The sequence below is a fragment of the Phalangium opilio genome, unplaced genomic scaffold, assembly GCF_054372755.1.
Source record: "Phalangium opilio isolate 3A_F unplaced genomic scaffold, DU_Popi_V2 ptg000002l_1, whole genome shotgun sequence".
NCBI lineage: Eukaryota > Metazoa > Arthropoda > Arachnida > Opiliones > Phalangiidae > Phalangium > Phalangium opilio.
In genome coordinates, this window is record NW_028324144.1 from 9484021 (window position 1) to 9628199 (window position 144179).

The 144179-nt window shown below is 37.7% G+C and overlaps 9 protein-coding genes and 3 long non-coding RNA genes across 19 annotated transcripts in view; 6 read left to right on the forward strand and 6 right to left on the reverse strand.

Moving 5' to 3' along the window:
• LOC149718711 (uncharacterized) overlaps window positions 1–1047 on the forward strand; it is a 2054-nt gene extending 1007 nt beyond the window's left edge. For both annotated transcript variants that reach the window (XM_089858148.1, XM_089858542.1), the window contains one exon: window positions 369–1047. In XM_089858148.1, the coding sequence (XP_089714274.1) occupies window positions 369–609 (241 nt within the window). In that variant the 3' untranslated portion in view covers window positions 610–1047. The remainder of the gene's footprint in view (window positions 1–368) is intronic.
• Window positions 1048–22138: 21091 nt separating this feature from the next.
• On the reverse strand, window positions 22139–25377 carry LOC149718712 (uncharacterized). Of its 2 annotated transcripts, XR_016374384.1 has the most exons (3): window positions 25045–25377; window positions 24874–24958; window positions 22139–23091 (listed from the first exon to the last, which is right to left on the reverse strand). It is a non-coding gene; the product is annotated as an uncharacterized LOC149718712 (long non-coding RNA). The 2 variants fall into 2 exon arrangements; XR_016374420.1 differs by lacking the exons at window positions 24874–24958; window positions 25045–25377 and adding an exon at window positions 24224–24859.
• A 2681-nt stretch (window positions 25378–28058) lies between these two features.
• On the reverse strand, window positions 28059–29500 carry LOC149718713 (uncharacterized). Its single transcript, XM_089861560.1, has 2 exons — window positions 28919–29500; window positions 28059–28799 (listed from the first exon to the last, which is right to left on the reverse strand). Exons 1-2 carry the CDS (start codon window positions 29498–29500, stop codon window positions 28059–28061), a joined length of 1323 nt encoding a protein of 440 aa, XP_089717686.1.
• A 775-nt stretch (window positions 29501–30275) lies between these two features.
• On the reverse strand, window positions 30276–33410 carry LOC149718714 (uncharacterized). The gene has a single exon (XM_089861561.1). The coding sequence runs from the start codon at window positions 33408–33410 to the stop codon at window positions 30276–30278; it is 3135 nt and encodes a 1044-aa protein (XP_089717687.1).
• An 868-nt stretch (window positions 33411–34278) lies between these two features.
• On the forward strand, window positions 34279–34746 carry LOC149718715 (uncharacterized). The gene has a single exon (XM_089861562.1). It carries the CDS (start codon window positions 34279–34281, stop codon window positions 34744–34746), a length of 468 nt encoding a protein of 155 aa, XP_089717688.1.
• A 122-nt stretch (window positions 34747–34868) lies between these two features.
• LOC149718716 (acyl-CoA synthetase short-chain family member 3, mitochondrial-like) lies at window positions 34869–80614 on the forward strand. 6 transcript variants are annotated; one of them, XM_089851326.1, is made up of 23 exons: window positions 34869–35476; window positions 35547–35563; window positions 35632–35809; window positions 35868–35928; window positions 36466–36528; window positions 37010–39548; window positions 58291–58465; window positions 62602–62746; window positions 64765–64953; window positions 65023–65166; window positions 65223–65360; window positions 65420–65469; window positions 65538–65661; window positions 68998–69108; window positions 69180–69220; window positions 69499–69602; window positions 70282–70380; window positions 70438–70501; window positions 72053–72134; window positions 73009–73131; window positions 74703–74802; window positions 74871–75046; window positions 80407–80614. In XM_089851326.1, exons 6-23 carry the CDS (start codon window positions 39512–39514, stop codon window positions 80491–80493), a joined length of 1989 nt encoding a protein of 662 aa, XP_089707452.1. In that variant the 5' UTR covers window positions 34869–35476; window positions 35547–35563; window positions 35632–35809; window positions 35868–35928; window positions 36466–36528; window positions 37010–39511; the 3' UTR covers window positions 80494–80614. The 6 variants fall into 6 exon arrangements, with proteins under 6 accessions (XP_089707452.1, XP_089707453.1, XP_089707635.1 ...); XM_089851327.1 differs by having other exon boundaries at window positions 34869–35809; window positions 37010–37106; window positions 37177–39548; XM_089851509.1 differs by lacking the exon at window positions 80407–80614 and having other exon boundaries at window positions 34869–35809; window positions 74749–74802; window positions 74871–75004.
• On the reverse strand, window positions 77831–78670 carry LOC149718717 (uncharacterized). Its single transcript, XR_016374453.1, has 2 exons — window positions 78507–78670; window positions 77831–78436 (listed from the first exon to the last, which is right to left on the reverse strand). It is a non-coding gene; the product is annotated as an uncharacterized LOC149718717 (long non-coding RNA).
• Window positions 80615–82169: 1555 nt separating the features above from the next.
• Window positions 82170–86138, forward strand: LOC149718718 (uncharacterized). Its single transcript, XM_089858757.1, has 2 exons — window positions 82170–82220; window positions 85738–86138. The coding sequence occupies exon 2, from the start codon at window positions 85792–85794 to the stop codon at window positions 86128–86130; it is 339 nt and encodes a 112-aa protein (XP_089714883.1). The 5' UTR covers window positions 82170–82220; window positions 85738–85791; the 3' UTR covers window positions 86131–86138.
• Window positions 86139–95347: 9209 nt separating this feature from the next.
• Window positions 95348–108611, reverse strand: LOC149718719 (putative glutamate receptor). Its single transcript, XM_089851751.1, has 8 exons — window positions 108546–108611; window positions 107316–107404; window positions 103768–103858; window positions 103548–103709; window positions 102586–102730; window positions 101109–101320; window positions 100761–101038; window positions 95348–95665 (listed from the first exon to the last, which is right to left on the reverse strand). The coding sequence occupies exons 1-8, from the start codon at window positions 108573–108575 to the stop codon at window positions 95452–95454; spliced, it is 1221 nt and encodes a 406-aa protein (XP_089707877.1). The 5' UTR covers window positions 108576–108611; the 3' UTR covers window positions 95348–95451.
• A 3681-nt stretch (window positions 108612–112292) lies between these two features.
• LOC149718720 (uncharacterized) lies at window positions 112293–113692 on the forward strand. The gene is made up of 2 exons (XM_089851839.1): window positions 112293–113412; window positions 113508–113692. Exons 1-2 carry the CDS (start codon window positions 112781–112783, stop codon window positions 113629–113631), a joined length of 756 nt encoding a protein of 251 aa, XP_089707965.1. The 5' UTR covers window positions 112293–112780; the 3' UTR covers window positions 113632–113692.
• A 4195-nt stretch (window positions 113693–117887) lies between these two features.
• On the forward strand, window positions 117888–118755 carry LOC149718721 (uncharacterized). The gene is made up of 3 exons (XR_016376848.1): window positions 117888–118420; window positions 118493–118531; window positions 118633–118755. It is a non-coding gene; the product is annotated as an uncharacterized LOC149718721 (long non-coding RNA).
• A 10532-nt stretch (window positions 118756–129287) lies between these two features.
• Window positions 129288–131274, reverse strand: LOC149718722 (uncharacterized). Its single transcript, XM_089860252.1, has one exon. The coding sequence runs from the start codon at window positions 131225–131227 to the stop codon at window positions 130073–130075; it is 1155 nt and encodes a 384-aa protein (XP_089716378.1). The 5' UTR covers window positions 131228–131274; the 3' UTR covers window positions 129288–130072.
• Window positions 131275–144179: the final 12905 nt, after the last annotated feature.

Consider the following 144179-nt stretch of genomic DNA (forward strand, 5'->3'; position numbering starts at 1 on the left):
ATTTGTGATTTCTACCGCTCAATTTATTCACTGGTAACAACTGGTAGTTAATAAAATGAAAATTGCAGAACGGAGCCTAGACGATTTGTTAAAGTTTGAGCGTTTGCTCTTTTGAGGAACGAGATAATTGACACAAAAAAGATTTGTTTTTACAGGAACAAAATTTAAAGCTCGAAAATGTTTTTTAGGAAGTTAGAATCAGTTTCATAATAGGAAATTATGCGTTTAAAACAACATTAAAATTTATGTATTTCGGTTCGTGTTTTTATACTTAACACTGTGGAACAAACTCAACAGTTATAAGTTATTTCAAATATCCTGCTCCACATTTGTAAAGTCAAATATTGCTTACTCAATGTTTTATTTAGAACACTAATGTTTTTGGAGACTCGTCAAAGGACGCCAGGACAAAATTATCATGCCTTCATACATCGAGAACTATTTTGGAAGAACGGCAATCAAATTCAAGACCCGACTGTGTTGTCTCCTGGGTTTCTTGCTCCCATTTTCACCATATATTTCTACGGAATTGCAGTCGCCACTGGTGTCGCCATTTGTGACATTTTATCCATTTTGAAGAATGGCATGTCACAATTAGACACTTCATAAATGATAACGATTCTCTTGTTCATTTTGATGAGAAATTAATGGTTTATTCACAAATGAATGAATACGGAATTTACTGCGCATAAAATAAGCTTACATAAACTTACATTATATAGGGTTTTTCTGATACTCTGCCATAAATTAAGGTCAAACTATTTAGTAATAATTGTAATAAAAAATATTTTTAGTACAAAGTAAGAAAAACCAGAAACTTCTATTTAAAGAAACAACCATTATATAGGCGTTGTTTTGAAAGTTAATTCCACTTAATCGAGAGTTATATCGCATTGTTGTCCGCTTTGCTTTATTTACCACTGGTGGAATTTCCGAACGAATTATTTAAACAGCAAAATCGAGATAAAAATTACATTTTTGACCACTAGAAGTGATATGCATTAAAATCATTTACTAATTCGCGCAGATGGACTTCTTTCCCTAGAATAAGACTTGCATTTTCCGTCTAACGGAGGAGAATTTCTAAAAGCAAGTGTAACTCTCTTTATCTGATGTGCAGCCTTAGTTTGAATGAAACTATTAGTATTAAATAATTATTAATTTAAACACTTACTGTTTAATCAGCTAATTCAATATAATATTGTATTCAAATAAATATTGTTAATACTTGCATAGACATTATGTCATGAATATCAAGCCATGGGCTTTAGAAGCACTCGAAATATACAGTATACTGGTAAGTAGCCTATGAAATGATAGTCATAGACTGCAGTTCTTTGGACAAAGAAACCACTATCAAGTAGAAACTCATATTTCTGTAAATAAGGTTTCATACAACACACTTTTTCATTTTAAAAAGTCAAATAGTTACAATCATTACAGAGCCATTTCACCCGAAAATAAAGTAAAATAAAGAGAAAGATGTTAGAATTAAAACTGTAAAATATCAGAAAGTGCTCTCTACATTCGGTAAATGTTTCGCGAGAGTACAGCCACAATTATCGGATCCCCGAAAAAATAAATTAAATATTTAACCAGTTATCGAAATCATTTTCTTCGCGTGTCTCACTCTGAAGTTCAGATCTTACATAAACCCAACATGCTTGATGGAAATAATTGACTAGAATTTAAGTTTGGAACAATAAATGTAAGTAAGAATATTTTGTATTATTCTTCCTTAGAAACGAAATGAAATAAAAGTTTAATATTGCAAATGCATATAAGTTTAAAAAACACAGCACCAATCATTTTACAGGATCTTCAGAATTTGGGACCACTCATCGTAAATGGCCTTATTACATATAACGATTATTTTAGGGTTCTTCACACAGCTTATGTCCTGTGTAATATTCGAAATGTAACGTGAGTAAACTAATACAGCAATATCAGTTAAAACACATTGCATGTTATTATTCACCATTTCAATATTTGTGCCACCTTTTACGTTAGATTAAAATTTGTATCATTTCTAAACATCACGAAAACACTTTTGAAGGTCTACGGCTATCAATATAAAATTGTGTATCACACCCTTGCCGTCGCAACTCAGCTGAAGGTTCGGTATCCGAAAATTCTAGAGGGCCGGTAGGCCCTTCTAGATAAGAACCCACACCCTCCCGTAATGTTAAAGAAATAATTCACAGATTTTAGGCTTAGCGTCCCATAGAAAAAGCATGGGATTTTTGGTGGTCCACTCCATCGAATAACTCAGAAACTACTGCGAAGTTAAGGTTCGGAACACTTTGAATTATCAAGCAACTATTGAATGTTGAACTTCTGAAGTTTGATTAAGAACAATTAATTCTAACTATTTTATTTTAATTAATTTATAAATCATGGTAAAACCGTTACATATATTACACTGTTTGGATAGCATTTTGTTCAGCCTCCATCGGGTTTGTGGCGCATAGGATAACGCGTCTGCCTATGGAGCAGAAGATTGCAGGTTCGAGTCCTGGCAAGCTCGGAGTTTATTTTTACAGATCTTTTATTCAACATAAATGAAATAATCCTATAAATACAATGTTTGGATAATTTTTTTGTTACGATGTACGGGCTTGTGTCGTAATTAATAACGCGTTTGCATTCGAGGCGAAACATTGCAGGTTCGAGTCTTGGGAAAATTCTTAAATAACAAACTTTCAATGAAATGTGCGCGTGCTGGCGCGTGGTTTAGATATAACTTTTTTTTAAAATCTATACAAAAAGGTCAACTTAATTGAGTCACCAACCGCCTTTTTATATGAAATAAGTTACAACCCGCCTTTATATGGTTAATTAATTTACCACTCCCCTGCCAATTAATTTAAAATTTTAATCTTTCCCATAAAATAATGAGAGGCACTTGGAGTGAGTCAATATGCTCACGAACATCTTACTGGAACATCGAATTAATGACGTTTGACAAGAATATTATTATTTTTATAATAGATTAATACAAATTAAGGCTGAAGGAAAAGATATTATATATAAAAGACTTGGTTTGCCCAAGCCTTAAAAACAAAACGATAAGAGTTTTTCCAGTTGTCTGATGCGCGGATATTATTTTTTTTCTATTGAATTTTAAAGACAATCCGTACTTTACTACTCTTTAGAATTTAATTCAATCACCTGATTTTACTGCTAATGGATTAGTTTCCTATAAATTAATTGAAATAAAAAATTACTTATCTCAGATTTTTCCACAACAATTCCATTTTCCTGAAACATTTTATCGTGCATTTATTATTTTTAGGGATATCGTGTAAATTTAATCAAATTGACTCTTTCTTTTTTAATTTTCGAGAATTTTACTTTCTAAAGGTTTTAAGCACATCAAGTTTTTATAATGTTGTCAACTAAATAGCAACTCAACCAACACTTCTAAAATCTTCCCCACAAGTACTGATATACACAGTTGAACAGTTCAATAATTGTGACTGTGCTTAAAGAAGAAACGAACCCCTTTAACAAATATAGGAAAGGTGATAACAGCCCCCTTTTGTATTCGAAAAAGACCGCATACAATACATTATGAATGAGAGTATTATTTGAAAATTAAAGTACGTTCTCCATTGAAAAGAAAAAATTTCATAATAAAATGTTTCAGGAAAATGGAATTGTTCTTGAAAAATCTGAGATAAGTAATTTTTTATTTCAATTAATTTATAGGAAACTAATCCATTAGCAGTAAAATCAGGTGATTGAATTAAATTCTAAAGAGTAGTAAAGTACGGATTGTCTTTAAAATTCAATAGAAAAACAAGTTGGGAAAACCAAAATATTACCTCTCCGTGTCGAGAAGATTATATAAACTTAAGTATCCAATGAAAACGTCGACCTTTTTGCCCTCATCCTTTCCCGCGCTTTGCGCTTCCGCATTTCATCCTTACTATCAACATTATCTTCCTCCATTTTACATACAAACATCAAATACTCACAAAAAGAAGCGGCAAAAACCTCCTGGCTCTTTACAACCACTTAATTTGACTTAATATTCAACTTCCAAACACAAACATTTACTGGTAGATAAATTGACAACCTACCAGCAAAGAAAAATTCTCAAGAATGGCTCCCGCAAATTTAAAAGGTCTATTTTCAACTAGGTGGGCGTATCTGATTAGATTTAAAATATATATTTTTGAAATTTTTGGTCTGACTGGTATCTACACGTAGATGGTTTTCAGTCAAACAAACAAGGAGCATAAACACAATAGTGGAAGCTTCAGTCTTATTTAAAACACGTAAAACAATTATAATCTCTGCAAATAGGTTACACATGTCTTTTTTACCAATGCCTAACCGTTTGGATTTTTCTATTTTTTGATACAAAATAAATGTTTTAAATTCTTATTAAGAATAAAACAAGAGGATAAAAAAGGTCCGTCCTCTCGTAATTTTTTAAGCTTTTATCATGATTACTCTATACAACAGTAACAAGGAGTATAAGTGGAAGCAGTATTTTTTTTCCGAAACAATCTCGCTTATGTTTATCCTCTCTAGACTTCGCTAAAACGTATTACTCCTACGTAAAATATTAATAGACAGGCAAATTACCTGTCATTTTTATTAAACATGTATCTCAACGTTTTTTTATTATACTGCAAAGTTTCAACATTTTTGAGTAAATAGTTTTTTATGTAAACATTATTTTCCAACGACGAAATGATGAGTTCAGTTCGAAATTCTACAATATCATCCGATCTACCGGCCCAAATGACCTGAAATTTTACCGAGAGGTGTATTTAACAATAGACCTATATCACAATTCTCTCCCTCAAAACAAAATCTATGACGTTACGTGCAATCCAAGGTTGTCTTTTAATAAATATAAAAGAACGGCATCGACGTTCAGGATCTTAAATGACGCCGGTTAAACAAAAAACAAATAGAGAAAATCTACAGGTTTTTTAATTTTTTAATGTCCATTGGGTTTTTACACGGAGTAATTTTCTAAGAGTGATAATTAAAAGTCCCTTATAATGGCATTGAAACAAAGTTTGGTTTCCTCAAATATTACACCATTTTGGCAAAAAACAAGCCGCCAATGGAAAACGACATAAGACATATCGAAGACAGTCTGATAGCGTTTTCCTTTGGGTCCTCGCGGAGCGCTCCCAAGGAGCAATAAAAATGGTAGTAGTAGTTTCCAGCTTCGTTAAAGACTGTTTTTGAAGAATAGGATCTCCTAGTTTTATTCCTCCGTGGGAGCGCTCCGCGAGGACCCAAAGGAAAACGCTATGAGAAAAAACCTATATATCAGGGAATGGAAAGTTTAGCTTCCTCTAGTACAAATTATTGTCACTAATTTCTAAAGGCAGGAAAGTTGACCCAAATATTTCTCCCTGCCTGTTTTCCCATAGAACCTACACACCGAAAGCACTTGTGTCGTACTACCGCATTGTGAAACAAAAGAAAACCCACTTTCCATTCCTGTTATATGGCTTCTTTGGTCTGATATAAATTGCGCTCTCTTTGCCTTCATTTCAACACATTTAGTTCAATAACGTTTAGTATAAGTCAGGTTGAATAATTGTTGCTGAAATATGGCTTACCTAATTCGGTAAATAATTTTCAATTAATCTGTTATTATAAACCAATTTATTTTAATAAACACAGAAAGAAACCCTTAAATTAACTAATTCTTTATTCCCTTCAGCGCAGAAAAACCACCATGCGTAATTAAAGTGAAAGTTGGTAATAGAAAAACAGTGTGCGACAGCCTCATTTGTACAGACCGATACTTCTCAAGGATGCCAATTAAATTGTGGGAACATTTGACCGACGCGCCGTTTCGAAGATTAAATGAAAAGATGAAATCGGTTGAAGACATGGACTCGTGCATTGGCGAGACATCGGTTGATATACAAGTGGAGAATAAAACTTTGTCCAATCACAAAGTTCTTGTGAGTTCCTCCGAAAAGTATTTTTCCTTGGGAACAATTACCTTTTTTTTTTTTTTTTTTTTTTTTGAGGTTTCAATGCGAAGTGGGCTCTTACGTCCGCGGCAAGGATGCGATTATTCAGGGTTCAGTATGTGTGTAAGCAGGGGAAGGAAATGAGGTTTACTTGGGAGGTGACGGACGGGGTGTGGGGGTCAAGTCACCTCCGGCGGACACGGGGCAGTCGGCACCTATAGGGTAGGATCGCCGACATGTGTCGTATTCCCTCAAACTTTGCCGCCCAGACGCTTGGCTTACAGGAGTGCGCCACACTCCCGGCAACAATTACCTTGTTTGGTCTCGGAGCGAACCTCCAATTTCGTACACAGCGATTCAGTTTGTTGCAAAACGCACCAGTACTAACAGAGCTTCAACTCAGCAAGATTTTCAAGTCTCAATATGGAGAAGATCACCGTAACGAAATATCGACTCCAAGCAATTTAAAAGACGTCCAGTGCTTCAATTGCAAGGGGTTTGGTCATTATAAATCGACATGTACACTGAATATGGCTTCCAACAGTAGACATGAAAATCGAGCTGCGCCGTATACTCAAAGAAATACACCATCTAATCAACAAACGCAGTCCACGTCAACATCAAGTACGCAACAAACGCCATGCACGTCAACATCAAGTACGCAACAAACGCCATCCACGTCAACATCAAGTACGCAACAAACGCCATCCACGTCAACATCAAGTACGCAACAAACGCCATCCACGTCAACATCAACTACTGAACAAACGCAATTCACGTCAACATCATCTACGCAACAAACGCGACCTCAGACACAGCATAAAAGAACAAACTCAATTGAAGATGAAGATGACTTTGACATGTCGGGTGATGATGATTCGTTTCTAGCATCAATAGACGAGAAAACTTTTTATAACTCTAAAGATCAGGTAATATGATTTACATACTTTTTTTTACAGAAAATTAAAACCATAATAACCATAAACAATGTTTGACTAAAATTTTTATTTTTACAGCCTCAAGACCAAAATATTCCAATCACGAAAGAAACTACTCAAGTAACTCCTGCAACATCAAATGAGCTTCAGAAACCTGACGCCAACATAAATGTTGAAAATACAACGACACACGACGCCGACAAAACAGCACTTAGTCAGATGTCTCAGGACGTATTTTCCCAATAATATCTTTGTGTATTTGCTCACTTGAAAATAAAATATTAATTATATCAAAATGAAATTTCACTGAATTCATTCAACCATAAGATATTTCCTTGTACCGAATAAATTGCCCAGAAATAGACGTATATAATATTCACATAATTGGTGTTTACAGCCGGGAACAATAAAACATAACACTTTTCAGTTTATATGGACTATTTGTTGTGAAGAACTCAAGTAGAAAACCGTTAATAAACTAAAATATATACTCATAACATGGAGTATAAACCTATTAGTGGAAGCTACAGTGTTTTTAAACATATAGACGTTACAAGGAGTATAATACCAATAGTGGAAGCCGTAATTTTATTCGAACATGAAACAATCTCGCTTATATTTATCAGACATCATCTATTACGAACTTATATCTAGAAACGCAAGGAAAATATGGATGACAAAATGCAATCAGCTATTTAACTACGGCGATATATTTAGCGACTCCACCCTTGGTTCTATACATATCATTTACAACTGAAAAATAAGATGTGAATTTACGTTTTGACTAACTCCAAGCCGTTAAGACGTCTTTACAGAGGATTTGAAACACAATTGTAATTCATAGTGTCTCGAATCTGTACGTTTCTATCCATGAAAAGTGCTGAGAGAATGAAACAGCGGAAATTCCCTTCAAAGTCGTTGCTTCACTGAAGCCAACATTGTCAAGTACAGCGTTCAGGCAGAAGGCTATAAAAAAATTTAGTATTGCAACAAGTAGGGATAAACGGATACAGAGAAAAGAAATTATTATGGTTCTGAGAAAAGCTTCCCATTTTGGTTGTTGTTTCGCAACGCAATGCACGGCTCTTGATAGATATAGGAGGCAATGAAAGAAATATTGCATGCACGGGCCTTGGTAGATATAGGAGGCAATGATTTAATCTCTCTCTTTGCACGAGAGGTTTATTTTTAATATTTAAATAAATACAATTATTTTTAATTATTTTAATCTTCAATAATTAACATTAATAATAGTTAAATCGGTTCAATATCTCTAACTAGCATGTGGAAACTACTCTCTCGCTATACTCCAACAATTTTCTTGGTTTGCCAGCATGATTGGTAACATTTCTCCATATCAAAGCCATAGATATAGTAAAACTATAAAGGGTCTAGATCCACTTCCCTGGGTTAGGCTTAACGAAAAAACGCGGAAGTGACAATTAACGAGCAGACAACCACGATTTTCTGGGGGTAGCCGTACAAAACGCCATCTGTCGAGTGAAACTTGAGGTGAAAATTATTCACTCTCACTCTAAATTTCAATTTGGCCTCACGCGATATTAGAATTAGGCGTAACAACTATGTTCGAATATCGCTGAAGGTTATTTAGTCCACGGCTAGGAATTTTACTAAAAATTAACTACTTTAGTCCTTTAAATTTCCAGGTGTGTTATTTTTACATACCGACAACACAAAAGGCCAGCCAAGCAGCAGAGAAAGTACTATTGGAATGGAAAGACAACTATTCCAGTTAAGCAGCTATGGTTGTCTACACGAGAATACTTCATTTGCTTTCTTAAGAAGTCTTAAAACTTTCCTCGAATAATTTTCAAGGTTATTTAACATAAGGGTTACATTTTTATGTAGGCCTACTGCTCAGTGTTTACCTCGGTAATTAAGACGTCCATTTTCAACTCTTAAACATTTTATTTAAGCGCTGACTTCCCTAAACCTAACAATAACATCGTGAATAATTTCCCCTGTGATATCACTATATGTTGGCATTTTCACGAAATTTCTAGGATTCACCAATCTTGGTAATCCAACTTTATCCGTGAAGTGCCCGCATCTGTGTATCACAGCTGGATTCTGAAACATCAAACTTAGCGACGAAGTATTTAATATTTTCCAATGTAGAGTATCACATTCCGTGTGATATCACCCTATGTAGGTAATTCCACGGAAGTTCTAGGATTCACCAACCTTGGAAATCCAACTTTATCCGTGAAAAACCCACATCTGTGAATCACACCTAATATAGAGTATCATATCCCGTATGATAACACCACTTGTAGGTTATTCCCACGGAAGTTCTAGGATTCACCAACCTTGGAAATCCAACTTTATCCGTGAAAAGCCTGCATCAGTGTCTCACACCTGGGATATGAACCCCCGAACTCTACATAACATTTGTCATTTCTTTTATACAGTATATCATATTTAAATGTTCCCTTTCTCTAACTTACATTACAACGAACAACAAGTAAATCTACCTAAAAGTTAATTTGAATCAAAAAACCCACTTGTACGTGGGAAAAAAGATTCTGGGAAAACCCACATGGGGAAAAAACCATTAACATATATCAACATTTAACATTATCATAATTGTCTTCAATACACAACGTCGTATAAAAAGATTGCGATGCTTTTTCGAAATGAAAGGCTCAGTAGACTTTAACGATTTTCCAGAGAATGAAAGACGTCTCCAGAATTTCACGTATGTGTAGAGATTGATAAACGTAATGCTTCATTAGGCTTTCAAACGTTTAGAACGAACATTTTAAAGAATGGAGTTTATTAATTGAGAAACAGGTTTTCAATGACACCATTTACCCGTTCTAAGAATGGATGCAATAACGTACATCTTCACCAACTCGGGAGTTTTGTCTACAATTAAAGGTTTAGATATTTTTCACCAATTTCTAGCTTGAAAAACAAAATGGAAATAAAGATAGACATTAAGCGAAAAACAATTCACCTACATGGTTAAGCATAATTGAAATTTACCTTGAAAACCAAAATCGTAATCGATTTGGTTAGCTATGTCATTGTACGATTAACTACGAGAGAGGGGATGACTAACGACCATTCAGTAGGATCAGTACATTTCCTATATGCTCCCGTCGCTAGAACGAATCAGGATTACAGATATTGGAAGTAGAAGCGAAAACTGAACATCCGTGAATGGTAAGCGAACTGTAGATAATGCAATTAGTGAAAACCCATGATACATTATGTAATCTTACCCCAACAATTTTCAAATACTTGCTTACGATCATTTTTTACGGTGCGATTCCTTGCGTCACAGCGATCTAAAATGTAATTCATCATTTCGATCCTTTTCTACAATGGTAATAAATCCTGTAAACTCTGTCAAATGTGATACCACTTTACTTACCAATTGCCTTTCGGTGGTAATACTAGCAATTCTGCCTCTCTCTCTACAATATTGATGGATCTTACAAACTGCATGGGTCAAACGTGATTTTACCTTATACTTACCAATTGTCTATTAAAGTTAACACTACCAACTCTCTCTCCCTCTCTTTATCTGCTTCATATACCATTTTGAGAAACCCTTTCGGGTCATGTGTTTTTCTCTCTTAATGGTGCAAATACCATTTTGAGAAACCCTTCCGGGTCATGTGTTTTTCTCTCTTAATGGTGCAAATACCATTTTGAGAAACCCTTTCGGGTCATGTGTTTTTCTCTCTTAATGGTGCAAATACCATTTTGAGCAACCCTTTCGGGTCATAAGTTTTCAATTTCACAAGTTTTCAATTTCATAATTTTTCAATTTCATAAGTTTTCAATTTCATACGTTTTCAATTTGGTACATTTTCACTTTCTTTCATTATGGGACGCCACAATTTCTGATAATCACACATATCAGAAAACAACACTTACAACTTTACAAAGCTCCTAGAGCTAGGATATCTATCAACCAATCATTACGGCTGATAATACAAGGCCTCTAGGACCAGGACTTCCTACCCTTTCGGGTAATTATACAAGGCCTCTAGGACCAGGACTTCCTACCCTTTCGGGTAATTATACAAGGTCTCTAGGACCAGGACATTTTCACTTTCTTTCATTATAGGACTTCCGCCGACAATTTAGGCTTAATATAAAACGCCACAATTTCTGATAATGACACATATCAGAAAAAAAACAATTACAACTTTACAAAGCTCCTAGAGCTAGGATTTCTATCAACCAATCATTACGGCTGATAATACAAGGCCTCTAGGACCAGGACTTCCTACCCTTTCGGGTAATTATACAAGGCCTCTAGGACCAGGACTTCCTACCCTTTCGGGTAATTATACAAGGTCTCTAGGACCAGGACATTTTCACTTTCTTTCATTATAGGACTTCCGCCGACAATTTAGGCTTAATATAAAACGCCACAATTTCTGATAATGACACATATCAGAAAAAAAACAATTACAACTTTACAAAGCTCCTAGAGCTAGGATTTCTATCAACCAATCATTACGGCTGATAATACAAGGCCTCTAGGACCAGGACTTCCTACCCTTTCGGGTAATTATACAAGGCCTCTAGGACCAGGACTTTCTACCCTTTCGGGTAATTATACAAGGCCTCTAGGACCAGGACTTTCTACCCTTTCGGACAATTATACAAAGCTTCTAGGGTTAGGACTTTCACCAACAACTACAGTTTATTATACGACGCCATAACTTTTTTAATAAACACACATATCAGAAAACAACATATCAGTTGACTTTACAGGGCTTTCTCAGATGAAACTGTCACCAAAACTATTCCCTTTTAAAAAAACATGTACTTTTATGATATGAATAGTACGTCTCTCTGTAACATGCTTTGTATCTCTCACGGAAATGCTTGTTTCCGAACGCTAAATCTAACTGGCAATGATAGTCAGTTGATACTTTCTCTTCAAGACCAGGCATAAGAATCATATCAAACGAATCAAAGAACATTTTCAATGCGGTTTTGCTTTTTAAAAAATTTATGTTAAAATCTCCCACAACAACTGTCGGAATAGAGGCATCATATCTAATATCGAATAAAGGGTTAAAATCCTCAAAAACTGATCTCAAACTCGCTCCAGGCGATTTGTACAATAAAACAACAGTCATCGGTTCATTTTCAATGGAAACATCCAACCAGCAACGTTCCACATGTGAATTTCTGAAAGGTCTATCGGTTCGTAAAACCCTATTATTCAAATCGTTAACTACATTTTCTGCTGTATCTTTTAAATAAATGGAAGAACCAAATGCAATTCTACGTGCCGTTCTTGGCAGATAAATACCACCCACTTCCCTAAAGGATGGCACATGAAACTCATCATTTTCTTTCTTCCACGTTTCAACAAAGCATAATAACTGGGCATTTCTTATTACGGTGTCTGCTAAAATATCTTCCAAATGTGCGTTTAAGGACTGCACATTGTGAACATAAATATAAACCGGTTCGTTCAAGAACGGTAACGCAATACTCTTCGTATCTCGTAATCTTTTAATTTCCAATTCAACTTGTTTGTTTTTAGGCGCATTTGGAACTTGAAATTTACCCTCAATATACAAACCAGAGGCGTTTCTCGCTCTACTACAAGCAACGTATAAATGAGCTCTCTCTAATTTCTATCTTTGATTACAATGCACTACTACAGACGAATACGTATCACCTTGACGCTTGTGTATCGTAATAGCCTCAGAAATGACCAAAGGAAACTGTTTCCTAGAGACCGAAACATTATTTTGCCTCCATTTTCTACTGAATGCCTTAGTAACTTTCTCGACAGGAGTCCAAATCCTGTTAAAGTTATTCTGCTCGTATAACCCATGACTCTTTTGTCTCAACAACTTTCCAACATTAGCATCAGCAAACTCAATCCAAACCCTGAACGGAATTTGTTCCCCGAGCCTATTTTTACCGTACTCTATCTTTCTTAACCAACCTGTCGCACCATTCGTAAGTCCATCAGACGTATCAACATTGTTAGTCATCATGTATCTGGCGCCACAAGCGAGCGTTAATTCTTTAGGCAGACCATACGTATCAGACGTTGCCAACGTTTGAACTTGAGAAAGAATGTTATTTCTAACTTCGCTAGTAAGATCACCATTTACAACATCTACTGAAACGGAAATAGACTTTTCCGTATTCATGTTTAAAAGCATCTCTTCGTTAAATTGGTTCACTTCAACGTTAGTAGGGAAAAGATGTATCGCTTCTTTTGGCGGTACACGCTCTCTATTGACTTCTAAACTTACAAAAAAGTCAATATCATCCTGATTCATACTTCCCACAGCCATTCTGTTCAAAGCTTCCGCAAATCTTTTGTCATCTTTTTGCCTCATAATTTCTTCAAGCTCTGCAAACTGGAATTCTTCCCATATTGGGTTACCAATTAACGCCGCATAGGGATTGTCAGTATCACTTTGACCTTGGAAAGCGAAATGATCGCGCACTGGTCTAAGTTGGTTAAAATCTCCAACTAACAGTACAGATACACCACCGAAACAATCTGGACAACCCATTATCTCTTGCAATCTCGCGTTAACTCGGTTAAAAACCTTGGCTCCAACCATTGATATTTCGTCAATAATTACCAATTTCACTTGACCATACATCAATCTACAATTGTGAAGAGTTTCACTTTCTAGCCTGGATATATTCCCGGCAAATTGACTAACCGGTAGACAAAAGGTACTATGCAAAGTAGCGCCACCTATATTAAAGGCAGCCTTGCCCGTAGGTGCGCATCGCAAAACTTTAACTTCCGAGGGATTAGACCCTGGCTGCTTATTGTAAAATCTAGTAACAGCTTCAAATATGGCACTTATCAAAACGCTTTTTCCAACACCAGCGCCTCCTGTAACAAATAGCCGTAAAGGCGTTTCCTTGCATTTTAAATGATGCAGAACTTCATAAAATATTTCTTTCTGTTTCACATTCAGCATTCTAACAAGTACATTGTACTCAGAATCATTGACTAACGTCACTGACGGAGCAATAGTTCTTTCCGCATTACCATCAAGAATATCACGGGTAATATTTCCTATAGACTCCTGAACCGTATTAATTAGAAATTCAGAATCTTCAATAATTAAAGATCTATCTATTTCATTTCGATGTTCCAATTCAGGCTGAATATTAGTAAGATCAGCTTCAATTGCTTCACTTTCGAAATCTCGGACAGCCTGTTCAATGGCCGCTTCGTCAATTTCGTTATGAAATTCTTTTCTACATTCCTTTATAATATCAAGTTTAAGTTCATACTCTGATTTCAGATCCTTTGTCAAAATGTCCCTACTCTCATCGCGCCAAGGCGAGAACAACATTATTTGCTCACGATAATACTGTTCGGGTTCTTTCACTAAATTGAATCTCCGATACCGCATAATTTTAGAATGACCACGTTTTCTAATAAAACCTGAATCATTTTTCAGTTTCAACCATTTACCACATTCAACTTCAAGGTTTTCATTGTCATCAATATGACTTTGGGTTTTCGCAACTCTACGACTTTTGGAAAACTCGTACCAGGTCGCAAATTGAGCTAACGTTACTGCCTCTAAATCATCTGGCCTTTGAACATAATGGTCCAACATTCCAGAAGCGAAAACGTCCATACTATCTTCTGACAACTGTTCAAGCTCACTTTTGCTTTTGAGAATATGGACTTGATTTTCGGGCAAATTTGTATTAACGTAAATACAGGCTCGACTACATCTAGAGACTGGAATTTGTAAAACACTATATGCCGCTTCTTGCGCGCTTACCTCGTGCGCATTCAAAAACTGATTTGCTATCACTTTCAACTTTTGCTTTACCGTACATTTATCTGACTGTGCTCGTTTAGCAGCTTCACGCAAAAGCATTGACATGCCACGCTGAGATTTTCCTATATAAGACACAATATACATAACCAGAGCGTAAGGATCAAGTACAAACTGAATGTCCATATTCGCTTGCCAAAGGCGCAAAGTGCACGGGTTGTACGGATTAACCCTAGTATCTTTAGGGTGTCTTTTCAATAAAACAACTTTCTTTTTTATGTCATACGTAACTGCCTTAATATATTCCTCTTCACTCATTCGCAACTTTGCCAACAACTCCTCGAAACTATCTACCCAAAATTCCTTTTCTTTCGATTGCAAAAGTTCATTCAATTTTTTGGAATTCCTCTTACATTTCAGTTCTTCGTCAAGAGTACCGGGTTCTCTTAAACTCGGATCATAAACAATAGTTCTAGGCATGGGAGGAAATGGAATTCCAAAACGACAAACTGAACTGTTATTTACCTTTTTCTTACAAGTTGTCGTGTGCTTGTGCATTTGCAAAGACGTTAACAAATCACCATTATCATCGTTCAATTTACCAGCGCAAGAAATAACTTTATCAATAAAGTCCTCTACCTCTTTAACATTCGACAAATCATCTTTGAGCTTAGGCGCATCTTTAATCCATATCAACCCATGTTGATGTGGAGACCCCCTTTGCTGTATTTCAACTCTAAAGTAATAATCTTCAATAACACCAAGGGGACCTAGTTTTTGCAAAGCTTTAAGCAGAGCCCGAAAACGGTGGTCAAAATATCTAGCACAAGTAACAGGATCATTCTGAATCAACTTGGCCTTTTCCGAAAAACTTAAATTCCTAATTTCATTATCCTCTAAGCGTTCTAGACCTGAGGTCACTCTCAGTATGTTCAAAAGCTCCGGCCATTTGCCTTCTGCAGCGGAAAACGTTATGAAAAATGTAGCCGTACCAAGCTGCCTAATCATAGCCATCAACTCTTTCTGCCTATGCTGCCAATATGAAGGCGAGGACTGCAATTTCTCTAATATTCTAAAACCGTCATCCTGCTTAACAATTGAATCAAGTGCACCAGCAGACGATAAAAACCCAGCAGTGTAATTAAAGCCATCTTTTCTCTTGGTTTTTCTCATACACACTTGTATAGATTCACTAACTTTCATTGTTTCCAACTTAACAAAAGCGTAAAACAATTTTGAGACATTCTTGGCACAACGTCGATCAACATTACGAAGCTCCCACTTGGCAATATCCCCAAACCTACCTTTAACCTTAAGGTTTCTCTTCTGACCGACATAAATACTGGGGAATGACAATTCCTCAGCGTCCTCGTCATAGAGCAAAGACATTGGCGTTTGACCTTCACCAGGAGCAAACTTAACATGCATGGTGTTAGTCGGAAGGAAATCGGACAATGACACTAACAACGTGTCTTGATTCCCAACTGGTAATAAATTAACTTCGTTAGCTTCATTGACTTCATTCCACATATCATCGCTATCATTTTCGTTCTCTAAATTCACTGACCCAACTGGGTTTTCCCTTGATATATCATCTTGATTTAACTGACGATCATTTTCGTCAACAATAAATTCAAGTTCTTCTGGAATTGGATCCAATATATCGACTCTTACAGATATTCCATGCTTAATATACAACGGTGTTTTCACCAAAACCTTAAGAGCTTCGTGCATTTTTTTAGGCCTAACAGTTTCATACAAATATGGTGTGTTATATTGCATTCTCCTCATAAACTCAATTTGAATAGTATCTGTTTCACGAGGTAACCGTGGTAACACTGACACTGTAGACTCGACATTTATAGGAACGTTGACCACGTTTCCCTTAATCCCCCTTTGTTGATCACAACCCAACCTTCTTATTTGCATAAAAGGTATTCGTGGTGAAATCATCCTTTCCTCCAAATTAGACAAATTAACTAGTTCTGACGGAACTTCAGGAAATTCAAATCCATTTTCTCTGGAAAACTTGGGGATTTCGTTCTTCTTGACAGCTTTATTACAAGCACTACATAAAAATACTTTGTCACCCAATTCACGACCGTGAATCCCAGGAACTGCCAAAAACACTCTAGACTCAACTAAGGTACCCGATGCTTTAAAAAAAAGATTTGAACACCCTTCACATGGCCACGTTGGACCTTCTTTTATGCTTTCAAAATACGTCTGCTCTATAAACACAGGATCTGTTCTTCTTTCTGCCACAGACAATCTATTCCTAGAACGTTCAGGGTTCCTAAACTCCACATTTGCACGACTGGCAGCCTTACTCAACTGATTTCTAACACGTTCAGCTTCAACGTACTCTGCATCTTGGCGTTTACTAGCCTTGCTCAACTGCTTTCTAACACGTTCAGCTTCAACGTACTCTGCATCTTGGCGTTTACTAGCCATACCCAACTGATTTCTAACACGTTCAGCTTCAACGTACTCTGCATCTTGACGTTTACTAGCCTTACTCAACTGATTTCTAACACGTTCAGCTTCAACGTACTCTGCATCTTGGCGTTTACTAGCCTTACTCAACTGATTTCTAACACGTTCAGCATCAACGTACTCTGCATCTTGGCGTTTACTAGCCTTGCTCAACTGATTTCTAACACGTTCAGCTTCAACGTACTCTGCATCTTGGCGTTTACTAGCCTTGCTCAACTGATTTCTAACACGTTCAGCTTCAACGTGCTCTGCATCTAGGCGTTTACTAGCCTTACTCAACTGGTCCTTTACTCGTTCGCTTGCTCTATACCACTCATCAAGCCTTTTAACTCTCTTGGTAAGTATGCCAACCTGATTTTCCCTTTCACGATATGCCTCATTCTCCCGCTTTTTCGCCATTGATCGCGCCTCCTTCATTCTATACTCTTCATTCTGTCTCAAAATTCTCGTTCTCTCTAACGGATAAACATTACCATGAGACGTAGAAGGTACTTGTTCATCGTTCGCTACCATTACAGAACTATCTGAAATATTACTAACTAAATTCATCGCTTCGTCGGCAGTAATTAACGCTACGTTTTTTGCAACTTCACTTTTACTTCCGTCTAATACATTATCCTTCATTCTACTGTGGCCAACTGGCGGCGCAATAGAACCAACAAACAAATTAGGACTAGAAACACTAGAAACCGTACCTTCAACCTTACTACCATCGTGGCCAACTGACGGCGCAATAGAAGTAATGGGCAAACTAGTACTAGGACTAGACGTACTAGAACCTGTACATTCAACCTTAGCTTTTTTCTGAGCTGCTAAAACTCTTCTCCTTTCATTTTCTCTCTTCTTAAACTCAGGGTCTGATCTTTTTGCCCTCATCCTTTCCCGCGCTTTGCGCTTCCGCATTTCATCCTTACTTTCAACATTATCTTCCTCCATTTTACATACAAAAATCAAATACTCACAAAAAGAAGCGGCAAAAACCTGCTGGCTCTTTACAACCACTTAATTTGACTTAATATCCAACTTCCAAACACAAATATTTACTGGTAAATAAATTGACAACCGAAAAGCAAAGAAAAATTCTCAAGAATGGCTCCCGGAAATTTAAAAGGTCTATTTTCAACTAGGTGGGCGTATCAGATTATATTTAAAATATATATTTTTGAAATTTTTGGTCTGTCTGTTATCTACACCTAGATGGTTTTCAGTCAAACAAGCAAGGAGCATAACACAATAGTGGAAGCTTCAGTCTTATTTAAAACATGTAAAACAATTATCATCTCTGCAAATAGCTTACACATGTCTTTTTTACCAATGCCTAACCGTTTGGATTTTTCTAAAGCCATCTTAGCACCAAAAAATATTTTTTGATACAAAATAAGTGTTTTATATTAAGAATAAAACAAGAGGATAAAAAAGGTCTGTCCTCTCGTAATTTTTTAAGCTTTTATCGTGATTACTCTATACAACAGTAACAAGGAGTATAAACCCATTAGTGGAAGCAGTATTTTTTTCCGAAACAATCTCGCTTATGTTTATCCTCTGTAGACTTCGCTAAAAACGTATTACTCCTACGTAAAATATTAATAGACAGGCAAGGAATCATACCATTAAAGAAGGAGCGCAATATTATGCATATTTTCATTTCATATACAAAGAAAGGAAATTATTATTAGCGATTTCCGCTGACTGCTCCAAAGAGTGCTCTCAGGGTTAGGATGACGTAACTGCCCTCAGCGAGTTTTGGAGAGTATAGTTTCGTCAGTGGAACACGATCGAGAGGTCCGAGCGCGCTCTGAATAATCAAAATTGGCGCCGGAGACGAAATTGTAATAAAGTGTGTATATCTTGACGCAAATGGGCTGAAACCAATTAATAGAATTAACATTTCAATTAATTTACAAAAAATCCATTTTGAGTAATGATTGACAACGTCTCTGATATAATTATTGGTTTTAGGACGAGGCGTAATAACTTTAAAGTAAAAAACCTCGTATTCTTCATCTTCAGAACTTTGAGAAGATGATTCCAGAAATGCATAAGCATAAGCGAGTGCCTGTCTTCTATGAGATACCGCGTGGTCCGCCATTTTAATTTTATTACGTCATACTCGAGCACCGTCGCTCCGTCGAATTTTTCGGAGCACGAAAGAGCAATTCTCGGGCAGTTTTTGGGGTCAGTGGAAAACGCGATTCTGGGCGAGTGTTGCACTCGTGTTCCCAGTGGCGGACGAAAACGCGCCGAGAGTGCACTTAGAGTGCTCTAATGCAGTCAGTGGAAATCGCTATATGTTTCTGAGATGAGCTTCCCATTTTGTTGTTGTTTTGAGAAATATATCGCAATGCACGGGCCTTGATAGATATAGGAGGAAATGAATGAAATATATCACAATGCACGGGCCTTGATAGATATAGGAGGAAATGAATGAAATATATCACAATGCACGGGCCTTGATAGATTTAGGAGGCAATGAAATAAATATATCGCATGCACGGGCCTTGGTAGATATAGGAGGCAATGATTTAATCTCTCTCTTTGCACGAGAGGTTTATCTTTAATATTTAAATAAATATAATTATTTTAAATTATTTTAATCTTCAATTAGTAACATTAATAATAGTTAAATCGTTTAAAATAAAGTTATACCTATTATCATCTCAAACTTTGCTAATATTGACGTTTAAAGTGAAGGGTACCCCTCTTGCCCGCTTTCTTGAAATTTTGGGGTATATATACGTTTCGTTTCCATTATATTAGTAAGGAAAAAGCGCAATTGCGAATACTTTTGGTGGAGATCCCACCTTAGGGAGGCTAGACGTTTCTCGTAACCCTAGCTGATCGCCGCGTATATCCTAAAACCAAACGATGATAATGGAGTAGAAGCCAATGATACAGATTGGTGTCTATGTGGAATAGACGGAAGACCAGTGGATGGTCGTGTTAGAAGCCAGTGTAAGTGCAGACTGGTGTCAATGTGGGATTGACAAAGAATAGAAGATGGTGGTGGTGGAAGCCAGAAAAGTACCAGACTGGTGTTCATATGGGATGGACGAAGACCAAACATGGTGGTGTAAGAATTCAATTATAGAGTAGCCAACGGAGAGAAATACAATTTTCCAAATTTCTGTGAACTGTCAATGCGGTCCGGAAATTGGGAACACGTTTGCTCCGATACGCAAACTGCGAACGCGGTCACGTGGGTGTAACAACGGACAGACAGACAGACAGACAGACAGACAGACAGACACGGCCGTTACAGAACCTCTCCTGGACTACGTCACACGGAGAGGTAAAAATAATTTTATGATGATTCCAGCTGAACTCTTTGTGCTAAAACATGTATTCATAAACGTAGTAAAAAGACTTTAAACGGAGCCTCCGAAATTATCTAGGCCCGTGCCTATCGCGAAGCGAGAATATATTTTTAATTTAGTTCGCCATGTTTTCTTGCTTGGTGGCGCTTTTAGTGAAGCCGAGGTCGCGGATAGTAAGAAAAAGTTTTAGAAAATTTCCGAAGACCTTTACTAAACAATCATGCCAAAGAAGTAAAGGATAAAAAAGCAAAGATTAATAAATTAAAGGTTATGAAGGGGTAAAAAATCCCTCTTTTGGTATAATATAACTGAAGTAACAACTTCAAGAAGTTTTGTTCAACTAAAAAAACAACAATGTTTAAATCTCATAATTAATTTTGTTGTCCATACAATGCTTACAATCTAACGAAAAGATTCATTAAAACGTAAATAGCCCCTAAAACAATTACGTTAATTTAACGGTGAAACATTTCTCTTTCATAAAATTTTTATAATTGGTCCCAAAAGATCAACTATAATTTATGGAAGAACCCGGTAGCAACGGTAATAAAAGCGCCATCTTATACACATATTGGGTGAAAATATTTCCTCTATAATAACAATAATCTAAGCTTTGTCTATGAAGAGATTTCCACATTAAGCTGTGGCTTGTTTGCAGGTGGGTCCCTTTACAATGCATAGAGGGGTGGTGGCTAGCCCCGGTGGCAAAGCTAACCTACAGCGCGCTATACTAACTATAACCGTTAACCTCTGCAATTTTTGATGGAAAGGAGAAACCGTGTTAAACCGAAGAGAAAAACTCCTTTTAACATCTTGCAAACTCTACGCAGAAGGATTTGTTCCCAGATTTTCACCCGGTGCCACAGTCCGGGAACGAACCTGGGATCCTCTTGCTACGAGTCTAAAGCGCTAACCGCTACGCCACCCCACTCTGATATTTTCCCACATAAATATCGACAGGCACGGGCCAAGATCATTTTGCAGGCTCCGTTTTACTTAACCATGGTTTATTTAATAAAAATTATATTTAGGATATACCTTAAATAAACATTCAAACATTATCTATTTCAGATATACCAATCTTCGAACCACAAATAACATTTTCTGAAATAAGGTCTTAATGATTGCAAATGTCTAAATAGTCCACTTCCTTTTTTACAGGTTATTGACATGTAATTAGAAAGTTATTCATTACAACCTGAAGATGTTTTTCGTTATCACGTTTCTCCAACCATTATGATGGGTGATAACCGCATTGCAACATGCGTCAACCCAAATTAATGAGGGCGACACCCGTTTATCTATCAATGGTTTGGATACGTCCTCGTGGTGTCTCATCGCCACAGCTCTGACTCTTCTGTCTCTGATATCATCCTTGAATACATTTTTGCGATCGAATTCATTAGCGGGAAGTTACAGAATTGACAAAAGGTAACAAAAAGTTACTAAATCGAAACAATTGAACGTCAATTTCATTGAAACGTCAGAGATTATTACAAACGGAGTCAGTTTATATTAAATACAATCATTTTCAGGATGTATTGCAGCTTTAACGACCAATTTCAATCAATCTATTTTGCAGTTTTTATCGGATTTCTTAGAGAATAGTTTCGAGAATTTGAAATCACCGAAGCTCTTGCTGTGCGGATGGCTTGCTGTGCACTGTGTTGACCAAATGCTTTTCGGGTGCTTTGAAATCACATTTTCTCCTATCAAATGAAAAATACATAAACACAATTGATGATATTTGTCAGCAGAAAAACATTACTTTAATGATGCCGGAAAATGCTGTTATTGTCTATGCTGTATGTATAAGCAAGAAGTTTATTATCATCACAGTTATTATTCAATGTAATCAGCCCTAATGTGGAAACTTGGTATTAAGGTTCGGTACTTTGCCACATTTTCTTTTCCAAAACATTGATCACCCTTTATTGAACATTGTCAAACATGTAATAAATGCATGTAAAATGTATTGTCTTTTATTTCAGAGAAACTTGACTTTTAGCAGTAAACTTAAAAAAAAGGATGAATCAAAATGGATTGGTTTTGAATGCTACAATTATTTTTCACGTAGTTAAAAACCTATTTCCCAGGGGGACCTCTGCACTTTTTCTAAACAAGGAATACATTATGTCAGATTTACCAGCAATTGTTAAACCCACAATGATCAAATCAAATAGAAAAATTTACATCGGAAGAGAATCGTACGAACCAAATTACTATTATTTTCTCATAAACAAACTAGTGCCTCGTGACACACTTGAAAACATCAACTATTTGTAAGTACCGCAAATTAGGACTGTTCACGAGCCGAGCTGAGCGAGCTTTTTAAAAGCTGGCCCGAGCTCGTGAACAGTCCTACCGGAAATGTTGTTGTTGGTATATAAATTAAGATAAATGCTGTTGGTCTCAATGACTAATGAAAAGTCTAATAGTCTTGGTCCTTCATCGTCGCCATCTGGCAGTTATTCGGGTATCGTTCCTTTCAACCGAATTCCCAATGGACCGAAATCCCATTCGACCGAATATCCCGCAATGATTTTAGATTTCCAGCCCAATGGCTATATTCCCGATGGACCGAAATCCCAATCGTCCGAATATGCCCCTAAAAATACATGAATATAACTTGAAACACTGTAGCCGTCAGCGATTCGGTGGTGTAGTGGATACGATGTTGGACTGCGAAGCGATAGGTTGTTGGTTCGAATCTCCGAAAGGTATGTTAATAATATTAAAAGTAAATGTTTCGTGATACTAATTAAAACTCTCACTTTCATTCCTTTCAAGGCAAGAGATATATAGAATTAATAAACAAATTGTGCTTAAAATGAAGTACAGTCTTAATGGTAGTTCCATCAATGTCTTTAAATTTTAAATTAAAATTTTAATATTTTGGTTTCGGGTGGGTTAGTTTAGGTTAGGTTAGGTTAGGTTAGCATAGGTTAGGTTAGGTTAGCTTAGGTTAGGTTAGGTTAGGTTAGTTTAGGTTTGGTTTGGTTTGGTTCCAATAATTCGTTGACACCTTTTCCAAAATATGCTCCTTTTAATTAGCTACCACCTTTTCCAAAATATTCTCCCTTTAAATAGCTACCACCTTTTCCAAAACATTCTCCTATTAATTAGCTGCCACCTTTTCCAAAAGATTTTCCTATTAATTAGCTGCCACCTTTTTCAAAATATTCTCCTATTAATTAGCTGCAACCTTTTCCAAAACATTCTCCTACTAATTAGCTACTACCTTTTCCAAAACATTCTCCTATTAATTAGCTGCCACCTTTTCCAAAATATTTTCCTATTAATTAGCTGCAACCTTTTCGAAAACATTCTCCTATTAATTAGCTGCCACATTTTCCAAAATATTCTCCTTTTAATTAGCTACCACCTTTTCTAAAATATTCTCCTATTAATTAGCTGCCACCTTTTCCAAAAGATTTTCCTATTAATTAGCTGCCACCTTTTCCAAAATATTCTCCAATTAATTATCTGACATCTTTTCCAAAATATTTCTATTATTGCTAATAAATTGTTCGTGGTAAGAGGCGGGCTTTTAATACTCATATAAATAATCTTTTTACCTCCAAACAAGGTTGGGTTGGGTTAGGTTAGGTTACGTTTGGTTAGGTTTGGTTAGGTTAGGTTACGTTTGGTTAGGTTAGGTTAGGTTAGGCTAGGGTAGGTGAGGTTCGCCGTAATTAAAACGTAGTTAAAATAAGTGCAGTAATACATTTTCAACTCACATTTATTTTAACAATAATAAGTTGTGAAATGAAAAATATATTTAATGCAAAACCACACAGTATGTCTTCTTCCAGTTCAATAGAATTACGGTCCAATGGGACTATAATAAAATCGCACCTTTGGCTACGTTCGGTCGAATGGGACCCCAAAAAAAACCCCCTTCTGTCGAATGGGAATTCGGTTCAATGGGACCAAAGCGTTATTCGAAATGAAGTTTTATCTTTTAGTGAATTTTTTTACTAGTCCAATGCAATATAGTTCGAACAGGAAAATATTTTACTGAATTTGACAACCTTTGATGAAAATCACATCCCTATTTGAGACAAATTCTGATTTCTACCGAACGTTTTAATAACTGCTATATTAAAATGAAGATTTCAGAGCCGAGCGCAGACGATTATTTAAATCTAAACTGTTTGCTCTTGTAAGGAAAGAGATGATTTGTTACAATAGAGTGCTGTCAGTTGTGACGTCAGATCCAAGGTTAAACGTCACGAGTCTGCCTTTAGCAATGGGCGGCCATGACAGTTACCGTTTTTTCTTTATGGGAAAACAGCATGGGTGACGTCACACCGGCGCTTCTGCCAGCACTCTATAGCTGCTTCAATAAATTTTCTATCAAAGTTTCAAGTAGGAGTAAGGATCTTACGCTAGGGCAGGAGATGTAGCTTCGCAGCAGAATAGACAACATATTTATCTTTGTGCTTTGAAGAACCCGTTGTCTGCTACTCATTCTGCAGTGAGATATTGAAGAAAAACTTGAAATATTGTAAACTTAAATCACAAGACTTAAGTCGTGCAACCGTGTTAGGGGAAATACCTGTTGCATTCCCGAATGCAATAATTACACATTCATTTTCAACTGAAAATATAAGTTTTCATCCGTTTCCAAAGAAGAACCCGTTAAAAACTGAATTTTTGGTATGGCACGATTTGACCGACCTTGGGCACGATCGATTTTTTAACCGACCGTGGTGCGATGCGAGCAGCTCCCCCTCGTGAAGCGCGTGGTCGGGTGCGCTATGCCAGAAACTTTCTATCAAAGTTTCCCCTCTTCTGTCGTGTCGGGGGGGAAACCACGAAGAGAGAAATTTATTGAAAGAGCTATAAGGATTTCATTTTTTCACTGAAGCAATATTAAAAGTTCGGAAAGCTATGTCTAGGAAGATATACAATCAGTTTCTAAATAGAAAATTAAGTGTAAACAACATTTAAATTTGTGTATTGTTTTCTTTGTGTCTTTATAATATTTAACACTGAGGAAAAAACTCAACATTTGAAGTGATTTCAAGTGCTCTGCCAAACATTTATTAGGGCAAATATTGTTCTTTTAATGTTTTATTTAGAACTCTATTGTTTTTGTGTTATTGGATTAACAATCGCGAATACTCGTTCAAGACATAGGCATACGATTTTCAAACATGCCGCCAATAACATTCACCGAAAGATGGCAACACGTCCTCCTTATTTTTGTACTCTTTACATTGTTTTGCTCCTCTTGTATATAATAAATAAGTTCTAGTTCTCTTTTGCTGTCATAAAGAAGGGTTGTGTCTTTTCTTAGCCGATAATTCTAACAGGTTATGGGTTCAGTTACGCATCAAATAAAGTGAGACGAAGAATAACAGAAGAAGAAGAAAAAGAAAAAGGGAGAAGTCAAGTTTCAACGCCGGAAGGAAACTATACCAAATATTAAGTTTGAAAAGGGAACAAAACTCTATTTGAAGAACCAAGGCCCAAGACGATTATGGCAAGCTCATCGGAAGAATACCGCATACCAAAGCTAAGTGACGATAACTATCATGCATGGTCGATACGCGCGAAGGCGGCGCTTATACAAAAGGCGTATGGGAAGCAATGTTATGTCAGCAGCTGAAAGAAAAACTAATGAGAAGGCATTCAGCTTGGTAGGATTGCACTTTATCTAACTAACTCAACTAAAACCTACCCATTCTTTATATAATTTTGATGGAAGTTCTTATTACACGTGAACGACGCCGCGGGTAACAGCTAGTGGCTTATAAACACCACCATTATCTGGTCTTTTGTCCATCCCACATGGACACCAGTCTGTACTTCCTGGCTTCTCCTCCATCATCATCTGGTCTTTTGTCCACCCCACCGACTCGCGAGTCTGTACTTACTGGTTTCTAAACACCGCCATCATCTGGTCTTTTGTCCATCCCACTGACAAGCGAGTCCGTTTTTAATTGCTTCTAAACACCACCATCATCTGGTCTTTCGTCCATCCCACATGTACAACAGTCTGTAATTATTGTGTTCTACTCCAACTGTATCGTTAAGTTTAAGATGTACGCGGCTAGGTTAACGAGAACCGTCTAACCTTCCAATGGTGTGGCTTCCACCACAGGTTCACGCAATTGCGCTGTTCTTATTCATAGCTCAGATTCGAAGCCTTTAAATACTACCAATTTGAATGAAACGAAACGACAAGCGTATGGTTCATTTCAAAAGACAATATTAGTCAAGTCTCTCAAGAAAGTTTAGTTGTCCCTTTTTAAATCGATGTAACGCGCAATAAGGTGAATAACTAACGATGAAAATATATAATAATAATTATATTTATTTTAGTATTTGAGATAATCCTGTTTCTCAACTCATAAATAATTCAGAAAGAGTAAAAAAGCAGTCTATGTGTTTGTCTGTGTGTGTCCGTCCGTTGTTACACTAGTGCACTGCGTTAGCAGTTCGCCTTGTGTTGATGTGTAAAGAAATCCTACAGAACCTTAATATTCCCTTTTTCCATAATATAAAATGAATATGTTGAAATATTTTTAGTAATTTTGATGCCTTTAGTATAGTTTTGTAGCTATAAAGCTCTGTTTCATTTTGATATTCCAAGAATTTTTCTATATTATTATTTCAAATGGTTGTTTACATATTACTTAAGCTATACTACATCAAAATATAGCATAAACCTTTCGTAAGGGATCGCAAGAAGAACGGCAACGCTTAGATTCTGGCGCTCAAAATAAGTTTTATCTGTTAATATGTCTAGTGAAACAAAAAGTGAACAGTTAAGGGCCGAGTTGAAATAAAATATGGGTTTTGCTTTTCGTTCTTGTCTGTATTGAAGAGACATTAACGGTTCATAGTGAGCCGAAAGTTAAATACACATTTAAATAATAGTGTTTAGACATTATAATACAAGAAAGCATCATGTTGGCCATCAGATCAGTGAGAGGTCTGTGTTGAATTATGTTGTTGGTATATCATTCGTATTTAACTAATTTCCAAGTACTCCCGAAATTATCATTCGCACAGAGTAACAAATATAAAAATAAGGTTTATTGACTGGTGTAAAAAAGTACAACTTATTTCGCCTATCCTTCGAATCTAACTGAATTTTTCTTAACAAAATCCCCCTTTTCGCTGGTGCAAAGGAGAGGGTTGTTTTTCAATTTTAACCCCTCTTCCAAAGCCCCCCACGAAAGGGGCCTAACCCAGGTAAGCTTGTGCGCCACCGCGACTCCTAAGCTGTCAAACGCTCTCGTCGATGACACACAAACTCTCCCTTATTGATCACCCAAGAGCGCGTTTCTTGCTAACTCCAAAACTTTCCACTATTTCTTATAAACAGTTTCAACACGCTCCCCGCCGATGAGTTTTAGAACTCATCCAAAAATACAAAATTATTATTATCCGACAAATTTAATAACATTTCTCAAATTTCTGTTACCCATTACCAAATTTATAACCAAAACCAAATACCCAATCTTATTAAGTAACCCTTTTTCCTAAATATTAATAAAACCCAAATTACCCGATACATGTAACAAATTTTCAAATTCAAATTGTTTTCAGTAATAATCATTAACCATTAACATCTATTGGATAAATCAATTGTATTGGCCTTTTGAGATCTTGTCCGTGACTCATTTTTATAGAGTATGATCTGACTATTTTGTCTCTACCCACTAACTGTTCCTTGATTATACCCGTCTTCCAATACGTCCTGGGAAGTTTGTCCTCGTGTACCAAAACGAGGTCTCCCACCTTTAATTCGGTTTCCGTCTTTGGATTGTTTTGGTGATGTGCTGAACGCAGTTCTAGCACATATTCCTTTCGCCAACGTGACCAGAACTGGTCCAGCAACCTTTGCCTGTACTTGTACCTCTTTTGAAGCTCTGATTGGCTAGCCGTGATCTTTTCCTTCTCTGAGAAGGACCTCGAAGGCAGAGTGGTTATGCGTTGACCCATAAGAAAATGTCCAGGGCTGAGTGGCGAAGGTTCCTCCGCGTCGTTATAGACAAACGTCAGAGGCCTTGAATTTATTATCGCCTCAACTTCAGTCAGCGTGGTCTCTAACTCTTCGTGAATTAGACTAGCTTTCCCCAGCACTTTTTTCAATGCCAATTTTGTTGGCTTGACCAACCTCTCGTAAAACCCGCCATGCCAGGCGGCTCTTTCGGTGATGTACTTCCACGTGATAGCCTTGCCCGCTATAAAGTCCTTGAACTGTGGGCTCTTGATTTTCGCCCAAATGTCCTTCAGTTCTATTTCCGCTCTTTTAATGTACGCGCGTTGTCCGAGTATATTACACTTGGAACGCCTCTACGTGAAATAAACCGCCGAAGCGCGAGGAGGAAATTTTCTGTTGTTTGATCCGACACGAGCTCGAGATGAATCCCACGCGTCACCGCGCATGTGAATAACGCCACGTATGTCTTTACTGTGCTTCTTCCGGTCTTCACGTAAAGTGGGCCTGCGAAATCTAAGCCACACACTGTGAACGTGGGCGCTTCCGTAATGCGATCTTGAGGTAAAGGAGCAAAACTCATTTGTCCAGGTTTTGCAGTGAATCTCTTGCAAGTGACGCAACGTCCTAGAATTGTCTTCGCCACTTGTCGGCCTCGTGTTATCCAAAATTTTTCTCTAATCTCCGTTAGGGTATCTCGTAGCCCAGAGTGCATTAGTCGGGAATGATGATACATGACCAGTAGTTGTGAAAGTCTATTCTTTCCTGATAGAATGTAAGGATGCTTTTGACTGTAACTGAAGTTTGATTTGTTTAGTCTTCCTCCTAAACGAATAGTCCCATCACTATCTAAGATGGGGTTTGAAGTCCAAAGTTTCGAGCCTGTACCCACGTCCTGCCCTTTCCTTAATTTTTCCAGTTCCTCAGAGAAGTCTTCGGCTTGCGCCTGCATAACCAAACCCCTTTCGGCCTTATCCATTTCCTCTGCCGTGAGTGGACCAACTTTCTTGTTTCCAGGATTTTTTCCATTCCATATCCATCTCAGGATCCATGCCATTACTCTCTTTGCCCTTGTCAATGTACTGAAACGATCCAGATCTATTATCAGAAGTAAATGAACCGAAGTTACTTAAGACTCTAAAAACTGTCCAACACATTTGACATAACGCGGGGCTTTAAAAAAGCAGAACCTTTCATCCCCCCCTCGTCCTTGGCAGAATTATTGCAGAGGATTCTGGGACCAAAGACTATAAGTGACTGTGCCATTTAAGCCCGACTATATAGTCTTTGTTCCGGTATTTCAGTTGTTTTGGAAAAGTCGTCTGCTTGATCAAATTGATCTTGACGTCCAAGGCTTAGGCTTAGTACCTGTTGTTTACTTGCCGTTTCGGAACTGCATACCGATGGTTTCTGATTCAAATCGATCCCGAATTAAAAGCAACTTCAATTATGGCCAAAAACTTAAAGGAGAAACTGAATATTTATCTAAAAAATATTAAACGACCCTTCGTTATTTCAAGATTCCAAAATTACAAAGACATTTTGAACTCAGCAACAGGCTAAAAGTATATTGAAATCCGCCATTTTAAAATATACAAATTTCCGACAACCGACTTCCGTTTCCACACAGCAACCGTTTGGTGGCGTTTTTAGAATAACGGCGCTTGAGAATGGGGTGCAGGAATGGGGGTTAAATAAGGGGAATTATAAGTAACTTGTGTTTAGCGAAGAAGCAATGGGACTCCAGTAACTTCGGTTCATTTACTTCTGCTATTATGGATTCGTTTTTAGGTAATGCAGCGCAGCTTGCTTGAACCACTTGGTTCTTGGTCTCATTTCCGTTTCAATCTCTTCGACCGTTGGTTCGCTATTCCTTCCGGTTGGCCTACGCACCTCAGGACACTTCTCTTGGTTATTTCCTTGGTGGTAATAAATTCCAGAAGCGACCGCAAATCGAATACCAGTGTGTCGTTGTCTGGATTCCACGTCAATCCTAGAACCTTCAGGTTCTCCTTGAGCTCTTCCGTTTTAAATGAATGACTCGGAACGTTTGACTTGGGCTCTGATTCTTCCTGATCCCACCTAGCCTGTAACGCCATTGAATTTGTGCGCCATTTTCGAAGGTTCATCCCTGCCTTCTTCATTAATTCTTTTGCCTTTACTGATATCTCGTACGCTTCCTGATCTCCTGAAGCCCCGGAAATCGTGTCATCTACGTACGTTCCTTCCTTCAGTAGTTGACAGAGTTTGCCCTGTTCATCTTCATGCTGCTTAAGGTGATGATGTATTGTAGCCGAAAGCAGGAATGGGCTAGGAGAAGCTCCAAATGGTACTCTGGTTATTCGATATGTTTTGATCTCATCCAACCTTTGAGGATCTGCGTACCACAGAAAGCGAACCGCGTCTCTGTCCCTTGGAGACAACGAAATCATAAAAAACGCCTTTTCTATGTCCGCCGTGAACGCCGTTTTGAATTTCCGAAACCGAATAAGAAGTCCGAATAGCTCTGGATTGAGATTTATTCCAGTAGACAAGCAGTCATTGAGCGAAGGCATCCCATTCTCGTGGGACGAAGCGTCGTACACCACTCGTAACTTGGTCGTATCGTGGTTTTCGCGGATGACCGCTTGATGGGGTAAATAATACCTTGGGTTATTATTCGAATTATCTTCTTCCTTAACCTCTTCAATTATTCCCTTTTCTTCCTGCTCCCGTATGACGTCTCTGTATCCCTTAAATAATACAGGATCTGTTCTAAATCTCTTAGCTAGTCTCAGAGTTCTTCTTTTAGTTACATTATAGTTATCACCAAGCTCTTCCCTTCGTTCGTTCCATGGTAGGCACACTTCGTATCGGTCATTCTTAAAAGTGACAGAATTCTCAAAGTTTTCCAAAACCTTTAGTTCTGTTAGGGATTTCGTTCCATCTTCCTTAATCCCAATAGAATCAAGCTCCCATAAAGCTTGAATTTGCTTGTTCAGTTCGGTTTCAGCGTCATTGACCCCAATTGTCATTACTGAGACACTGTTTACTCCAATCGACAATGTAGACGAATGTGACGATTTCGGTCCCTGTACTGACCATCCGAAGATAGTCTCTACCGCTACCAGTTTTTCTCCTAACCGTTCGACCTGCCCTGTCAGGATTGTCCACATGTGGTCTGATCCGATTAATATTCCAAGGTCTCCATTTCCCTTGAAGCCTGAATCTTGTTCGTCTGCAACTTCCAGCCCTCTCTTTCGAAGTTCCGCTGTCATGTCACCTTCTGGGATGGCAATGAGAGCGCTACAGATATTAAGAGACTCGAGTGCGTCAATTTCGATCCTCTTCCTGGGATCTCGAATATTTTCCAGCGTGATTCTAACGAGTCTTCTTTTAACCCTCTCTGGGGTATCGCTTTCAAATCTGTATACTTCCAGAATTTCTTCGCCGATAACTGATAAGTTACAACGACGCGAGATTTCTTCCTTGATGAATGTTCGATGACTTGCGCTATCGAACAGGCAGCGAAGCCTTTCTTGTTGCTGTTCTGGCCCACGAAGCGTCGCCTGCGCCGTTTGGAGATATATAGTTCTCCTGTTCATTGGGTTTGTTGCCGTTGAACAAGTAACCGTGGCTTCCGTTCCGTTACTACCGTCAAGATTCGGTTGTCCGCTTACCGACGGTCCCGTCGCGATACCGTTTCCTGACTGTTCCTTGCTCAAACATAGAATTGGATGATGTTTGAAATTACATTTAGAACAAACTTCAAGTTTTGTCCCGTCCCAACAGTTTCTCGCGTTATGACGCGTTCCAAGACACACGTAACACCTCCCCTTCCTCTTAAGGATAGCACGCTTTTGTTCGACCGTTGTTTCCCCGCACGCGCTTGACTGATGCCCGCTGTCCTCGCAAAACATACAGTTCCTTGACTCTACCACCGTAGCTAGAGACAACGCGGTTGGTACCCGACTAGGCGTCTGTCCTTTTCCTTTCCAGTGATTTCTTCCATCCTTACCTTTGTTAAGGTTATCGCGACTGTCCGAAACGCGGAAGGTTGTTTGTTCAGGCTTGTTAAACCCGAATGCCTGTTCGCGGTTTTCCACATCATCACCAAGATATTCAACTAATTCCATCACCTCCCACGACTCTTTCTTTCCTTCAGCCGTACGTGCAAATTCCAAAATAATTTCTTGTGGAATTCTATCCTTTAAAATTGTCCGTAACATGGTTCCGTAGGTTTCCGGCCCTACATCTAACGCCTTTAAACTTCTAATTTCTACTTGTAACGAGTCATGCATTCTTCTTAAAGCTACAACGTCCTTAGATGACGTCACCTTTTCTAATTGTAGGAAGTTTTTCATGTGTTTATCTACGATCTTGTCCTGGCATCCAAATCGACTTTTCAAATGGTCGATTGCCTCATCGTAGTTAGATGCGGTGGCCGCCATGCCCTTAATTGCTCTACTAGCCATGCCTTCTAAATATGAATTTAAATAGGTGAACTTATCTATTTTGTTTATGTCCTCCCTTGAATCAAATTGATTCCAAAACGTAGTCCATTGCGTTGGGTCTCCGTTGAATTTCACAATAGTCACAGTTGGTAGTTTCACTAAAACCGCTTTTTCGTTTCCCCCTTTGCAGCAACCGCTTGAGCCCGAATGTCCCGATGTGCTCGCGCTGTCCTCTTTTCCCGCCGCGTCTTCCCGTAAACGTTGTTTTGCCAATGTTTTAGCTTCACTAATTTCCTCCATATACTCAAGTGAAATTCTATAGTCCTCGTCGAAATCATTATTGTCCGTGATTGCGTTTTGCACTTCCAAGTCCAAAGCTGGGAGTAAAGATTCCTTTTGAATAAGTTGTTCCAGCCAAACTTCCAATCTTTTCGTGTCGACCGGTTCCGTATTAAGGCAATCATCCATTTTATTCATTAACCTCGTAATTGAAGCCTTTAAACTGCCTCGTTTCCTGACCGTTGTCGACGCCATTTTTCCCGGTTAATTTACTATGATATCCAAATTGACTTGTCCAATTATCTAAAGTTCCTATTTTCCCCGGGTTTCGGCACCAAATGTTGAATTATGTTGTTGGTATATCATTCGTATTTAACTAATTTCCAAATACTCCCGAAATTATCATTCGCACAGAGTAACAAATATAAAAATAAGGTTTATTGACTGGTGTAAAAAAAGTACAACTTATTTCGCCTATCCTTCGAATCTAACTGATTTTTTCTTAACAAAATCCCCCTTTTCGCTGGTGCAAAGGAGAGGGTTGTTTTTCAATTTTAACCCCTCTTCCAAAGCCCCCCACGAAAGGGGCCTAACCCAGGTAAGCTTGTGCGCCACCGCGACTCCTAAGCTGTCAAACGCTCTCGTCGATGACACACAAACTCTCCCTTATTGACCACCCAAGAGCGCGTTTCTTGCTAACTCCAAAACTTTCCACTATTTCTTATAAACAGTTTCAACAGTCTGGTCGTAATCGGGTTATAAGCTACCAACAGAAATTTATACTGCTACTAAGAATATCGTTGAGGTGAAACATGAGTATAGTGTTTACACGGCAATCCAGTTGTGAATGTAGCTTTGATCATAGAGGGTATACAGTCGAGACGTAGACAATTGGGCCTTTACAATCACATAAAGGTAATATCTCTCCAAAATTTATACTCTTAATTTCCTGTTTTTTCCCCGTTGATTGATTTCCATGTGTAATGTGGCTTCAGTGCGGGACCTAGGCGTTTTTATGGATGAAACATTTGCCTTTAGCACCCATGCTCAACGCACCGCCAATCGTATAAATAGCATTACTGGGCTAACGCGACGGAATTTTTGCCACCATTCGCCAACTATCATGCGTTCAATTTATAATTCCCTGGTTTTACCATTAATTGACTACGCTTCTGTCATCTGGCGCCCTCCTCGAATTACGCAGCAATCTCTACTCTTAAAGGCCCACAATAGATTCACGAAGGTCACAAAGGGATTTAGCCACCACTCCCCTGCTACGCGTGATGAGCGACTCCGCCTACTTTCCCCGTCTCTTAGACAACGTATTAATGATTTGGTCTACGTATTCGATATTTATAAAGGCAATGTGCACACTGACATGTCTTCACTATTTCTCCCGTCAACTAATCTACGCACCAGAGGACATCCTGCTAAACTGGCGAAACCAGTGGCGAAGTCCTTTCCTAAAGCTAGTCACTTTACCGCAAGGGTCATCAATGATTGGAACTCGTTACCTGAGGAGTTGTTATCATTGGAATCTTCTACCACTTTCCGTCACAGTATAACGGCTTGGATCCTGGACAACGCCTGACTTTAATAATTTAATATTTTTCGGTTCATTTGTTGTACCTTAATGCTTTTGGGGGGTTGCACATAAGTCAATTTGGCTTAGCAACCCTATCCCTCCAATAAATAAATAAAATAAATAAGACTTATCCATATTGGATGTAAAACGTCGTCTGCTTTCATGTATTCTACAGGGCCGGTAGGCCCTTGTAGATATGACTTGATACCCGTTTGTAATGCTAAACGAAAAAATCACCTTTTTAGGGTTAGCGTCCCATAGTAAAAGCATTACATTTTACCCGGTTTTTTGGGGAAATTGTCATAGGCGATACGGAAAAACTACAACGAAGTTAGTTTTCGGAATACTTTCAAATTAACAAGAATTTACTAAATGAGAAACTTACCTGCTTAGATTTTAAATAATTGAAGTCTAATTTTTGTAATTTAACTAATTAATTATGACTCGAATTCCCTATTTCATAGCAGACGACAGTAAGAAAGTTTATTTCATAGCAGCATAGCCCACTCGATCCGCGCTCCCGGACGCTGCGCTGTTCGAGCGCGAGCAGCTTGCGTCGTGACGCGCGTGATCGAGTGGGCTATGATAGCAGACGACAGTAAGGCAACGCTAATTATTTTTTGATATTTCATCCGAGCTCTAACACCGTTATTTGGATTTTCTAATGAACTATAACGCCCTTAAAAACCAAAATTGTTTTTATCAGGTCCAATTTTCGTCTAAAAAAGTAATTCAGGTAAATAATTACAGTTAATAGAGGTTTTAATGTCGTTTGAAGTAATTTTTCGACGTTCGTTTTGGCCAAGGCTTAAGTTGAATTTTGGTAAGTCTGTAATATACTCTTTTTAGCGTCTTTCGTCCTTTAAGATTATAAAAAAAGCTGATTTCCAGCTCTGTTTTCGAATTTGATATAGTCTGCTTCGTTTCATGCTAGAAACATATCCTAAGTTCCTAACCCTAGGTTTTACACTTTAAAATACTACTGGAAAGATGACAAAAAGTGTTTTCGCTCAGCAGTTAAGACAGTGGTGTTTACGTAAGCGCAATTAATTCAACACTTCCATATGAGGTATACAGGTTTTCATAATTTTTTAATTATATATTAATTTTATTTTGGCTATTCTCAGTGAGCATTCATATGTTAGAACGCAATTTCGGATTTTTGTGGTCTCCCAAGTCTCCAAAACTGTAAGTTTAACATTTTAGGGCAAATTATTATAATAATCAAGAATATGTATAAATCATCAAGGGTATAAATAGGCAACCTAAGACCCATTTGATTTATGATGTAATAGATCATGTTAGGTTTAGATACTGGGTTAAGCTTATGTTAGGCTAGGTTGTTATGAGCGGCTAAATGATCACCTGTTTTTGGAATTATCAAGTTTTATCAAATGAATATATTTCCCCTTTTCCAAAATTTTACTAAATTGGATTTGTTTTTACCCCTAATTATTGCTAATTATCTTATTTATTGTCACAAATTTTCTAAAAAAAATTTTATTTTAGCTTCTTTCTACCCTAAAAAGAGGCGCACTTTTAGCCATAATCAATGCACTTATTTAAGAAGTAAACAGTTCTACGAAATTAACTTTACGATTTTGAAAAGGCTATTAATTTTAATTAATACTCACTAATATCTCGTGCCATCATTATCAAACCAAAGATGATTTCGATTTATATTTTATTCAAAACCGCTAACTAATAGCATTTTTGGCTCCTTAGATAATATTGACGGGAAATGACATTTTCAGCCTGTTAAGAGTTGACTACCGCCTTAAGACTGAAGTGACAGATATTATACAAAAACGTCTTTGTTTGGACCAAGACCGAAAAAACCAACGATATGAGTGAGGTTTATCAATTGACTGAAGTTTCAGATATTGAAAGTTTTCTTTAAGTATTTGTAGTAGTTTAATCCTTAATCACTATTTAATTCAATCAACTGACTTTACTCTTAATCGATCTATTCCCTCTAAATTTATTCAAAAAATTGCATATCTCCGCTTTTTCAAGAACAATTCCATTTTCCGAAAACATTTTATCATGAAATTAATTATTTTGAAGGGATTTCGTATCGATGTTCCTTAACTTGTAAGCACCTTGACGAACATTGGTTTAAATGTTAGTGGCTTAAGAAATTTTCAAGTTTGCACCAAAAAATGTTTTTTCAACGGTTACAATTTGTTGAGAAGACTGATATTCGATAAAATATGATTAAGAGTAATTTATTTTGCTCGCACTAATAAAATAATGTCGTTTATCAAAGGAAAAGGAACAACTTTTGTCCCATGTGGTACCTTTTAGTAGGTAGCTCTCCTTTCATGGACGGGAAAAATATTTTATAAGCATAAAAATAACCAAAGGTTAGTGTAAAGATTCCATAAAAAGAAAAATTTCTCAGTACTGTACAATGTCATTTTATATTCTTTTCAGCGGAATTAATACATAAATCACTTCACTCTAAACGAGTTATGATATAAAATTTTGCAGTCATCCGTGCTTGCAGTGTATGGGTGCTCTTCTTAGAAATTCAGTAGAGTATTTCAAATATTAATTATTGATCCCTCTAAACGTACTCCCTTCAAAATAATTAATTTCATGATAAAATGTTTTCGGAAAATGGAATTGTTCTTGAAAAAGCGGAGATATGCAATTTTTTGAATAAATTTAGAGGGAATAGATCGATTAAGAGTAAAATCAGTTGATTGAATTAAATAGTGATTAAGGATTAAACTACTACAAATACTTAAAGAAAACTTTCAATATCTGAACTTCAGTCAATTGATAAACCTCACTCATATCGTTGGTTTTTTCGGTCTTGGTCCAAACAAAGACGTTTTTGTATAATATTCGCTAAGCTTTGAATACTGCTTTAATAATTCATAAATTTGAACTTCTACAATTGCTCATCAAAAAAACAGAAATAATTCAATATCTAGGTAAATAAGTGTGTAAGTAGTCCTCATGACTCGGAGAGGTAATATAATGGTTTTAACAACTTGTTTTGGTTGTAACGTGGTTAAAAATATCAAACCCCGCCAACATAAAAAATATGCAGTAAAGTAAATAGCATTTTCAACAAAAACTGAGATCATTCAGCCTATGAGAAAAACCGGAAATGAATAGCAAAAATTTGGCGATTTATGGCCTAGGGCACTTTTAAAGGTTAAAGTGTCCAGTCCGTTTCTGTATATTCTAAATAATTATATTAAACGACCTAATATTTATCATAGAAATGTGTATTTAACTTTCCGCTCACTGTGAACCGTTAAGACCTCCTCAAAGACGACACGACACAAAACCAATTTTGGTTTAGGTCTAAGGTGTCTTCATTCATAGATGCAATACGAACAACACTTACGAAATGACTTAGTATTAACTTTCATAAGTTCCATTATATCAAATCAAGTTTAAAATTAGGTTTACACTATATAAATTTAGTAAAGCTGAATTAAAAAGTAAACACCAAATTTGAAAGAGTTCTTGGCATATTGAAAAGAAACAGAGCTTTAGAGCCACACAACAACTAAGACCAGTAGATGGTGGTGTTAGAAGCCAGTAAGTACAGATTGGTGTATATGTATTATACCAGAAAGATCAGTAGATGGTGGTGTTAGAAGCCAGCAAGTACAGATGGGTCTGTATGTGGTATACATGAAAGAATAATGCATGGTGTTGTTGGCATAAGTCAATAAATAGATTGGGTAGGGAAGAAAATCTAGACGATGAAGGTATAACGGCTAGTTAAAGAGTGGCACTTAAATGAGATAGATAACAAAATGAAGCACAATTTTCGAAATTTCTGTGAACTGCGAACGCGGTCCGGAAATTGCTCCGATTTGCTAGCTGCGAACGCGGTGACATACAGACAGACACAGAAACGTCAAGTGTAATACCTCTCCGTGACGTCATCGTCACTCGGAGAGGTAACAATGGGATCAATGAGATAGAATATATATATTAAACCTAGAGTCACAACGTGAAATCTCGAGATCGACGTTTCGCGATACACCTTTTGTCTAGCATGAATCTTTATCAAAAACGGGTGGCGCCACCTATTAATCACTTGAAGAACTTTTTTATTACCGTCTGTTGCTATAATAAACAAGCTGTCAAAATAGTTTTTTAAACGTGTTAAATAAAATACGCGAGTTAAATAATAAAAACTTTAGTCCTTTCTAATCTAATAAATAGATGAAATAAAAATCATAACGATGTTTCTGATTGCAAATAAACAAGTAAAAGTTGTAATTAGTCCCACTAGAGGCTCACAGATGGCGCTGTCATGTTTTGATAAACGTGCTTGATAAAAGCCATGTGTTTCGCGGTAAGCCGATTTGAATTGTAACTCTATCTATCTCATTGAATGGGATGCTGCATACTTATGGAGCTTATAATCCTTCTTGTTTTACGGTCGTCGTATTAAGGTCACTGTCTCAATTTTCGCCGAAATAATATCTTCCAGTTGTTTAAAACCATTTGTCAATGAACGAGAAAGCACTTCAGCTAAGATAATTAAATAAAACCAGTCTTACCACTTATTTTAAGAGAGGAAATGGTTATCAAACGAGGCGATGTTTTATCAAGGACGTTTTGTATAAGAGAAGCTTCCATCAACAATGTAGAGTTTTGAGATATGGCTTTCCACCTTGCGATAAGCAAATATAACGATTCATTCTACTGTTCTGTACGGATGCTTTACGAGATTTCTCGGTCCTTGAAATAAAAGTGTTATAAAGCTTCGTGGAATAAGTTTTTCTTTGTTACGATGGCGTTGGTTAAGGAAGCTTCTGGAAATAAACTAGGTAGGATTTTAACTTATTATCAAACGTAATACTTTTTTGGCTTAAAAAAGGGGCAAGAAAATTACAACAAACATGTTTTGTTCCCCAGTCTTAAAATTCTGCCTTAACTGGCAACTAGTTGTTGAAGCTATAAATAAACAGAAGTTATAATTTGGAGATAGTAATAGGTAAATTGAAATTCGAAGATTAAAGCTTATCGAGAATCTAAAATTAAGAATTTAATCGAAATATTATTATTATTATTGTTGTTGAGGAGGGTACGCGCCCTAGCACCGATGCCAAAGGCATATTGTGCATCCTCGTATTCAGGCCTTGAATAGGCCCGTAGCTACAGCGTAGCGAAGAATTCGCTCCACCGTAATAGAGGAGACCCTTGAGGGCTCCACAGTGTGTGAATCAAAATGTTCTAGTCTAAGCGAGGCGAAGCAGTCGCACTCTTAAAGTACGTGAGCGGATGTTTCATCCTTCTCCCGGCACGACCTGCAGAGAGGGTCGTCAGCAAAACCCATCAGATGGAGGTGTCTATTAAGCCGACAGTGTCCGGTCAGAAGACCGGTGGCCAGCCTAATATCCCATCTGCTGAGCGAAATTAGGTCTCTAGCGCGAGACCTACAGGGACCATTGACTAACTGTTTTGTCTGTCTCTGGCCCTCCATGTTATGCCAGAGCTGATTTTGTATGACAGTCAACCTGTCATGCAGACTCCGTTTGACGTGCCCGTAGGGGATGGGGACGGCCGGCTCCGGCCCCAAGAGCTTGGCCTCCGAGCCCCTTTTCGCAAAACTATCGGCTTGCTCATTGCCATAATACCCGCTATGCCCTGGCACCCAATACAACAGAACCCTGTTGCAGGACGCCAGTCGCGCTAGCAGATCAAGGCAGCTGCGCACCAGTTGAGAGGTAATCTCACACTGGTTCAGCGCATTCAAGGCGGCCTGACTGTCAGAGTAAATTCTCACAGTCCGTCGGGTAATCGAAATAAGAAACCATTGTTATAATATTTTTTATACAATCTCCTATGATTGAAAAAAAAACTATCCAAAAGAAAGTATAAATGGGGATTTTCGAAAGGATGTAGCAAAAATCAAAGAGAATATACCAAGAGGAGCAGAAAGTTTATAATAGGGACCGGCTCTCAATTTGGAGTAACTAGTTGCGGTTGTTCACGTGACCGTGTTGTCTACTTAAAAATTGCCTTTTGTACGTCAACGGTCAACCCTTTGCCACCACCAAAATTTAGCAGCCGACATAGTTTAACCAATAAAAGGCGTCGCTGCTTAGCCAATCAACAAAAACCGGATTTAAATACTCCAAAACCGTGGCCGTCTTTTCAAAAGCCTTGTGAAAGGCTAAACTTTCTGCTCCTCTTGGTATATTCTCTTTGCTAAAATAAAGAAAACTATTAGTAAATGGGTACAAATTAAATAAATCATAGAATAAAAAACACGTTACAAGAAATAGTTTCAAGGCCATGTTTAAAAGAAATTATGTGTATGTATTTAAGAACAATCTGGGAAACGTTCGAGGTATGACTTATAACTCTTTGAAAATTGTCAAAAAATATTTTCGACGCGTGCTAGCTCAAGCAACGTAGTCGTAATTAGTTAAATTCCATTTAACATACTTACGAGAACTTAGGCATTAAAGTCCTATTTTTATCCTATAATTTATCTCCATTCGAATTTTTCTCCCATAATTTCAATGCCACTGGCTCATTTTTTAAAACAAGTATATCTATATCCAGAAGAAATATAAGAAACCTCCCTACGGGAGGGAAGTATACAAGGCGCCATAGGCATAACGTTAAAACACGCGAGACATCCTCGAACCGCCAAATACCATATTCAGACACTATTGCTCATGGACAAGGTACGGTAGATCTTAGTCCTTTGATATGGTCGTTGGAAAGGAAAGAGGAAAAAGCGCTTCAAACTAGTGTAGTCTGCTTAGCCGTCTGTCGTAAAGAAATAGAAGATTCCTGATTTTGCTAATAAATATTCATATACGGTTATTTCGAAAAGAAAATCTAGTTTGTTGTGATGCCAAGAAGATGATGAAAATTATGAATACAAGAACAAAATTTCGAGATAGATAATAACACCATTTTAAAATCTATCTATGTTAGTCATATACCTTGGCAAGGTAAGGGTTTAATTTTATGCAAAAACCTATGAAAATCCTATATCGAGTCACTGCCTGTTTATTAATGATTGATTATCATCAAAATCTAAAAATACTGCATGAATTATTTCATTGGAAAAGTTTAAAATTACAATGAGTCTGTGAAATTGACTTAACTTAAGCAGCCGACGCAATCGCGAGATCAGAGAATGTATTCCTACGCTTTACGCGGCCCGGCCCTATTTTTGTAACTTTGTTTACGGCCGTATAAGTGCGCGGGGACATTCTCGGTACGAGGATGTATCGGGAAAAATTCGCCTTTGTATACTTTCCTCCCGAAGGGAGGTTTCTTATATTACTTTTGCTATATCTATACCTGACTGACTGACTGACTGATAATCATCGCCCAGCCCAAACCGCTTGCCCTAGAAGGCTGACAATTTGCAGGAACGTTACTCATAAGTAGTAAGCGCGTACTAAGAAAGATTTTCAAATCCGCCGCCATCTTAATAAATGGTGTCCAGAAATGTAAAAAAATCTTCTCTATGCAACAAAGGGCTGAATAGTCTTTTGGGTTTGATTTGTTACCATCTTTTTAAATGGCGTCCAAAAACTTAAAAACCCTTCTTTATGGAATAATGAACGTTTTACTTCTGGTGAAACGTTAAGGTTTCCTTATTTCAAATTATTACCGCGAACTCTTTCATATTTATCAAAGAGCTGTGTTTTCTGATGGTTGACGAGTCAAAGTAGAGGTAGAGATAAACTTTTATTCGGGAATGTTATTATTTAATATTATTTGGACAATTTTTAAATTTCAATTATATCTTTAAGTAAAGACTCATTATTTAAAGATTAATTTCTTACCCTTTTATTAAAGAAAAAAATACAATCAGAATTAAAGTATTTTACAGAAACTGTTTGTTTTGCTATGATATGATCATAATATAATAACGACCTGCATTTTCCAACATTCTCAGTAGTTATCAATGAAATTATAAATAAAATAATTAACTATCTTACTAGTAGAATAATCAATTACTGGATTGTTATGATAACTAAGAGAGCTTTGCTATCTTAGTAAGCTTTTCTAGTTTCTTTATCGAAAACTAAATAACCTGAACGATGAGTCATACGCTCATTAAACGTTAGCGTGGAAATTATGACCAATACATTATTTTATTTAATAGTATTTTAAAGATCTTATTATCTACTTCAAAGGATTATAATAAAGATGAAAAACCAAAGCCGTCTAACATATTTTATTAATTTTGGAGATAAGAACTTAGCTTTGTTTAATAGGTGTAGCCTTCTTTTAAAGACATTTACAACGCGGTTTTCTTTAATTAGAAAATTTAAATTTTGAGTTTTGCAAAATATATACAACTAGCTGTTGCCCGCGGCGTCGCTCACGTGTAATAAAAACTTCCATCAAAATGATGTAAAGAATAGGTATATTTTACTGATGACTAATATTTTTGTAGCACCCTAGGAGCGAAGGCACTCTGCGTTGCCCGTCAGCCCGTCGGACATTTTTTATTACTTTTCATGCGGACATTATTCTATAAAGAAGGGTTTTTAAATTTATGGCCGCCATTTAAAAAGATGGCAACAAATTGAACCCGAAAGACCATTCAGCCCGTCTATTGGTTAAAGGAGACCAGTGTACTAAATATTTGCGAAATCGGTTGAAACGCGCGGACTTTACTTTGCTGCATAAGGAAGATCTTTTACATTTCCGGGCGCCATTTATTAAGATGGCGGCGGATTGGAAAAATCTCTCTTAGTATGCGCCTACTTATGAGTAACGTTCCTGCAAGTTTTCAGCCTTCTAGGGCAAGCGGTTTGGGCTGGGCGTTGGTTATCAGTCAGTCAGTCAATCAGTCAGGACTTTGATTTATATAGATATAGATAGATATCCATTGTTAAAATTCTAAAATTCTTGAAGTTATCATTCTATCTTTAGTCAATATTAACAAATATTGTTTAAAATTTTAATTCTTGGGTTTTCTCTGTGGCTTGTGTTTAAAACGGTTTTTAGCTAAATATGAAACAACTCTACGCAGAAGGGTTCATTACCAGTTTTTCACTCGGCGCCACCAGCCGGGATTGATCCAAGTAAATTAATTAAGTTAAAGTAGATTAATTTTTTAGTTAAATAAGGACTTCTATTTAAATGGTTTAGCTCTATTGAAACCTTTTTATAAGTAACAAAATGTGGAAATTCAACAATGAACCGGTACCGATACCATATCTTATCGGCACAGATACTCGCGGATCGGTTGGTTTAATATGATACTAAACCGATACTCTTTTAAAATACGTCAGATGGCGCTACATGACATTTTTAGTTCTTTCAGTAATGTATTGATGATGATAATATCTCATTTCTATGAATGGCAACCGTGATGATTTCTCATTTATATAAAAAGTATACCTGAATTTATTTTATCTAAGAACTAAAAATAGATATAAAACTGTTAATAAGAATGAAAATAAATATTTTATATAACCATATTTTGTAATGGAAAGAAAAAACTTAACGTTAGTCTCGCAAATATTTTTAAAGTTTCATTTAATTTATTATTTTTTTTTTTTGCTTTCAATACTTCAATGATAAATCACAAACATTTACTAGAAATATAAGGATGAAAGGGCCTCTCAGTATATACAAGTTAAAAAAGATAAGCCGTGATGTATTTTTGGAAAGCTGTTTGCTTGCGGGTTAAGCCGGGTATCGTACATCTCTAATCTAAATACATAAACTAAACTACTCTTAAATGGAAAATATGAAAAGCAATTAGGGCTGAGAGTAACCTAAAGAAATTTTTGAGCTAAATATCAATCAAATCAGACTTAAGTCAATATTACCTAAAGTATTTCAAATTGAAAATCTTGAATCGTCTTTGTGATTTTCATGGTAGCCCTGACTCTATATAGTGTTTTAATTATTATTATTTTTTTTGTTAAATATCAAACTAACATAAGTCAATATTACCAGAAGTAAGATAAGGGACCAGAAGTAAAGTGCTCTAGCATTGGTAATAGATCCTGGCACTAGTGAACAAATTTGAGGATTTTATTCGGCTTCCATCGCGCCTACACTAGTGAGAAAAAAATTGGTCGAGTTCCTAAAGAAGTTCCTACCCCCTTCCCCTCAACCTAAAGCCGCGGAACACGAACGCGGGTGCTTGAATCTAGTTCGGCCGTCTACCGTCGCGAGCGTCTTACGTTTTGGAGGAAAAATTCAGAAACCGCTACCAGAGGGCCAACCGTTTTTATGTTATCAAGAATATTCACTTTAGCCAAGTGAAGAATTTGGTTACCTCGATACTTCTAGTCCCTTATAGTACAGTCATTTTAGCCCAAAAAAAGAGGGAACCCGCAACAAATTGAAACAAAGCTGAAAATTTCAGATCTTATAGATTTTTGGGCGCTCTTTAACTTGGTGTGGTCTCCCACACTCTCCCATTGGAGGAATGTCCGCCATATTGGAAAATGGCGGACAAAATCGAGAAAACGTTTAATAACTCCGGTTCTACTTCACCGATTAACACGTAATTAGGCTTCAATTGTAGATCACCTTCAAACACATAATTCACCTCTTAAGATATTTTGTCCTACAACTAACCGGAAGTTCACAATCTGACTCTGAAGATTAGCCTCATATAAAAACGGGAATTTAAAGCATTTTATGGTTTCTATATTCAGAATACATTTCCAAAATCGAGAAAAAGTTTAATAGCTCTGGTTCTACTAACCCGATTAACAAGTTATTAGGCTTCAATTGTAGATTACTTACAAACACATAATTCATCCAAAAGATATGTTGTCCAACAACTAACCGGAAGTTCACAATCCAGCCCGGAAGGTAAGGCAAATCTAATTTTTGAGTATTTCGAAACGGTTTCAAGCGAAATAAATGCAAAGAGGGTTTTAAAAGTAAAATATATTATTCCCACTATATTTTTACCTCTTTAAGTGACGATGACGTCACGGAGAGGTATTATACTGGACGTGTGTGGGGGGGGGGTTTCTGTCTGTCTGTGTGTCGGTCACCGCGTCCGCAGTTGGCAAATCGGAGCAAACGTTTTGCATCTACTCCCAACGTTAGGATCATGAAGTGCGTGGCGATCGGCTAGGGTTACGAGAAACGTCTAGCCTCCCAATTGCAGGGCTTCAACCAAAGTTTCATGCAATTGCGGAGTTCTTATCATTTATTGTGAATCAATCGCCTTATATACCCTAAATTTCCAAAAAATTTTTAAAGAGGCATGCGCTAGAATTCAAACGTCAACAATAGCTATGTTTAAAATTAGTTTAGGAATTAAGTTTCTTAAAACGACTTCAGTAGAATAACGTTAAACTACTGACGACTAAAGTAATTAATATCAATTATATTTTCTTAATTATTTAAGAATAACCTCTTAATTGCGTCTCGTATTTGAGAGGTTTATTTTGGTTTACCAACTTGTATATTAGTATATTTATCAATATTGGTTAAGCTTAAGTTTAATCATAGTCCTCTACTTGAGGTTCAGCCTCAAGTAGAGGACCAGTTTTACCGCATTCACATTTCAAATCACAGACTTCCTTGCATTTACGAGGGATCATCTGCAGACGCTCAGCTGGAGCAGGTTGTAGAGTGGTAACGATTGGTTTGAGTTCAGATCCTACCTGTCTCCAACCCCATTCTCTAGCATTTAGGCTGCTTCCAAGCCACGTTTGAACTTGGTGATAAACTCTATTTGAATGTTGCTTTGCTGCCGCACTTGTTGGTGGAAGAGAAGCTAATTCAAAAGCTCAATTCCATAATCTTCATTTAAAGTATACACTTGGTTATGTCAACTTTGTTTCAGACGCTTTAACTCAACTTTAGCCGTATTGACAAGTGTGGGCGAACAATGGTATATATTAAAACATTACGTTTTATGATGGTAAAAAGGCTGTTTTACCCTCTCCCGTACTATACATTATAGCTCTTGTCAGAAAATAAACAAAATTTGTCAGTAATAGGAACTATATGTTTAATTTTGGAAACGTATTCTGAAAATAGAAACCATAAATGCTTTAAATTCCCATTTTTATATGAGGCTAATCTTCAGGGTCAGATTGTTAACTTCCGGTTAGTTGTAGGACAAAATATTTTAAGAGATGAATTATGTGTTTGAAGGCGATCTACAATTGAAGCCTAATTACGTGTTAATCGGTTAAGTAGAACCGGAGTTATTAAACGTTTTCTCGATTTTGTCCGCCATTTTCCAATATGGCGGAAATTCCTCCAATGGGAGAGTGTGGGAGACCACACCACGTTAAAGAGCGCCCAAAAATCTATAAGATCTGAAATTTTCAGCTTTGTTTCAATTTGTTGCGGGTTAAAACCTATTTTTCCTGTACTATTATCTTACTTCTGATATTACCAAATATTATTTGAAATTGAAAATCTGAAATCTTCTTTGTGAAGTTCTAAGGGTATCCTGGCTCTGTATTGGGTTAAGAAAATATTCAGCTTAACATCAGACGGACCTAAGTCAATATTTTTAAAAATTGTGAAACATTAACATTTTGGTCCTATTTGAAGATTTTTAAGGGGAGTGCACATTAATGAACGTCTGGAAAATTTTATGTTACGTTAATTATAATTATAATACTTAGTTTCAAAGTTCAACGTTTTAAATAAATTTCTAAAGTTAACGCTCTCTTTTTTATCTGTTAACGTTAAGTGCAAAGCTAAAGTTAAAGCTCTCTTTTTATCTGGTAACGCCAAGTGCAGATTTTAAAAACGCAATATTTTCTTAACCCACTTAATAAAAATGAAGACCGAAGGAACAAATATTAACATTAATGTCTTAGTCAACAAAGACTAGAAAAGGTGAAAGATAAGAGAACAAAATGGAATGACCCAAGCACCATGTAGATATCAAAATTTTCAGTTTAAAGACATGATATTAAAAAAGTACTGAGCCTAATTTTCCAAAATATTTTATCATAAATTTTCCATTCTTTTCGAAACGGTCCGTGTCAAAGCATTTTTATATAACGAACACATGCGACATCGTTGAATGTAGGACATAATCCCCCCTGGACATAATCCCCCGAACATAATCCCAAATTAGAGAAGAAAGGACATAATCCCCTCAGGTAGGAGACAAAATCCCCCGGACAATTTCCCCCCGAATGAATGCCGAAGACAAAATACCCCAGCCCCAGGACAAATTCCCCCCAAACTGTGTTTACGACAAAATACCCTAGAGAACGATTTCAATTTATATGAAGATTTATAGGGAAACAAGAGGTTACAAGTAAACCCTTACAATTTTGTCGCGCTTTCTAATGTATTTTAGCAATGTATAATGAACTCCATATTGATATAATAGCAAAGGATAATTATTACAAAAACTATATTTAGGCACTGTATAATTAATGCCTTACTTATATACAGTAACATTGCTATTTAATATTGAAATCGTATAAAGAATATCTCCTCAACAAAAGCCGAGATACAACAAACCCCAAAAAATCCTTATTTCTCAGCCTGTTACGGCTACAATGACAGGGAGCCGAACATAAAGAGGTCACACAAAAGACACGTGTCCTTGGAATGACCCATATTAGTTTAAAACACGTTTCCGCACAATTTAAATGAGATCATAGTGTTTAGCAGACGGCATAATGAATTTTAAACTTTTTAGGACGGTCTGAGACAAGGACTAGGCAATATCCCTGTCGGCGTTACAGCGTCACTTTCGGCGAAAATGAGCCAAATAACGATGAAACCGAATTAAAAATAACGATGAAACCGAATTAAAAATAACGATGAAACCGAATTAAAAAATTAAACACCGTTAGCGGAATGCAGTGAGCAACAAAAAATGTCGAGTCCGCACGTTTAATTACCGAAATTCAAAGAATAACAGCGAAAACATGAGAGTGGAGGTATTTTTAGTAAGGTCTCAAACACAGTTATAGAAAAGCCCCGTCATGAGTCCCGAGGAACAAACAATAGGAGCTTTTCCAAGACCTATGGCAAAACGCTGCCAGTAGGTAAAACCAAAAGACGGCGATAACACGAAAAATAGTTTAAATCACTGAAAATTAAGTTTGATTACCGTTAACGGAAGGCTTTAGAAGTCGTTATGTGCAAAAATCAAACGAAGCCAACTCGATCACGCGCTCAGCAAAAAAAATCCTTATTTCTCAGCCTGTTACGGCTACAATGCGGCTCTGGAGCAATGAGATAGATCTCTATGAGATAGATAGAGTTACAATTCAAATACTCGCGTATGCGTATTTTATTTAACACGTTTAAAAACTATCTTGACAGCTTGTTACATAGATTATAGCAGCAGACGTTAATAAAAAAAGTTCTTAGGGTGGCGCCACCCGTATTTGATAAAGATTCATGCTCGATAAAAGGTGTATTGCGAAACGTCGATCTCGAGATCTCACGTTGTGACTCTAGGTTTCATATATTCTATCTCATTGCTCTGGAGTAGTTTAAAGAGAGCGAAGGCGAGACGACGACGAAGGCGGAGCTAATCTTCCGTTTTTAATTTTACACGGAATTTTATTCCGTTAAAATTTAAGAAACGGCACCAAAACCCCTGTCCCTGTCCCTGTGCCGGACGCGTCCGCGAAACGAACGCTTACGATAAGAGAGGGAAACCGGTCGCGTCCGCGAAACGTACGCTTACGATGAGAGAGAGAGATCGCTAGCGTACGCGGTGGCGATACGAAGCTCCGCGTAGAGAGAGAACTGCCTGCCTGGTATATTAGTGAGAGGGGGAAGAGGGAGAGGGGGCATCCCGCTCGGAGAGAGAGGAAAGAAAGGTAGTTTAAATCTCGCGGGCTTTTTTGAGTGAAGGGAAACAAGATGATAATTTTCGTGCACTACTGCACTTTGTGCGCGTGATACATCAGAGATTATGCTGGATGGTTAGGTTAGGTTTCGTAAAATAGAGGGGACGCTTTACGGTCATAGTGATTTCTGGTTTAGGGGATCCAGGATTTTGTTTAAATACATTATTTGATTCGTATGGTTTTTAAAAATTATACTTTAGTGGGGTGCACAATTTAGTTTCATTAATATTATTTGAAATGTGACGTTATTAGAAATTAAAGGGATACACGATTGTGTTTCAGAAATGTTTTTAGTTGTACGATTTATTGGAAATCAACTATACGGGGGGTCACGTGAGCCGTGTAAAATTACTATTAAGGCCCAGCCCTTGGGCCATCTTGTTATGTCTTTTATGTCTCCGTAATATTTTTTCTTCATCATAGATGGCGACAAAATAAAAAACATCAGCCAGTCTCTAAAGGGAGGGAAATCTCAATATTTTTAAAAGTAATGTTACTTCGGATGAAAATAAATGAAAAAAATTATATTTTCTAAAAGGCGTACCATTGTTACAATGTTTCCAAAATATTACTAACCTACCCTAACCCAACCCAACCCAACCTAACCTAACCTTACCTAACCTAACCCAACCCAACCCAGCCTTACCCAACCCAACCCAACCTTACCCAACCTAACCTAACCTAACCTAACCGAACCCAACCCAACCCAACCCAACCTAACCTAACCTTAATACAACCCAACCCAACCCAACCTAACCTTACCTAACCTAACCTTACCTAACCTAACCCAACCCAACCTAGCCCAACCTTACCTAACCCAACCCAACCTAACCTAGCCCAACCTTACCTAACCCAACCCAACCTAACCGAACCCAACCAAACCAACTGCACCCGAGTAAAATCAAAAGATTGTCAAACTGAATGTCAATATTAAATGTCAGTGACACAACCAATTAACAATTCGAAAGTAAAAATTGTTTCGTATTTGCAATTTTTCTCCATTATTCACGCTAATAACTAATTATTAATACGTAAACCTATTTCTACCCTAGAAATGAATGAAACTGAACGAAATAATTAGAAATAATTCAAATTATATTTTGATAATACTCACGTACCTTCGGGGAATCGAACCCACCATTCTTCTCTCCGCTGTTCAACGCCTTATCCACTACGCCACCAGATCGCTGAGGCTTACAGTGTTTTAAATAATATTGATATTGTATTTTTTATTGTCGGGGGATTATGACCGGGGAATTTTGTCTAGAGCCTGGGGGGATTTTGACTATAGAGTGGGGGGATTTTGTCTTGAGAATGGGGGGATTTTGTACTCTTAACTAGGATGGGGGAAAATGACCGGGGGATTTTGTACGTTTTTAAAAATGGGGGATTATGACCGGGGGTCTTTTGTCTTGGGGTATTTAGTCCGTATACCATAATCGTTTATTTTTAACGCTTCCAGTCTATTGAAATCCTTGCAAGAAAACATTGCTCATTGGGGATATTTAAAGGAATAGTAGCGTTTAATTTCAACTACTACTGTTTTACTAGGGGAAAGTAAGCCCAATAGTTAGTAAGCCCATTTATCGGTGTCCACTTACGTGTTTCGTGATTTATTATTGCTCTAAATTATGTTCCTCGTAAAACAGCTGGTAAGTCGACGTGATAAGAAAATTACTTCAATTGCAACAATTTTAATGATTGATTTATAAATCTTTTCGAATCGAGGACACAAAAAGTCGTAAGCAATTGAACCATGGCCGTATGAGTTCAGACAACACCCTACAGCGCGTTTGAGAGGGCAATCATGATGATACATAAAGTTTCATCCTTCGGTTACATTTAGTTCTGTTGAAATGAAAAACGTTTTTTTATAGTTCGATATGGAAAACCTTGAAACTAACCCATAAGCAAGGCTCGTATATTTATTATAACACTTTTCATGTTAACAATGCTAATTCAACAAGTTGGGAAAACCAAAATATTACCTCTCTGAGTCAACTTACAAACTTATTTACCTAGATATGGAATTGTTTCTCTCTTTTTTTTGATGAGCAATTGCAGAAGCTAAAATTTATGAATTATTAAAGCATTATTCAAAGCTAAGCCAATATACATTAAACCAGACGACATTTTACATCCAATAAGGATATGTCTCGTACACATGCGGAAAAAACCGGAAATGAAAAGTATAGATTTTGTAGAGATATTACCTTTATGTGTTTGTAAAAGCCCAATTGTCTACGCCTCAACTGCATATCCTCACAGAGGGCAGAAAGAGGGGGAGTAGAAGGCTCGGATGGAGTGTTCTAGCTCTGAAAGATTACCTCTAGAGGCTCTAAGCTTCCGGTTATTAAGCCCTGTTATTAATCGAAATGCTGTAAACCGGATATTAGGAGGAAAATATAACAAACAAATAAATAAGAAAAGCGAGAACTTCTAGCTTCAATTTCCCCTCTTTACATCTTTTTTATACCTTCTATGTACAAAGCTACATTCGCAACTGAATTGCCGTGAAAACACTGTCCTCTCGTTTCACCTCAACCAAAAAGGGATTTATGTAAGATGAACGTTGAACGTAGCAAATTCCCTACCCATCCTCGACTACAACGCTAGCCGATCGACGCGTATATCTTAACCTTAACGATAATTATGATAGAGTAGAAGTCAGTAAGTACAGACTGGTGTCCATGTCGGATGGAAAAAGATCAGATGATGGTGGTGTTTAGAAGCCAGTAAGCACAGACTGGTGTCCATGTGGGATGGACAAAGACCAGAGGATGGTGGTGTTAGACAGACAATGGAGTAGTAGCCAGTGAAAGGGGAATGCTAATTTCTGGGAACTGTAAATGGGGTCCGGAAATTGCCGTGACATACGTCAATCGGAGAGGTAAAAAGTAATAAAAGTTGGGAAATAAAAATAAACCTCTCCGAGTCGAGACGCAATTAATAGGTTTTTCTTGAATAAATAAATAAATATAATTGATATTAATTATTTTAATCGTCATCAATTTACCTTAATTCTAGTTATATCGTTTTAAGAAACTTTATTCCTAAAATCATCATAACATACATATTGTTGACGTTTGAATTCAAGCGTATGCCTCTAACATTTTTTTGGAAATTAAGGATATAAGGCGATTGATTCACAATTAATGGTAAGAAAACCCGCAATTGCGTGAACCTTTGGTGAAAAACCCTGCCATTGGTAGGCTAGACGTTTCTCGTAACCCTTCGCTAAGTGCTTATTAATCCTAACGATGGAAATGGAAGCCAAAAATTGCTTTCTGCGAACTCGTTTGCTCCGATTTGCCAACTGCGAACACGGTGACAGTCACACACAGGCACGTCCAGTGTAATACCTCTCCGTGACGTCACTCGGATTGGTAAAAATGGTGAATATTTAGAAGTCTTCAAGCTTGACGCGATATAAAAAAAGCAATTTAAATCCGCTGATTACTTTTTTTTCGACGCCCCAGGGATTCTGGTCAACTTTATTTAATTTTAAAAAACCAATATTAGAAAAGTTGCATATGATGAATTGGATTACCAGTAATCTAATTTTCTACGGGAATAATTTCTTCTGTCGTTTATAATGGAAAGGACATTCTGGTTGGAAGGTTTTCATTTTTTTTCAAATTAGATGACTGTTGCCGTTCGAGTGGAAACTGGAATAGAAAACTCCCAATTGCGTGAACCCTTGGTGGAAGCCCAGCCATTGGGAGCTAGGAGGATATAGGGGTGAGGGAGTCTTCGACTGCCCTTTCTTAGAGCTCAGGTTTCAGCCTCTCCATGGGAGATTCATGCACGCGCACCTAGTTACCTTGGTTACGCGTATCACGTGACCACGCAAATCCAATAAAAAAAATTAGCGGGTTTTTCATGCTAGCTTAGGCCTTTGAAGCTATGCCGCCTATATTACATGTTCACTACACATGTATAGATATTTTTAATTTTATCGGGCGTTAACTCGACTCTCTCAAGGCTTTAATCCACCTTAAACACTTATCTAGTGGAGTTTTTGATGTAGGGAAAGAGTAAAAACCCTTACCTTTATCTAAGAACCATAATTTACAATTAATAAAAATGAAAAAAGATAAATGTTCCATTAAAGCACTAAAAAAGGCAGCGCGACGCATTAAGCCTTTACCAAAAATTAGAACGAACGAACAGACGAGTGAGACGACACCCGATGACGATATGCGTGGAACTAGGTGCGCGGCTAAGAATCTCCCAGAAGGAGTGAAAACGGGGAGAAACGACGGGCGATAATCTGTAACCGGGTTTCAATGGGAAAACGGCGAGGGGGCCGTCATTACTCATGAGAGCGTACAAGATTTGAAATCTTTCTCGATTTTGATGATTTCAAAGATTTAAGAATGATTTGACTGATTTGCTTATTGGAGCCGATTTCAATGATTTGGGAGTGATTTTCACGATTTTAAGATGATTTCGATTCGATTTATGTGATTTGAAGGATTTGGAAATGATTTGAACGATTTGTAAGATTTGAATGACTGGTGACTTAACGAGGATTTGAATGATTTGGTGCGATTTGAATGATTTGTCGAGGATTTCAATGATTTGGTGCGATTTGAATGATTTGTCGAGGATTTCAATGATTTGATGCGATTTGAATGATTTGGTAGTGATTTGAATGATTTGTCGAGGATTTCAATGATTTGATGCGATTTGAATGATTTGGTAGTGATTCGAATGATTTGGTGTTGATTTCATAGTGATTCTAATGATTTGATTGATATGATGATTTCTTAATTTGACTGCTTTGTATAGTGATTTGACTGATTTACGATTGATTTCACTGATTTGAATGATTTACTAGCGATTTCACTGATTTGTGCAGCGATTTGAAGGATTTCATTGATTTCCTAGCGATTTTAGTGATTTTCTAGATTTGGGAAGTGATTTATGTGATTTGAATGATTTAAAAAACCAGGTGTACGAGATTTTAAGGAGCGACGGCCCCTCGGAAAACGGGCAGTCGAAGGCTCCCTCACTCCTATATCCTCCTAGTTGGGAGGTTAAACGTTTCTCGAAACCCTAGCCGATCGCCGTGTACATCTTGACGGAACGTTATCACCATGGATGAAACAAGGATAGCCGACTCTAGCTTTGGCTATATTACCCGATTTTCGAAACGCGACCGTGGCGCCCCCTTTTTTTCGTACGGAAAAACCTGGGGATATTAACATTGGGGAAACTAGTCCCTTGCCCCCCGTGCATCTAATTATGTTCCGTTGGAGAACTAGAGGCCGCTAGAAGCACTAGCTTCTGCAACGCTTCTGTCATGCCTCTACCGGACGTTTACGGAAACTACCGGAGTCGACTCTCCTGGTTTGCTCCATGTTATCACCCTATTTCGGCCGTCGAAATTCCTATAATTTACTTTCTGTACTGTGGCGCACTTTCTGAGTAGTGGCAGAATTGAGAAACATTTTCGTGTCCCACAGCCCTCTAGAAATTTATTCCCTCCAGAAAGAGTTTCGCAGTAGGATTTTTAGTTTTCGGATTGAAGGAATAAAGGATTTTTTTTCCTTTTCGTAATTCAGTGGAGGTTGGGATAGAATTCGCAACAGGGGTTCCTGGAGTCCATCAGTAGAGGCTCTATACCCGAGGTCACAAGATTATTCACCTTGTGGCAAAGTCTAGTAAAAGAATTTTTCTTGAAACTACAGAACAAATAAAAACCTCTTCCTCTTTGCTCTTGGAAAAGGGGTATGCCACTATGAAGGAAAATGGGGTGAATACGCACACTTTCTTCAGACCACCCACCAGCTTGACAAATTCTAAACACTCGTCTCCTCCCAGGTGATGCTTTTAATTTTCCACGAACAAGCAATAGACCCTTAAAGAAAATCGTTCAAATTTCCCAACCGTCTTTTGAGGATTGACAGAGCATTCTGGGTAATCAGTATATTAATCTGATTGGTTTAGACGGCTATGGGCCGATTTTGCGCAGTAGTGGCAAGGAAGTGTACTTTAAAAATTAAATGGCGGAACTTGGGAACTGAAGTTTCAGGTGAAAGTGATTTAGGAACTGTTTTAGAGCAGATTTCGCTTTACCACAAGCTCACAACGTAATTACCTTGTTGTTTTTCGCAATGGAGTCTCAAATCGTAGAAGGGTAAGGAGATTTCCAAAGCTTGTCATTGAAATTACACAGTTTTAGATTTTGGCAAAGGCTTAGTAAAGTTTTTATAATTTATTCAACGAAACCTTTCGCCACAAGATGGCGTTGGTACTCTATTCGATAAAATCCCGACTCGGCAATATAAGGTGCCCAGCTTGTTTATTTTCTTTAAGGGTCTATAGAGATGTTAAGCAACCTTGAGAAGTTTAACCTCAACACTCGACACAAAGAGAGGCATAATTTAGACGTGCGCGAAGGTAATTAGGAATGGTTAGCAGTTTGCGTGAAGTTCAAAAGTTTGGTCCGCGCGGGAAGTACCAGTTGGAATGGTAGAAATTATGGTTTGAATTCCCCCAGACGAGTCCATTCTCAATTCTTTAGAAGAGTGGCAGTTAATATCAATGCTGGTGCACACTGAAGAGTTTTTGTCTCTTTCGTGAAAAACGCTCCTAAAACACGAAAATATTTGTTAGTGTACACCCGGCTTCAGAGTGGGCCACATAGATACTAGCGACATCTATTTCAGAAATGTGAACCATGAAACTGAATTTTAAAAGTAGGGGATGTGATAATGTTCCTTTAGCCCTAACAATGATAATGGAGTAGAACTGCGAACGCGGTCCGGATATTAAGCCAGTCTGGATATATACGAGTCGTTCGAGTTTCCTGCCTTTCTACGGGCAAATTTTTGGAACGGGAGAGTAGATAATTTTGACGCCAGAAATGGCAGGCCTATGGCTTCAAGCGAATAAACGACAATTCATTTTTAACCGTTGTGCTGCAAACAGGACCCTCAGCGTAAGTATTTTTGAGGTGCAGAAATGGCAACCCTACGACTTCACGCGAATAAACGACAATTCGTTTTCAACCCTTGTGCTGCCACGAGCGTATAGGTCGCGTAAGTCGCGTAGGTTTTTCTCGAGGGTGGGCTTTATCAAGCTCTTATCATGGTGGGGGATCTTTTAACGACGTACTCGAGTTCAAAATTCTCGTAACTCCAAGGCATTGAGGTTAAAATGCACGTATCTCCGATTCGTTTATTGAGACTTGGACTCTCTTTGAGTTACAATGCACGTATCTCTGTCGTTTTCCGTTTCATTATCAGTAAGACCAAGCCTTTCATGGAAGGGACACATAAATATCCATTCCGTTTGAAATTAATCATTTCATATTTCAATTATTAGTAAGACCAAGCCTTTCAAGGAAGGGACACATATTATAAAAAAACCGTTTTTTCAAACGGAAAAAACCTGATATATACTACATCGTTGATTTTGGGTCGCCACTCATTGTTCTTGTCACGGCTTCTAAGGGACAGATATTATTTATTCTAACCGTTTCATATAACACCACCATTTATTAAAGCGGTAACATTGCGTCATGACAATTAATATCACAAGTCATGACAGCACCAACTATTAAAGCGGTAATCTTAACACACTTTCTTTACTTTTTATTTCGGCTGACATTTTTACCATAACTTCGTTGTTATGGTAAAAATTATCTATTTTTAGCTTCAAAAAATGTCAGCCGAAATAAAAAGTAAAGAAAATGTGTTAAGATTACCGCTTTAATAGTTGGTGCTGTCATGACATGTGATATTAATTGTCATGACGCAATGTTACCGCTTTAATAAATGGTGGTGTTATATGAAACGGTTAGAATAAATAATATCTGTCCCTTAGAAGCCGTGACAAGAACAATGAGTGGCGACCCAAAATCAACGATGTAGTATATATCAGGTTTTTCCGTTTGTAAAAACGGTTTTTTTATATTGCATATACGTTTGCTCTATTTTGCCAACTGCGAACGCGGTGACAGACAGGCACACACACGCACACACACACACACCCCGAAACGTCCAGTGTAATACCTCTCCGTGACGTCATCGTCACTCGGAGAGGTAATAAAATGAATACTCTGTCCTTGCACGCGCTGTTTCGAAAATAATGCAAAATTTTATTATGAAATATTTTGGGCCAATGTAATTTTGGTAAAAAAATATCGAAGATAAGAATTATTTAAAATATTTTTTTACGATGTTGTCTATAAACTGAAAAACTTTAATCTGGGCAGGAATCCATGTAATTTTAGAAGCAGGAATGGAGAACAGAGTAATCTGGGCGCGGATCTAAGTCCACGACCCCCTTCTCCGGGACAGGGGGGAGGGGCATGATTGAAGAGGCGGGTCATAGCGATAGAGGTAAAATGGAACTACGTATTTTTTTTTACCGTTCCCGTCAGAAACTTCATCAAAACGTAGGTTAAGTGAACCAATAAGATAATTTAAATTTTAGTTACGTGTTGGAGGGAGGGGCTCTATACTGGGCTATGAGTCGGCTAACCGTTCTAAGTTCCTGCTTCTAAAATTACATGGATCCCTGATCTGGGACTTAATTCATTCCATTTTCTTCACCATCTTTACTTTTTCTAACCGAAAGATATTTTTAAATTGGCTTGTTAATAGTTATTATAAATATTTGGCATATACAAATTTGGGTTGTCTCATTTGAAATTGAGCAGAACAGACTGTTTTGGTATTTTCTTGTATGCTGGCCGCTTATGTAGACAGGTTAGAAACACTAATTGTTAACTGAATTTTCATTTTAGGTGATGATGAAACTATTGACTCTTTCTTAAAGAGAAAACAAAAAGAATGGTTCGCGACTCGTAAAGATTCCATAGAAAACAGCGAACGATACTGGAGTGAACAGGCTGAAAATCTAATTTGGACAAAGAAGTGGAACAAGGTTTGCGATACGGCAGATTCACCCATCACAAAATGGTACAATTAAATATAATAAAATACTTTCAACAATGATTGATGTAAAATTTAACCGTCCACATATTTCTGCATAATTAATCGTACACAATTCTTAATTTTCATTGCTTCTCACTTATTTGACGCCTAATTTCCACCATACGCTGATTGATCTCTCCCATACGCTTAAGTATGGTTTTCACTTGACCGAAAAACACTACTTTGCAGCTGGACGTCAAACGTCAGATTTGTTTTTTTACGTTATCGCCCAGCGTTATAGCGTTTTCACTTAGCGTAGTTCATGCAAATTATGGAACCAAGGCTTAACAGATAAACTGAACACTGCACTAATTGCGGCCCATCTATTGTCTTTCTTCGTGGCAATCTTTGTTTCTAATATCATACATATTTGTATCGTTCCTAACCTCTTCAATAAACCTTTCAGCTTTTAACTTCGGCATTCTCAGAGATTTGTACTAGTTATTCACTCGATCAGGAACGAAATAAATAAAAAGATGGCGGACCGCGGACGGCCTCTTCCTTACATGCGTGGTCGAAAATGACGTCACGACTCTAGCTTATTGCTGATTGGCTCGCGCAGAGCGTTAACGTTGAACACGGCCGAAAAAATAGAAAGCTAATATCGTCACACTCAACGTAATTTCTGTTCAAGCTGAAGACTGCTAGAGGCACAGCGTTATCATAAGTGAATCATATTACAGCTCCCTATAAGTACTAGACGTAGGTTATGCTTTTGTAAACAGCGTTTTCTTCCAAGACATCCAAGCCCGCCATCTATAGCTCAGTTTTACACGTTTAGTTTGCCCATTAACCCGGATCTGAAGTTACGTTAACCTACGGAAGTTCCGGTTGATTATAATGGCTGTCAGACCGCCGTCAGTGTCGTGATTAGTGTGAAGCTTGTTATCGCGTTATAATTTTGATTTAGAATGGCTTATGTTTCTTTGCTATTTAGGAAAAACGCCTAGGATCAATGTAACCAGGAGTTCATAATAACCCCCCTTCGGGGGGGAAGTATGAAACTGACCATAGAGCTAATGGTAAAAATCGCGAACAACAAGATTCTGTCGTTGCGCATAGAATGGATTAGCCTGTTTATGGACATACAACCTTACAGTATATCGTAGTGGTATCTATGCTCCATGGTTTTCGTTCCAAAACTTCCTTTGGTTGGGACATGGAGCAAACCAGGAGAGTCGACTCCGGTAGTTTCCGTAAACGTCCAGTAGAGGCATGACAGAAGCGTTGCAGAAGCTAGTGCTTCTAGCGGCCTCTAGTTCTCGTACGGAACATAATTAGATGCACGGGGGGGGCAAGGGACTAGTTTCCCCAATGTTAATATCCCCCAGTTTTTCCGTACGACAAAAAGGGGGCGCCACGGTCGCGTTTCGAAAATCGGGTAGTATAGCCAAAGCTAAAGTCGGCTATTTTTGTTTCATCCATGGCTGGGACCTCCGTCGAAAAGAAAAATGGCGATATGGTGGACGGAGAAACACGTTGCAATTCTTATATTAAAGATACTGGGAATAAATTTGTCCGAACGGTTTTAATTTAACCACGGAATTCTCACTCACACATGTCACAACAAAACATCATTGACGATCGTTTAAATGTTTTGTAGAAAACTAGAAACCCCGACTAAAAGCCAACTTCTTAGCCAAGGCTAAATTTACACCGTTCCGACAGAAGCAGATGTGAGACATTTTCGCTCCCAAAATCACAAAATAAAAATAGTGCTATACCGGAAGTGTGTAAGTTAATGCGCGTGGGCGCTAAAAAATGGGGTAACTATTTCTATGGGAGTTAAGCGGTGTATGAATCCGCTGAGCTTTACGGCGAAACTTTGTTGTTACGGGCTTTTTAACCAGTTTCGTACTTCGGGCTATTATGAACTCCTGATGTAACTAATTACAATCGTCGCATGCCCAAATGAAAGGCACATCTGAACACAATTTATGTGATATTAAAAGCATTTAACAGTAAGCGACTAAAACGTTTTGCAAAAACTGAAAAATATTGACCAGCATCTTTCGCAAACGGAAAAAGTTAAAGCATTGAAAAAATTTGTCAGATAGAAAAAAAGAAGAGAAATTTCTATGTCGACACACATAACCTTTAATTAGTAATAAATCGGTCCAACTATCCCCTCTAAAAACCTTTGAATCGGTGGAAACTCAGTGCTGTATTTGAATTCATATTCTTTTCAACACAAGCGTTTAAAAATTGCACGAAATACTTATAGACCGCCAATTATTTTATAAAATCGTAAAAATAAAGTGGATTTCTACTATTATATTCACCCCCCCCCAAACTTGTTTCCTTCCGCGCTCTTCTCTCTCAAACCTTTCCTCATTGGCTACCACTTACTTCCGTTTGCTTGCCCCGCTTTTTAAAAAAATATTTTCGCGCTAAAATCATTCCTCTGGTTTAGTTCACAAATTCGCCGCTGCGTTTCGCATATACCCTTTTCCCTTCAGTGCTGGGAGACAATGCTGATACACAGCGATGTTATATCATCCAGTACTTCTAGGGAGATGTAATATGATCCACTTCTGGCGTTACTGATAAGCCGGGTTACTCTTAAAGGCACGAAAATCTGATTTTTTTTATCAAAATTTTTATGTGATATTAATTACAATTAGTCATTATTATCCATTCAACGTTATCATAAAGAATTCAGGACGTTAGTCGATTAGGCTAATTAGCTCATAATTTATAATCATATAAATTATTAAATGAAAGATAGGAAAAATATCCAGTCATTTGGTGTTTATACTGGCGGCTAAGAGGATGTTGAACATTATCGTCAACACAAATAATGATAGGCGTAAAAAATGTGAATTAACGAAAATAGTCAACAAACTTACAAGACCTGTGTTATAATAAAGACAGAAAAACTTGCTTACTCCTTTTGGCCTACCTATCCATTATGTCTCGAGGTCGTTTTACCGTTGTTTAACTTAGGATAAGTTCAGTTCTCTGCACAACACGGTTTACATGTTCGCCAAAAATTAGGGAGAGAATGGAATCTGATATTCAGATGGTACTAGGATTACAATATTACTTGAACCATAAGCAAATCATCCGCTTTAAATATCCATCTCTAGGTTTTTTATGAATTGTCTCCCGCCCCTTTCCTTTACGTCAGCGATCCCAAGAGATTGTTACCCAAAAATCCACGAGGATAACGCCACTCGTGGCTAAGAGAAAAATATATATATGGGTGAATAGACTCTCTTAACCTCTTGAGTAGAATTTTTAGGTGACGAGCTCTCTTTTGATCGTGGGGCTCTGATTTGATTTTATTTCCCCGGATCACGCTGTACTAGTCCTCTAGAGATATAGTTCAATCATATGTACTTCAATTCTAATAAGTTTCTACTTTAACATATACTTTTAAATAAAGTAATTCTAATAAATAAACTTTATTTGGTTACATTATCATATACATTCAGTTCCTGTAACGTTTTTAAGCTTTTTGCCCATAGCAAAAGCTTTATACGGAGACCCCTGGAAGCAGGCTGGCTGGCTGGCTAGCTGGCTGGACGGCTGGCTGTTTCGCGTTCGCGTACATTTTCGTAAATTTAAATTACGCGGCAGAGTTCGCCGGAATTTGATTCTCCACGGCACTAGCGACATCTATACTAAATTCGATCATATTTTCGACGAGAAAATGCGGTCTTTCGGAGGTAGCGGGACTCGAACTGACGACGCCGGTGTGGGATGCAGATACTCAACGTCTGCGCCACTACGATTGCTGTTTAGCTATCGATATTTTTCCTATACTTTTCCACGCCTTTGCTTATTGGTAGCGGGAATGGAACTGACGTTGCCGGTGTGAATATCCCTTATTTCGGGTTTTGTTAAAGACAATATCACACTGCGAAAAGCGTTAATATGCCTTGGGGCATATCTTGTTAATACTGAATCTCTAAAAATCAATTTTATTTGTAAATGGGAAACACGTAAATGGGAAAGTGGAAGGTGAAAGACAGCGAGGTGGTTTTACTCGTAACAGGGAACAAAAGATGGGAAGCAATGAACTTCGAGACCTGTTTGATATAATGGCATCATTACTGCCTATTGATCATGAGATGGTTACCTTTAATATAATTTTAATCTAGTGTTTTTATATGTAGGTTTTCCGGCGGAGAGCTCAACATGTGTTACAACCTGCTCGATCGTCACATCGAAAGTGGAAATTCGGATGAAGAAATATTTATTTTCCACAGCATAGTGACGAATACTAGGAAAACATTTACATTGGCTCAAATATATTCAGAAGTTAGTAAATATTATCTCTTGCTTATTTAAAAAAAAGCCCTGAAATTGCTTAAAAAGGTTGACAGGATGGCTTACAATAGTAGCCACATAGTAACATACTTAACAGGCGTACAGAAAACTTAAACAGTGCTACAATTGTTACCCGTAATGCACACGTAACTAGACCCTTCATGCGCTATCCTTATTAGCGCTAAAATTAATGATAAAAGAAAACGGAACGTCTAAAGCGACACCATGGGATTTTTTATTTATATAAAGAAACCAGAACGTCAATATATACACAAAATAAGAAATCGAAGTCTAACTTATACTTCCCGGGGCCACATGAAAAATATATACTAGCTTTTGATTTTAAAATTAATGACTGCACAATTAAATGCAATTCTAGTACCATACCAGAATACTTATCCGAGAATGTTTTTGGATACATATGTGATAAATTATTTCATCTTTACTACATTTTCCGCACCAAGATCTTGTCCGCAAACGTACTAGGAAATATTTTTGTAACCCAATACGACGACGATATTGCATTTGTCAACTTAACACATTTTGCGTGAAATTGCTGTTCACACTCCATGCATTTCTTATCGCGGCGTGGCTAAGGGCATTCGTTAAACCACTAAAGTAGCGACAAGAGTTCAATAGAAAAAATTTGGCTTTAAAAGTCGGAATCGAGCGATGCCGCGGCTAAAATGCGACTCGCAGGACCGAAAACCGACTGGACTGCTTCGTTTGAAATCTAATCGATGAAGCAGTAAATTAGTTTAAACAGTCCCTCAAACATACAAGGTACTATCAACGTTAGATATGAATAAAATGATAATACTAAATTTATTTTGTGACGCATAATTTGACGTATTTATTTGTCCTTTACTAACTTATCCTAACGCATCTTAGTCACGTGCTATGAATCGATAACGTTATCTATACTAGATTAACTAAGATTATACGATATTTTATCTCTGAATTCGAAGTCTTACGCTCTACCAAGTTACTGCAGTGAATGCAGGTGATACGAAATCCCAATTTAAATTAATAAACTAATTATTGTATTAACCATTCCCATTGAACCGGAAACCGCCATTGGACTGGCAAATTACATTTAAAAATAATTAACATAATTTATATTTCTAGATAAATAACAAATATAATATTTTGGTCGAATGGGAATCGTTTTTATAATATTATACCGTTTCTCTTACTAAACCCTCAAATTAGTTACCCTACCAGAAGTTAATGACTTCTTATCCTAGGAAGTATTGGACACTAAGGCTCTATATAGTATCCATCCCTGCTAGTCAAAATTGCCTATGGCATTCGTAAAAGAGGGTCAAAAGTTTCCTCCCCACTAAGAAAACGGTCGAGTATACTGAAAAAATCCCACGCCGAGCGGCTGTGGCTCTCAAACTGAGGGGTGTGTTCAAAACTTCTTCAGCGCCAATCGTTGAAAAGCCGTCTGCTACACCCGCGAACAAACGGAAAAACTCGGTTCTCGAGTGAATGTCATGTTAACTTAACTGAATTAAAGTTGTTAAACAAAACATGGAAAAAGCAGTAAATTCATTAGGGACTCAGTGTAACCTAACTATCAAACTACCGTTAAGGAAAAGTAGATATATCCAAGTGGATTCGATCGGAATTTCTAGCAGACTATTAAAACAGCTGTTCTTGTCACCGATTCTCATTCGTTACCTCAAACCACAGGACACACCTTAAAGTTTCGTTACTTGCCCGCTGCTGGCGCACAAATCAGCCTGCCATCTCAAAATGAGAGAAGGGCCATAGGTGATCGGACCTAATAACAAGTTGGCTAACAGAGATGGTTGCGGATATGGTTAGAGTCCAATACTTCCCAGGATAAGAAGTCATTAACTTCTGACCCTACGCAATGCTATTGTCGAATGGAGGAATAAAGAATTATTATTAATTTTTTATTCTAAAACATAGTTTCTAACATACATTTCTGTGAGAAAAATTAATCTTAACAAATTTAAACAATTTTATTTTATTGACAGGTGACTCATCTTTCGGGTGTACTTTCGGAATATTCCGTGAAAAAAGGCGACCCAATATTCATATACATGCCGATGATGCCTGAGACGGCCTTTGCCATGTTGGCTACCAACCGTTTAGGTGCTCTGCAGTGTGTCATGCCCAGTGGACTACCCGCACAGGACTTAGCAACAAGAATAGATCATGCTAAAGTATTTGCCATTAAAATGTATTACTAATCATGATTGAACTGAGTTATTTATTCCACTAAACAATTTTAGCCCAAAGTAATAATAACGGCTTCGCACGGTTACCACGACAAAGGATTTGTTAACTACAAATCGATAATAGACGAAGCATGTTCAATAGCCAAACATAAGATTGAAAAAGTGTTGGTTCTCCGAAGGACGGAAGTCAATGGAAATGTTCGTTCTGGGGTAGCTATTTTGTTAAGAAACATTTAACAATAAATCATTTATAGATAAATATGATCGATGGGCGAGATGAAGACTGGGATACTAAAGTTAAAGAAGCCCAACCATTTATGAGTTGCATAACCACTGAAGCTACAGAACCCTTTTTCGCTATTTACACATCTGGATCCACCGGCGAACCTAAGGTTTAACATTTCTACATATAAAATTTATTTACTAGTAATAATTCTGTCGTATACCTTAGGCTATTGTTCATTCGACTGGTGGATATGCAACTAACCTAGTCCGTGATGCGTAAGTTAAACCATTAAAAATTGAAGGATTGTAATAAATTACCTAATATTTTATCATTGTATTCTTAGAAATAGACTCTTTACTGGAGAGGATGAGGTACTATTTGGCACTTCAAACTTCGCTTGGATTGCTGGTCAAATGATACAGATTCACGTACCATTATTAATGAAACAAAAAGTGGTTTTATTAGAGGTATGTAAATTCCGAAAATGCAAAAATCGAGTTTTGCTTCTCATTGGTAATGTAATGAAATCATGAAAAAATATGAAACTGATTCCGTAATAGCTACGTTTGAGGGTGGTACTGATACATCGCATTTCAACGCAAAACAGTGCTTGGTTTATACATCTTTGAAATGGAATTGTGCTTTATTAACTATGAAGAGTTTCAATGATTTGTAATTCAATTAAGCTAGGTTCCCACTTGACCAAAAATGACGACCGAAAACTTTAGCGCTGCGGCAAAAAATTGAGTTTTACGCAGCCCTTCGACGGCAAGATTTTAGTTCAGTTCACACATACGACCGAATTCCGACAGAAAAGGGCGGTCGACACGTAGCATGAGTTGGAATTGGGACTCGGAGCCATAAGAACTTAAGCCTTGGCCTTTGATTTTCCCTTGATGGTATCTTAATTAGGGAGCTTACTTCTTCCAAATCAAGGTCAGAGATTCAATCAAAGGTTTATTACATAAAAACACGGCAATAGCGACTCGCGATCAAATCCGATTAGAGAATTCAGACTCAAAAGTTCATAATATGCAAATGTGGCAATGGCGACTGGCGAGTTAAAACAAACCTCAAACTCAAAGCGGCGATAAAAAACTCCACTATTATGACGTCAACAGAAGCTTCATCCCGAAACGAATTTTGATTGGTTATGAAAATAATTTTACGTCGTCCTTAGCGTCAAAAATAGAACACCAATTCTGTCCGACCGAAAGCTGTTTCGGTCGCGTTCTGCGGAAGATGTTTTGCCGCAGAGGTACTTACGCAGTGTTTCCGTCGGGTTTTCGGCCAAGTGGGAACTAAGCTTAACACTCGTTTTCACTGGGCGAATTTCTTTCCGGAAAAAAATTCGCAGAAAAAGCGAAAAAGGTAAAACCCGCCATGGAAATTTTTATCCTGTGTAGTCGGTTTCCACTTGACGAAACCACAGCGGAAATAAATATCTGATAAGCCCCTTGTCCGAAATGGGCGATTGAGCTCATTAGATTTCCTTCATATTATAATATCTTTGTAACTTAAATTTCTTCTATCCCAAAGATAAAGGATACTTCCTTTCTTTTCCACCAAAATTTTCGAATCTATTCATTTTAATATTTAAAGAACATCACAGTCCTCTAATCAAATGATGGTAAACAGGTTAAGCCTCGGTTAAACAACGAAAATTTCAAAATGGCGGCTCGCTAGTAAACACGCGCTCAGTGTTAGCCACGTGACTAGCCACTGCCTTCTCTAATACTAGGCCATGAAATACGAATAAAAGGGGGGTGGCAGATAGGATTTCACAAATGCCGCTAGATGTTACTTTTCTGATAGCGATTTCCACTGACTGCACTAGAGCACTCTAAGTGCACTCTCGGCGCGTTTTCGTCCGCCACTGGGAACACGAGTGCAACACTCGCCCAGAATCGCGTTTTCCACTGACCCCAAAAACTGCCCGAGAATTGCTCTTTCGTGCTCTGAAAAATTCGACGGAGCGACGGTGCTCGAGTATGACGTAATAAAATTAAAATGGCGGACCATGGGGTATCTCATAGAAGACAGGCTCTCGCTTATGCTTATTTATTTCTGGAATCATCTTCTTAAAGTTCTGAAGATGAAGAATACGAGGTTTTATCATTACTTTAAAGATATTACGCCTCTTCCTAAAACCAATAATTATATCAGAGACGTTGTCGATCATTATTCAAAATAGATTTTTTGAAAATTAATTGAAATGTTAATTCTATTAATTGGTTTCGGCCCATTTGCGTCAAGATATACACACTTTATTGCAATTTCGTCTCCGGCGCCAATTTTGATTATTCAGAGCGCGCTCTGACCTCTCGATCGTGTTCCACTGACGAAACTATTCTCTCCAAAACTCGCTGAGGGCAGTTACGTCATCCTGACACTGAGAGCACTCTTTGGAGCAGTCAGTGGAAATCGCTATGAGGTTTTCAACTGGCGGCAAATTCAAAACTATGGGAAATTGTTAGCAACGACGAAGTGTAATCTGCTAAGTTCGTCTCGAAAAAGAAAGCAAAAAACCGGTCATTAAACCGGTTCATGATGCTGAACGGTTTCCGAGTTCGAAAAATACTAGTTTAAATTTGGTGTATGTTTTGACACTTGTCAATGGCGTCTGCATGGAAATTTCAACCCATCACAGCCCTTAAGTTTTTCCCAAAAACTGCCACTGCCAATGAAATGCCTTAAGTTTGATCTGGATTGCCCAATGAGCGAGCTTAGGAGAGGTATAAGGAGATTTCTTTAGCAGCTGAATTCGGACACAGACATTATCTCCAATATGTTAATTATCCACTTCTCTAGTTTAGCAGACGATGTGCCCTGGTCAATGGTCATGGACCAGGTTATTTAGTCCAGTTTAAAAAAATCCTTATTTCCCTTCCTGGTCCGCCATAAGCGAAAGACGTGACGTCATGCGAGACTGCGCAGTACCAATTTACTTTCGTCATCGCGAAAATTCGCCTCAGAAAAGAGCCATCTAACGGTTACTAAGCGCAAATTCAAAATGTCGCATAAAAAATGCTTCTGTTGTACATTTCAAGGCCTAGTATTAGAGAAGGCAGTGGACTAGCATACCCTCAATGATTGGTTTGTGCCTACGGAAAAAAAACGCGGCTCGGGAAAATTCGCAAAATTAAAAATAAGACCCGCAACGCAAAATCGCGAAATTCGCCAAAAAAAAAAGGAAAACATTTTCCTTTTCCGCAAAATTTTGCGAAAAAAGCACGAAAAACGCCCAGTGAAAACAGAGTGTAAATACTCGCTTCCTATTAACTATGAAATGCTTATGTTGTTTCAACTTCATATGAAATCTTCATTGCTCGTCCTATATAAACTTTGACTAGTGTTGTTTAGAAGAAGAAATATTTTTCGATTAATACAATTGGTATTAATTATTTTAATCATCAGAAATTTATCTTAATCCTAGTAATCGTTTTAAGAAACGGTATTTCTAAAATCATTTTAAACATAGCTATGTTTGACGGCTGATTTCTAGCATATGCCTTTCTCACGTTTTTTTGTAAATTTACGGCATATGGGACTTTATTATCCTGGACATAAAACTTCCAGGTTAAAAATTACGTTATCCCTTTTTAAGAGGTCCAAAATCCTCTGTACAATATCCTCCAAAAGATATTTAACACTTTACCGATACAACAATGAATCTAACAACACATATTCCTCATTCAGAAGTGTAATGTTTTGTCGCACATTGCCTCAGAGCCACGCAACACTAATAAATTAATATGGCAGGAAAGTAACATTGAGTGATGTTTTACATGGCTTTTTCACAGGGTGATCCCCTTCTAACTTCGGACCCGAATGCTTTGTATCGGCTAATCGAAGAGAATAAAATTACAAGGGCATTTGTGAGACCAGGAATTTTAAAATATTTAAGATCAGAGGTACAACTTTTGATGTTAATGATTTGATAAATGCCATACCTTAAATAATAATAAATCTTTTTTTTTTGCAGGATCCAAATGGCGAAATTGCTGCTCGTTATAATTTAAATTCGTATTGTATTTGTTTTATATTAAATGAGAAATTCAGGTAACATTATAATTTAAAGAACGGCCTTATTCACAGTAGTCCTTATTTAAGACTAATTTTGTAATATAAGATCATTTATTTTTTTAATATTTTTCCTTTCATATTTAGAAAAAGGCCTTTCTTTTAAGGTTCAATGTTATGTTACCTGAACTTTTCCTTTAAAATTTTAAGTGATATAACTGGAAAAATATCAGTTATGATGCAGTTGTATTTTGGAATATTAAATATTAAAAATATTTAAGCTTGATGCAAGTAATGGCGGGCGGAGAAACACTTGATACAACCACTATTGAATGGACCATAAGAGCGTTTGGTGTCCCAATAATGAATGTTTATGCTCAAACTGGTGAGCAAAATTGTTTTAATTTTATGCGTTTAAACAAGGGATATAATTTTCTGGATCAAAAGTTTAACAAAAACTTGACATCAAACCCTCGTCAAATAGTGACGTTAAACATATTATCCAAATTCCATCAAAAATTTTAGATATCAAACCGAAATCAAGTCTTAATTTGAAGGGACAAAGTTTTTTCCATATTTTGACAAACGCAATACGTTTGATCTAATATTATTGGGTGGCATTTTTGCAGTCCAGATCAAGTTTCAATCAGGTTAGAATCCAACCTAGATCAAAATTTTCACTAAAATCAACCTTAATTAATTATTAATTAGACTAATTAGAATCAAACCAGATTACTTATTAATTAGGCTTGAATCATAGGTGTAGTTTCCCAAATTTTTGGTGGGGCCCGGTCCAACAGGCCTGGACCAATATATAGAGAGCATCGTGCATAATGCATACATATGGTCATAAGCATACCATACCACCTGGGTGGTTTGATATGCTTATGACCTAGGTTAAGACATGAGTTAATAATATGTTAGTTATTAACTCATGGTTAAGAGGGTAGTTTGCTTCTCAGTTTACATGTTGTCTACAGCCAAAGGCAGGGAATTGTTAAAGAAGTGTACTGTTTGTTTTAATGACCATTTAAATCACAAACCTTAAGATTTTTTTTTTTCAGAAATAGCAACTACAATAGCGGGAAATATTGAGTATGAGCTTGAAAAAGGTCGAGATAACAAAGTTGTTATTGCATCCATTGCGTTTCCCGGTCTTGATGGTAATGTAAAAATTAATCTCGAAAAATGTTAAATACTCAGAACAACATTTTTAACAGTCGCAATTGTCAAAGAAGATCAAAGTGAAGCTAAAACTGGAGAAACGGGTCGCATTTTGATAAGGTAATTATGAACAATTCCTCATATTTAATAGTAAATTTCAGGTTTATAAAATAATCACAGAATGACAATTTAATGGGATTGTGCAGAGTGAATATGAAATAATTGGTTTTGACATACTTAATTATCTAAAACATAAAGGGTTACTCCCCCGACACGTTATATTCTTCTCGCGGATCTGCAAAGTACTTGGAATTGCTTGAATAATGAAAGGAAGAGACCACCACATATTCTAGGGGCCAATTAGACTCGAAAACTATCTTAGAATTTGTTCTACGACCCGCCAATTCGGAGTTAATTATCTAATAGGTTTTGTATGAATGCTCCCAATAAGGTGAATATAAAAAATAGGTAATTTCAGCATGTTACAACCATTGCTTCAATTTATCCAAAGAAGTTTATCAACGCCAAATACAAGTTATATCTCGAAAAACCGTTGAAAGAATGAATATCCAGAGCGTAAGCATCGGACTCGGTTTTAATTAATAATTTGTCGATGACTAAAAATAAAATTTGATTCTGCATGAATAATAGAATTTCCCGAATTTATTATTGCGTGTAGAGGAATGTGCATTCACATCAAGGAACATGGAGATAGGGAAGTTTCGTGTAACGCTATAACTCCGGTCGCCCAAAAATCCCGTTTTCGGCGTGGATGTGCATGTGCGCATGCGCCGCACTTTTCTCGCGCATCGGGCTGAGGATAGGCGGCACTACCGGTTTCCTGCGCAGTTCAAACTAACGCCGAATATAAGTCATGTGACCTGCTACATTTCGTGAAGAGAGATTCCTATACTGACCAAACTTCCCTATCTCCATCTTCCTTGTTCACATTAAGTCACAGCATTTGGTGACAGATGGAATTGTCGTGCAGGACTCTTACCCTGGCCACCTGATTTTCCATATTAGACTCTTTTCTTTTGAGTCTTGTAAAAGATCTGGTTTATGTAATTGCAGTTACCAATGAAAATACACTTCGCTCGAAAGTTTTAAGGTTTAAAAGTGATGAGTAAAAATGGCGAAACTATCAGCTTTTCCTTTAGCCTGCTCGGTGAATTGCAATTATGTATTCAGCATAAAAGTTTCAATAATTCCACCAAACCTCGAGTTAGGCCCTATCTTGTAATTAGACTTCACGGTTCGAACATCTACGACAATTAGTGAAATTTCTACCATCTTCATATCATACATGCCAAGGAATCAACACTATTGAAATACTAGTCCAATATATGCTTTAGTATTTAATTTTTGAAGTGTTTATTCGTATTAACTAGAAAACCTTGTATTTGGTGTTAATTAGCTGGTTGAGGTAACTTTCGCATTTGATTGATCTTTTATACATTAAACATTTCACAGCTTTCAACTGCTGACCATGTTTATTGTTAAATATATTCTGGGTTTAAAGATTTACCTGTGAAAAATACTATTTTAGTTTTATTTTTCTGAATTTTATAATTATAAGAAGCTCTTTTGAGCTGATGGGTTTCTCTTATAGTTGGGCCTCTGGTATGAACAAAACTATTTTTGAAATTTAAATCTTTGATTGTTATGTAGGTTACCACTACCACCGGCTGGATTAGCTACTCTATGGAATGATCATGAAAGATGCAAGAAAACATACTTCAGTGAATTTCCTGTAATACAATTTTAAATTTCTGTGTAGTACCAAGAATTTATTTACTATAAGAATGCCTAAAAAGGCGTCCGGTGCGCGCGTGATAGTCGACAATCCCCCCTCATGGGTGGGGGAGGCTGGAAACGGAGGCGGGGCTTAATATTTTCTCTTACTCTATGTTTTCCACCATCTATCTCTTTTACCTTTTCGTTAAGCCTTGGTTTGGTTTTTGGAACTCACGAAATCATAAGCATGGTACACTTGATTCGATTTAGAAAAAATCATAGAACTAACGATTTTCACGTAGAGACACGTATTCAAAATCCATAAAGTTAGGTTCAAAACCTTTAACTAACTTGTTAATGGCAATTAAAAACCATTCGCGTACCGTTTCAGCACCGCTGGCAGCCTCCATTTTTGTTTACTTTGTTCGAGTTTTTTTTTCTCTATTCGGAATACGTCAATCGCGTGTGTATGACCTATCCCCACGGGATCCAATAGGAAAGCGCAGAGCAATGACGGACATGAAAGGGGTGGGGCTCATTTGTCCACTAACACCGGCGTAAGAGTAGAAGCGTAAAATCTCGCTACTTAGGCATTCTTATAGTAAATAAATTATTGGTAGTACAGAAGCCTGTGTTAAAACCTTTTGAGCAATATTTTTGGTTATACCTAAATAATATTGATGACCTTCTTGAGAATGTATCTCGACAATCCTTGGTAGCTCCTGCAATACTAAAACTTTGTAAATGCATTTTGGTCGGTTGGAAAGATACCTTCGTTTTGGTTATGTTTATCAAATCCAAAAATGTTTCTCAATCTTAAGACACCGGCCCCGACCCCTGTTTTCCCTATTACGTTTTATCAACAATCTGATGTTTTACACTTTTTTAAGGGTTACTACGATACGAAAGATGATGGCTATATAACGGAAGAGGGGCACCTAAGAATATGTTCTAGAGCTGATGACGTCATGAAACATGCTAATATATACTTAGCTGCGCAAGCTGTTGAAAATGTAAGGGATAAAGAGATTTGCATTAATAATTTAATATTTTGTTTCAAAATCAAGTCTATAAACTGTGTCATGAAGGAAATATAGTAAAGTAAATATGGTGTCGAGAATTGCACGCGATTCCATAGATCTTGCAATCGTACCGTAGAGGGGAGTGGTAAAAGTGACCGCTTTGATAGCTCAAAAATCGTGGCACGAGGAATGTTTTGAAGTTCAGTACAAAGCTCGGGTTCTAAAGTAGTTGCGAAACATATATCTTATATTAGTTTGTGGAAGTGTAGAATAATTTTTAAACTCGTCCTAGAAATGAATAATTTCCCATTTTTGATAGTCCCGTATGAGTATGTATTGTCCCTGACTTCCACCAGACGGAAAGAGAAAAAATGTATGCTAAATTAGAAATGGCACCTGTATTAGCGTCTATTGAATTGGGCAGGGATTTCTCAAGGACTCTTTGTAACTTTATAGTGCACGTGAGCCACTGTATAGGCTTAGATCGTTATTGGGTGCTGTTCAACCTTAGCGCATTGGAAACCACACCGTGTGGTTTCCACCAAAATCTCTAAAATAAATAGGGGAAAAAGGGACTTTTCACGATAAAAATAGGGTAAAATAGAGACCTAATTTCTAAAAGTAGGAACCAAAAAGGGACCACTGGTAAAACAAAATTATATCTATTCTCTGAAAATATCACAAACAGTTAGGAACCTATTACTCTTTTCTATTTTTTTCGACAAAATAGGATATTATTTCTGACTTTCTTTTGTTTATATTCTTATTCTAAGGGAGCGGTAGGTAAGACTTGACACTGGCTCTAATGTATAAGGAAGGTTTTTTTTTTTTGATTATTAGTAACTATTTTCGTATCATGTTTACTGTTTTTCAAAAAATCCACTGAACTAGAATTTGGAGCTTTACAGGGTTCGTACAAAATTTTTGGTATGAATAACGTACATGGCGAACATATATGAAAACCAGTCTAAATTCAGTCTAATAATTTTTCCACGAGTTGTTATTGTTATAAAAATTAGCCAATTAATTCGTTTAAATTTAACATTAAGTAAATCATAAATAACCGGAGCGAGCGAAGCGAGCTCCGCAAATTTGGGGCTCTGGTCAAATCTCAGACAAGACATTTTCAGGTCACCCTTATACTTTTTCTGATTTTTATGAAAATAGGGTGATTTAAGGACCGAATACCAATTTTAGGGTAGATTAAGGACCTTGTAGGAAAATAGGGACTTTAGGGACTTTTAGGGACCTGGTGGGAGCCCTGCACACGGAGTAATGCAAAAGGATCTTTGCCGTTCTTAAGGTCGTAATGAATGCCAGATTATACACCCTGAATAATCCCGAATAATGTACGCTTGGCTTACTGAATTTAAAAGCTGTAACAATCTTCGTTTTCTAAAAAGCAATATCATGGAGATATTTCACACGTGTGGGCCTAAACACTATTTTTAGTGTTCATTGTCAAAATAGGCATCAAAATATTCCTGGGTTCATTTTCCTTAAAACACCCGGGCAGCACTAGTTCTCCATAACTTTTCATTTCAATTTAACATCTTATTCAGGTTGTATTAAGCCATCCAGATGTCATTGAGTGTTTGGTCATTTCAGTTCCACATCCAGTTTTGAAAGAACTACCTGTCACGGTATACGTGGCGAGAAAGGGTATTTCTATATTTGAAATCAAAAGGATTAGGCCTATTTTATTATAGACTAATTATTTTATGCAACAGGAACAAACAAGACTTCCGGTGAACTTTCAGAAGAAATAATTACAAGGGTGTCGAGTCATTTTGGTAAAGCGGTTACTTTTGGAAAGGCCATACAAGTAAAAGAATTACCACGTACCAGAACCGGAAAGTTACACAGATCAATTGTCACTGCTTTGGGAAGAGGAGATAAATTGAAGGTAAGAAAATATCTTCCACGTATTGATTTGGATATTTGCCGTGTGGTTGCAGAACTAAATTATAACACAGTATTTATGATAATCCTAAATTGTATGCAGTATACACACGTTACATCGTCGTGAAATATAACTTGCCTACTATGAAGTTCGCAACCCCCCACGAAGTACTGAGATGTAACGGTTTATAACCAGGCCGTCGTCAACAAGCAAATTTTGTTCCCCCTACCCCCATTTTCTGACTTGTATGGGAAAAATATTTTCCTCTCGTTCATGCAAGCCTTGACCCCAAAAATATTTTAGACAAATTTGATTTGTGACGAAGGTATATATTACTGTCCAACCAAAGGGGTCCTACTTCTACCGTTCCCTCTTATCAATATAACCAAAGAGGGTATTCAAGTGTAAGGAGGTATTGGAAGTAGGACTGATCCGAGCTCTTATGATTTTGAAGGGCATCACTGCGACTGTCCCTTCGTTGTTAGGAATTCTGATCAGCTCAAATTTCTCAATCGTAAGAGACGAAATCATTTTATAGCTAGAAAGTTTTATTTCTCTTTTGAGTTTAGATCAGCAGTTTTTAGTTCATGAACCGTTTTCCAGGATTTTCAAATATGACATTGAGGAAATTTTCATTATCCATTGGTGGCACTGAAGCATCTTTCAGAACTTTATATCTTAATTTCGTTTCTGTGTGAACGAACTCTTTGAAGAATAAGAATTGTATCTATTTGCTGCAACTATAAGTCATCGACGTAGATATTATAACGTATAAACATTTCATTAGCATTTCGCAATCTTCCAGGCATCTGTCCTTATAGTAGATGTTTCATGATACGGACTAGAATTTACTGAAAACAAGTCTAGGCACGCTTTCATGACTTTTTACCTCTCCGAGTGACGATGACGTCACGGATAGGTATTACACTGGACGTGTCGGGGAAGTATTGTCTGTCTGTCACACCGTTCTTAGTTGGAAAATGGGAGCAAACGTATTTCCGATATCCGGACCGCGTTCGCAGAAATCAATATTGACTTCTACTTCATTATCATTTTTAGGGTTAAAGGCCGACTTCCAGCGAAAAGGGTTTAAGCGAACTGAAAACCGAGCATTGAGACTAACAATGAAGCGACCTTGCCGATTTTCGAAGCCCCGCTGGGTCAAAAGTTGGAAGGGCTCTAGCTAACTGAAAGCCGTGCAATGTGGTTCTAGCGAACTGACGATGAACAATAGAAATCCTTTTAAATTTATTTCCTCTCGAATTTTGACTTTTCCCTGAAGAAAATTCTCTATTGTGTATCTTCAGTTCGCTAGAACCACATTGCACGGCCTTCAGTTAGCTAGAACCCTTCCATCTTTTATCTCAGCGGGGATTCGAAAATCGGCGCGGTCGCTCCATTGTTACCAGGGCCGGATTAAGAAGATTTTCGCCCGGGGGCAGTGGCTCGATGGACGCCCCCTCCCTTGGCCCCATAATTTATAAAAACCAGCTAGAAATTTTAGCAATTTTGTTTTTATTAGAAATATAGGGAGCTAACAGTTCTGACCCTGAAACGTCACACCCTTCTATCTCTTACTGGAGTTTCATCCCCCCTAACGGTTGGCAACAGTATTCTACGCGCAAAAATGCCACCAGAGGGCGGCTGCGTGACGTCAGACTATCTCTTCCCCCTAGCCAGCTGTTAGCTCCCTATTGTAATTTTGTTAAGTGAAAAGTATCCCTATGCATGGCTGATACTCACTCATACGCTCAATTTTAGTTGAATAAGTGACTAATAAATTTAAAAATAGTAAGCAAAAAGTGACTACTTAAGGGCAAATTAAGCTATAAAATAAGGGCACTTTAAATGAAATGTTTTCAGACATGATCGATTTTCATAATTATTTTCAGTAGTTAAAGATATTTTAAAGGTCGGTGCCGTAATTAAGCCCAATCTATGGGCTTAGATATTTCCAGTCAAAGGAAAGGTCCAATCATAAAATTTCTTCGGCGAAATTGAATTAAACCATTTTGGAGCACAGCTCAGAATGCAAAGTAATTGATGTCGTTTTAAATCAAAACTAAAACATTCATTTGAATTGGATTGATTATAAATATTAAGTTAAATATTTGATGAGCGAGCGAAGCGAGCTCCACAATTTTTTGGGTTTGATCAACTGTAATCTCGCTGTTTTTGCGTTTAAACCGTCATACAGTCAAATATATTACGTTTAACCTTGTGGTCGAGAAGATAAATAACACCGAAAGACTCAAAAATCCAAAAAAAGTGACAAATAGTAACTAATTTTTGGAAAAGTGACTTTAAGTAACCGAATTTGAAAAAAGTGACTTAGTATCAGCCCTGCCTATGTCTTTGAATAGGCTTTTCTAGATTTAGACTCGGAAAATCTATTTATCGTCTCCTCCCAACTAATTTGGTGTAATATATTGGTCTCGATAGCTAATATACCTATTTAAAAACGAAAAACAGTCCCGTAATCATTCAAAACTAACGTCATGTTTTTGAGTTTTTCGAAAATTTAATAAAACAATCGCTCAGATTTGGGTATCACCAGACATCTTGGGCGCCCCTATTTTGCTGGCGCCCGGGGGCAGGTGCCCCCTCTGCCCCCCCCTTAATCCGGCCCTGATTGTTACTACTATTTGTTAGTCTCGATGCTCGGTTTTCAGTTCGCTAGAACACTTTTCGATGGAAGTCGGTCTTTAAGGTGTACTCAGCGATCGGTTAGGGTTAGAGAAACGTCTAGCTTCCCAATGGCAGGGCTTCCACCAAAAGTTCACGCAATTTCGGATTTTCTTATCATTTATTGTGAATCAATCACCTTCTAAACATATAAATTTACAAAAATTGTGAAAAAGATGTTCGCTAGAAGTCAAACGTTAACAACAGCTATGTTTAAAATTATTTTAGGAATAACGTTTCTTAAAACGACTTAACTAGAATTTTACGTAAATTACTGACAATTAAAATAATTATTATTAATTATATTTATTTAATTAAGAAAAATCTCGTAATTGGGTAAATATCCCTCATGTCGGCATAGGAGAGGTTTATTTTGGTTTCCCGACTTATCGTACCTTTCTTGGAAATTTAGCTCCTTGTATATTTCAATTTCTTGATCTTTGGATTCGTCGATCATTTCTCCTTCTTGGATCGCTTCGTTTTGAGTATTTAGAGCGGATATAGATGCGTGATTTCTTGATTATTTCCATTGAACTTAATAATTTTGTTTCTTCCGAGATTTTTTTTAAAACCCTCGGCATTTGAATTTAATACGCCATGTTATGATTTAGGACGGTTAATTAGAAGGTTCTTTCTCGGCTTTTGATTTCCGTTTCTATATTAGCAGACGTTTTTTGAAGAGGCATGGTTTTATCAACGTCTCTGAATCTGATAAAAATTAACTGTAAATAAATGACTAGTGACAGAAGTGAGATGAGACTAGAAGTACTGAGCTAACCAAATTCTTCACTTGGCGAAAGTGAATATTCTTGATAACACACCAACGGTTGGCCCTCTAGTAGCGGTTTCTGAATTTTCCCTCCAAAACGTGAGACGCTCGTGGCGGTAGACGGCTGAACTAGATCAAGCACCCGCGTCCGTGTTCCGCGGCTTTAGGTTGAGGGGAAGGGGGTAAGAAATTTTTTTGGAACTCGACCAGTTTTTTCTCTCTAGTGTAGGCGCGATGGAAGCGGCATAAAATCCTCAAATTTGTTCACTAGTGCTAGGATCTACTACCAATGCTAGAGCTCTTTACTTCTAGTCTCATCTTTCTTTTGCTACTGAGTAATAAATAGAATCAAAAGCGCATAGATAACCAGAAAGTGAAGAACGAGAAGCCTAAACCGCAACGTGAAAAATGAGTTCCCCCATAGTCGATTCAAGATTTCCGTCCCCCTTACAGAGCGACGGGAAGAGTTGGTCTTATGCCGCGGGGGAGAGTTACTTTCGCGTAGTTTTACACAAGGTACACGCGTAAGTTGGCTTGAAAATATAGTTCACTTATTTCTTTATTTTCATGTCGTCTGCTATAGTTTAATTCCAAGGCTTAATATAATCTAGTCATTTAGGTAGTCGGGAATCGGCACATTTGTCAAAATGTCAGATTTTAATTTAGCAAACATTTTAGAAAGCTACGAAAAGGATGACTTTTTCCTGATTGATAAAGACGGAACACTTAAAGGTGCAATAGAATGCATGAAAAACAATATCAAAATTCAACTTAACGAAACTTGAAAATTCCACGACGATTGAACCGAAAGAGCGCTAAAGAACAACCGTTAAGCCTAGTTAAGCAGCCGATTTCTCAATAGTATTCCCCACTATCCCCAGGAGCCGTTACCATCGCGAACTACTTTCCGCTTGTCACGTGACATTAACGATGACCTAATACATCTCTGATTCGATTGGTAGTTGAAAACGAGGCTCACCAACCACCCATTTGTGTCCCCCCTTGCTTCTCATTTTACACGAATACCGTTGCTAAAGGCTGGAAAGGTTTAATGTTCTTCCCTTTCTGATCTATGCGCTTTTGATAGAATGTACATTTTGAGTTCGCGCTTACAGTAAAATTTTATCTAAGCTTTCATATAGTCTCGTTTTACAGTTTAAAACATCGTGTCTATTTTTAACGTCAATTTTGCCAACATGAAATATTATTTTGAAAGTCAATTTTAATATCTTTTAACAAATACTTGGAATCTTTAAGAGGCCACAGACCCCATGCAAATATCTGATTGGCCGGGAAGTGCGAGAACTTTGAACAGTTTGGCGTTTTTGCCATTTTAGAAGCGGACAAGGCGACGATTTAGAAGTTATTGTAGCTCGCACTTCAGTATTGAAAACGAATGCTATAACAATTTCGAGAAAAGATGACGTTCACTTCCCCTTAAACCCTAAGCCTTTGCATATGGATACTGACGTTTCGTTTTTGTATAACTCTGATGAAAAGTGGAAGGAATTAAATTGTTACTCCACCATGTTCATGTAAGAATAGTAATATCGAGTTCTAAACTGAAAGCAAGTCTCCTAGTATTTTCGACATTTTTTTTTGGAACTTAACTCTAATTCTACTCGTTCAGACGACGCATCTTGTTTACATTCGGGTTCAGCGCGCATAGGTCGCGGGAGTCGTGGCGCAGGTCGCAAAATACGTCATTGTCACGTGTTTTTTAAGATCATATAAATTATGCATGACGTCAACGGTGACGGTTTCTACATCTCCTCCCCTTTCAGTGAAGCGCACAGGCTCATAAAATGGCCTCTTAAAGATTCCAAGTAGTAAATCTATGTATTCCTGCTTTAAACAATATTAAACAAGTGATGTAATTTTGCTTATTAATGAAAACCTTTATTCATAGTCCACTGGCGCAGTTGAAAACCCGGAAGTGTTACTTGATATTGACAATGCACTAAAAAAAGCTGGATATGCTACAAAAGAAGTATGATTCCTAGTAAATAATTTTCAGAAAAAGCATTTGTTTTATCTAAAATATAACCAATCGCTGTTAATTTTTGAAGTTTTTCAAACTATATCTGATCCTATTAAAAACTCATTACACAAACTTGTATTTTGCCTCATTTATTTTTTGTTACTGATATTTAAATATTTTTAATGGTTAATAATTTTATATTAATATTTATATTTCATATTCCTTTTCAGTGAATTTGATGGTTATGCATTAAGCACGCAAAAATAGGTTTAAATGATAATTGGAAATTTCTTTTCTGTGGCGTAGTTACCTTCATACCGAAGGTAACCAGTAAACTCAGTGTTTTTTCCTTTACCATTGCAAAAGGCATCAGGACTGATAAGGACCTACCGGCCCCATAGAATTGGACTTTGCGAGGTAAAAAAATATAGTTATTTGTAAACAGGGATAGATGTAATTTTAGAAGAAGGAATGGAGAACAGACTAATCTGAACAGTTAACTTACTAACACATCGGCTGTGACATGTGTATTTCGAGAATTCTCCAACTCAATATACCAACTTGAAGTGTTAGTTGGTTGTGCGAACAATTTACAAAAATTGCCCAGAATGGTGTTTTCAATACGAGCTGCCAACTGATAGGATGTTTAAAAATTCATTACACCGTTACTCTTCCAACTCTTGTCCACTTGTCGCTAAACCGCTCTCTTAGAATTAACTTTGGAAAGAGTATAGGTAATGTTTGATTACTCACTATTTATTAATGAAAGGAATTTAGTGTGTCGACTTTAAATTAATTTAAATTCTATCGGGAAAAACCCGAAGTGCGGGTTTTTTGGTGCAATGGGATTTTCCCATTGGACAGCATCGTAAATCCGCCAAAGTGAGGGTTTTTCGGTCGAATGGGGTTGGTTCGGTTGAATAGGATTCGGCGCAATGCTACTGAAGCGTTTAAATAAAGCTAAGTTGACGTTCAACGGAAATTTTGTTTTCCAACGAGAAGCGGCACGTGTTTTTTATTTAATGATACGCGCAACTCTTTCGATATAATTAAAATTTCCTAGTATTAGTTTTCAATTCCACGTCTCTTATCAATTAAAGGAAAAATTCATCGTTATATTTTCGTTTTTTCAAAATGAAAGTCCAAAATAAGTAATGAATATTCACTAACAAAATTGACACTCTTTTACCCACGCCCTTGTGCGTGATGTTGATTTTTGTAGGAAAATAATTTTTTATAGCTTTCAAATACAGTAAGTAGGTGTTATTCATAAAGCTAGAATGTTACGCATCTGGAATAGGGCGAATTTTACAGGCTTAATGGCTAGGGGTTCGCATCCGTCCCATCGCTAGAGAAAGTGAACCAAAGGACTTGTAGAACCTTGACGGACTTGGGCCCAACAACTCACCAAAGTTTCATAATAACCGGATAAATTGTATAGAAACTCGTAAGGGAAAGTCAAAGAATCATTCGAACGTTAATTTTTAATATTGTAGACGAATTCATAGCACCAATTTAAGCTATCCGTTGTTTGATACGCTCTTTCAAATGAAAGAACGAAAATGCTGGAATGTGTTTTTCCTTTAAAATTAAGCTATGATTGCCACGTTGAACGTCTCAGTGTCGCTTTATCCTTCATCTGATAGTTAATCTCGATCAAATTTGGCAGAAAAACCGCTCGAATTATAGAGACAAGTCGTGTGTCAAGCAGCTGGGAGCCACTTCGTAGGTTTGAGATAAAGGTAATTCGATGAAGTATTAAAAATAATACTAATTCCACGCGATCGAAGTCGCCGGTAACAGCTAATTGCTTTATAAAGGGCGAAAAATTAACATTCGCTATCTTTAAATCGGTTGCTTAAAGGAATGGTTCACCCATAAACGTTTTTTTGCTGTAATCCCTTTAATTACACCCAAAACCAAGATTTCGAGAGTTGAAAAAATTTTACATAAAGTATATTTTAAATTAAATCAGAAAAACTTATAACATTCAGGACCTGTTGGCGCCTGTATGGTGCTTTTCCGCAAAGCCAGAGAGAGTGCGATACGTCACTCTCGTATATTAGGTCAGTCCTCCATCTTATTGGCCGAGGTATCTATAGGACAAGCTTCTACTAAAAAGTAAACTCGACTATTACGCGGTTGAGCGCTAGACCGGCGACAACGTACGTTGGCAGCACCCGTAGAGAGAGCCGTAATCAAGCCCGTAGAAAAGGCCTAGCTATATGTGGGGTCTAGAAGTATTATGCATTGCAACGTTTTTGGTCCCAATTTAACGCGTCAATAGTATTAGGCTTAGCAAAGGCTTATCTTTAGGAGTGTGTGTGTGGGGAAGGAGGAACATTCACGGATAATTTGACATTTAAATTGAACATTTCCCCTCAAAGAGGAGACGGAAAGTTGGGGACCAAATCGACGCAACAGCCTTGCAAAATTTCTATACACTCTGCTGCAAGTAGAGGTGCGCCTCCTTCCACTCGAATGACTACTAATGGAAAATCCGTCTCCTTGAATAGTACTGAAAACTAAGAAATATGGTAGACCCTAGTGCGCATGACACGCCGATAACGTTCCTCAATTTCCCTCTATATTTCGAATCAATCTAAAACCATCAAATATCCCTGGTTTCATAATGAATTCGTGCAACGTTGCATATAGGTCATACTCCCTTTTCAGTTCGATTGAGACCGGTCATATTCCCTTGGAAACGTCTCTCGTTTCAATCCATTGAAATATTTAATGATATGCGCAACTCTTTCGATATAATAAACATTTCCTAGAATTCGTTTTTACCTCTCCGAGTGACGTATGTCACGGAGAGGTTCTAATTTCGACGTGTCTGTGTGTCTGTCTGTGTGTCAGTGTGTCTGTCTGTCCGTTGTTACACCCACGTGACCGCGTTCGCAGTTTGCAAATCGGAGCAAACGTGTATTCGATTTCCAGACCGCATTTACAGTCCCGCAAATTGTATTCGACTTACAGGCTATTACTCCATTGCCTGTTTAACAACTCTGTTCATTTGTCCACCCCACATGGACACTAGTCTGAACTTATTGGCTTCTAAACACCACCATCTGCTAGTCTTTTGCTCATTCCACATGGACACCAGTCTGTACTTACTGGCTTCTAAACACCACCACCTTCTCGTCTTTGTCCATTCCACATGGACACCAGTCTGTACTTACTGGCTTCTAAACACCACCATCTTCTATTCTTTGTCCATCCCACATGGACACCAGTCTGCACACCTGGCTTCTAACACCACCATCATCCTCAAGGTTAAGACATACGCGGCGATCGGCTAGGGTTACGAGAAACGTCTAGCCTTCCATTGACGGGGTCTTCCGCCAAGGTTCACGCAATTGCGATGTTCTTATCCATAGCTGCGATTCGAAACCCTTATATACTACCTATTTGAGTAAGGCGACGCAACGGGCGTATGCTTCATTTCAAACGCCAATATTAGTCAGGTCTCTCAAGAATGTTTAATTGTTCTTTATCAAAACGATGTAACGCTCAATAAGGCAAACAACTGACGAAGAAAATATTTAATATTAATTATATTTATTTTAATATTTAAGATAATCTTGTTTCTCAACTCAAAATTAATACGGAAAGAGTTAAAAAGCAGCTTATGTTTTTGTCTGTGTGTGTCCGTCCATTGTTACACTAGTGCGTCGCGTTAACAGTTAGCCTTGTTTTTATGTGTAAAGAAATCCTACAGAACCTTAATATTCCCTTTTTCCATAATATAAAGTGAATATGTGGAAGTATTTTTCGTAATTATGATGCATTTAGTACTTTTGTAGCTTTAAAGCTCTGTTTCATTTTGATATTCCAAAGAATTTTTTTAATATTGTTATTTGAAATGGCTGTTTATATATTACTTAAGCTATACTACATCTGTATATAGAATAATCCTTGGTTTAGTGATTACATGAAGAAAACTAAGACCTAGACTCCGGCGGGCGTAACAAGCGCGCATTATTAAAGTGAAATCATTCCATATCTAGGTAAATAAGTTTGTAGTAGTAGACCTCTTGACTCGGAGAGGTAATATTTTGGTTTTCCCAACTTGTTAGTTCATCGTATCTTATCAATTAAAGGAAAAATTATCGTTAAATTTTCGTTTTTTCAAAATGAAAGACAAAATTTAGTAATGAATATTCACTAACAATATTATAGAAGATAACAACAAGAGCGTCCGCGCGTTAGGCTTCAGTGTGATGAAGCTAAGCCGGGACCCGTCACGTGGTACAAGCTGACCACGATCAAGACAGCTGGACGATACCCCTCTGGTTGTAATATTTACTTCATCCCATATAATTTTACGTACCAACCCCGAATTCATTTAATGGTTGGAATCGTCTTTAATATCGCGGACGAATTCATAGCACCAATTTAAAATATTCGTTGTTTCATGTCTTTCAAATGAAAGAATAAAAATTCCAGGACGCGTCTTTCCTTTAAAATTAAGCTATGATTACCACCAATTTGCCACGTTGAACGTCTCAGTGTCGCTTTATTCGTTATCTGATATAAACATATATATATACAGTTATAGTATAGCGATCAAATTTGGCACAAACACCGCTGGAATTATGGAGACAAGTTGTGTGTCAAGCAGCTAGGAACCATTGAGATAAAGGTAATTCGATGAAGTATAAAAAATATTACTAATTCCACGCGATCGAAAACGCCGGTAAAGGCGCAAAATTAACATTCTTTAAATCAGTTGCATAATGAAGTTGCTTACGGCGGTTCCCCTCTATTCCCCCGCAAACGACGCGTCGCTCACGGAGAGTCCCTTGTAATCACTGACATCACAATAGTTCTAAAGTTAACCTATGGATTTCATGCCATATTAACAATTACATTAGCCTTGGATTCGATTCGGCAAAAAGCCAAAAAGACCAAAATTGTCGAGTGAGCTTAGAAAGTTAAAAGAAAGAGCACATTTAAACTTTTGCCCAAACATGTTGGTCCGAAATTCTTTCTTTGTTACCAGATTTAACAACGGGTATTCATACGCCAAGGGTTTCTATTGTAGCAAAGTAGAAAAACACCATTTCGATTCTTTATTGGCTGTAAGATAACACTCCTTAATTAGGTTACGAAAATTTGTTAGCTTACGCGCCTTGATAGCGTGTGACTCTAGAACTGCAAAGTTCCTTCCTCTGATGGAATCAAGTGCATTTTTAACCTTACTAGCATTTTGGGAATCATTAAGTAACGCATGGTTTCACAATTCTAACGCAGGCATCGACATCCGAAGTGCGCCAATTTGCACAGAAAAGGTTGCCTTTAGATATAATGAAGGCTTTGTGGATAATAGTATGGTTGTCAATTATAAACGACACCTTCTCTAATGGCTTCCAAGATTCGATAAATATCTTATTGTCCAATGGGGAAGACGTCAACAAGAGCGACAAAGATGGACGCACTCCTCTATTCTTGAGTTCGCGGAAAGGGTATTTGGACTTGGTCAAATTGTTGCTGGAAAAAGGAGCGAATGTTGAAGCAGCCGACAAAGATGGACAAACGCCGTTATTCGCGGCTTCAGAAGGCGGACATTTCGACGTCGTCAAATTCCTAGTAGAAAACGGAGCTAAAGTTGAAACGGCGGGCAATGACGGAACAACACCGTTATAAGCGGCTTCCAAATTTGGACATTTAGATGTGGTTAAATTCTTAGTGGAAAATGGAGCTAAAATTGAAACGGCGGACAAACGGGGAGTAACACCGTTTTTTTGGGCTTGCAAAAGTGGAAATTTAGATGTCGTTAAATTCTTTGTAGAGAAGGGAGCTAAAGTTGAAACGGCTGACACAATTGGACGAACACCGCTTTCGTTTGCTTGCAAAAGTGGAAATTTAGATGTAGTCAAATTCTTAGTTGAAAAAGGAGCTAAAGTTGAAACGGCTAACATATATGGACAAACACCGCTTTTTTGGGTTTGCGGGTCTGGAAATTTAGATGTCGTTAAATTCTTAGTGGAAAAGGGAGCTAAAGTTGAAACGGCTAACATATATGGACAAACACCGCTTTTTTGGGCTTGCGATAGTGGAAATTTAGATGTCGTTAAATTCTTAATAGAGAAGGGAGCTAAAGTTGAAACGGCTGACACAATTGGACGAACACCGTTGTTTTTTGCTTGCATAAGTGGAAATTTAGATGTAGTTAAATTCTTAGTAGAAAAGGGAGCTAAGATTGAAACGGCGGACGAATGGGGAGAAACACCGTTTTTTTGGGCTTGCAGAAGTGATAATTTAGATGTCGTTAAATTCTTAGTAGAAAACGGAGCTAAAATTGAAACGGCGAACGTCAGAGAACAAACACCGTTATTCGGGGCTTACAGAAGTGGAAATTTAGATGTCGTTAAATTCTTACTCGATAATGGTGCCGGTATTGGCGCAATTGACCAACTTGATTTAAACGCGATAGGAAACGAAGAAATTAAAAACATGTTATCGGAGCACATAGCAAAAATAGCGCGTTTTAAGAATAAGTATGAAGCCGAAGCCTAGTCGCTTATTGCGCAGAAAAATTATTAGATTAAGCAAATGCGAGGAAAGATAGAGGAAATGAAGACTGAAGTTGCAATTGAGTGTCCGAGCTGACCAAGGAGAATGTAACTCCACGTCATCACTTATCGAAAAAAATTAGCTTTTAGATATAATATCTTTTATGATCCACACTATTATTACTTTTCTATTATGGGCAATATTAACAAAGCACTACAAACTTTCGCGTCCACTGTCCTATAACATTGCTTGTATTTACGAATAAAAACTATATGTATACTTTGAATTAATATAGAGAGTTCCATTATTATAATTTTTATAGCGATCATAATAGGCATAAGATATTTGGAGATGTTTATGCCCAACTTTCTAAATGTTATATTTAGAAATACATATGTCATATTGGGAACATTCATTGTCAGTCACCCTTTCCAGTAAACAATCTATGTGGGGTCTATGTATTCCAACGTTTTTGGTCCCAATTTAACACGTCAATAGTATTTTAGTCGAGGGGGTAGACACTTGAGAACTCAGGTGTACAATATGTCTTGAACTCAATGCATTGTCAAAGCTGAACCCTGTTTTCCGAAGGCTTTGAACTCAATGCACTGTCAAAGCTGAACTCTTTTGAACTCAGGTGTACACAGAGATCCAGAGCGTCTACCCCCTCGTATTTAGTAGTGTGAGCAGGGCCGGAAATAAGAAAAAATTCTTATAGGACATGTGTCCAGTGACCCCCTATTTCACTGGAAAGTTTATTGGACATTGTCCACTGGCGTGTGCATAAATAGTGTCGCGTCTTCATTGTCAAACTATCAAAACTTCGGAAAATTTATTGGTCAAAATGTCCCCTCGGTTTTTTAAAAAATTATGGGACATTTTAAAATTTTATTGGACAATGTCCAGTGTCCTGTGCTTATTTCCGGCCCTGAGTGTGAGGGGGGACATTCTCGGATAATTTGACATTTAAATTGAACATTTCCCATCAAAGAGAAGACGGAAAGTTGGGGACCAAATCGACGCAACAGCCTTGCAAAATTTCTATGCACACTGCTGCTAGTAGAGCAGCGTTTCGGTTTTTTTTTCTTTGTTCCCCGCAATCTTCATCATAGATATCAAAAATAAATCCCGTAATGCTTATCGATTTATATTTCCTATTCATCCTGTACCATTTTTGTTGTTGTCTCCAAGTGCCTGGCTGTCTCCGTTAAAATAGCGCAATTAGTGTCGCTCTTCTTCTAAAGTGTGTTTTTTGATAAATGTGCAATAGACGTAAAAAAGGGGCTAGGCATCGATCATTATCGGTACAAACAAGGAGGTTGATACATTGCCGTCTCTGCACAGTCTCATGATACGAAAAGACTACAGCGCTGCCTCCAAAAAGCAAAGTTGTACCCTCTTGTCTTTCCCTCTGAGTTACATCGAAATGGTCTATCGCGAATTACCATGCTTATAGGTTCTGTGGCGGTGCTTGTGGATGAATATTTACCAAACAATATGTTTGTGATACCTATAACAGCGTGTGAACCAAATTTCTTTTCTTTCAAGTTCAATGTAGGGTTAAAATTTTTTTCTTCCCTCCCTTTAATCTTGACTCTGCAGATTGCCGATAGGGGTTAGGTTTAGAAGGGGAATACTCGCTAATCACGTTAAGGACGTACTCACTCAATAATATACCAAAGGTTTTTTGTTAATATCTTTTATCCAAATTTTAATGATTGATTTATAAAACATTTACCCAAAAAATGGGACCCAATCAAATCGTGGTCGTATCAATGCAGGCGCAAAACCAAAGCGGTTTAAACAACGTTTTCTCTTATAGTTCGAAAAGAGAAACCTTTAAAAATAACCCTTATCCAAACTAGGATATTTACTCTAATACTTTTCATTCGAAAACTGTTAATACCTAAAAGGATATATAGAATGAATAATCTGTCTTTCGAAAACAATGCAAATGTAATTTTGGTGAAAAAAACGAAGATAAGTATTTCTTTCAAATAATTGATGTTCTATAATCATGTTTTTAAACTGAAAAAATTTAATATCTGTTACTTCCGTCATTCCATTTTGTTCTCTTATCTGGGAGCACGGCAGTGCTCCCAGCCAAGTCGAGCACTGACACCCTTTTCTCGAAGCAACTCACGACACTTTTAAGCCCACTGTAACTTCGTGATGGGTGTAGGTAAAAGTCTGAAATTTTGCTTGCCGCGAGGACTGTCAATCCTAGCTATAGTTTCCAAATTTCAAGTTCCTAGTTTCCTACTCTATATACTTTTCGAAATATCGAAGGTGAAATTTACCTTATTTTGTCACTCACTCACCGATCATCAAAATTCTAAGGTACTTCTATGGTAGATAGAAACTTAAAATTCAGGATTTAGTTTTCATTTATTTTATAAAGCACAGGAAAATTAAAACATCCCGAAATTTTTATAAAATTGTTCTTTAGTTCTTTATTTTAAAACAAGATGGCGCTGCCGTCTTTTCAACAGAAATAGTGTGTGTTCTTGATGAAAGGACGTAATGGTCCAAAGTTAGCCGAAAGTTAAATATATATTAAAGCTAATAAGAGTAGTAGTTTAAAAGAAATGTGTCGTAACTGATGCTACATTCTTATATTAGCATATCGCGTACAATCTTTATTACATATTCTCTGCGGGTCGAAAGGGGTAATTAAGCGTAAATAAGGACAAACGTTAGCGATTATATTGGCAAACGAAGTACCACGAGAGGGTCTTGTTTTTATATAACTACCGAAGTATAACGAGAGGGTCTACAAAAAGAAGTGAGATCCTATGAAAAACATTAACATGTACAAAAATGGGCCAAGCCTCGCTTCGTGCCCTTTCCGCCGTAAAACGTTCTGAGATCCCATGTAGAGCCAAGTCTGCCTTTTGTTCTCATTCAATCGCCAATTGAACAATTATGTTATAAATTAAGTCCTTTTCCTAATTAATAACCAATATTCTTTGACTCTATCATAATTATACATCTTTGTTCGTATCAAAAATATCGTGACTTGGCAAGCGCAGGTCATCCCCTTCGATTATTTTAAAATCGGCAACGATTTATTGAATATCCCTTCGATTACTTTAAAATCAGCAACGATTTAGGTAATATCCCCTCGACTTCCATTTAATATTACTTACCTGCGATTGCCAAGTCACGATATTTTTGATACGAACAAAGATGTATAATTATGATAGAGTCAAAGAATATTGGTTATTAATTAGGAAAAGGACTTAATTTATAACATAATTGTTCAATTGGCGATTGAATGAGAACATATGGCAGACTTGGCTCTACATGGGATCTCAGAACGTTTTACGGCGGAAAGGGCACGAAGCGAGGCTTGGCCCATTTTTGTACATGTTAATGTTTTTCATAGGTCATTTACTTTTTCTAGTCTTTGTCCACTAAGACATTTTTTATTAATAGAAACTTTGGTTCAATTATATTAAAAACTTGATATTTTGAAAGTAGAGACTCGAAAGTGTAACATAATACCACTTTCATGGTAAAATATGATATTAAATTGTAAATTCGCATACCCTTTAATTAAATTACAAATGCCGTGAAATGCACACTCTATGCCTCGCGCAAATTATAAGCATTATGATAAACATTTCGCTTGACGTATAGCGCTCCATTGAAGGGAAGGTGGAGATGGAAATCAAGTGATTTACACTTGGTTTTCACCTCACCGTGTGACGTAGTCCAGGAGAGGTTCTGTAACGGCCGTGTCTGTCTGTGTGTCTGTCTGTCCGTTGTTACACCCACGTGACCGCGTTCGCAGTTTGCGTGTCGGAGCAAACGTGTTCGCCATTTCCGAACTGCTTTCACAGTCACGGAAATGGCTCCTCTACTTGAGTTCTCACACCACCATCTTCTGGTCTTTGTCCATCTCACACGGACACCAGTCTGTACTTACTGGCTTCTAATCACCACCATCTTTTGATCTTCGTCCACCCCACATGGACACCAGTCTGTACATACTGGCTTCTAATCACCACCATCTTCTGGTCTTTGTCCATCCCACACGGACACCAGTCTGTACTTACTGGCTTCTAATCACCACCATCTTTTGATCTTCGTCCATCTCACATGGACACCAGTCTGTACATACTGGCTTCTAATCACCACCATCCTCTGTTCTATGTCAATCCCACATTGACACTCGTCTCCACTTACACTGGCTTCTAACACCACCATCCACTGGTCTTCCGTCTATACCACATAGACAACAATCTGTATCATTGGCTTCTACTCCATTATCATCGTTTGGATTTAGGATATACGCGGCGATCAGCTAGGGTTACGAGAAACGTCTAGCCTCCCTAAGGTGGGATCGACCACCGAAGGTTTTCGCAATTGCGCTTTTTCCTTACTAGTATAATGGAAACGAATCGTATATATACCCCAAAATTTGAAGAATGCGGGAAGAGGGGTACCCTTCACTTTAAACGTCAATATTAGCAAAGTTTGAGAAGATAATAGGTATAACTTTATTTTAAACGATTTAACTATTATTAATGTTAATTATTGAAGATTAAAATAATTAAAAATAATTATATTTATTTAAATATTAAAGATAAACCTCTCGTGCAAAGAGAGAGATTATCATTGCCTCCTATATCTACCAAGGCCCGTGCATGCGATATATTTCCTTCATTGCTTCCTATATCTATCAAGGCCCGTGCATTGTGATATATTTCATTCATTGCCTCCTATATCTATCAAGGCCCGTGCATTGTGATATATTTCATTCATTGCCTCCTATATCTATCAAGGCCCGTGCATTGCGATATATTTTTCAAAACAACAACAAAAATGGGAAACCCCAACTCAGAAACATAATAACGTTTTCATTGGATACTTAAGTTTATATAATCTTCTTGACACGAAGAGGAATATTTTGGTTTTCCCAACTTGTTCTATTATAGGCCTACGATCTATTTGCAGAATTTATCATTCAGGAAAAATATTCCACTGATTTTAGGATGCAAAATAGATTCGGATTTCACCTTGAATTATACATTAAAACGACCTATGGGTTTAATGTTGTTTTACTGTAGAAAGAAGAATAGAGTATGACATGTATTTCTATACATAATTTTTTATACTGTATTCGATTTCATTTTAAGCTGTGTCATAGTCAAGCGAAATTGTTATTTGACTTTTATTTTAACACTGAATACATTTTTTTCAACGGTGTATTGTTATAATTTTTTAATGTTTGTAATTTGTACCGTCAGATGAAAATAATGCGATTTCGAATTCATTTTAAAAGTGACAATCTTTTTTCCACGTTCTACAGTTTCATGTAATGGTTTGTTACCGTCAACCAAAATAACCGCATTTTGACCTTTGTTTTAACAGTCATAAATGGATACTGTGGTTTAGCAATTAATTATATAATGAACTTTTATCATGATCAAGGATACTGGATAACCCTAAATTGACTGTTATATATATTGTGAGAGTAAGAACCTTGGTTCGATTAAAAATACTTTAGAGTTTTACGGGTTTGAATTACATGAAAAAGTTTATTAAATTACGTGCAAACGTTTTTGGATTACATGGAAACGTTTTTGAGTTACATGAAAAAATTTTTGAATTACATGGAAAGGTTATTTGAGTTACACGAAAAAATTTTTATAATTACATGAAAAAATTTTATATGATTACATTAAAACGTTTTGAATTACTTGAAAAAGGTTTTGAATTACAGGAAAATGTTTTTTGAATTACATGAAAAGCTATTAATTACATGAAAACCGTTTTAGTTTGGATGAAAACCTTTTAAAATTACTTAAAAACCCTTTTGAATTACATGAAAACCTCTTAGAATCATATGAGAACCTTTCAGATTTATATGAGATAAAGAGAACCTTTTTGAATTATATGAAAACCTTCTAGAATTATATGAAAACCTTCTAGAATTATATGAGAACCTTTTAGAATTATATGAGAACCTTTCAGATTTATATGAGAACCTTTTTGAATTATATGAGAACCTTTTTGAATTATATGAAAACCTTTATTTACGAATTATGTCGCGATCGACGCCAGATAAAACTGACCAAATCTTTCTCGTTAATGTACAATTATTTTTCAAAGTTGTGATTTTCGCTCACTAAGCCTCACTCCAATTTCCAACAAATATACTGATTGTGGCTGACAGTACGCCATCTTTTCATGTTACATGTCATGGGTGACAAGCTTTTAAAGAAGAGCGCGGCTCCACTGGACCCTCTACATGATGACTTTCCTTGTGAACTCCATTTTTGGGTTCGCCAAGGCAAACCAGGAGTTCAGGAGGAAAGCCCCCTTAAAGGAGATCCACTGAAAACGTTATCGCGATTATGACATAGTGAAGAAATTGTAACAGGTTCTCAATTTTTAGCCATATCGTAGTATACGATAGGCTCTTAGTTTGACCCGAGCCGTAGTAGTAGTAGTGGCCGGGGTTGTCGCTTCGTTATCGTCAGATTTTAGCTTAAAAGGAACTTTATATTACCACAACCCACCCATAGGGGTTACTGGGCTCGGTTAGAGATTTCATTTTAATTAAAATTTTTTAAGGTCAGACCCGGGATTCGAACCCGGGCCGCTGGCGTAGTAGACAAACATTCTACCCACTCAACCATAGAGACTTGATAGAAACCTCGAGTTTTTTATTATTTATTCTTATCTCTAAAATGTCGGGGTGATGTGTAGTGGGGTACCTCTTAATCTGTGGGGTCGGAAACTTTTGAATTTTTATCTGTGGGGTCGGATACTTATGAATTTGTATGTTTGGGGTTTTTATATTTATTTTTTTTATGTATGTGCTAATTAAATAGATAACGATTTTCCCCGTTTCCTACCTCGCTCCTCATGTGTTTCGTTCTCGTTCGGTAGCTATCGTCATCTATGTTATGTTTGACTGGAACGTTTTGGCGGTTAATTCAAATGTGGGTTTAGATAGAGCTAACATAGTGTTAAATGGGCGTTATGCGTCTAATCATTTTAGCATTGCTAAAGGTAATTCGAGGGGATAATCACTAAAATGCGTAATCACTATAACTAAACTTTCTCTTTCAAATGTTTCTGGGCATAAGTCCTTGTTAGAAATTTATAAGATGCGATAAGTGTGCATCGGCATAAGTCTATGTTGTAAACTCATCGAGGGGATTATCACTAAAAACTATCTGTTCTTCGATTCGCCGGAATATTAGAATTACAGCATAAGTAAATTTATACGGTTATAATTTAATCACTGTTTAGAGTAGGGAATCGAGGGGCTATTCACTCTGATTTTATGCACGGTAAATCATTTAAGCATTGAAAAAGATAGCGCTATTCACTCGATAGGGTAGGTATAGAGGGGCTATTCACTCGAACGATATGGCTACTATTACGAGCCCTTGGGCCGTCTTGTTCTCATTGTGTTTTGCCGTAAATATAGATCAATTCAAAGCGGTGGTGGTGTTTAGATAGGGTCAAATCAAATCACTGTAAAATTTTCCAAATCCAGGGCTGACTCACTCATACGCTCAATTTAAGTTGAATAAGTGACTAATTAATAGAAAAATAGTAAGCAAAAAGTGACAAAATAAGGGCGAATTAAGCTATAAAAAGAGCCACTTGAGGTGAAATGATTTCAGAGATGACTGATTTAAAAGATATTTTAAAGGTCGGTGTCGTAATTAAGCCCAATCTATGGCCTTAGATATTTCCAGTCAAAGGAAAGGTCACCTCATAAAAGGTCTTCGGCGAAATTCAATTAAACCATTTTGGAGCACAGCTCAGAATGCAAAGTAATTGATGTCGTTTTAAATCAAAAACAAAACATTCATATGAATTGGATTGATTTTAAATATAAAGTTGAACATTTGCTGAGCGAGGGAAGCGAGCTCCACGATTTTGGGGTTTGATCTACTGTGACCTCGCTATTTTTACGTTTAAACCGTCATAAGACAAATGTATAACGTTTAACGTTGTGGTCGAGAAGATAAATAACACCGAAATACTCAAAGATTCAAAAAAAGTGACAAATAGTAACTAATTTTTGGAAAAATGACTTTAGTAACGGAGTTTAAAAAAAGTGACTTAGTATCAGCCCTGCAAATGAATTATATCCCAAATCCATTGTTAAAGAAATTCTTATCACTAAAAAATCTTCTAAATCATTGGAATCAAAGAAATACTGTCATACTTTTCAAATCATTGTGACATCACTGTAAGATCTTCCAAATCAACCAAATTACTATCTTATCTTAAATATCACTGTCAATATTCCAAATCATTGTCAAACCTTCCAAAGAAATTTTACATCAACCAAATCATTGTCAAATCTTACCAATAAATTTTAAATCATTCAAATCATTGTTAAATCTCCCATACTTAATCTATCAAGTCTTTAAAATTAACAAAAGAAATAATTCAAGTCACTGTGGAAACTTTCTTTTAGAGTTTTTCAATGAAGAAAATTCTTTCAAGAAGCGAATATAAAACAGCGAAAACCAAACTAATCCAGTGAAGTATTGCGATGAAATAAAGTTTGTCGAGTGGAATCGGAATGGAATCTTCAATTTCTGCTCCTCCTAAGCAACGCTCTCCAAATCTTGCTTCCTGTTGCAAGCCTTCCTCCATGATATGTGTTTCAAAAGTTCGAAGAGCCCTAAAAATACCAAAATAGTATCAGGGATGGATATAATTTTAGAAGCAGGAATGGAGAACGGTTAGTATTTACTTCAGTCCCAGTATAGAGCCCCTCCAACACGTAACGAAAATTTTAAATTATCTTATTGACTCACTTAAACTACGTTTTTATGACATTGCTGACGGGGATGGCGAAAAATACGCAATTCCTTTTTACTTCTGTCGCTATGACCCACCTCTTCTTTCATACCCCCCGTCCCGGGGAAGGGGGTCGGCGGGACTTTGACGCGCGCCCAGAGATTACTCTGTTCTCCATTCCTGCTTCTAAAATTACACCTATCCCTGAAGCGGAACCAGTTATTTTTCTTGGATCGATATAATAGCAACGGCGGGTTCTTTGCCCATTTGTTTTCTGTTTCCGAGATATTTTTTTGCTCTTCAAATATCATTTAACTAAATTGTGGTCGTTTAAATCAAACGCTTCTACTCCGTAGGATGAAATTAAAACTCAAAAACTAGGTCTTAAAGGGATTTAATCCGTAACGTACGGGCGTCCTATTTTTTGAAGTAATAGCGTTTTTAATTTTACACGGAATTTTATTCCGGTAAAATTTAAGAAACGGCACCAAAACCCCTGTGCCGGACGCGTACGCGAAACCGGTTTCGCGTACGCTTACGATGGGAGAGAGAGGAAAAACGAAAGCGTGCGGGGAGAGAGAGATCGCTAGCGTACGCGATGGCGATACGAAGAGAGATGGAACCCAGATCGGAGGGAAACGAAGCTCCGCTGCCTGCCTGGTATATTAGTGAGAGGGGGAAGAGGGAGAGGGGGCATCCCGCTCGGAGAGGAGAGAGAGGAAAGAAAGGTAGTTTAAATCTCGCGGGCTTTTTTGAGTGAAAGAAACAAGTTGATAATTTTCGTGCACTACTGCACTTTGTGCGCGTGATACATCAGAGATTATGCTGGATGGTTAGGTGAGGTTAGGTTTCGTAAAATAGAGGGGACGGTTTACGGTCATAGTGATTTCGGGTTTAGGGGATCCAGAATTTTGTTTTAGATACATTATTTGATTCGTATGGTTTTTAAAAATTATACTTTAGTGGGGTGCACAGTTTAGTTTCATTAATATTACTTGAAATGTGACGTTATTAGAAATTAATATTACTTGAAATGTGACGTTATTAGAAATTAAGGGGATACACGATTGTTTTTCAGAAATGTTTTTAGTTGTACGATTTATTGGAGATCAACTATACGGGGGGTCACGTGAGCCGTGTAAAATTACTATTAAGGCCCAGCCCTTGGGCCATCTTGTTATTAATAGTGTTTTTGACAATATGAAGAAACCAACTCTGCAGACTATTTCAACGAAATTCCAATGCACTGATAATGCTACGAATTTCACGCATGCCCAGTAGAGCTTTATTCGATGGAAGATAAGCTTGATATAGGCCCTGCCCCCACGTAACACCTAAGATTAATAGCCCTGGATATGAAAGGCAAGTATAACCAGGCGTTTTCAAATAGCTTCGCCATGTAGCGCCCTCAGACGACAGAACGTAGAACTTTGTCACGTTGTCACCCCATGCAGACGAACGCCCTTTGAGTTGTTGTATCGGCAAGGTCTAAGAAACCTAAACGGGTTTTTCGCGTCTTTAAAATTAAGTTAATGACATCAGTTTTTACCTCTCCGAGTGACGTATGTCACGGAGAGGTTCTAATTTCGACGTGTCTGTGTGTGTGTGTGTGTGTCTGTCTGTTGTTATTGACTTACACCCCAGGGGACCGTGTTCGCAGTTTCCGAATTGAAGCAAATGTGTTCGCTATTTCCGGACCGTATTCACAGTTCCCGGAAATTTCAAAACTTGAATCTATCCACAAATCAACTGGCCACTATTACTTCATCTGACTAGTCAATTGTCTATTCTACATGAATACCAATCTGTACTTATTGGCTTCAAACACCACCATTTTGTGGTCTTTGTCCATTCCACATAGACACCAGTCTGTACTTACTGGCTTCTATCACCATCATTTTCTGGTCTTTGTTTTTGTCCATCCCACATGGACACCAGTTTGTACACCTGGCATCTAACACCACCATCTTCTGGTCTTTGTTTTTGTCCATCCCACATGGACACCAGTCTGTACACCTGGCTTCTAACACCACCATCTTCTGGTCTTTGTTTTTGTCCATCCCACAAGGACACCAGTCTGTACACCTGGCTTCTAACACCACCATCTTCTGGTCTTTGTTTTTGTCCATCCCACATGGACACCAGTCTGTACACCTGGCTTCTACTCCTTAAGGTTAAGACATACGCGGCGATCGCCCAGGGTTACGAGAAACGTCCGGCCTCCCAATGGTGGGGCTTCCACCAAAGGTTCACGCAATTGCGCTGTTCTTATCCATAGCTGCGATTCGACACCCTTATATACTATCTATTTGATGAAGGCGAAGCAACCGGCGTATGCTTCATTTCAAACGCCAATATTAGTCAAGTCTCTCAAGAATGTTTAATTGTTCTTTTTCAAAACGATGTAACGCTCAATAAGGCGAACAACTATCGAAGAAAATATTTAAAATTAATTATATTTATTTTAATATTTAAGATAATCATGTCTCTCAACTCAAAATTAATACGGAAAGGGTAAAACAGCAGTCTATGTGTTTGTCTATATGTGTCCGTCCGTTGTAACACTAGTGCGCTGCGTTAGAAGTTCGTTTTGTTTTGATGTGTAAAGAAATCCTTCCGAACCTTAATATTCCCGTTTTCCATAATATAAAATGAATATGTGGAAATATTTTTCGTAATTATGATGCATTTAGTACTTTTGTAGCTTTAAAGCTCCGTTTCATTTTGATATTCCAAAGATTTTTTTTTATATTATTATTTAAAATGGATGTTTATATATTACGTAAGCTATACTACATCTGTTTATAGCATAATCCTTTCTAAAGTCACAGTGAATACAAGCACAACGCTGCTATGCTGGTCAAATGAACTTTTATTTGTCAATAGGCCTAGTGAACCAAAAAGTAAACGTTTGGGTTTGGTTTTCGTTTCTGTCTGCAGAGACATTAACGGTTCAGAGTGAGCCGAAAGTTAAATACACTTTAAAATAATTAGGCTTAGATTTTATAATCATGGTGGAAATCTGGGCCGCGTTCAGCAGAGCCCAGCGCTGCTAGCAGTGTCCTACATAACGGGATTTTGTTTTTGAATTTTGACGTCACGGTGCTTAGCGCTGAGCTAGCGCGGTCTTCAAAGAAAATAGTCGGCTTTTTGGATAACGTGACGTAAAACGCGTAGTTCTCAGCTTGGCGAAAAAACCATGGAGGAATTAATACAAATGGGTTTATGGGACTATAGCTATTTAATTGGCGTGAAACCAGTTGATCACGCGAGAATTTTAAGAGATATGTTATTTTCTAATTTTAATTATAAAAGTTGTTATCTATCTCTATAAATATGTTATCCTACAATTTTTGTTAAGCCTTGGTACCTTGCACGCTTTATTGCGCTAGCGTCATTTATAAAACGCCGATGACCGGAGAAAAGCTATGACGACAGAGCTCACCGGTAAACATTTCCAAAATCCGCTGTCTTTTTTGGTGAGCTCTGCTGAACGCAGCCCAGACCAGTGAAAGGTCTGATCGTAATCGGATAATAGCTTCGTGTTTTCATGCTTTTTATGGTACGCATTTACTTTCAGTGTGTGTAGCCACAAATAAGCTTTGGTGTTATGTAACGTTAAGTCATGTTGTTAAACTAAGAAAATCGTTGAGGTGAAACGAGAGGATAGTGTTTACATGCCAACCCTGTTGTGAATATGGCTTTGAACATAGAGGGCATACAGTTGAGGAGTAGAAAATTGGGCCTTTACAAACACGTAAAGGTAATATCCCTCCAAAGTTTTATCTCTTCATTTCCCGTTTTTCCCCCATCGGATGACTTTAATGTGTACAAGTATATCATTATTGGATGTAAAATGTCGTCTGATTTACAGTAAATTTGCTATGCTTTGTATACTGCTTTAATATTTCATAAATTTTAACTTAAGAAACATTTCCATATATGGGTAAATAAGTTTGTATGTAGTCGTCTTGACTCGGAGAGGTAATATTTTGGTTTTCCCAACTTGTTTTAAAAAAAAATACCTTGCAAATGTTGTTCTTTCGGAAATTGTAATAATAGTTTCGTGTTGTGATTACATTCAAATGTAATAAGAAATTGTTAATTAATTTATAAATTTACTTTCCACCTTTTTCCAAAGCGTTAATTCTGGTATAAATATTGCGTTTGACTCTAAATTCATTATTGCTTTTACTTGTACATTTATCTGTCATTTGTTTTATCAAATTTGTAGTTGAAACAATTTTTTACATAAAAAACTGAAAAGCTACCTAAATTAGTGACAAAAACCTCCCGCCCAGGCAAGGATGATGGCCCAGCCTGGTACCAGGATAAGAAGAGAAACGACCTAGCCAATGCTTAACTAAAGCAGAGTAGCAGACGTTCTTACTATTTGAGGTGACCTTTTTCCAAGTTTTGACGCTAGGGGCGCTAGAGATGCCAATGCCCTATTTCCTTTCATATCCAGGGGCATTAACACCTAAAGATCCCTTTAAGACGTGTCCATTATATTTAGTTCATTCTCGAAAAATTCTTAAAAGTGTTTTAAAATCGCGTGCAGTTCCGCTCTTTGATTAGTCCTAGCAGAAGTGAGATGAGACCAGAAGTACTGAGCTAACCAAATTCTTCACTCGGCGAAAGTGAATATTCTTGATAACACACCAACCGTTGGTCCTCTGCTGGCAGTTTCAGAATTTCCCCTCCAAAACGTGAGACGCTCGCGGTGGTAGACGACCGAACTAGATTCAAGCACCCGCGCCGTGTTCCGCGGCTTTAGGTTGAGGGGAAGGGGTAGGAAATGTTTTTGGAACACGACCAATTTTTTTCTATCTAGTTTTAACGCGTGGGAAGCGGCATAAAATCCTCAAATTTGTTCACTAGTGCCAGGATCTACTATCAATGCTAGAGCCCTTCACTTCTAGTCTCATCTCACTTCTGGTCCTAGTTAAAGAATTCTTACATTAATTTCACCTTACATTGATTTGATTTGGTTTTTGATTCCCTCATCCAAATCTCGCCTCATTAAGAATGATTGCATGGACGAGATAAAAGACCGTTTTGAAAGATACAAGTCGAAATTTCCACAAACCATTCTTGACACTTTTAATATGATACTTCGATCACATACAAACGCCGTTTTTCCTTTTTGCATTTCAAAAAACATGTCCATCCAATCAAACTCCTCCAAAGGTAACGCAGTTTTATCTCTGACCACCATTTCCCATCCAGCCTTATTCGCAGGGTGTTTTGAGTACTACATGTAACGCGGACTAGTGTGAGTTTTCATTATTGTATTTAATGTCATATCTTTTAACTGCAGTTACTTTCAATTCGTCATATGGCGGAGTATCCTGCATGACGAATAGCTTTATGGGATGAATGATGAAATCTTCCAAATCCTCATAACGAAATGGGTCGTCCCTTTTAGCTAATTTCGACAATAAGAGGCATGTGAAGGACATCAGTAGATATAATGAAGCGATATCCCACGATATCCACATCAGACGGCCGTAGAGGGATTTTCCTTTGAAAGAATCTTTAAAGAGAATGAGAAGCTTCGTTTGAAAAACCTCTGATTTATATAACAAAGTTAGAATTAATTTATGTGAATTCAACAATATCAAGATTTTAATTCTCCGATTCCTGGTTATTTGGCAATATTTGAAAATGCTTCATATGATATTATTTGAAATCCACTTTTTATGAAAGGCTAAAACGTTTCCCGTAGGCCGACGTCACAGATATATTTTTCACGTGAGATGGTGCCACTCTCTCCGCTATCAGACCCAGAGTTTAGACTGGCGAGAAGCTCGAGACGCATATAGGATTCGCGCGCTTTTTTTTCTCACGTCATAGTGATGTCATCAAACTGGCAAACAAGCTCGACAAGACAAAATTATTGATATATCGAAACTGAGTTTTCGTGATTTTACAATGGATTTTAAAAATAGAAACTTTGGTTCAATTATATTAAAAACTTGATATTTTGAAAGTAGAGACTTGAAAGTGTAACATAATGCCACTTTCGTGGTAAAATATGACATGAAATTGTAAATTCGCATACCCTTTAAAGAAAAATATGCACTAATTATGTATAAAATTGCATGCGCAATTTCAACCAGAAGCGCATCACCCTGAGGTGAACAATCGGGATTTTAATGGCCAGTGATGGACTTTAAAGATTGACGAATGATTTCAAGACAAAGGGTGATAACATAAGAATATAATATATAGCTCCCTATAAGTATGAAAAGTCGTACATTTTCATAATACAGCATCGGCTCCCAAATTTGGAGCGCTTGCACTTTTACCCCCCGCGGGAGAAATTTTGGTTCTACGAATGAACGCCTGAACGGGTAGCGAAACCGCCGCCACCGCCTAAGCGGTCTGCGAAAAGCACGATGGGCCGGGGAAATATGGCCCCGCGGCCCGCCCGTAGAGACACAAGAAACTTCTTACCCCTTACCAGTTTAGGGGCGGCTAGTGTCCTTAAAATCAAAAATTTCAAGCTAGTTTTTCGCACCATCTATTAATTTATTATGATAATTTTGACACGCTCTTAATTATCATAATAATAACTTCAAAACATTTAGCGATTTGAATACAATATAAAATTAGAAAATTTTTAAAACCAATATTTTATCATTATAACGCTAAAAATTCATAATAGGTGGCGTAAGAAACTTTTTACAAATTTCAATGGGAGAAAATGGCTTAAATGGGTAGTTTCATACTTATAGGGAGCTATACATTATTTTCTTATGATTAGAAACGTTAAATTTATTTTACATAGAAACACACCTTGATTCATAAACACCGCGAATACGTCGAAAATTGAGCTTTCAAACGTTTTTAAACGAGATTGACGCGGCTTTTCGTGGAAAACCCTCACCGCTGTCCAAATACAAGAAAATGCCAGAAAGACCAGAATCGTGGCTATCCATAGCTGGAAGGAAGATATGGAACATATTAAAGTTCTTTAAACAAATAATACGTAAGTATGGGTCTGCCATAGGGGCATAGAATATCTAATCATCCCTGATCCATGAGGGGTAAAATTAAAGAGACCGAGAAGCTTATTTCTCACTCGGCCGAAAATCCGAACGGAAAACTGGCGCTCGGCCAGGGTGATATTTCGGGATTTTCCGTTAAGATTTCGGGATTCCTAGATTTTAATATGAAATTTCGGGATTTTCTGATTTTAAGGCAGGGATTTTGGGATTTTTAGATTTTGACGTGAGATTTCGGGACTTCGAGATTTTAAGGGTAAGATCTCGGGATTTCGAGATTTTCGACAGAGAGATTTTAAATGGATTTCAAACGAACTGTACGGGATTTTGACAAACGTCCGACCCCTCGCGCTCGCCTGTTAAAAATTTCGTAAAAGTCGAGAGCCGGCATTAAATTAAATGAAGAATGAGTGCTCACAGTATTTTCAGTTTACGTTAAAGGAAAGGTGAGGTAGCATAACATAATCCATTATACCTTAAAAGATCGACCTTTTTCTAAATGTATATAAAAATTAAATCATCGCTTATTACAAAATAATTAGCATTTAAGTAGTTTTAAAAATGAGGACTACTGAGGCATCCGCCATTTCTTTAGTGGCGTCTGCTAAACCGAGACACTTTCCCCTACAGGATTGGTTAAATTGTTTTTGGCTACGAGAGCTATTTTTCATTTTATATTTAGAAAAGGACCGCTCTTTTAAAGTACAATGTAATGACACCTGAACTTTTCCTCTAAGAAAGTTACAAATATACCTTTTTTTCAAAACATTGAAGTGACTCGAGGTAGGCTTTGATGAAAATTTTGGGTGGTCCTGATACAAATACCCACTGGAACACAGACATTACTGCCGAGTAGTCGAAGAATTCCACCGCCTTCGTATTCAGATAGTGGGGCATAATGCTGAACTGAGTTTCCTATCAATATAGACAATTTTACACTTTGTCGTTTGGTTTTTACAGGCTACACTCGTACGTTACGTAATAGTGATCCAAGGATTCCAGTTCCATTGCTCTCTGATAATAGCTCACCATAATCCCCTTCACCAATAACAGTGATATCAAAGCTGTGAAAAATGAAAGAATTAACCAGAAACACAAGTAGCTAAACCAGAAATTTTATAAGCGCATTATAAGTGTCGTAGCTTATAAATTGAAAATTAAATTTAGAATCCATTATGATTTTTCGAATAATCTAAATCATAGTCCTGACTGACTGATAATCAACGCCCAGCCCAAACCGCTTGCAATAGAAGGATTGCAGGATCGTTACTCATAAGTAGTAGGCGCGTACTTAAAATGATTTTTCCAATCTGCCGCCATTTTAATAAATGACGTCCAGAAATGTAAAAAATCCTCTCTTTGCTACAAACTCCGCGCGTTTCAATCGATTTCACAAATATTTAGTACACTGCTTTCCTTTAAACTATAGAAGGACTGAAAAGTCTTTTGGATTCGATTTGTTGCCATCTTTTTAAATGGCGGCCAGAAATTCAAAAACCCTGCTTTAATAAAAAATGTCCCGACGGGCTGACGGGCAACGGCGAGTGCCTTGTCATATCTCTTGCCATAGGTTTTGTGTGTTTTCTAATTGGCATTTGATTTTTATCAAAAAAGAATCTAGAATTGAATATTATGGGTAATCGATTTAATGGCACCCGCCAAAGGAGGAAAAAAATTATAAGCCCCATGAAGTACTTCAATTCAAATTCTGAACAGAAAAAAAAACAACACGAAGTTGAAGACTTTTAACACAGCTATCAAGAAAAATCTCGAAATTTCTAAAAGATTCTGATAAATTTTAAAGTGTAAAGTGAGATATCTAAAAGATTTCTACTTCAATTGAAATTTCCAAACCAAATTTCAAAGAACTCAAAGTGATTTAATTATTTCAAACCAATTTTCAAAGAATTTCTAGTAAAATTTCCCAACTTCAAAAAAAATTTCACTTTTCCAACTAAGATCCTCGAAAATTTTAGTATTTCTACTGTGAAGTTTTCGAAAAGATTTCCAAACATTTTAAGATTTATTTCAGAAATATGACGTTCGAACCCTTCATTTCACAAGTGATCACACCTACGAATGTCTTTCCCGATCTCATATGAATGCTTCACGTTTTCTGCGTTGTTTCAGTTTTTCAGTTGATAGACGATTTCACTTTAAACAAATGACTAAACTGACCCTGCTAATTGAAACCTAACTGCAAAGGCCAAACGGCAGGCGACTAGATAAAAATTTGACGAACAGATTACGTTCCGGTAGATGTTTATAATAATCCCACTGCCAGTGGCATCGCCAGCCCTTTTTTTTGGGGGGGGGGCTATAGCCCCCCAAATTTCAAAGTTAGCCCCCTCAAAATATTCTGTAAACTATACCAAAAAATTGCTCGTAACCCCCTAAAATTCTGCAGCAATATAGTGTATAATGATAAGTTAGTTAAGTTTCATCTTTGTAGAGATGAATTTCTATGTCAAATAGTAGTGGGAACTATAAGAGCAAACGAAAACTAAACTTAAGACGACTTAGACAAGTGAAATTCTTTCACCTACAATTGTCTCATAGTCAATAACTCGGTTCCGTACTTTTTATTAATAAAAGTTTGTGTATCTTTAAAATACGAATAATTTCACGTCGACAGAAATTTTCGGATAGTTATAAAGGTCTACACATGTTCCAATGAAAAATTATGCAAAATTTTATATTAATTTCCTATGATAACTTTCAAATAGTTTGCCCAGATTAAGCCCCCTCCCCCTAATTTCAAAACCTAGCAGCGCTACCGCCCACTGCGAGTTATTATGTACACAGTACATCTGGTTCTAGGTAAAAGATGTGGGTTTCCCTCGTGCACTTGTGATTAGTCAAAACTTTTACTTGGTCCTAAGAAGAAGCTGAAATATGTACTTAAGCTCAAATTAGGATTCAGCCCCCTCCCCCCGATTTGGAAAGTATCTGCTTTTCTCTAGAATGAAAATGGGCACGCTGTAACTGAAATCTTCAATCCGCTTCAGCTACTTTACCTTTACGCTCGTTTGCGAAAGTACCAAAACTGTAGTTTGAAGTATACACTATGTAACTTCTATTTAAACGAGATAACCCAAGGGCTGGGCTCATAATAGTAGCCACATCGAATGATCGTAACGTACGTAAATTAGAACAACAAGATGGATTAAAGGTGGAATTCATAAACGTCGGACGCAACACAATTTAGTACAGGCAAAGGCAGGGTGTCGTGCGCAAACTTCCTCCTTTTGCGCACGACGCCCTGCCTTTGCCTGTACTAAATTGCGTTGCGTCCGACGTTTATGAATTTCACCTTAATTGGACAAATATCTGGCCAGTCGGTTAAAGTTAAATATGTTGTCTATCCTGCCTGGGATATGATCATGACTCCTAGTTGAAAATATTAATGAAAATGTATTGAAGTCCCAGTAAGAGAGAGAGAGTGTAGGGAGAGAAGGGAACCGCGCCTCTGACAAATTTCTCTCTCCGAGAATCCTGCTCTATAGACCCAACCAACAAATCTTTTGAATTTTTATAACGGCTGAAATCTCGAGCTCGGGTTTTGAGGCGAGAAAGGGATGACCTGATTGGCTTGATTTTGCCATGCGCAGAACCCGTTTTACCCCAAGAGTCAGACTCTAAACCAATCAGAAAAATAAGAGATTTATTTTCGTCGCTCAACGACAGATGGTACTACAGTCAACTTTGTTAGTCACGTGATCCATTAGATGGAGAATAGACCAAGCCAACTTGTTTATTTGTTGGTTGGGTCTATTCGCCACTGTTTCTTAACAAGCGTTTAATATTACTGGGCTGTGACTAGGAAGGTTCGCGGTTCTAATCTTCATCGCACGACAAAAATTTAAATATTAAATTTCTTCCCTGAATTGAGTTTAAAACTCCACCTGTCAACTGTAACGTTAACTAAATCGAAAAAAAAAAATTCTCTCGACGTTCAAAAATGACGAACGAAAATTTTGATATTGCCAAAGGCAGGACTGTGGCACTACTACTACTACAGGGTAAGTCAAAATAGCCTTATTGTAGACGTCCATCATACGATGTGGCTAAAAATGAACTAACTCTTTAAAAAAGACTTGACTATTATATTTAATTTTAAGACAAGTTTAGACCTTTTCTCTCTTTTTTTTTATTGGTATGTCATCACAATTCATCGTACTATATTACGGCTTTCGTCATTAGTTCGCGCAAAATACTAGAAACCCCTGGCACAATAAGTAGGCCTAAACATAGCTCTCGTGATTGACTCCAGTTCCTGCAACTCGAAATTGGACGATCTGAAGGGGGAAGGAAATTGGGGGAACAGGTAAAACATGGCGCTCTTTCCCCTATTTGATCGTGCCTTTTTAATATATATATTTTATTAGAAAAAAATTTTGGAATTGTGAATGAGAATAAAGTAGCATAAATTAACAATAAAAGAAAATAAACAAGAAAACAACTTCCTCAAATATATAGAAGATTCTTCATTAATTATGAACCAAAGACCAGATACGTTACCTTTTGTTTAATTGTCTCCTATATAATTCAAGTGCAAGTGAGTATGGACCATTCACTTTATCGCCATCAATTTCCAATATTAGCGGAATCTAAGTTAATATTATTATTTTGAGAAGATTTGGATAGTTTAAAGCCCGCCCTACACGCTCAATAATTTACGCAAAAAAACGTGGGACCTTTGGTTTTAGTTACAAAGTATAAATAAAACGTTATCCAGACCTAAGACTATTAACAACCCCCGGGACTCGAAACGCAAGCTTTCTACTTTTCGTGGTTTTCTGTTACGCGCGATCCTAGCGACCCTCGCGGTACATTGAGGAAACTTTTAGGGGGTACCGAATTTCCGGTTTACAGGTTCCTCTCTTTGCTATTTAAAAATGGCGGATCACGACGAAGAAGACGAGAACGAAAATGTTAACGTGTACATATTTTTTTAACTACCATATTGCAAATATTACGCTAATTTATTGAAATATTATTTTGCTATTTTATCATAATTGTACATTAAACCGTTGCGGCCTCGGCCTCCGAATTTAGAAGAAGTCGATCTTATTTCTTTTTCAAGCGATATCCGGAACCGGAAGGTCTGTACACCCTATAAATTTCTATCCGTTGCCGCTTGGTGGCACCTTGTCGCGAAAACAGCCGTAACTCCTAGAGGCGGAAATTTCAATACGAGGATCTTATTGCGTTTCGAGTCCCGGGGGTTGTTAATGGTCTTAGTCCAGACTAACATTTAAAAGTTAAAATATAATGGCACAATATTTTTGAGGAAATGGAAGACCATTTGCGGTATATTTTGGACAATATTTTCCTAAAAACTGATCATATATATTCAATCAGTTTTTTATTGCTCAAAATATTATTCAAACAATTGAACAATATTTCGCATTCGAATAACTTTAAAGTCCGTGTTTTGCCGCTTTATATGTAATGTTTGGACAGTAAATTTGTACTGGTATTTGGACTTAACATCCACATTTTTATTGTGACAGAAATATATTCAATATAATTGAACAAATCATGTGGAATTTAATCAACATTTCTGTCCAATAAAGTTTTAACGTTTTTTTCTAAATATTGGGCATTGAACATCATGTTGGGTTTTGATTTTCACTATTAGTGAATGGTTTTGGGAATAATCAATAATATGATGAATTTCGTAGGTGTCCCAAATTTAATAGGTGCAAAATATTGAACGTGTAAAGGGCGCTTAAAGTTACTTCTTACATGTGTGACAGCAGCTTTTAATGTTCCCATTTTTGTTGAAATTGTAGATTTCAACTTTCGAGAATATCTATGTAGTTTAAAAAGGTAGATACAATCCTTTCCAAATCTAAATTGTAAATACGTTTCCTTGAGCTTAGCGTGATATTGATATCTACTTTTGTTAAAGGGTTACCGACAGTAATTAACTCTATTTTTATTTCGACTTTAAATTATAATAGATTCATAATAATAGAAACGCCTAATTCAATTATGTAATTCTTTTAATACTCGGATTCATGTTTTAAAACTCTATTCTGACTTGATTTTTTCCGGCCCTTTGAATTTGCCGCTCTTCGAATCTGAAGGGACAGAAACTCTTTATCTGATCTTTTTAATTCCATACGTTACAACACAAGTGGAATGCACTATACTGACATTGCTTCCGTTGAGGTAAACGCTGTTGTTTAAAGTTAAAGTGTTAGTGACATAATTTTCGTCATCGACAAACTTAAAATGAGAAACAAATCCTTGATAAATCTAGTTTTTTATGATATGTTTACTTCTTTATTTGGTTTCGTAGCAATTTATAAAATTGCAATCAAAGTGTTGTGTTTGGAAAAGGCCTAGTTAAAATTTTGCTTCGTTTGATGACGTAGTAAGGAGAAATTTTCTCTCTAGATGTCGCTCACGTGACGCCTGTTAGTGTCTCTGCGCCGCGTTAAGCCTATTTTATTCAGATTCGCGCGGCATTAGTAGACTCGGGAGTCTTGGGCGGGCGCTCGCGCTTGGTTTTTCCGCAAGATGCCGTGAATTTGCTTTTGCCCTCCAAATTTCAAGTTTTCAAAGTGTTTTTTTTCTGTGTTTTCCCTCATATTTAAATATTGATCAAGTATATTTTTGGAATCAGAAGAGTTTAAACTCTCAAATAAGTAAGGTTTTCTTAAAATTTGGGATAATTTTTAAACAACTTCGCTATTCCTTTAACTACAGAGTTGAATATAGATCGAGTGGGGAAACTTAAAGCTCCGCCATTGACATGCGCGGAAACCACGTTTTACTTTCAACAGCAACACGTGGGAAAAATCTACTTTTTAGCGCATAATTTAAAATGCTTCGTTCTTAGAACAATTTTGTTACTATATGACATTGTTTTACCATTTTTAGTTATAAAGCAAGCGATAACTTATCGACCAGCTTAGCAATTTTGATGAGTTACCACTCTCGTAAAAATTAAAAACGATAAAATTTTAACTTGACCACCTTGTTCTTTATTAGCACGAGGGGAATTCACGAGTCATCCGCGAATTTTCGTTCGTTCCTAATTCAAACTGGCTAAAAGTTATACTAAATTAAATATTGTATACACTGTAATTTAATGCAAAATAAAAATCATTTACCTTTCGGTAACTCCCCCTTTAAAGGCCGGCATTTCTGCTAAAGGGTTCTCCTTGAGCAGAAAATTGCCGTGACCGAGTAACAATGGAGATCGGAGCGACGTAAAATAAAAACGGTTCTACTTGAGCAGAAGACCGTGCTTCGGGGTTCTGCTTGAGCAGAAGACCGTGCTACTGTCGTCACGAAAAATATTTCGGCCCCTATTTTTGGCCCCAAATTTCGACACCCCGAAACCACCGAAAGTGCGGTTCTACTTGAGCAGAAGTCCGTGCTTCGGGGTTCTACTTGAGCAGAAGACCGTGCTTCGGGGTTCTACTTGAGCAGAAGACCGACCAATAAATATATAGCATCAATAGACTAGATTTGAATCAGTTGAAACATACACAATAATGGGGCTAATTTAATCACCTTTGAAAGTAAAAAATCGATTTGTTGTACACCATGGGATTAGTCTCGCCAATTGTTAGTCTATGCACTATGAAATACCAAATTGATTCCATTCACGTCAAAGAACCAATAGCGAAACTATGAAACTGCCTAGAAAGTCATTCTATAGATAGTTTATAGGCATGGAGGGTTCCATTTACACAAGGATGCCAGAGAGGACTACTTAGAGAGTAAAAACGCAGCCTATAGCCTCGCCTCCTTTTGTAGATGGATTGAATCCTCCATGCCTGTAAACTATCTAGAACGAGTCTTTGAAAATCTCTGAAAACCAATGCCTTTTTTTTGTGTGTGTGAAAATGTAACCAGAATTTGTAGGGATGGTTTTCATACGTGGAGGATTATACCATTTACACCAGGAGGTAAGGCCACCTGGAGTACAAAACTGCATGCTATTTTGTACTCAAGATAGCCTCACCCCCCTGGTGTAAATGGACTAATCCTCCACGTGTGAAAACTATCTATAGCTTAGGCGCTAAATTTATGGATTTTCGCCCATACAGAGTTAATAATTAACTATATAATTCAATGCAATTGCCACCAAAATTTATTCAAATTAAATGCCTCATTTAGGCATTACGTCTCTTCGGTGAGTAATGTAATATTCTCTATTGTGTTCAGCACCGGCAACCTTTCTCGCAAGATATCTTGGATCTCTGAATACGTTCATATTTGTTAGGCAGGACCAATATTTTTTATATTTAATTTTCCTGATGCCGGTGTTGTTTCTATGTGGCTGCTGTCCGGTCCCTAACCAGGGAAATTGACGTGACGTGATACACGGCGTCTGGAAGCAGTGTTCACATTCTGGGTTGGTGATATCCCCCCCATTATTTGGAATTTCAGGTTTTGGGACTGGTAATGCAGAAATGGCGTTTTTTGAAGGCTGCTGTACCCCATTCGCTTTTCTTTTTCTTGAGAATTTGGACCCTGAGACAAATAGCCGTGTGAAAAATTAAGACTTTAGGAAATGAAATTAAACATACCTAAGCTTTCGCCGTAATTCCATCCATTTTCACTAAAAAGATTTTTGATGGCTTCCTCTTGCTCTTCATTAACTTGGAGGGTAATGTTATTTACTTTCGAACTCATTTTTTTTACTACTTCTCTGGTAAGAAGCCTAAAAGCGAGTGCCTTATCCTAGGCAATTTTCTTTGCATCAAACTCTTGTGAGGTCTCTTTTTTTTTAATCCTTTCTTTGTGACAAAAAGGGGGTGTATTTTTAAGCTTTTGGGGGCTTTTTCAATGCCCATCGTCACTGGGATACTGAATTTTCCATGACGTATGGGTATTTTTTGGGGAAGGTCGAGCAAGGTAGAAAAAGGTTGATTTTATTTAGATAAGCTTGAATTTTTTCTTGCTCGGCCTTTGACCCGTTTTCTTTGCAAATTTATTTTTTAGGGGTTTTTAAGGGTTTGGTTATTTCTTATTTTTCTTTTTTAAATTGTTTGTTCGTATTTTTCTACAAGAAAGGGCACCAAGCGCCCGTCCCTGTCTCTGTGAGACTCAGAGAGAGAAACCATAGGCGCCATAGACAGCGTCTACAATACATGTCAAAGAGAGAGAGAGAGAGAGAGAGAGAGAGAGAGAGAGAGAGAGAGCCGAACGCAGCGTATTACTACTATTCATGAATACCAGCTTTACTTAGAACCCCCCCCCCACCGGGAGGTATTTCCATGAAGACACCAACTCTGGAAAATTACTTGGGGGCGGGGATGGGGGTCACAGAAAAGCGCGAAGGTTTAATTTTTTTCCATTTCATTCGTATTTTGTACCGATATTGAGAATATTGGGTCGAAATAATTCAGTAGGGCGATCACAGCTTAGCTATGGAATCGACAAAGAAAATGCAAAAGAAACGCCTTTCAAATGGATCGGAAAAACTCTACGCGTACGAATATGCTAGTTTGGACGTTAGTAAAAGTATTTCTATGTATTTTCATAAGTTAATTATACCTCTAAGTACACAAATTCGGGGAACGACTGGGCATCTTTGGCAGGCTACTGTGACGTCAGAACTCGTATAGCGCTAAGATCCGAAGAGAGAAAATTTTAAAATTTCTGTCGCGGTGCAGCCACCAAGCGGTCGAGACGAAAAATAAAATCATCCAGTGGAATAAAGGAGAGTTTTACGTTTCGTATAGGCAGGCACTGGGGGGGAACGAATTTTACTTAAGCAACCCCAAATCCCTCTCTCTCTCGTGAGATAGAGGCGGTTTCAGTCCTGAAACATTCTAAAAGGGATAAAAGAAACGCTAGGCTAGGCAGTACAATTTTGTATTGAGGTTGAGGTGATAAATGATACGGAGAGAGTATAGGGTTTCATTAAAGGGAGCCAGACAAACACTATTGCCATAGAAGTGGAAGCGATTTGTGTACTTAGAGGTATAATTAACTTATGGTATTTTAAATATGAAATGGAAAAAAATGATTTTGATAAAGAATACTGCGTTGCAACTAGCACCAACGACCGATGGCACGCCCTAAAAGCCATAACGAGGGACATAAAAAAAATTGGCCAAGGCACAAAGAAACAGGAGGGGGTTGCTTGGCACCCAGAATTAACAGATAAGGTCGCGGCTGTAAAGAATCACATATATTGGGCCATTGATAATGCGAATTCTTGCGCGGAAACCTTGAGAGCGTTGATAATGAATTGTGTGGAACATTTTAGTGGTGACCACAACAATTGTGATCAAGCATCCCATTTCAAAGACACTGACTACATTCCAAGCACCGTAATGATTGAAGCCCCAATAGCAAAAGGGCTACTAATTAATTTTTTGAAAAAGACAACGTTGTTCGTGAACGCGGAAGACTACGTGAAGTGCCGTGACACGTATTACACGGAAAGCTTTAACAACACTGTATTGATGTATATTGATAAACGAATACACTACAAAAAGTCATACCCGCTTAGGCAAGCTTTGTCAGTTCTAGATTGGAATGAGCATGTTTGTAGAACTTTTACCTCGTTATACAGTACTGAAAGTGCGAAGCATTGCAACAAAGTAATAGGAAAAAAGAATTACAAGAATAAAACCTATTCGTAAGTACATAACTTTGGAACGCTTTTCCGAAGGGTCCACCCCTTGATTTAGACTTTCCGATCATGCTTATATATCGTATTTAAATAAATTTCAGGTTTGTAAACCAGATATGGGCAATGTTGGCCAGATGTCCTCCAAACGAGGACAATCCAATCAATTCTTCATTTTCAAGAACCAACCTGGATTCAGACAGCTCTTCGGAAGAAGAAAATTCATAGTTTTTAAACTGTTTCGTTTACTTTTTTAATTTGAATAAATTTTGGTGGCAATTGCATTGAATTATATAGTTAATTATTAACTCTGTATGGGCGAAAATCCATAAATTTAGCGCCTAAGCTATAGATAGTTTTCACACGTGGAGGATTAGTCCATTTACACCAGGGGGGTGAGGCTATCTTGAGTACAAAATAGCATGCAGTTTTGTACTCCAGGTGGCCTTACCTCCTGGTGTAAATGGTATAATCCTCCACGTATGAAAACCATCCCTACAAATTCTGGTTACATTTTCACACACACAAAAAAAAAGGCATTGGTTTTCAGAGATTTTCAAAGACTCGTTCTAGATAGTTTACAGGCATGGAGGATTCAATCCATCTACAAAAGGAGGCGAGGCTATAGGCTGCGTTTTTACTCTCTAAGTAGTCCTCTCTGGCATCCTTGTGTAAATGGAACCCTCCATGCCTATAAACTATCTATAGAATGACTTTCTAGGCAGTTTCATAGTTTCGCTATTGGTTCTTTGACGTGAATGGAATCAATTTGGTATTTCATAGTGCATAGACTAACAATTGGCGAGACTAATCCCATGGTGTACAACAAATCGATTTTTTACTTTCAAAGGTGATTAAATTAGCCCCATTATTGTGTATGTTTCAACTGATTCAAATCTAGTCTATTGATGCTATATATTTATTGGTCGGTCTTCTGCTCAAGTAGAACCCCGAAGCACGGTCTTCTGCTCAAGTAGAACCCCGAAGCACGGACTTCTGCTCAAGTAGAACCGCACTTTCGGTGGTTTCGGGGTGTCGAAATTTGGGGCCAAAAATAGGGGCCGAAATATTTTTCGTGACGACAGTAGCACGGTCTTCTGCTCAAGCAGAACCCCGAAGCACGGTCTTCTGCTCAAGTAGAACCGTTTTTATTTTACGTCGCTCCGATCTCCATTGTTACTCGGTCACGGCAATTTTCTGCTCAAGGAGAACCCTTTAGCAGAAATGCCGGCCTTTAACGAACTCACCTCTGAAATGTTTTAGTTGCTCACCTCAGGCTGAGAGTCACTCAGATATCTTTCGCTTAGCTCATCTTGGGAGGATATTGTTAATTTCAAGAATGAAAAAACAAAGAATTTATAGCCAGTCTTTGTCCGATGATGTGTTCCTCTTTGAAATTAAGAAAAGCACGTGATAGAGGCTAGCCAATAATAGATCTTTTCAATGCAGTAATCCTTTCCCAAAAATAGCGACCTCCAGAAGGCTCACGGAACGGGGCTGACCCTGAGAGCAGTCGACCCCTGTTTGCAAAACAAGGTAAAGTTAGACCGAGTAGAGCCGATTGGTGAAATTCGACGTCACAGATCAAAGTTCAATCATCAGCGGTGGGTGCATTTTGTTTCGCGTTTACGTGAATAGATGGCGTTTGAGTGAATAACCCCAAAAATATTGGTCATATTGATTTAGAGTTATTTAGCAACGTCAATAAGAACTAATCGGCGAGTGCGATTGAATTTCTACACGATGATGCCCTTGTTTGAACCTTCCAAAGTATATTAGAAATTCCGTTGGCAATAACGGATTTTTTTCCATTAGCATGCTTTCGCTTTTTAAATTAAATCAGAAAATAAATTAAATAGCTAATTCCGTTCGTGATGCCCTAGCAAAGTAATTATAAATTAAGAAAAACAAGATGAAGCTATTCAGCGTAGACACCGAGCTATGGTCGCCTGAAAACAGAGATCAACAAGATGGTCTAGCCCATAATTGAGCCACATCGTTTACGTACTCTCGCTATCCCTACTACAATAAATATACTTCTAGTGAAATATCCCCTACCGGTAAGCGCGCTTCTATAGAATCCTCGCCTGTTCGTACCCCATTCCTCTCTCCCTCTCTCTCTTAGAGCTCACTCGGCACAGCTCCTAGATACTTTCGTTCTCTCTCTTACTATCTCTGCAACCCTCTTTCAGCAAGCGACTATAGAGGAGGAAGTAGAGTATCAGGCTGGAATGACGTAGGTCCCGCATTCGATTCCCGGTGGTGGTGGAGAAGAAAACAAATATTATAAATTTAAAAATCGTTCACATGAAAAATATGGAGCCAGCGCCATCTAGAAGTGATTTTTCGAAGTACTATTTAAAAATAGTGAACGAAACATCATCATCTTCTTCTTTTTCTACTACTACACACCAGGTCAAACTAATAGCGAATCGTATATACGATGTGGCTAAAAAACCCAGCTTTTATAAAAATATTATTAAAAAATACTTTTGGAGATGAAACAATAAATATCTTCAACCATGTATTTAAGATGAAATTATTATTGTATCAGAAGAAAATAGGGGAAGTGGATAGCTTGGGCAACTTCGCGAGGCGTCCCGTTTACGGATTTTTCGCGCCATTTCCCTCCCCGTGGGGGTGAAGAGAGATAGGATTTTTACGCGCATTAACACACGAGTGACGTAATTCTGTGGACAGTACGGTCCTACGCCTTCCAACTGACTAGAGGCGTCTGCTAGAGGCAGTGAGGCACTCAGGCAGAATGGCAGAGGCCGGAATCGAGTGGTAACTATTCATAACTTATTTTAAAATATGTCTTTATTTTTAAATACAATGGTATTTCTAAGTTCCAGGGAAAAAATTAACTTGTCTGAAGTTTTAAACTGTGATAGGGAAGAGTTCAAAGTAATAAAGTTGTATCCAAGTTGTTGTAGTTTGATTTTTAACATTGGGATTGGTTTGGGTAGATCTTACTTTTCCTTTCAACACAGCCTGAGTTTTCTTATCGGTAGTTTCCTTGTACGTTAAATCACACTGCGTACTCTTAACGACATTCATTTTATTAAATAACCGAATTTTCGTCCTTAATTAAACCAATATCCGCATTAACCCGTTGCCTGACGTAACCCTAACTCAAACTGATGCACAGCAGAAATATAAGCAGACTACACAAGTTAGTTCCACAGTTCACTACATGGTGGCGTTCGCAATGAAATCTGGTACTATTTTATGCTTCGCGCCGATTGGCCAGATTCAAATTTTAAGGGTGGTAGGGGAATCGACCATTGTAAGTGAGAATCACTGGACGACTTGTATGGCTCAAGGCTACGGCTACCCACTTCCCCTATTTTCTTCTGATTGTATTCAAATTCCTCATAATTGAAGATCTTTGTGATGGGTTTTTCTGGTGTTTAAAACCCGTTGGTTTTTTGGACTGGGTTTTTTAATTCAAACCTGCTTGTAAATCATGAAATCTATCTGGCTTCACCTTAAGATATCCTGTCTTATACTATAAGCAACAGAAGTCCATAATAAGTGTGATGGACTCCTGGAAGCGCTTTGGCTTCTACTCCATGGCTACAATATTTGCTTCGCACGCGAGATCGCTCTGTACGCAGCCTCAAGCAAATTTGCTTGAAATTTCAAACATTTTCGCGTCGTACGTGCCTACGCAGCCAATCAGGAGAGGCAATGAATCACGTGATCTTTTTAAGATGGCGTCGATCCGTGAAACACACCGCATACAGTTGTTAGAAATGAATAGTCTCGTGACATAAGCATATCAAACCACCCGTAAGCGTGAATCGGCGGGAAATTAGCCACAGGCATTGTCTAGGTAAAACTCGGGAGACAAGTCTTCCTGGTGGCACAAAAGGGAAACTTTATTCAAATCACGCAAGGGATGCTACCGGAAGCTTGGGAATAAATACAAGGATTAATATATATCTTAAACTTACCAATTATAAGCTCTACCTCTATTAATACTTGTAATCATAACAAACATTGTCGTCTGCTAGTGAGGCTAAAACGTGGATTTTGTAGTTCGCGTAATAAAGGCACGCCGTAGCCTACACTTTTATCTTTTGTACTTATCCTATTCGTAAGAAACCAGTTGTACTGTGTACACTTATCACTAAGAGTTTTTCCCATTTTCTTTAAAAATTCGAGATAATTTGCTGTTCCTAATATTAAACAAACAACTTAAGTCTTAAAAGCCCGTACTAAACAGATTACCGCTGCCATTCATTGCAGACTGCTTAGATTTCCGGGTTATAAGGTGGTAGGGGGAATCGGGAAGGAGAGAATTGCTTCGTTTTCCCTCTAGGTGGCGTAGAACCTCAAATTTCTCTCTGGCGCCCTTGTACAATGGTGATTACCCGTGGTCTTATTATGAATTCAAGCTTACGGGTGGTTTGATATGCTTATGCTCGTGATTATCTCTACTTTTAATAAATCGTAGAAATAAAATGAAAAATAAAAATAAAAGAAGAATATGGGTTTTGGAAAGTATACCGAAAGTATGGATATTTAAATTGTATGTAACGCGAGCCTGTATATAGCAGAATTTAGTCTTAGAAAGGGTAAATATTCCCGTACAAAACCCATTCCCTTCCATGCTTTAACCAGGCTTTAACCTTTAAATGAACAACTCTTCGAGTCTGGACTTTATATTTAATCAAAAATATTGATTACAAAAATGCATTATTCATAATTTTCATTTCAGTTACCCTGGCAACAGAAACATTAGCAGGAGTGTTTGGTTAACAAAAATAGCTGTGAAAATGATATTTGAGATTCATTGAGCAAACTCTGTCTAATTCAGGACTGGACATATATGGCTTGGATTATGGCTTGAAAACATGAGAGATTTGGCGTTAATAGGATTGTTGTACTTCATGTCGTTTGTACTCTGGTCTTCGAATTTCGGATTTTACAAAGCTATGGTTTAAGTGGAGCCCAAAATGGCGCTGAACGAAATGGAATTTCTTGGAAATAATTGATATTTCAAATACAGGTATAGAATTTGCATTTTCAAATCTAAAATGTTATTTATCCTTGATTTTCAAAAACGTGCCATTTATTAAAGGTTCGCCAATGAAACTGAATTAACTACGCGACACTTAAAGTGAGTTTGTAATCATTTCTTCGCGTTGTTGAAGCGAGACTCGGTGTTTTGGAATTAAGATCTATTTTATCGATGACGATTGCGCTTTCATTTCTTGTCAGGCATGGATTTATAGAAAAAGCAAAGACACCCAGAAAGAAATCATGGCGGAATATTTTAAACGATCCCTGAACATGAAGTACATTTCATATTTGAAACTCTTTTAGACGACTATGGGCGAGCGAGAATGGATCGCCATAAGGCGCTAATCCTCACTCGTTTGACCAAATTGTTTCGCGAAAAGTAACAAAAGATGCGAAGAAAACTTTAATTGTAATCTTTAAAGCTTACTCGACCGAAAAAACCCGGCGGAAATCACGCAGCCGACGGAAGAAATTTTAACTTACGCCGGAATCCGGCGGTAGACCGTTCACACTACGACCAGAAGTAATATAAGAAACCTCCCTACGGGAGGAAAGTATACAAAGGCGAATTTTTTGCGATACATCCTCGTACCGCGAATGTCCCCGCGCACTTATACGGCCGTAAACAACGTTTAAAAAATAGGGCCGCGCCGCGTAGAGCGTAGGAATACATTCTCTGATCTCGCGTTTGCGTCGGCTGCTTAAGCGATTGCGTCGGCTGCTTAAGCGATTGCGTCGGCTGCTTAAGTGATTGCGTCGGCTGCTTAAGTTCGTCAATTTCACAAACTCATTGTAATTTTAAACTTTTTCAATGAATTAATTCATGCAGTATTTTTAGATTTTGATTATAATCAATCATTAATAGACAGGCAGTGACTAGATTATAGGATTTTCATAGGTCTTTGCATAAAATTTTAATTAAATCCTTACCTAGCCAAGGTACATGACTAACACTATACATAGATAGATTTTAAAATGGTGTTATTATCTATCTCGAAATTTTATTCTTGTATTCATAATTTTCATCATCTTCAAACTAGATTTTACCGTATGTGAATATTTATTAGTAAAATCAGGAATCATTAGGACTGTGCGAATAGTACTTTTTAAGGTATTCGTCGAATACCAAATAGCAGTGTTTTTGGGAGCCATCTCTCGGCTCGGAATAGGAAAATGACCAAATAATTTGACCAAATAGTGTGAAGTTCAAAAATTCGACCAAATTTAAATTTCTATAAAACTATTCTACCAAATTTCAAATTTATAAATAATGGGACACGGAAAGGTACTTTTGAACAGCTGAAAACTTATTTTTGAACGAATCAAAGGTTTTATTTTAATCATAATTAGGTTAGTTGTCAATATATCCCTATTCGCTTTGCAATGTATGACCTCTTCCATCATACTATATTTTTTAATAGGTATACTATAGTGACATATTATTAGGAAGTTCAATAGTTAGCTCCGCAGCGAGAAGTTGATAATAACCAGTACCCTTTAAGTTAAAACCTTTAATGATTTATTCTTGTCAGAGAGAATTCTTGTCTATGAACTTTTAAAGACTGAGTGGCTGATTCCAGCTATAGCCTCCTAGATCACGCGACTCGGTGAACGCGGGTAATACTTTTAATAACAGTAGGCACGTCAGAATTTTAAGGCTGTGTCTGCCGAGTCGCGTCATCTATGGGGCCACGGTCCAGCGGACACTATGACAGCGCCCATAGGGATAGGAGCATCACATTTATGTTTCTATCTCTATGACAGCGCCCTCAAATTCACAAAATCAACAGAAAAATTCAAAAACTGGTTGCAGAAGAAAATAGGGGAAGTGGATAGCTTGGGCAACTTCGCGAGGCGTCCCGTTTACGGATTTTTCGCGCCATTTCCCTCCCCGTGGGGGTGAAGAGAGATAGGATTTTTACGCGCATTAACACACGAGTGACGTAATTCTGTGGACAGTACGGTCCTACGCCTTCCAACTGACTAGAGGCGTCTGCTAGAGGCAGTGAGGCACTCAGGCAGAATGGCAGAGGCCGGAATCGAGTGGTAACTATTCATAACTTATTTTAAAATATGTCTTTATTTTTAAATACAATGGTATTTCTAAGTTCCAGGGAAAAAATTAACTTGTCTGAAGTTTTAAACTGTGATAGGGAAGAGTTCAAAGTAATAAAGTTGTATCCAAGTTGTTGTAGTTTGATTTTTAACATTGGGATTGGTTTGGGTAGATCTTACTTTTCCTTTCAACACAGCCTGAGTTTTCTTATCGGTAGTTTCCTTGTACGTTAAATCACACTGCGTACTCTTAACGACATTCATTTTATTAAATAACCGAATTTTCGTCCTTAATTAAACCAATATCCGCATTAACCCGTTGCCTGACGTAACCCTAACTCAAACTGAAGCACAGCAGAAATATAAGCAGACTACACAAGTTAGTTCCACAGTTCACTACATGGTGGCGTTCGCAATGAAATCTGGTACTATTTTATGCTTCGCGCCGATTGGCCAGATTCAAATTTTAAGGGTGGTAGGGGAATCGACCATTGTAAGTGAGAATCACTGGACGACTTGTATGGCTCAAGGCTACGGCTACCCACTTCCCCTATTTTCTTCTGCTGGTTGCGAATACCAAATAATTTGGTCAATAGACTGTTAAAAACATTCATTTTCTCGTGGTTTTATCCGCTATAGAATAGTCGGTTTTTCGAAGCTCATTATTTGGTATTCTAGAATTTTGAAAATCATTATTCGATTCGTCGGTGCGAATAGTAAACGTCAATTTTGACCAAATTATTTGGTCCGACCAAATAGTAACGAATAGTCTGCACGGCCCTAGGAATCATCCGTTTCTTACGACAGACGGCTAAGCAGACTACACTAGTTTGAAGCGCTTTTTCCTCTTTCCTTTTCCAACGACCATATCGAAGGACTACCGTACCTTGTCCATGAGCAATAGTGTCTGAATATGGTATTTGGCGTTTCGAGGATGTATCGCGTGTTTTAACGTTATGGCTACGGCGCCTTGTATACTTCCCTCCCGTAGGGAGGTTTCTTATATTACTTCTGCTGGCGCTTTAATCACGCATGATACAGAGGACTGGATAAATTTGTTCCCTATAGCGATTCCCTCCATTTTGTCCCACATTACTTGTCGACTGCTCGCTGCGTCGTGGCTGATCGGAGTGACTTTCATTCTGTTTTTCTTGGGTTGTTTCTTGCGGACGGAGTTCACGACGGAAAGCTACAATCGCATCGACACCCTCTCGGACTTGATCAAATCGGTAATTCCAACAGTAATGGTCCCTGAAACATACGACCACCTCAAAGTTTCGGTGAATATCGTTTTGTATGTTAAGTTTCTCAATTCATCTGACATCATTGTTGCGCATCTACAGGCAGCCCAGGACCCCGCTGTTAAGGAATGGCTAGATGTGTTCATGTGGCAAGGGGAATGATGTTAATATACACTAAGTAATAGATATGTAAATTATGAGGGCATCAAAAAATTAATAAAAAAAAATCGATAAGAATCAACTTCTCAAATTATATTGATCAAACATAAATAAATTTGATCAAATTATATCATGAGTTAATAATATGTTAGCTCCCTATAAGTTACTCAGGCTCCATAGGCGTAATGTAACCAGCGATTTCTTCTCATTTCGCCAGCGCGGGAAAAAATCCGAATGTTGCGCTCTCTCTTGTCGAAAAAAAAAATCCCGCTCGTACCGCTCCTCGACCTCGAGTCGTCGGCTGCTTTTTCAGTGTTTTAGTCATGGATGTTTTATGTTTTAACAATTTAACATTAAATCGTGGCGTTTGTGTCAGTACTGAGACAAAAAATGCAAGAACTCAATGCAATTTGATGATATTGATAAAGAATGCTAAAGATAAGAGACTTTGTTGTTGTGAATTGAAACCAGAAAATTATACAACTGAGCTAAATCCAATCCATTGATCTCTTAACTTCTTTCTTAACCGCTACTGAGCGAAATATTCGGCTGCTTAAATAGCTCCGATATCATTGGCTAGCTTCCACTACACGCGCTTCCGGGGGAAAAACCGGAAAGAAGAGTAAATAAGATTTTCGTTCACGTGGCGGCCGCAGAGCGTCGCATATAATTGGGAAGCTCGCGGCGCGGGAGAAAACGCTGGAGTTTAAAAATGAATTTCCTGAGTAACTTATAGGGAGCTAACATATTATTAACTCATGATTATATATAATGCTTTCAATCCCGTTACTTCCGGGCGAAAAGCTGTGGTAGTAAGAGTCGAGCCATAGCCGACTTGTATTAATTATTTATACAAGTCGGCTATGGTCGAGCACCTGAATAATGTGTTACTAATAATCAAGGAAAACGAGTCTATCGATGTCAAAGAGTACATCAAGAGAAAAGGAGGACTTTATTTTTCGCAACAAGAACTTGGGGGGGGGGGGTCAGTGGTCCACCAGACCACTAAGAAAATGCAAGGGTAACCGAGTCCACACATCAACTATTTTAATTATCCACTTCTTTAGTTTAGCAGAAGTCAATGGTCATGGGCCAGTTCATTTATTCCAGTCCAGGAGGGTCGCTGGCGTAATGTCCAGTTTTAAAAAAAAGGGGTAAAAGAAAGGTTCGATTTAGCAGACGCCATTAAACCAATGGCGGCGGCACAGTCGTCCTCCTTTTAAAGACTTATTAAATGCTAATTATATTGTAATATGATATCATTTATTTTTTTCTAACATTTCTGCTTTGTTATTTAGAAAAAAGCCATTCTTTTAAGGCATAATATTATGTTTCTAAACCTTTCCTTTAATTCCCAATGATGCAATATCTTATGAAAAGAGCAGAATCGCCACTATAATCAGTATACTTGGCTCCCTGCTGGCATAAAGTAAGATTATTGAATATTAAGTCAAGTATTTTATCAAAATTTTAATCGATGTGTTAAATTTCCGATTGGTTGAATTTATTTTCCAACCAAAAACATTTCCCGAGAAATTTTATTTTTCCAAGAAAGAAGAGTGTGTTTACGATTTTATTTCACCCTTCAGTAACTAATTTATATCCTGAAAAGAAGCTAGGCGTTGATGATATCAGGAATAGCGTCTGATAAAACAAGCTTAAACAAGGACAATTAAGAAGTGACTGGAAACCTGAATCGACATTCAGGTGGTTATAAAAGGTACAACAGCTAAAATTACTTTTTCAAGTTAAAGCGTGACCTGTATCCGCAGAAATGTACGTTGGATTATCTAATTACTGCATATTGAAACCATGTTTAATCAGATGTAAGGCGGGAAAATGGCGCTAGCTACGTTGACAAGAAAGCGCGAGAAGTGCCGTCAAAATTTGAACCGAATTCTATCATATTTAAGGCTAAAATAAATCATAATTTAGAACGACATAAGCACCACATATCAATGGTTTTATAACAGATATCATAAGTTCATAAGATCTGTTCCATAAGTTTGTCACTGGTTACTGAGAGTTTAGGTGAAACTTCATTAATTCTCTGATGAGGCGCTGACAAAGGCTTAGTACAGACTAATAGGAAGATGGACTTCAAAACTAACAGAGTGTAGGCAATTCTCGCGTCGATCTCGAACTACCTCTCAGTAAGTCTCTAGCATAACGAAGTAAAGGTAGTGTCATACTTATGGAACATATCTTATAAACTTAAGCAGCTATGAAAGGTAAAAAGTTACGGTTTTAATTTTTATGACCGCTAGTTGGGCTCAAGTTTTCCAATGATTTTCCATTAGTAGTCATTAGAGTGGAAGGAGGCGAAGGATATTTGGGACGACCTTAACGTGATTAGCGAATATTCGCCTTCTAACCCTAATGCATATCGGCAATCTGCATGCAGAGTCGAGAATAAAGGGAAGTAAGAAAACAAACTTAACCCTACATTGAACTTGAAAGATTTGGTTCACACGCTGTTATAGATATCACAAACATATTGATTGGTAAAAATTCATCCACAAGCAGCGCAGAACCTGTAAACATGCTTCGCAATGGACAAGAGGGAAAGACACGCGGGTAAACCTTAGCCTTACATCTCGCTTTGAGGAGTTAGTGTTTTCGTATCATGAGACTGCGCAGAGACGGCAATTTATCAACCCCCTTGTTTGTACCGATTATGAGAGTTACCAACCCCCTTTTTTACGACGAAAAGGTCTATTGCGCATTTATCAAAAGCACACTTTCGAAGAAGAGCGACATTAATTGCGCATTTTCATCGGAGACAACAACAAAAATGGTACAGGATGGATAGTAAATATCAATCGATAAGCATTCAGGGACGTATTTTTGATATCCATGATGAAGGTTGCGGGGGGGGGGGAAATCGAAACGCAGCTCTACTTGCAGCAGAGTGTATTGAAATTTTGCAGGGCTGTTGCATCGATTTGGTAACCAATTTTCCGTCTTCTCTTTGACGGGAAATATTGAATTTAAATGCCAAATTATCCGTGAATGTTTGTCCGATCCCACCACCATACGCGATAAATTGGGACCAAAGACGTTGGAATACATAATACTGCTAGACCCCACATAGCTTGTGTACTGCCAAGGGTGACTGATAATGAATGTTCCGAATATGACGTAGGTATTTCTAAATATAACAAATAGAACATTAAGCATAAAAATCCCCAAATGACATCATAGGTATACGTATAGCATCTGGGATTATATATACTTATGCCTATTATTATTTTTCGAGATAAAAATTATAATGAAAATAATACGGTTAGGAAAGTAATTCCACATGGTTCCTGTTCCAGATGAAAAGACATGGTATTTTGTGAAAATTCAAAGGACTTTACTTGTAAAGCATTGTATGAACAACAATAGACCGTTTTAAAACGTTAGGGGTAAAATAGTCTCCTGTATTAGTGTACATCTTGTTGTCTTAAGACGGAACTTCCACTCGGTAAGGCGAAACAAAGACGTTAGATGGAATCTCCTTGCAGCACGAAACTCACTAAAAGTATTTTACTAATGACTTCAAAGTATACAGTTTTTATTCGTAATTACAAGCAATGGTATAAGACAGTGGATGCGTAAGTTTACAGTACTTTGTTATTGCAACAGTTTTCAAGGCTTGCACCATTAAAACAACTTCTTTTAGCATGATTCTTGGTTGTAATACCAATAAAAACATAAGAATTCAATAACGGTAAATCATAAGTAAATTGAGAGCATAAAAATAAAAACCCAAAGTAGAAAACTAATAATTCATATATTAATAAAATTATTAAACGATATAGTGTGTTGTGGATCATACAAGATATTATATCTAAAAGCTAATAATTTTCGATAACTGATGACGTGGTGTTACATTCTCCTTGGTCAGTTCGGACACTCAATTGCAACTTCAGTTCCTCTATCTTTTCTCGCATTTGCTTAATCTCAACATTTTTCCGCGCAATAAGCAACTAGACTTCGGCTTCCGACTCGTCCTTAAGCCATCTTTGCTTTCTGCTCCGATAACATATTTTTAATTTCTTCGTTTTTTATCGCGTTAAAATCAAGTTGGTCAATCGCGCCAATATCGGCACCATTATCGAGTAAGAAACGAACCTTCCACTTTGTATAGCCTCCGATAAGGGCGTCCGGCCTAATTTATCCGCCTGTCTAACTTGTGCTCCATTTTCTACTAGGAATTTCACTACATCTAAATGCCCGTCAGCGGAAGCCTCCAACAAAGGCGTTCTTCCAGAATTGTCCGCTTTTTCAATTTTAGCTCCCTTTTCTACTAAGAATTTGACAACATCCAAATTTCCAATTCTGCAAACCCAGAATAAGGCTGTTTTTTCGTCATTGTCCACTCTTCCTATTTCAGCTCCGTTCTCTACTAGAAATTTAACCACATTACTGCTAGCCACAAATAAAGGTGTTTCTCCCCGTTTGTTCGCCACTTCAATTCTGGCTCTATTTTCTACTAAGAATTTCACCACATCTAAACGTCCAAATTTGGAAGCCGCGAATAACGGTGTTTTTCCGTCATTGTCCGCTCTTTCAATTTCAGCTCCGTTTTCTACTAGGAATTTGACGACGTCGAAATGTCCACCTTCTGAAGCCGCGAATAACGGCGTTTGTCCAAATATGTCAGTCGTTTCAACTATAGCTCCCTTTTCCACTAAGAATTTGACGACATCTAAATGTCCAGTTCCGCAGGCCCAGAATAACGGTGTTTCTCCGTCATTGTCAGTCGTTTCAACTTTAGCTCCCTTTTCTACTAAGAATTTAACGATATCTAAATTTCCAGTATCGCAAGCCAAAAAAAGCGGTGTTGTTCCGTCATTGTCAGTCGTTTCAACTTTAGCTCCCTTTTCAACTAAGAATTTAACGACATCTGAATTTCCAGTATCGCAAGCCGAAAAAAACGGTGTGTCCCCAAATATGTCAGCCGTTTCAACTTTAGCTCCCTTTTCTACTAAAAATTTAACGACATCTAAATTTCCAGTTCCGCAAGCCGAAAAAAACGGTGTTTGTCCAAATATGTCAGCCGTTTCAACTTTAGCTCCCTTTTCTACTAAAAATTTAACGATATCTAAATTTCCACTTCCGAAAGCCGAAAAAAAAGGTGTTTTTCCGTTTTTGTCCGCTCTTTCAATTTCAGCTCCGTTTTCTACTAGGAATTTGACGACGTCGAAATGTCCACCTTCTGAAGCCGCGAATAACGGCGTTTGACCAAATTTGTCGGCAGCTTCAACTTTCGCTCCATTTTCCAGCAACAATTTGACCAAGTCCAAATACCCTTTCCGCGAACTCAGGAATAGAGGAGTGCGTCCATCTTTGTCGCTCTTGTTGACGTCTTCCCCATTGGACAATAAGACATTTATCGAATCTTGGAAGCCATTAGAGAAGGTGTCGTTTATAATTGACAACCATACTATTATCCACAAAGCCTTCATTATATCTATAGGCGACCTTTTCCTTGCAAAGTGGCGCACTTCGGATGTCGATGCCTGCATTGGAATTGTGAAACCATGTGCTATTTAATAATTCCCATAATGCTAGTAAGGTTAAAAATGCACTTGACTCGATCAGAGGAAGGTACTTTGCAGTTCTAGAGTCACACGCTATCAAGGCGCGAAAACTAACATATTTTCGTTACCTAATTAAGGAGTGTTACGTTATAGCCAATAAAGAATCGAAAAGGTGTTTTTCTACTTTGCTACAATAGAAACCCTAGGCGTATGAATACCCGTTGTTAAATCTGGTAACAAAGAAAGAATTTCGGACCAACATGTTTGGGCAAAAGTTTAAATTTGCTCTTTCTTTTAACTTTCTAAGCTCACTCCAGTCACTCGACAATTTCGGTCTTTTTGGCTTTTGCCGAATCGAATCCAAGACTAATGTAATTGTTAACGTGGCATGAAATCCACCGGTTAACTTTAGAACTATTGTGATGCCAGCGATTACAAGGGACTCTCCGTTTGCTGGGGAATAGAGGGGAACCGCCGTAAGAAACTTCATTAAGCAACTGATTTAAAGACAGCGAATGTTAATTTTGCGTCTTTACAAAGCAACTAGCTGTTACCGACGAATTCGATCGCGTGGAATTAGTATTATTTTTAATATTTCATCGAATTACCTTTATCTCAAACCTACGAAATGGTTCCCAGCTGCTTGACTTGTCTCTATAATTCCAGCGGTGTTTGTGCCAAATTTGTTCGCGATTAGCTATATATATGTTTATATAAGCGACACTGAGACGTTCATCGTGGCAATCATAGCTTAATTTTAAAGGAAAAACGCGTCCTGGAATTTTTGTTCTTTCATTTGAAAGACATATCAAACAACGAATATTTTTAATTGGTGCTATGAATTCGTCTGCAATATTAAAGACGATACCAACCATTAAATGAATTCGGGGTTGGTACCTGAAATTATATGGGATGAAGTAAATATTACAACCAGACGGGTATCGTTCAGGTGTCTTATTGGTGGTCAGCTTGTACCACGTGACGGGTCCCCGGCTTAGCTTCATCACACTGAAGCCTAGCGCGCGTACGCTCTTGTTGGTATCTTCTATAATATTGTTAGTGAATATTCATTACTTTTTTTTGTCTTTCATTTTGAAAAAACGAAAACTAAACGATGAGTTTTTCCTTTAATTGATAAGATACGAGAAACAGAAAACTAATACTAAGAAATTTTAATTATATCGAAAGAGTTGCGCGTATCATTAAATATTTCCAAGGATTGAAACGAGAGACGTTTTTAAGTGAATATGACCGGCCTCAATCGAACTGAAAAGGGAGTATGACCTATATGCAACGTTGCACGAATTCATTATGAAACCAGGGATATTAGATGGTTTAAGAGGGGAATTGAGGAACGTTATCGGCGTGTCATGCGCACTATGGTCTACCATATTTCTTAGTTTTTAGTACTATTCAAGGAGACGGAATTTCCATTAGTAGTCATTCGAGTGGAAGTAGGCGCAGCTCTACTTGCAGCAGAGTGTATAGAAATTTTGCAAGGCTGTTGCGACGATTTGGTCCCCAATCTTCCGTCTTCTCTTTGAGGGGAAATGTTCAATTTAAACGTCAAAATATCCGTGAATGCCCCCCCCCCACACACACACACTCCTAAAGATAGGCCTTTGCTAAGCCTAATACTATTGACGCGTTAAATTGGGACCAAAAACGTTGGAATGCATAATACTTCTAGACCCCACTTAGATTGTTTACAGAAAATGGTGACTGATAATGAATGTTCCCAATATATGACGTAAGTATTTCTTAATATAACATTTAGAAAGTTAGGCATAAAAATCTCCAAATATCTTCATCTTATGCCTATTATGTTCGATATAAAAATTATAATAATGGAACTCACTATATTACTTCAAAGTATACATATAGTTTTATTCGTAAATACAAGCAATGTTATAGGACAGTGGACGCGAAAGTTTACAGTACTTTGTTAATATTGCCCATAATGGAAAAGTAATAATTCATATATTATATATATATATATACATGCATATATATATATAGTGTGTTGTGGATCATACAAGATATTATATCTAAAAGCTAATTATTTTCGATAAGTGATGACGTGGAGTTACATTCTCCTTGGTCAACTCGGACACTCAATTGCAACTACAGTCTTCAGTTCCTCTATCTTTTCTCGCATTCGCTTAATCTAATCATTTTTCTGCGCAATAGGCGACTAAGCTTCGGCTTCCGCTTCGTCCTTATTCTTAAAACGCGCTATTTTTGCTATGTGCTCCGATAACATGCTTTTAATTTCTTCGTTTCTTATCGCGTTTAAATCAAGTTGGTCAATCGCGCCAATACCGGCACCATTATCGAGTAAGAATCGAACAACTTTCAAATGTCCACTGCGTATAGCCTCCGATAAGGGTGTCCGGCCTGATTTATCCGCGAGTCTCACTTGTGCTCCATTTTCTACGAGGAATTTCACTACATCCAAATGCCCGAAAAAGGAAGCCACAAACAAAGGCGTTCTTCCATATTTGTTCGCCGTTTCAATTTTAGCTTCCTTCTCCACTAAGAATTTAACGACATCTAAATTTCCACTTCCACAAGCCTCGGAAAACGGTGTGTGTCCTATGTCGTCCGCCGTTTCAATTTTAGCTCCCTTTTCTACTAAGAATTTTACGACATCTAAATTTCCACTTCTGCAAGCCCCAAAAAACGGTGTTTTTCCCCTTTTGTTAGCCGTTTCAATTTTAGCTCCCTTTCCACTAAGAATTTAACGACACCTAAATTTCCATTAAGGCAAGCCTCGAAAAACGGTGTTTCTCCGTGGCGGTTCACTGTTTCAATTTTAGCTCTCTTTTCTACTAAGAATTTAACGACATCTAAATTTCCACTATTGATAGCCTCGAATAACGGCGTATTTCCGTCATTGTCAGTTGTTTGAACTTTAGCTCCCTTTTCCACTAAGAATTTAACGAGATCTAAATTTCCAGACCCGCAAGCCCCAGAAAACGGTGTTTGTCCATATCTGCCAGCCGTTTCAACTTTAGCTCCTTTTTCCACTAAGAATTCAACTACATCTAAATTTCCACTTATGCAAGCAAAAAACAACGGTGTTCGTCCAATTGTGTCAGCCGTTTCAACTTTAGCTCCCTTCTCTACAAAGAATTTAACGACATCTAAATTTCCACTTTTGCAAGCCCAAAAAAACGGCGTTAGTCCAATTTTGAGCATCATATCAATTTTAGCTCCCTTTTCTACTAAAAATTTAACCACATCCAAATTTCCACTTTCGCAAGCCCAAAAAAACGGTGTTAGTCCAAATGTGTCCACCATTTCAACTTCGGGTCCTTTTTCTAGTAAGAATTTAACGACATCTAAATTTCCACTAACGCAAGCCCAAAAAAACGGTGGTTTTACTGAGTAGTCATACGTTTCAATCTTAGCTCCCTTTTCTACTAAGAATTTAACCACATCTAAATGTCCAAATTTGGAAGCCGCTAATAACGGTGTTTTTCCGTCATTGTCCGCTCTTTCAATTTCAGCTCCGTTTTCTACTAGGAATTTGACGACGTCGAAATGTCCGCCTTCTGACGCCGCGAATAACGGCGTTTTTCCATCATTGTCGGCTGCTTCAACATTCGCTCCTTTTTCCAGCAACAATTTGACCAAGTCCAAATACCCTTTCTGTGAACTCAGGAATAGAGGAGTGCGTCCATCTTTGTCGCTCTTGTTGACGTCTTCCCCATTGGACAATAAGATATTTATCGAATCTTGGAAGCCATTAGAGAAGGTGTCGTTTATAATTGACAACCATACTATTATCCACAAAGCCTTCATTATATCTAAAGGCAACCTTTTCTGTGCAAAGTGGCGCACTTCGGATGTCGATGCCTGCATTAGAATTGTTAAACCATGCGTTATTTAATAATTCCCATAATGCTAGTAAGATAAAAAAATGCACTTGACTCCATCAGAGGAAGGTACTTTGCAGTTCTAGAGTCACACGCTATCAAGGCGCGAAAACTAACATATTTTCGTTAGCTAATTAAGGAGTGTTATCTTACAGCCAATAAAGAATCGAAAAGATGTTTTTCTACTTTGCTACAATAGAAACCCTTGGCGTATGAATACCCGTTGTTAAATCTGGTAACAAAGAAAATATTTTGGACCAAATGTTTGGTGCAAAAGTTTAAATTTGTTCTTTCTTTTAAGGTGGAAGGTCGCACTTTAAATCGGGCGTTTTTGAAAACTAGATGGCGCTGGAGGGCCACCGGAATGCTCATTATAAATGCAAATAATTATGAAAAGTACCGTCCTTTTTCAAACCGTAAAAATCACTATTCGACCAATGATCTGTAAAAGTGTCTCGAGTCTATTTATAAATTTAACATTGTCACCTTTAACAGGGAGAAGTCTTAAAAAGGGCGTGGTCACTCCCTGCTAAGTTGCTATAGCTTTTGCTAACTACCAAGATAATCTCGCTTTAACGAAAGGAATAAAAGGGTAAATACCAGGTTATCTTGGAAAAATATATTAATACTATACTGTCTATCCTACTATTCAGGCCTCGTAATAGAAAAGCTGGGGATGGGAATGATTTTTTCGCCTGAAGCGATTGACTAATTTTAAATATAGAAAAACATTATGCTCCAGGGGTATTGCAAATTCAAAAATAACAGTCCTTTGCATGGGCAGGTTGTGTAGAAAATGTCCAACTTTAACTTTTTCTGTGGCTCGTGCTATACTAGCTCGCGTTTTTGGCCCCTATGAGGGGCTAATCACTCTTAGATTCTTTGTACGGTTTACGAGTAATCATTTTAGCACTGCAAAGGGCAGCGGCTTTAAAAATTAGAAGTGTACAGCCTTATACACCGAATACGCTGAATGACTGCCCCTCGGATAAACCTCTCACTGACATATGCAAGTTCAGGAACGAAGAGTAGGTAAAGAAGCTAGCTTCTCTTTATTGGGGACTCTGGGGAGCCCTTGCAGTTCACATTTTCGAAGAAGAGAGTGGGGAGAGAAGGCTAATAAAAAGAGAGCTTTCTAAGTGCCGCGATCTATTGTCCCGGTAGAATCAGTATCTATACTCCCTCAAAGTTTCAAGAAAAGTAACTCTTTAGAAATAAATTCAAACGAAAAAAAACCAGCAACTAATTGATATTCTGATCGGAAAAGCTAGAAATATTTGTTATGTGTTGCAGACCGTAAATTGAATCTGAGCAATTTTAAGTAATGTAATTAATATACAGGGTGTTTGTGAAAGGTCCATCAATAATGAAAGGGCGTATTTATTGGGCCATTTTGAGTCGAAAATGTTCTATGACATTTTTTCCGTCCGAGCCACTGTTTTCAAGGTATGATTGGAGTAATTTACGGATGACCCCTTAAATTCAATTAAGAAATTGAAAGACAGCGCTAATTTAATGAAGGGGTCAACCCTAAAATATTCAAATCAAAACTCGAAAACCGTGGCTCGGACGGCAAAATGTCATAGAACATTTTCGACTCAAAATGGCCCAATAAATACGCCCTTTCATTATTGATAGACTTTTCACAAACACCCTGTATTTCGATATGTATTATTCGAGCCGCATGTTGGCTACTCAGTGTCGTTATTTCACGCCAGTTGGTGTGATTTTTAGAGGGTCTAGAATTTTTATCGAAACAGTGTTTTTCTGAATAATTGTATTTTGCAATATCTTGAACATTTGTCGCTCTTTCACAAAGAAAAAAGTCTTCGAGGGTTATGATACGAAGGAGTATAGAACTGGTAACTCAACTTATACTATTCATATAAATAGTTTTTAGACTAGGAGGATTGATACCATTTACACCAGGAGGCCAGTCTACTTGGTACTTCACTTTGTCCGCCAAGTACCCGGGCCTACTGGTGTAAATGGTATCAATCATCCTATTCTGAAAACCATGTATGCCAAAAGCATGTATGCAGGCTAAACATACAGAGACTGCAATAGCTTTTACGACCTGAGAATGAATATTTCTTTCGCCTCGGGGCGCGGACCCATTAGGTTGGGGTGGTAAGGGTTTCGTTATTGGAAATGGCGACCGAACGATGCCACTGATCTTGAAACGACTCCTATTTTGTATGCCTACAAATTTTGTTGCCTGAACTTCTTCTATTTAAGGAAGGGGGGGGATCATACAACTTCAAACCGTATTTCTTTTTAGTGGGAAAGAATACGGCAAACTGGAAAAGGTCTCGGTTTGTCCTATTCTTTATTCCTTTTCAAAGAAAAGATCTTTGGTACCCTTAATGTGCTGACAGGCAACACCAACGTTATTGTAGGGTGAGGCTGGGCCTGAACCCAAGTCCACGCCCCGAGAAATATTCCTAAACCAAAATATAAAATCGCGACCATGGTGCCACCTATTATTTCATCACCAAAAAATGGTTTTTCGTCAATAGATAATTAAGTATTAAATATAAATTTATAGTTTTTGTTGCAAGAAACGAATGTATTTATGATATATTATTTGAAATTTCAATTTCGAAAATTCGTTCACTGGAAACGAAATTAAACGGGAACTGAGTCTCATTTTAATATAGTTAATAAAATAATTTTAATTAATTAACTGAAGCAAGTCCAACTCTCAATTTTATATTGGGAACAAGGTAAGGTTTCACTAAAAATTATCGAGAAAACGGTTTGTCGATAGCTTCTTTGCTTTTGAAATAAAATGGGAACTAGTTTACTCTTTTTGTGGTATAATCGGGAACTTCCACCTTAACTTTCTAAGCTCACTCAACAATTTTGGTCTTTTTGGCTTTTTGCCGAATCGAATCCAAGACTAATGTAATTGTTAATATGGCCTGATATTACCGGTTAACTTTAGAACTATTGTGATGGCAGCGATTACAAGGGACTCTCCGTGAGCGACGCGTCGTTTGCGGGGGAATAGAGGGGAACCGCCGTAAGCACCTTCATTAAGCAACTGATTTAAAGACAGCGAATGTTAATTTTTCGCCTTTATAAAGCTATACTAGCTGTTACGGGCGACTTAGATCGCGCGGAAATAGTATTATTTTTAGCATTTCATCGGATATTTTGGTTCTTACCGTTATATTTAAACTACGAAACGGTTCCGCAGCTGCTTGAAACACGACTTGTCTCTTTAATTCCAGCGGTGTTTGTGCCAAATTTGTTCGCGATTAACTATATATGCTATGTTTATATCAGAAAACGGATAAAGCGAGCGACACTGAGACGTTCAACGTGGCAATCATAGCTTAATTTTAAAGGAAAAACGCATCGTTGGAATTTTCGTTCTTTCATTTCAAAGAGCGTATAAAACAACGAATGGTTTAAATTGGTGCTATGAATTCCTCTACAAAATTAAAAATTAACGTTTGTATGTTTCTTTGACTTTCCCTTACGAGTTTCTATACAATTTATCCGATTGTTATGAAACTTTGGTGAGTTGTTGGCCCAAGTTCGTCAAGGTTCACTTACCCTAGCGATGGGATGGAGGCGAACCCCTAGCCATTAAGCCTCTAAAGATCGTCCTATTCCAGATGCGTAACATTTTAGCTTTAAGAACAACACCTAATTAAGCATCGTTTTATTGTATTTGAAAGTTATAAAATATTATTTTCTTAAATAAAAATCACATATTTGAAAGGGCGTTGGTCCAAAGACTATTTAGTGTTTAGAATCCCGGGAAACGCTGGGTAGCTTATAGCTAGACTACAATATTAAAGACGATACCAACAATTAAATGAATTCGGGGTTGGTACGTAAAACTATATGGGATGAAGTAAATATTACAACCAGAGGGGTATCGTCCAGGTGTCTTCCTCGCGGTCAGCTTGTACCACGTGACGGGTCCCCCAGCTTAGCTTCATTACCACAATATTTGGTATCTTCTTTAACATTGTTAATGAATATTTAACACTTATTTTGGTCTTTCATTTTGAAAAAACGAAAATTAAACGATGAATTTTTCCTTTAATTGATAAGATACGAGGAACAGAAAACAAATGCTAGGAAATTCTAATTATATCGAAAGAGTTGCGCGTATCATTAAATATTTCCAAGGATTGAAACGAGAGACGTTTCCAAGGGAATATGACCTGTCTCAATCGACCTGAAAAGGGAGTATATGACCTATACAACGTTGCACGAATTCATATTGGCTCACAGCCGTTATGGATATCACAAACATATTGGTTGGTAAATATTCATCAACAAGCAGCGCATAACAGCAAAATGCAGCCGTAAATTTTTGTACGGGAGAACCTGTAAACATGGTAATTCGCAATGGACAATTTCGATGGAACTAAGAGGGAAAGACACGAGGGCAAAACTTTGCCTTACATTTCGCTTATTGACCCCTGCGCTGATGCAGTCTTTTTGTGTCATGAGACTGCAATGTATCAATCCCCTTGTATGTCCCGACTTTTTGGTACTAAATCCTCAGCAATCAACCCACAAACCTCGTCTTAACGTGGGACAAAATTCCACAAACGCATGCGTCTTGGCAAAACGTTAAGCGTTAATAAATGAGGAGGGAATTATTTATCGCCTATGTGATTCGGTTCAGTAACCTTGTTCCAAATGTAAAATGATGTTGGGAAGAATCATGTTACAATTGCCAAGCTTTGTGGTACACTTCTCTCGAAGAGAAGAATTATATGTATAGTTCTGGATTTCTCGAAATGCATTCAGGGACATATTTTTGATGTCTATGATGAAGATTGCGGGCAAAAAAATCGAAACGCAGCTGTCCTTGCAGGCTTGCATCAGTCTGTATTGAAATTTTGCAATGCTATTGCGTCGATTTGGTCCCCAGTTTTCCGTCTTCTCTTTGACGGGAAATATTCAATTTCAAAGCCAAATTATCCGTGAATGTTTGCCCTCCCCCCACACTCCTAAAGTAAAGTTAAGCCTTTGCTATGCCTAATTCTATTAACGCGATAAATTGGGACGAATGACGTTGGAATACGTAATACTTTTAGACCCCACATATGGCTCGTGTACTGCAAACGGTGACTGATAATGAATGTTCCGAACATAACATGGTTATTTGCAAATACAATAGATAGATTGAAGGGGTATCGTTCCTTTCAACCGAATTCCCAATGGACCGAAATCCCATTCGACCGAATATCCCGCAATGATTTTAGATTTCCAGCCCAATGGCTATATTCCCGATGGACCGAAATCCCAATCGTCCGAATATGCCCCTAAAAAATACATGAATATAACTTGAAACACTGTAGCCGTCAGCGATTCGGTGGTGTAGTGGATACGATGTTGGACTGCGAAGCGATAGGTTGTTGGTTCGAATCTCCGAAAGGTATGTTAATAATATTAAAAGTAAATGTTTCGTGATACTAATTAAAACGCTCACTTTCACTCCTTTCAAGGCAAGAGATATATAGAATTAATAAACAAATTGTGCTTAAAATGAAGTACAGTCTTAATGGTAGTTCCATCAATGTCTTTAAATTTTAAATTAAAATTTTAATATTTTGGTTTCGGGTAGGTTAGGTTAGGTTAGGTTAGGTTAGGTTAGGTTAGCTTAGGTTAGGTTAGCTTAGGTTTGGTTAGGTTAGCTTAGGTTTGGTTAGGTTAGCTTAGGTTTGGTTTGGTTTGGTTCCAATAATTCGTTGACACCTTTTCCAAAATATGCTCCTTTTAATTAGCGACCACCTTTTCCAAAATATGCTCCTTTTAATTAGCTACTACCTTTTCCAAAATATTCTCCCTTTAAATAGCTACCACCTTTTCCAAAACATTCTCCTATTAATTGGCTGCCACCTTTTCCAAAAGATTTTCCTATTAATTAGCTGCTACCTTTTTCAAAATATTCTCCTATTAATTAGCTGCAACCTTTTCCAAAACATTCTCCTACTAATTAGCTACCACCTTTTCCAAAACATTCTCCTATTACTTAGCTGCCACCTTTTCCAAAATATTCTCTTATTAATTAGCTGCAACCTTTTCCAAAACATTCTCCTACTAATTAGCTGCCACATTTTCCAAAATATTCTCCTTTTAATTAGCTACCACCTTTTCTAAAATATTCTCCTATTAATTAGCTGCCACCTTTTTCAAAAGATTTTCCTATTAATTAGCTGCCACCTTTTCCAAAATATTCTCCTATTAATTAGCTGCCACCTTTTCCAAAATATTCTCCTATTAATTAGCTGCCACCTTTTCCAAAATATTCTCCAATTAATTATCTGACATGTTTTCTAAAATATTTCTATTATTGCTAATAAATTGTTCGTGGTAAGAGGCGGGCTTTTAATACTCATATAAATAATCTTTTTACCTCCAAACAAGGTTGGGTTGGGTTAGGTTTGGTTAGGTTAGGTTAGGTCAGGTTTGGTTAGGTTAGGTTAGGCTAGGGAAGGTGAGGTTGTTAAAATAAGTGCAGTAATACATTTTCAACTCACATTTATTTTAACAATAATAAGTTGTGAAATTAAAAATATATTTAATGCAAAACCACACAGTATGTCTTCTTCCAGTTCAATTGAATTTCGGTCCAATGGGACTATAATAAAATCGCACCTTTGGCTACGTTCGGTCGAATGGGACCCCCCAAAAAAAAACCCTTCTGTCGAATGGGAATTCGGTTCAATGGGACCAAAGCATTGAAGGTTAGGCACAAAAAGCTCTATTTGTCTTCATAGCTACTTAGAGCATCAGGGATTAAATAATCTTATACCTAGTTTGTCCGTTACAAAATTGAAAAAGAAGACGAAGAAGATACCTTGTAACGTTGCCCGGATATGTTAGCGTTACAATTCTCTCTACGAGCGCGATTTTAAGTAGCGAATGTATATGAGATGTTAAAAAAGTGACTCTTCGTTTTGAGGGAAGAAATAGAATTTATTTTCATTAGTCATAATAACAGAATCCCCCAAGTCAACCCTGTCATAAAACCATTCGGAGAGAGTTTCTTCTCATCTCTCCGCCAGGTCATCAAGCCATAAATTCAGGTAGATTCGTGGAAACGCCAATTAGTGCTGTTGTGAATGTAATTATAATGGGTATGCCCTCATATAGAGGGCGCTAAAAACACGTCTCATAGAGGGGACGGGGAGCCATAAGGAGAGAGCTTCACTCTTCTCCGGGACTCTAAGTAACGCTTTAAGATTTTAAGTACAATGTAACATCAATCATCTCAATATCAATAATAAATATCAGCAGAAGAAAATAGGGGAAGTGGGTAGCCGTAGCCTTGAGCCATACAAGTCGTCCAGTGATTCTCACTTACAATGGTCGATTCCCCTACCACCCTTAAAATTTGAATCTGGCCAATCGGCGCGAAGCATAAAATAGTACCAGATTTCATTGCGAACGCCACCATGTAGTGAACTGTGGAACTAACTTGTGTAGTCTGCTTATATTTCTGCTGTGCTTCAGTTTGAGTTAGGGTTACGTCAGGCAACGGCTTAATGCGGATATTGGTTTAATTAAGGACGAAAATTCGGTTATTTAATAAAATGAATGTCGTTAAGAGTACGCAGTGTGATTTAACGTACAAGGAAACTACCGATAAGAAAACTCAGGCTGTGTTGAAAGGAAAAGTAAGATCTACCCAAACCAATCCCAATGTTAAAAATCAAACTACAACAACTTGGATACAACTTTATTACTTTGAACTCTTCCCTATCACAGTTTAAAACTTCAGACAAGTTAATTTTTTCCCTGGAACTTAGAAATACCATTGTATTTAAAAATAAAGACATATTTTAAAATAAGTTATGAATAGTTACCACTCGATTCCGGCCTCTGCCATTCTGCCTGAGTGCCTCACTGCCTCTAGCAGACGCCTCTAGTCAGTTGGAAGGCGTAGGACCGTACTGTCCACAGAATTACGTCACTCGTGTGTTAATGCGCGTAAAAATCCTATCTCTCTTCACCCCCACGGGGAGGGAAATGGCGCGAAAAATCCGTAAACGGGACGCCTCGCGAAGTTGCCCAAGCTATCCACTTCCCCTATTTTCTTCTGATATCAGTATTAGTTATCAATTATGTGTCTCCAATAATTATAACAACATACGTAACAAATGGCGACGGAGATGGGATGATTGATTTGGATAAACTTCCATTATCCACGACGGAAAGAGTTAGCGAGTTACACGAGGAGCGGAGCCCGAGAACCCCAGTAACACGAGTGTTCCGCGTTCAAGTCGGTTCGAGGTAGATTCGTCGCTTTATGGCCTAGTCAGCACTTACGACTAAAATCCGACTCTTATCCTACTTCAGTTGCCAACTCCGCTTTGCAGTCGGCCGTGAGAACAATAAAATAGAGTTGGCTGACAGTTGTATTTTAAGTCGGTTAATGTAATGAGGATTGGGTCGGCTGCTCGACTCCTTACCAACTAACACGCGTTTCTATCAAATAAAAGATAACAATATGGGTCTAGAGGTCGACATATCCGACGGCCTACCGATCACACTGAAAATTTCAGATTTAGTTGTAATGAAGCTTCTTCCGCGTTTGATTCGGTTCGAGGTAGATTCTTCGCTTTATGGCCTAGTCAGCACTTACGACTAAAGTCCGACTCTTATCCAACTTCAGATACCAGCTCCGCTTTGAAGTCGGCCGTGAGAACAAACAAATAGAGTTGGCTGATAGTTACATTTTATGTCGATTGGTGTAAGAAAGGATTAGGGCGGCTGCTCAACTCCTTACCAACTAACATGGGTTTTTATCAAAATAACAACAAGGGACGAGAGGTCGGCATATCCGACTACCTACCGATCATACTAAAGAATAGTTATAACAGAAGTGAGATGAGACCAGAAGTACTGAGCTAACCGAATTCTTCACTCGGCGAAAGTGAATATTCTTGATAACACAAGAACGGTTGGCCCTCTAGTAGCGGTTTCTGAATTTTCCCTCCAAAACGTGAGACGCTCGCGGTGGTAAACGGCCGAACTAGATTCAAGGAGCCGCGTCCGTGTTCGGCCGCTTTAGGTTGAGGGGAAGGGGATAGGAAATGTTTTTGGAACTCGACCAATTTTTTTCTCCGTAGTGTAGGCGCGTGGGAAGCGGCATAAAATCCTCAAATTTGTTCACTAGTGCCAGGATCTACTATCAATGCTAGAGCCCTTCACTTCTAGTCTCATCTCACTTCTGGTTATAATGAAGCTTCTTCCGCGTTTGAGTCGGTTCGAGGTAGATTCGTCGGTTTATGGTCTAGTTGGCACTTACAACCGAAATCCGACTTTTATTCAACTTCAGTTGCTAACTCCGCTTTGCAGTCGGCCTTGAGAACAATATAATGGAGTAGTCTGATAGTTACATTTTAAGCCGGTTAATGTAATGAAGGATTATGTTGGCTGCTCGACTCCTTACCAACTAAAATGCGTTTTTATCAAAGTGCACTAGTGTATCAACGGTTTAAGATTATCTTAAACATTAAAATAAATATAATTAATATTATATATTTTCTTCGATAACTATTAACCTTATTGCGCGTTACATCGTTTAAAAAATAACTATTGAACATTCTTGAGAGACTAGACTAATATTGACGTTTGAAATAAGCATACGCCTATTGTTGTCTTACTCAAATCGGTACATAAGGTTTCGAATCTTATAGTTATGGATAAGAACAGCACAATTGCGTGAACTTTTGGTGGAAACTGCACCATTGGGAGGCTGGTAGTGTCTTGTAACCCTAGCCGATCGCCGCGTACATCTTAACCTTAACGATGATGAAGGAGTAGAAGCCAGTAAGTTCACACTGGTGTCCATGTGGGATGGACAAAAGACCAGATGAAAGTGGTGTTTAGAAGACAGTAACTACAACTCTTATAGCCGACCATAAATAAGCTTTAAATCCGACCATAAACAAGCCAAATGCCGACCATAAACAATCCGTAAAGCTGACCATAAACAATCCTTAAAGCCGACCATAAACAATCCATAAAGCCGACCGTAAACAATCCATAAAGCCAACCATAAACAATCCATATAGCCGACCATAAACAATCCATAAAGCCGACCATAATCAAGTCGTAAAGCCTCTCATAATCAAGTCGTAAAGCCGACCATAAACAAGCCATAAAGCCGACCACAAACAAGCCATAAAGCCGACCACAAACAGGCCATAAAGCCGATCACAAACAAGCCATAAAGCCAACCGCAATTAGATTAATAATCCGACCATAACCAGATAACAAAGCCGACTTCTTGTTTGATAATGTAAGAGCTGGACACGCTTACTTTTTAGAGTCGGTTAAAGTGCTGTCAAAATTTCTATGACCGGAAGTCGGGCCGACGCTTAAACGGATAGGACATTTCGACGGTCGAAATGAAAGTTTACCGACTCTTTTACGTCAGTGTTGGTTGGACCTCGAACCGACTACGTCGGTCCAACGTCGATTTTGTTACTGGGGAAGAGTCCCCCTATAGCACGATCTCCTTTGGACCAAGAGAGGAAAAACTGGCAAGAAGACAGAGAGAACAAACACCTTCCACTTCGAGAGCCGAGGCTTAACGTCGCGTGGTCAAGAAGACAGGGAGAACAAACACCTTCTACTTCGAGAGCCGAGGCTTAACAAAACGTGGCCACATTCCTACGTAACAAACACCCTAAGAACTTTAAGGGGGAAGTCTAGCGATTTGAAGTACGCAGATAAGCCACTAGAGGCAGCACTTTACATTTTTGTTTTGCCTAATCGAAAATATAGATGGCTCGAAAAATCGTCTCTTGAGAAGGGCGGTTTGGGGGAGGTGCGAAAAATATCATGTCTAAATAAACTTCATGGGGGCAGTCTAAGCTGCTAATTCAGGCGAAACTATTTGCTATGGAACCAAAATAATAAAGGATATAACTGTCGAACCCTTCCTAGAAAAAGCAGGGAAGGTTAATCCCTAACAGGACAAAGAAGATGGGGGTGGCGGTTTGGGGAAAAGGCCATTCTTTTAAGGCATAATATTATGTTTCTAAACCTTTCCTTTAATTCCCAATGATGCAATATCTTATGAAAAGAGCAGAATCGCCACTATAATCAGTATACTTGGCTCCCTGCTGGCATAAAGTAAGATTATTGAATATTAAGTCAAGTATTTTATCAAAATTTTAATCGATGTGTTAAATTTCCGATTGGTTGAATTTATTTTCCAACCAAAAACATTTCCCGAGAAATTTTATTTTTCCAAGAAAGAAGAGTGTGTTTACGATTTTATTTCACCCTTCAGTAACTAATTTATATCCTGAAAAGAAGCTAGGCGTTGATGATATCAGGAATAGCGTCTGATAAAACAAGCTTAAACAAGGACAATTAAGAAGTGACTGGAAACCTGAATCGACAGTCAGATGGTTATAAAAGGTACAACAGCTAAAATTACTTTTTCAAGTTAAAGCGTGTCCTGTATCCGCAGAAATGTACGTTGGATTATCTAATTACTGCATATTGAAACCATGTTTAATCAGATGTAAGGCGGGAAAATGGCGCTACCCTTACAAAAATTGTTTGTCTGTTTTTTGGCTGCAATACAGCCAAAATTATAATGCTACAAATTGACTGCTTTAGGGTTGGAATTCGACTGAAAATGTTTCATTTTCAGCCAATTCAGCCTGGCTTTTCCAGCCTACATCCAGCTCCTATTCAGGGCTGTCAGTCCAGCCCATTACGGCCCATTTTCAGCACTAGTTCAGTCCAGCCCAATACAGACTATTTCCAGCGCTATTTCAGTTAATTGCTTTACAGTCCATTTCTAGCTCTGTTCCAGTCCATTCCAATACAGCGCACTTCCAGCGCTATTTCAGTCCAGCCCAATACAGCCCACATGCAGCACTATTTCAGTCTAGCCCACATGCAGCACTATTTCAGTCTAGCCCACATGCAGCACTATTTCAGTCTAGCCCACATGCAGCACTATTTCAGTCTAGCCCAATACAGCCTACTTCCAGTGCTATTTCAGACCATCCCAGCCTACGCTTTTGGGCTACGAAACAGCGTCCCAACAGCCACGAATTAGCCTACAGCAAAAGGCTATAATAATAATAATAATAATCTAGGCTTCTTCTACGAAGGGAAGTCCACACTAAGCCTGTGGCTTGTTTACAGGTGGGTCCCTTTATATTGCATAGAGGGGTGATGGCTAGCCCCTATGCCACAGCTAACCTACAGCGCCCTATACTAACTATTACCGTTAACCTCTGCAAGTTTTGATGGAAAGGAGAAACCGGGTTAGACCGCGGAGGAGAACTCCTTTTAACAAGCGGGGAGAGAACTTGGAAACTCTACGCTGAAGGATTTGTTCCCAGATTTTCACCCGGTGCCACAGTCCGAGATCGAACCCGGGATCCTCTTGCTGCGAGGCGAAAGCGCTAACCGCTACGCCACCCCATTTCAGCGTTGGCAGTTTCAGCTTTGGCAACCTAGGCTTTGGGCTTCGAAACAGAGACCTACCAGCCACGAATTAGCCTACAGCAAAAGGCTATAGTTTCAGCTTTGGCAGCCTAGGCTTTGGGCTACGAAACAGCGTCCCAACAGCCACGAATAAGCCTACAGCAAAAGGCTATAGTTTTCAGCTTTGGTAGCCTACGCTTTTGGGCTAAGAAACAGCGTCCCACCAGCCACGAATTAGCCTACAGCAAAAGGCTATAGTTTAAGCTTTGGCAGCCTACGCTTTTGGGCTAAGAAACAACGTCCCACCAGCCACGAATTAGCCTACAGCAAAAGGCTATAGTTTCAGCTTTGGCAGCCTACGCTTTTGGGCTTCGAAACAGCGACCTACCAGCCACGAATTAGCCTACAGCAAAAGGCTATAGTTTCAGCTTTGGCAG

Bases quoted from the DNA above. Each gene is read 5' to 3' on its own strand.
- LOC149718713 (XM_089861560.1), bottom strand. From the start codon at position 29,500: ATGGCATGGATCCTGAGATGGATATGGAATGGAAAAAATCCTGGAAAC. The intron at 28,800-28,918 runs GTAAAGACATAC...TATTTCACGTAG, and splicing joins TGAAGACCGGAAGAAGCACA to AGGCGTTCCAAGTGTAATAT.
- LOC149718714 (XM_089861561.1), bottom strand. From the start codon at position 33,410: ATGGCGTCGACAACGGTCAGGAAACGAGGCAGTTTAAAGGCTTCAATT.
- LOC149718715 (XM_089861562.1), top strand. From the start codon at position 34,279: ATGCGTTCAATTTATAATTCCCTGGTTTTACCATTAATTGACTACGCT.
- LOC149718716 (XM_089851327.1), top strand. From the start codon at position 39,512: ATGGCGTTGGTTAAGGAAGCTTCTGGAAATAAACTAG. The intron at 69,603-70,281 runs GTGAGCAAAATT...TTTTTTTTTCAG, and splicing joins GAATGTTTATGCTCAAACTG to AAATAGCAACTACAATAGCG. The intron at 73,132-74,702 runs GTAAGGGATAAA...CATCTTATTCAG, and splicing joins CTGCGCAAGCTGTTGAAAAT to GTTGTATTAAGCCATCCAGA.
- LOC149718718 (XM_089858757.1), top strand. From the start codon at position 85,792: ATGAAGGCTTTGTGGATAATAGTATGGTTGTCAATTATAAACGACACC.
- LOC149718719 (XM_089851751.1), bottom strand. From the start codon at position 108,575: ATGGGAACATTAAAAGCTGCTGTCACACAT. The intron at 103,710-103,767 runs GTACGAGTGTAG...CTATATTGATAG, and splicing joins TTGGATCACTATTACGTAAC to GAAACTCAGTTCAGCATTAT. The intron at 102,731-103,547 runs GTATATTTGTAA...TCTTCCTTCCAG, and splicing joins TTCAATGTTTTGAAAAAAAG to CTATGGATAGCCACGATTCT.
- LOC149718720 (XM_089851839.1), top strand. From the start codon at position 112,781: ATGGAAAAAAATGATTTTGATAAAGAATACTGCGTTGCAACTAGCACC. The intron at 113,413-113,507 runs GTAAGTACATAA...AATAAATTTCAG, and splicing joins TACAAGAATAAAACCTATTC to GTTTGTAAACCAGATATGGG.
- LOC149718722 (XM_089860252.1), bottom strand. From the start codon at position 131,227: ATGAAGGCTTTGTGGATAATAGTATGGTTGTCAATTATAAACGACACC.